This window comes from Nerophis ophidion, linkage group LG14 (genome assembly GCF_033978795.1).
Source record: "Nerophis ophidion isolate RoL-2023_Sa linkage group LG14, RoL_Noph_v1.0, whole genome shotgun sequence".
Classification (NCBI taxonomy): Eukaryota; Metazoa; Chordata; class Actinopteri; order Syngnathiformes; family Syngnathidae; genus Nerophis; species Nerophis ophidion.
Genome location: NC_084624.1, coordinates 31,060,624 through 31,186,799, shown reverse-complemented (window position 1 = coordinate 31,186,799; position 126,176 = coordinate 31,060,624). Strand labels below are relative to the sequence as shown.

Here is a 126,176-nt window from a genome sequence, read left to right as displayed (position 1 = left end):
AATGACACACCTTAAACACATTACCATGAATTGATTAACATGGACCCCGATTTAAACAAGTTAAAATACTTATTTGGGTATTGCCATTTAGTGGTCAACTGTACGGAATATGTACTGTACTGTGTAAACTGTACTGTTTCATATGATGTATTCTCTTTCTTTGCAATCTGCTAGTAAAAGTTTCAAATCGATCAATCAAACAACCTGCAAATCAGATGGAAAATTAGAGGGAAAATTGTTTCGGGGTATCCATAATACACTGATAGGGAGAACTTTTTATTTACATGATAAGTCGAATGTGTCTTTACCTCCGTGGCGGAGGCTCCGCCGAACCCCTGAGGCGGACTCACCGAACCCATAGGGTTCGATCGAACCCAGGTTAAGAACCACTGGTTTAAACCAAGTGGGTCAAGCTCATTTTCGATCGGGGGCCACATGGAGAAAAATGTAATCCCAAGTGGGCCAGACTGGTAAAGTCACGGCACGATAACTTCGAAATAAAGACAACTGCAGATTGTTTTCTTTGTTTAAATATAGAAGAAGACACTCTTAAAATGTGCAAATGATCATGTTGTGGTTGTTTTTTTACACTTACATGTTCCAGTTAATAGTATTCGTTCTTTATTTGTCGTTTTTTATACTTTCTAAATAAATTATGTGATAATGTTCATCATTGATGTTCATTTTCAATCTATCAGGATAAAACAATTGTGTCAAAATCAAATCAGAGGATTTTATTTATGTAGTTTGCTCATTTTCCTCGACTGGTGCACTAACATCCATCCATCCATTTTTCTACCGCTTATTCCCTTTCGGGGTCGCGGGGGGGCGCTGGCGCCTATCTCAGCTACAATCGGGCGGAAGGCAGGGTACACCCTGGACAAGTCGCCACCTCATCGCAGGGCCAACACAGATCGTGTGGTTTTTCTATTGTCCTTTTACAATTTGTAACATCTGTGGTAGTTGTCTAAGTGTACTGTCCCTTTAAGGGTTGGTGAATGCGAATGCCCGGGAAAGTGAGTGGGAAGCGAAAGTGTGTGAGCGTGAGTTGTGGCTAACAGCAGCTCGTGTATGTTTGTGCGATACTTTGGAACTACCAACAAGTTACCGCTTGTAATAAAGCGATTGAGCAGCGCATCCTCGTCTGTGTCACTCCTCCACTGCGGACAAAATGGAGGTAGCAAGCAGACTTGACACCTTTTTCACCAGCATAGCCACAACTCTCGTTAACAAGCTGTCCCATCACTCTGGCCGCTTTGGTGTAGAAAACATTAAAACCTTCTACAGAAAGCTAGGAGTAATGAACAATAATTTCAAATTAGAAATGGTCTCAGTTTACGAGGTGCTCATTAAATTGAGCGCGCTCCAAACAAACAAGACCACCGGCCTTGACAATATCCCCTCCAGATTCCTCATGTACTCTGCCACCACCATTGCCCCAATAATCACACATATAGTAAACCTCTCAATCAAACAAGGTCAAGTACCCAAGGTTTTCAAGATAGCAAGAGTAACCCCCCTTTATAAAAAAGGAAGCAAATTAGAACCTGGTAACTACCGACCTGTTTCTATTCTCAGTTCCATTTCAAAAGTATGAACAGCTGGATAGATACCTTGCTACTAATAAACTAATGTACAAATTCCAATCCGGCTTCAGAACTAACCACTCCACTGACCCTTCTCTATCTGACCGACCACATCAAACATGAGGTGGACGCGGGCAAATACTGCGGCTTGGTCATGCTGGACACTCAGAAGGCCTTTGACACCCTTAACCACGCTATACTGTTGGATAAGCTCAGAGCAATCGGATTCGATAAAACCTCATCGAGCTGGATGCAATCTTACTTGGAGGGGAGGAAACAGGTGGCAGAGATGAACGGCACCATGTCCCCCCTCTCAGTAAGCTGTGGAGTCCCCCAAGACAGTATACTAGGACCTTTACTGTTCCTAATATACGTAAATGACATGCATGCCACTGTGAATTGTTCCTGTTTGCGGATGACTCGGCCCTGCTGGTATCCGGCGAGGACAAGTCACAGGTGGAACAAATCCTCAGTGCTGAACTCCTTAATATTTGCACCTGGCTCGCTGACAACAAGCTTTCCATACACTTAGGTAAAACGGAATCCATCCTTAAAGTCAGTGACTTCACTATAAAAGTGGGTGACATTGTTATCACCAGGAAAGATGAGATCACCTACCTGGGTTCCATTCTAGAGGCTAATCTTTCCTGTGATAAAATGGCAACCAAGGTAATCAAAAAGTTCAACCAAAGAACGAGATTCAGAATCTCCTCTCTGGTCAACAAAAGCACCTTGACGATTCTAGCAGGAACTCTCATTCAACCCTTTTTCGATTACGCTTGCACCTCCTGGTACCCCAGCACCTCCAAAACCCTCAAATCTAGCCTCAAAACATCCCAGAATAAGCTAGTCCGGTTACTTTTAGACCTCCACGCCAGATCACACCTCACTCCAACCCACTTCTCCAAAGTGGGCTGGCTCCGGGTGGAGGACAGAGTCAAACAACTTGCACTGAGCCTAGTCTATAAGATCTGCTACACCTCCCTGATACCGAAGTACATGTCAAACTACTTCTTAAATGACTGCCATAACCACAACACCAGGGGGAGCTCCACAAACCACGTTAAACCCAGATTCCGATCTAACAAAGGTCTTAAATCATTCTCTTTCTATGCCACATCAATGTGGAATGCACTCCCAACAGGTGTAAAAGTAAGTGCATCTCTATCCTCCTTCAAAACTTCAACCCTTTACTAATACCCTCCTCCATTCACAGCCTATCTCCCCGGATTATAAATAACCTAATGAAAATAATCAAATGTACTTCTAATGTATTTACTTGCGCTTATGCTATCTGAACTCACTATGTTCTCTGCTGGCTGTACATATCCTACCAAGTAAGACCTACACAGTTTCAATGTCCATTTCTCTGTTGATGCAATTGTTGATGACTGAAGTACTGATATCAACCAAAGCTCCTCATCCCACCCCCGGATTGTAAATAATGTAAATAATTAAATGTATATTCTATGATGATTAACCTGTGTGATGACGCTGATATGTATATATTTAAACCATGAATTGATTAACGTGGACCCCGACTTAAACAAGTTGAAAAAGTTATCCGGGTGTTACCATTTAGTGGTCAATTATACAGAATATGTACTGAACTGTGCAATCTACTAATAAAAGTATCAATCAATCAATCAATCAAATTGCTCTATGTAGCATTGTCTACAACAGTGGTTCTCAACCTTTTTTCAGTGATGTACCCCCTGTGAACATTTTTTTAATTCTAGTACCCCCTAATCAGAGCAAAGCATTTTTGGTTGAAAAAAGAGATAAAGGAGTAAAATACAGCACTATGTCATCAGTTTCTGATTTATTAAGTTGTATAACAGTGCAAAATATTGCTCATTTGTAGTGGTCTTTCATGAACTATTTGGAAAAAAAGATTTAAAAATAACTAAAAACTTGTTGAAAAATAAACAAGTGATTCAATTATAAATAAAGATTTCTACACATGGAAGTAATCATCAACTTAAAGTGCCGTCTTTGGGGATTGTAATAGAGATCCATCTGGATTCATCAACTTAATTCTAAAGATATCTTCACAACAAAAAAAAAATCTTTAACTGAATATTGCATCGTTTTCTTTCTTTTTACAGTTTATGAACTTACATTCATATTTTGTTGAAGTATTTTTCAATAAATATATTTATAAAGGATTTTTGAATTGTTGCTAATTTTAGAATATTTTTTAAAAACATCACGTACCCCTTGGCATACCTTCAAGTACCCCCAGGGGTACACTTACCCCCATTTCAGAACCACTGGTCTACAAAGATGCAAATAATTGCTATTGTGACATCTAGTGGACACATTTAGAACAGCAGCCTCTTACATTCAAAAATATTGGCTAATTTTTATACTTCACAAACTCATCCCACAAGCCGGATCAAACCTGTTCGCGGGGCCTATTCTGCCCACGGGCCGTACGTTCCAATACCCTGGTTTAAAGTATGGGTGTCAAATGAATAATTTGTTCAATCAGATTAATCATATTTTGGAATTTGGATTAATCATATTGACTTACTGTAAGGCCGTTATTTTCGGCGGTAACTAGTAGTTTAACGCGTTATTTTTTATATGCAGTAACTCAGTTACCGTTACTACATGATGCGTTATTGCGTTATTTTATGTCATTTTTTAGATAGTATCAGCTAGAAACTTAGAAGATCTGAGTGTGTTTTATTGGAGACCTGCGGTGTCGTCTTTCTGATGTCTGTGTTTACTTACAAGACATCAATGCGGAGCCGAAGCCGAGTTTCTTAACATGGAGATATTTACACTACTTATATTTTAGTTAAATGTACATTGTGTCTTAGATCAAAGATCCTATGTACTACTCAAAACAATAATTCAAATCTGCTGAAACAGCTACAAAAGCAACATGCTTGGACAAAGCTAGTAAAGAGAGACACAGACTCCGATGCCACTTCACCTCCACCTAAGAATTTTAATGGACGTACTGCTAGCCAGGACAACATTGATAGAGCCATTGCAGTGTTTTTGCTAGAATACATGCAGGCTATTTCTACAGTGGGGTCACCTGCGTCAAACGGCAAATGGCACGAAAACATTTTCCAAGTTCCTGGACACAGTGGACAGTGAACATATAAAAATGGAAAGCAAGCTAAAGAAGACACTCCAAACTCATCGTTCAGCACTGAAGGTACACGCACTCTGTTAATTCTCTTATATACTGTTGCTCTTTCATCCTAGACTTGTAGAGTGTTTGATTATCACATCAATCTAAATGTATAGACTACAACATTTACAAACATAAAGAGGGATTGATTGATGGATTAAGACTTGTATTAGTAGATTGCACAGTACAGTACATATTCTTAAACACCCGAATAAGTTTTTCCAATTTTTTAAAGTCGGGGTTCACGTTAATCAATTCTTGGTCATCCTAGTGGGCCAGGCCAATCTTTCCTTTTCTCTAAACTAAAAGTGGGGAAATGCATAGAGTGTTCTGGGCTTCAGTACAGTGTTGATCTCATGAAGATATGATTTCATTTCACATTTCATTGAGGGAAAAAAAGGCGTGGTTAGGCGTGTGTATAGCAGTATGTGTGCTGTATATAGTGACATGGCATATAATCATGTCATGTGTGCCTTCCTTGGGTGAAGCCAGGTTTACAGCTATGTTGTGACAATTTGTTATTATGCGGTTAGTTACTTATGTATGTTATGTTGCAGCTATTTAAAATTGTTTTGTTGATTTTGAAAAGACCTCAATATTTGCATACAAATACAATTTTATTGTCAGTGTCACACCGGGACATGGATCATTTTTGCTTCTTCGATGCAAGGAGAATACGGGACGAGCCACACGGGACTGTGAGTACATGTTTATTTTGGAATACTAAATACAAAAATAAACAAACTAAGGGCGCTCACAAAGAGGTACAAAACTTGGCTACAAAAATACAAACAGGAAAACAAAACAACTGCTCAATGGCATGAAAGACAATGAACTAAACTTAAACTTGCACTGGGGCAGAACTATGAATAACTCACACAAAAACACTTACTGTGACCGGTACAAGGGGCATGGATAGCAAGGTAATCGAGGGTGCGTGAAGGCATGCAGGCATGAGGCAGAATGCAAAAATCCCAGACTGATGGACAGAAAGAAAATTACTTAAGTAGTGGCTATGATAATTAGGAACAGGTGCGGGACTGAGGGCAGGGGCGTGACTAGGAGGGCAAGGTGAAAATCAATGAGTTGTCATGGTAACAAAACAAACCAGGAAGTGAAAAAATGGAACAAGAGTCCAGAAAACAAAACAAAACATGATCAAACATAAAACCAGATTTACAGGCGTGACAGTCAGAATGTCACCCAGGAACGTTGTTAATGTTTTGCTTAAATACATGTCATTTATTTGCACAAAACTTGGTAAAAGTTTAATCTAATGTAGTTTCAGGTTGAATTTTGGAGTAAAATTGCCAGCGAGCACACCAGTCAGAATGCATCCATCCATCCATTTTCTACCACTTGTCCCTTTTTGGGGTTGCGGGGGGTGCTGGAGCCTATCTCTTTGCTCATTTTTTTACTGTTGCATGCATTGATCTGATCACTGACCAAATAGTGGTTAAGGTAAAATAGTTTGCAGGACCAAAGTAGATGGCATGATTATTCTAAGTGTGTTTATGATCAATGTAATACTTGTTTGTGATTATTCACGAATGAACTCATTATTTTGAATGAACCCTAATTCAAAGCTATTTTAATAGGGAATCTAGTTAGTCAGTTCAGACTCCAGGAAATATTTGTTTGTGTACTCTTTGAAATAAAAGTGGTGTTGCAAATAGGATTACTTTGATTACTAAGGTGATAATGAGCTGGTAGGTCCTGCAACTCAACTTGTACTCAACACATAACTCCTAGTATGTGGGTCAGCAACCCTTGGCCCCACCCTGGTGGCTCCCTGGACCTCTTTCAAAAATGTGGAAAAATTGAAAAAGTTGAAGATAAAAACAAGTTTTTGTTTTAATGTATTTTCTATAGGAGAACAAACATGACACAAACCATGGTAATTGTGAGAAATCCCACTGTTTATGTTACACATGCTTCACTGATGAGAGTATTTGGCAAGCACCGTTTTGTTCTTCTAACTTCAGCTATTCTTGAACTATTCGTAGTTTGTTTACATGTACTATTTCCTATAAAGCTGCCACAGAAAGAGGTGTTTTATGCCACTCCTTCTTTGTCTCATTTTGTCCACCAAACTTTTCATTCTGTGCGTGGATGCACAAAGGTGAGCTTTGTTGATTTTATTGATTTGCTAGAGTGCTTATCGGGCATATTTGGTCAATCCATGACTCGAAGCTAATCGATGCTAACATGCTATTTAGGCTAGCTGTATGTACATATTGCATCACTATCCCTCATTTGTAGGTATATTTGAGCTCAATTAATTTCGTTTCCTTATGTTCTTTGTGGGCTTCACGGTGGCAGAGGGGTTAGTGCGTCTGCCTCACAATACGAAGGTACTGCAGTCCTGGGTTCAAATCCAGGCTCGGGATCTTTCTGTGTGGAGTTTGCATGTTCTCCCCGTGAATGCGTGGGTTCCCTCCGGGTACTCCGGCTTCCTCCCACTTCCAAAGACATGCACCTGGGGATAGGTTGATTGGCAACACTAAATTGGCCCTAGTGTGTGAGTGTGAGTGTGAATGTTGTCTGTCTATATGTGTTGGCCCTGCGATGAGGTGGCGACTTGTCCAGGGTGTACCCCGCCTTCCGCCCGATTGTAGCTGAGATAGGCGCCAGTGCCCCCCGTGACCCCGAAAGGGAATAAGCGGTAGAAAATGGATGGATGGATGGATGGATGTTCTTTGTGTATTTTATTTATATTTGCATGTCTCATTATACATTTTCTGTAATATTGGCTGCATTTATCATAGCTGCTTGTGTGACATGTTGTTCCAGACCACAACAAACGTTACCCAGCTTGTAAAGATTGTAATAAATCCATCAGAAAAAGACAGCCCGCTGTTTCCTTAAACTTGGACACACACATCTATACCTTTGGCCATATTAAGCCAGTAATTTCCCGAAGTTATCTCATCCTGTGAGAAGCCTCCATTTTACTAATGATTTCCTGTGTTGCAAAAATATATGTAGAATAAAAATTTAAATACAACATTTCTGTCAACAACAGAACAAAGCAGCCATTTTGATAGTAGGCTAATATAGCTAATTTAGACACTTATATCATGTGTTGCCTTCATTATAACACTTAAATAAGCCTTTTACATTTTTACGGCTCCATAGAGATTTCTGTTTTGTATTTTTGGTCCAATATGGCTCTTTCAACACTTTGGGTTGCCGACCCCTGTCCTAGTAGCAAGAGAAGTACAATGTTTTGTTTCGCTTTGAAGTGGTGTTCAAACTGATTTTTTATATCTTTTTATTATCATGATGTGTGTAATTTGTTGCAATTTTACAAGTCACAACAACTAACATATCGCTCTTAAGGAGAAAAAAGATGTATATACATATATGTATGTACCGTATATGTGTGTGTTTAAGGACAGCAAGATAAAAGTACATTGGCATTTTTTATCGACACAATAAAAAGTCCATCCATCCATCCATCCATCTTCTTTCGCTTGTCCGAGGTCGGGTCGCGGGGGCAGCAGCCTAAGAAGGGAAGCCCAGACTTCCCTCTCCCCAGCCACTTTGTCCAGCTCTTCCCAGGGGATCCCGAGGCGTTCCCAGGCCAGCCGGGAGAGATAGTCTTCCCAACGTGTCCTAGGTCTTCCCGTTGGCCTCCTACCAGTCGGACGTGCCCGAAACACCTCCCGAGGCATTCGGGTGGCATCCTGACCAGATGCCCAAACCACCTCATCTGGCTCCTCTCGATGTGGAGGAGCAGTGGATTTTACGTTGAGTTCCTCCCGGATGGCAGAGCTTCTCACCCTATCTCTAAGGGAGAGCCCCGCCACCCGGCGGAGCAAACTCATTTCGGCCGCTTGTAGCCGTGATCTTGTCCTTTCGGTCATGACCCAAAGCTCATGACCATAGGTGAGGATGGGAACGTAGATCGACCGGTAAATTGAGAGCTCCTTCTTCACAGCGTCCACATTACTGAAGACGCCACACCGATCCGCCTGTCGATCTCACGATCCCTCACTCGTGAGGGAAGAGTGTTCAAGTCCTCCGAGGTACTTGAACTCCTCCACTTGGGGCAAGATCTCCTCGCCAACACGGAGATGGCACTCCACCCTTTTCCGGGCGAGAACCATGGATTCGGACTTGGAGGTGCTGATTTTCATCCCAGTCGCTTCTCACTCGGCTGTGAACCGATCCAGTGAGAGCTGAAGATCTTGGCCAGATGAAGCCATCAGGACCACATCAGCTGCAAATAGCAGAGACCTAATCCTTCAGCCACCAAACTGGAACCCTTCAACGCCCTGACTGCGCCTAGAAATTCTGTCCATAAAAGTTATGAACAGAATCGGTGACTAAGGGCACCTCACTAGAAACGGGTCCGACTTACTGCCGGCAATGGGGAACCAAGCTCTGACACTGATTATACATAGAGCGGACCGCCACAATAAGACAGTCCATTACCCCATACTCTCTGAGCACTCGGATGCCTTCTCCAAGTCCACAAAGCACATGTAGACTGGTTGTGCAAACTCCCATGAACCCTCAAGGATGCTGCCAAGAGTATAAAGCTGGTCCACAGTTCCACGACCAGGACGAAAACGACACTGTTCCTCCTGAATCCAAGGTTCGACTATCCGGCTTAGCCTCCTCTCCAGTACACCTGAATAGACCTTACCGGGAAGGCTGAGGAGTGTGATCCCACGATAGTTGGAACACACCCTCCGGTTCCCCTTCTTAAAAAGAGGAACCACAACCCCGGTCTGCCTATCCAGAGGTACTACCCCCGATGTCCACACGATGTTGCAGAGCCTTGTCAACCAAGACAGCCCCACAGCATCAAGAGCCTTAATGAACTCCGGGAGGATCTCATCCACCCTTAGGGCCTTGCCACCAAGGAGCTTTTTAACTACCTCGGCAACCTCAGCCCCAGAAATAAGAGAGTCACCACAGATTCCACAGGAACTGCTTCCTCATAGGAAGACGTGCTGGTAGGATCTAGGAGGTCTTCAAAGTGTTCCCTCCACCTATCCACAACATCCGCAGTCGAGGTCAGCAGAACACCATCCCCACCATACACGGTGTTGACACTGCACTGCTTCCCTTTCCTGAGGCGGCGTTCATTCATAGTTTTGATGCCTTCAGTGACAATCTACAATGTAAATAGTCATGAAAATAAAGAAAACGTATTGACTCAGATTGTAGCTGAGATAGGCGCCAGCGCCCCCCGCGACCCCAAAAGGGAATAAGCGGTAGACGGGGACGGCGTGGCGCAGTGGGAGAGTGGCCGTGTGCAACCCGAGGGTCACTGGTTAAAATCCCACCTAGAACCAACCTCGTCACGTCCGTTGTGTCCTGAGCAAGACACTTCACCCTTGCTCCTGATGGGTGCTGGTTAGCGCCTTGCATGGCAGCTCCCTCCATCAGTGTGTGAATGTGTGTGTGAATGGGTGAATGTGGAAGTAGTGTCAAAGCGCTTTGAGTACCTTGAAGGTAGAAAAGCGCTATACAAGTACAACCCATTTATCATTTAAACTAAATAGGTCCCAAATTAGAACAAAAAAACTATGAAAAATTCAACGGGACCAAATCCCCCAAAAATGGAACCTGAAAACAAAAACGTCCGACAACCTGAGCGTCTTCGATGACTTCCGTGTGCCCTGTCATGAAAAAGTGTACACATTTCTTTGTTTTTAAGTGTACTAAAGCCCTCAAAAGTGCTTCAGTTGACGGTATAATAGCAATATTAGTTAATACACGCTTACTTTGGAGCACAGTTAACATAAATACAAATAAAATCACTATTAAAATAATCATGAATGATTTTATTGCTTTGTTATTTATAACACACAGCTAAGATGTAGAAGTGTTTTTCAAATGTTAGCATATGTTCACCTACCGCATTTTTCCGAGTATAAGTCGCTCCGGAAGAAAAATCGCACCTGCCGAAAATGCATAATAAAGAAGGAAAAAAACATATAAGTCACACTGGAGTATAAGTCGCATTTTTGGGGGACATTTATTTGATAAAACCCAACACCAAGAATAGACATTTGAAAGGCAACTTAAAGTAAATAAAGAATAGTGAACAACAGGCTGAATATGTGTACGTTACATGATTCAAAAATAACTGAGAAGGTGCCTGGTATGTTAGCGTAACATATTATGGTAAGAGTCTTTCAAATAACTATAACATATAGAACATGCTATACGTTTACCAGACAATCTGTCACCCCTAATATCTAAATTTGATGAAATCTTATACGTCTAGTCTCTTACGTGAATGAGCTGAATAATATTATTTGATATTTTACGGTAATGTCTTAATAATTTCCCACATAAATCGCTCCTGAGTATAAGTCGCACCCACGGCCAAACTATGAAAAAAAACTGTGACTTAGAGTCCGAAAAATAAGGTACATGGTTTTGGTTTGAGTATTTTTCCATATACAAAATGTATAAAAGTGGCCCTTGCATCCTTCAATTTTTCTCTATGTGGCCCTCGCTGGAAAATGTTTGGACACCTCTGCATTAGATCATTATGATTAAAAAAAAGATAGGATAACCCTAATCCCAACGCTTTGTAAACGTTTAATCCTTTGAACATTTATCGAGAAAACTACACAATGACAGTTGCTTTTACATATTTTTGTGCCCTTTGAGTCCAACTTTTTTTCACAAAATTGTGGAAAACCAGTTGGTCTCTGCTTTAAACTAACACAATATATTTAATCAATTTCCATCCGGTTACTGTCAGTTGCCTTCCACAGACACTATTCTCAGGGTCTCCAATTACATGTTGATGGCCTCTGATGCTTGCACAATTCTGGTTCTGCTTGACACTGTTGATCACCAACTCCTTGTGAACCAGCTGAGGGGCTGGGTGGGCATTCAGGAACAACTTAAAATCACATTTGGCAGATCTTTCTCTATGACTGTTGGCCCTAATAAGTCAGAGCTCTCATAAGACATGACGCAGGGTTCAGTTTTGGGGCTTATCCTTTTCCCCCTATGCAGACTTCAATTCAAGGATGCAATTACACATTTTTTATACAGGAATCTCATTCCACATGTACACAAATGACATTTAGTTATATTTCTCGTTGACACCTGGTAGGACACAAGAAATGATTCCGCTAAATGACTGTCTGAGTAAAGGTCAAGACTATATGGTTAGTAATACTCTTCAGCTAAACACTGCCAACATTGAGGTGTTAATTATTGCCCGAGACTGCAACTTCAAAAGTAGCCAGTGTGCCTAGGTCACTTGTTACAAAAGTGCGCCCAAGTCTGAGAAATCTTGAAGTTACACCTAATCACTCCATGCGTTTTGATAACCTCCTGCTTTTTCCACCTCAGAAACATTTCCAAACTCAGATCAAAAGTATCTTAGTCTCAAATTGAAATGATCATTTCTTTTTTCCTAACGTTTTGGGTATTGTAATGCAAATTTCACGTCTCTTATCAAAACCTTAATAGATTGCTTGCTGTTAAACCACAATTCCTTCACTTTAAGCTTTAGTTAATCTCTCATAAATTCAGTGATATTACTCTCCTTTTAGCGTCCTTGCACTGGCTACCTGTTAAATTCAAGATACATTACACAATTCTATTAATTACTTACAAGGTCCTCAATGGCAAAGCGCCTCCATACTTGGTAGATCATTGTCTTGTTAGGTCGGGGGTCAGCAACCCATGACTCTTTGCCACCCTAGTGGCTCCCTGGAGCATTTTTTAAAAAGGATTGAAAATGGAAAATGATAGGGACATTTTTTGGGGTTTGTTTTAGTATGCATTTTGTTTGAGGACAAACATAACGCAAACTTTCCCAATTGATAGAAAGCCCACTGTTTAATATGTTTTTGTGTATGCTTGACTGATGAGAGTATTTGGTAAACATCGTTTTGTCTTACTAATTTCGGCGGTTTTTAAACTCACCATAGTGTGGATTGTGACGCCACAGTTTGTTTACATGTAAAATATTCCACTCCTTCTTTTTCTTATTTTGTCCACTAAAACTTTCATGCTGTGCGTGAACCGACAAAAGTGAACATTGTTGATGTTATTTACTTGTTGGAGTGCTAATCAAGCATATTTGGTCAGTACATGACTGCAAGCTAATCAATGCTATTTAGGCTAGCTGTATGTGCATATTGCATAATTATGCCTCGTTTAATGGTGTATTTGAGCCCATTTAATATCCTTTACTTTTATCCTCTTGTAGATAATTTAGTTTTGCATGTCTCATGACAAATTATCTGTATGTAATATTGGCTGCATTTCAGATCGTTGTTTGTGTGCCACGTTGTTCCAGACCACAGTAAACATTTTACCTGGCTTGCCAAAGATTGTAATAAATGTATTAAAAGAAGACAGCCTGCCATTTCCTTTAACTTGGACACACGTCTATACCTTTGGCCATTAAAAGCCAGTAATTTCCAGGAGTTATCTCACCTTCTGAGTAGCCTCTGATTTACAAATGGTTTATAATGTTGTAAAAATGTGTAGAATAATTATAAAATTTCAAAATTTCTGTCAACGAAGATTTGCCTCAGCCTGCGACACATAGTCCTTTTGATAGTAGGCTATTATAGCTAATATAGACACTTACGTCATGTGTTTCCTTCATTTTAAGACTTATATACAGATTTTCATTTTTTGCGGCTTCACACTGATGAGTTTTTTGGATTTTTGTTCCAACGTGGCTCTTTCAACGTTTTTGGTTACCGACCCCTGTATTAATTCAATGCCGGTAGCTGAGTGCCTTCTGCCTGTTGTACCTCGTCCAAGATTAAAAAGTAAAGGTGACCTTTGAGTGAATTGCTCCCAAATAGTGGAGTGCACTCCCATATGATCTGAGAGATGCCAGCAAGTGACGTAACAAAGTCGTTCGTGGCAGATTACGTCCTCTACAAAGTGAGGCTAAGATACACATACTTGTGGATCCGCAAGGTAGTAACGGACCCACGGCAATTATGCCGCAAATCCGTAGATTTTAGTATTGACCCGTGGTACGGGTGTCACGGGTCCGTTCCGCCTTTTGTCGTACATCCGCTTTGGTTCCAGAGTGCATGATTTTTCCTATAAAGTAGCATTCACTATATAGCAAAAAGTATTTGCCCGCCTGCATTGACTCACATATGAAATTAAAATGCCATACCATTCCTAACCCATAGGGTTTAATGTGATGTCGGTCCACATTTTGTAGCTATTACAGCTTTAACTCTTCTGGGAAGGCTGTCAAAATGGTTGCGGAGTGTGTTTATAAGAATTTTTGACCATTCTTCCATCCATTGGTGAGGTCACGCACCGATGTTGGTCGGGAAGACCTGGCTCTGAGTCTCCGTTCTAATTCATCCCAAAGGTGTTCTATCGGGTTCAGGTCAAGATTCTGTGCAGGCCAGTCAAGTTCATCGACACCAGACTGTGGCATCCACGTCGTTATGTACCTTGCTTTGTGCACTGGTGCACAGTCATGTCGGAAGACGAAGGGGCCCGCTCAAAACTGTTCCCACAAGGTTGGGAGCATGGAATTGTCCAAAATGTTTTCGTATCCTGGAGCATTCAAAATTCCTTTCACTGCAACTAAGGGGGCAAGCCCAACTCCTGAAAAACAACCCTACACCATAAATCCATCCATCCATCCATTTCCTACCGCTTGTCCCTCCTCCACCAAATTTCACAATCGGCACAATGCAGTCCGAAATGTAGCGTTCCCCTTGCAACCTCCAAACTTAGACTCGTCCATCAGATTGACAGATGGAAAAGTGTGATTCATCACTCCAGAGAAAGCATCTCCACTGCTCTAGATTGAAGTGGCGACGTGCTTTACACCACTCGATCCGACGCTTTGCATTGGACTTGGTGATGTATGGCTTAGACACAGCTGCCCGGCCATGGAAACCCATTCCATGAAGCTGTCTGCATACTGTACGTGGGCTAATTGGAAGATCACATGAAGTTTGGAACTCTGTAGCAACTGACTGTGCAGAAAGTATTTGCACTATGCGCTTCAGCATCCGCTAACCCCACTCTGTCAGTTTACATGGCCTACCACTTTGTGGCTGAGCTGCTGTTTTTCCCAAACTCATCCATTTTCTTATAATAAAGCCGACAGTTGACTTTGGAATATTTAGAAACAAGGAAATTTCACAACTGGTGGCATCCTATGACAGTTCCACGCTGGAAATCACTGAGCTCCTGAGAGCGGCCCATTCTTTCACAAATGTTTGTAGAAACAGTCTCCATGCCTAAGTGCTTGGTTTTATACACCTGTGGCCGGGCCAAGTGATCAGGACACCTGATCCTGATCATTTGGATGGGTGGCCCAATACTTTTGGCAATATAGTGTGGCGTGACTACTAGAGCTATTATGATACAGGATAAAAGTTAATAATTTATGAAGGTATGATAACTATTGGGTTTTATCGTTGAATTCAGCTCTGCCATGTTCTTAGGGTAGTGTACGATAGATCCAAGAACCCCTGTGAGAATAAAAAAAGAGATTATTCAAAAACACACACAAATCTTAACTGATGAATTGTTCTGCACAGAATACTGGTATTCTCTTACCCCCAGGGGGAGTCAGACCTAAAGAAGAATGTGAGAGATACAAAACACATGACCATGCTATACTCCTGACTATGTACACTCTTAAAGAAACCAAAGCAAGGACAATAAACAGTAAAACCAACAAAAAATGTAATTGACTCACCCTGTTTAGTGGCAAGGAGGAAGCTGATGCCAGCGAGCCCAGTGAAGGCCAGAAGTGCCAAGATTGAGATCAAAAACTGCGGGAAAGGAATCTCTGGCTCTAAGAAACATTCCAAGGTGTTACATTATGATATGACAGATGTTACGGTAGACCCTGATAACAGTTTGGTACACGCCTCTCTTTTAAGACCACGGTTCAATTTATTTTAAGTACAGTAAGGGAACAAAACACAAAACATAAAAATGGCTAGCGTTTGTGCAAACAGCTTTAATGCTTTAAAAAACAAAAAACATAATGAGGGTCTTATGGAATAAATGGTAATTCAACATTGTATTTGAAATCAAAATGTAAAAATGAATCAAGGGTGATAATGACATCTGAGGAATGGTATGATATATTGGAAACCCAGTTCACTTCCACTAGTTCAAAACAATTGATGGTGTTTAATTGGAAAATTAGTCTTTTTTCATTACACCCAAGTTTGTGGCTCCTTAAATTCACATCATACATACATTTTTTGAGGTTGTGCAAAAGTTAAATCATTTTGGGAATAAGTACACTCAGTCATGTCTGAAGTGCTGGAATATAAAATTCCAATGACATGCGTGACTATGTATATGGGACTTGCAGTGTCAGTTGTACGCACAGAGGATCATTATTTGCCTAAGGTGCTTTTTACAGCTTCTAGGAAAGGCATCACATTCCTACTCGGAACCTGTGGCTAGACATTATGAAGGAAATATGGACAATAGAGCAAATATACAAAATATCAACATTATTTTTAAAAAAAACTATGCTATTTGGTGTTGTCTGTTTATCTGTGTTCAGCTCTGCGATGAGGTGGCAACTTGTCAAGGGTGTACCCTACCTCCCTCCCCGCAACTGGGATAGGCTCCTGGCCCCCGCAATCCCGAGGGACAAGCAGTACAAAATGGATGGAATTATTATCTAAAAGTTGTGTTTTTTTCCAAAATGGTGATGTTTTCGGGAGAGACAAGCACCAATTAAAGAGTCCCTGTTATGCCAAACCAATTTGTCCTACCTATTGGTAACTGCTGTTGTGTATTTGGGATCTGTATAAGTCCCGAAAATGTTAAATCAAACAATAAAGGTATTGCAGAGATATCAATAAAACAATCTTGCCTCGCTTCAAACGTCCTGCAAACAAGTCGTTCGAAATTTACCAAACCTATGATGTTTTTAGCACCGATGACATCACCGGATGATCCATAAATGGTATTTATTTGCCCAAACTGCTTTGAGCGGGTCAACCACTGTGGTCCGACACTGTAGTCAATAAACATATTTTTCTCTATCCTCTCTTTGCAGGGCTGACTGGCTCGTATATGCACATCCATCCTCCGCAGACTCTGAAGGCTACAACGGTGACTCCCATTTGTCATATCTTCCAAACGTTTTTTTTTTATCATCTTTAAAATCCCCCCCCAAAAAAGACAAGTGTGTCTCTCATAATTATTGTGAATTATAGACAAAATTCCAAAAAAAGTGCAGTGCCTCTTTAAGTTCTGAACTAGTTCATCCAAGATATCTTTATCATAATGTATTTATTCATTATTTAACCATCCATCCATCCATTTCTACCGCTTGTTCCTTTTGGGGTTTATCATTTATCAAGTCTACGTATATTTAACACACACTGTTGGTATATTTATAAAAATTAAATAAAATAAAATGTAAAAAACTGCAAAAAGCAGGTTGTTCTCTTCATGTAGTCGAATGCTTCTCAAATATTTTCTGACACCTTGCGCTTCATTCAACCAAACTGTAGTAACAAGCCACCTCACATTCCCATGGCGTTGCAAAAATGGGAACAGTAAATAATTTGATAACTCGTTACTGAAAAAAATAATCCTGTTATACTCCAAGGCCGTTATTACCAACACTGCATGCCGAGGTGTTGTCTACCATGTGTGTTATTAACATATTTATTTTTAAACCACAGCCTTGTTTATAGAGTTTAGCTTTTTTTTTGTTCAACCAAGACCGCCGGCTTCACGTGATACTTGAAGATGCTGCATAATGAAAGCGAAACAATGCGGTGTCTGCATACAAACTTAACCAATGTGAACATGGAAGATGTAATTATAAAACGAAATAGAAAAACAACAAATATAGAAACACACTATTTTACAATGGAGTTCAGGGTGCACATTGTGCCTTCAACAAACTGCGAGCGCTGCATAAAAATCTAACTACAAAGATGATGGTCATGTAGCATTTTACAGTTTCGTTATTCTTAACTGTTGAGTGGATAATTTACAATAAATAAATGCTAACGTGCGTTGCTACAGCAGTAGTCTGTTGCCAGCAACAATCAACGCTGATTGGATTAGCGGCAGCCAATCCAGAGGGCGCTTAAAGTCAGGTGACATCTCCTATTTAAACAGTGTCAAGTGTGGGTTACACTTGAATTACTATTGTGACATCCAGTGGACACATTTAGAACAGCAGATTCTTTCATTAAAATATTCCAGCTCACGTTAAACTTAAACGTATTTTGCGGGCCATGGGCCGGATAAAACCTATTTGCGGACCTGATACGGCCCCTGGGCTGTACGTTTGACACTCCTGTCCGAGTTCGTAAGGTCAAATCAAAAAGTTTGCTGAAATATGAGGGGTGTACTCACACGAAATATGATAAAATACTGTATGTTTGTGATATAATAATGTATATACCTGTGCGCTCTTCAGAAAGCTTCAATTCGCTCATCAGAATCATGCATTCGTCCTCCATCGAGCGCCGCACCACTCGCTCCCACAACGCTTTGAGGGCCCCTGCTTGCAAAGTGTGAGCTGTCCAAGTGCCATTGTGGTTCAGAGACAGGTAGACCACACCGTCGTAGAAAAAACGATCCGTCCTCTGCAGCTCGGACCCCTCCAGTGTGCAGTCACGAGACCAAAGGTAGCTGTGGTTCCCTGGGGTGTGCAATATGAGACAGTAAGACATATATGGGGTTTTATTCATTGATAGTTCATTATTATCTTACTCAGCAATGCCGCCTGGTTGTCACTGAGGAGTCTAAGAGTGAGTAAATCAGCTGACATTCTTTGAAGAATGCTGCTGAGTTTCTGGTTGGTGGCAGGAATGGGGACTCCATTGAGAAGGACTCGGCCGGTGACGGGCCGATGACCCAAAACGACCGGCTGCTGGATCTGAACATTGATCCTATCTAAAAGAGATTGCAAGGTGAATATGCACGTCAAGGGTTTGCAAGTCACAGGAGAAAGAAAGCAGGTTAAAATGTAACACACTTTAGGTCTAAAGTGCAGACAACAAAGTGGAAGTATGCATTTATAATCCATCCATCCATCATCTTCCGCTTATCCGAGGTCGGGTCGCGGGGGCAACAGCCTAAGCAGGGAAACCCAGACTTCCCTCTCCCCAGCCACTTCGTCTAGCTCTTCCCGGGGGATCCCAGGCGTTCCCAGGCCAGCCGGGAGACATAGTCTTCCCAACGTGTCCTGGGTCTTCCCCGTGGCCTCCTACCGGTTGGACGTGCCCTAAACACCTCCCTAGGGAGGCGTTCGGGTGGCATCCTGACCAGATGCCCGAACCACCTCATCTGGCTCCTCTCGATGTGAAGGAGCAGCGGCTTTACTTTGAGTCCCTCCCGGATGGCAGAGCTTCTCACCCTATCTCTAAGGGAGAGCCCCGCCACACGGCGGAGGAAACTCATTTCGGCCGCTTGTACCCGTGATCTTATCCTTACGGTCATGACCCAAAGCTCATGACCATAGGTGAGGATGGGAACGTAGATCGACCGGTAAATTGAGAGCTTTGCCTTCCGGCTCAGCTCCTTCTTCACCACAACGGATCGGTACAACGTCCGCATTACTGAAGACGCCGCACCGATCCGCCTGTCGATCTCACGATCCACTCTTCCCTCACTCGTGAACAAGACTCCTAGGTACTTGAACTCCTCCACTTGGGGAGGGGTCTCCTCCCCAACCCGGAGATGGCACTCCACCCTTTTCCGGAAGAGAACCATGGACTCGGACTTGGAGGTGCTGATTCTCATTCCGGTCGCTTCACACTCGGCTGCGAACCGATCCAGCGAGAGCTGAAATCCCGGTCAGATGAAGCCATCAGGACCACATCATCTGCAAAAAGCAGAGACCTAATCCTGCGGTTACCAAACCGGAACCCCTCAACGCCTTGACTGCGCCTAGAAATTCTGTCCATAAAAGTTATGAACAGAATCGGTGACAAAGGACAGCCTTGGCGGAGTCCAACCCTCACTGGAAATGTGTTCGACTTACTGCCGGCAATGCGGACCAAGCTCTGGCACTGATCGTACAGGGAACGGACCGCCACAATAAGACAGTCCGATACCCCATACTCTCTGAGCACTCCCCACAGGACTTCCCGAGGGACACGATCGAATGCCTTTTCCAAGTCCACAAAGCACATGTAGACTGGTTGGGCAAACTCCCATGCACCCTCAAGAACCCTGCCGAGAGTATAGAGCTGGTCCACAGTTCCACGACCAGGACGAAAACCACACTGTTCCTCCTGAATCCGAGGTTCGACTATCCGACGTAGCCTCCTCTCCAGTACACCTGAATAAACCTTACCGGGAAGGCTGAGGAGTGTGATCCCACGATAGTTGGAACACACCCTCCGGTCCCCCTTCTTAAAGAGAGGAACCACCACCCCGGTCTGCCAATCCAGAGGTACCGCCCCCGATGTCCACGCGATGCTGCAAAGTCTTGTCAACCAAGACAGCCCCACAGCATCCAGAGCCTTAAGGAACTCCGGGCGGGTCTCGTCCACCCCTGGGGCCTTGCCACCGAGGAGCTTTTTAACTACCTCAGCGACCTCAGCCCCAGAAATAGGAGAGTCCACCACAGATTCCCCAGGCACTGCTTCCTCATAGGAAGACGTGTTGGTGGGATTGAGGAGGTCTTCGAAGTATTCCTTCCACCTATCCACAACATCCGCAGTTGAGGTCAGCAGAACACCATCCGCACCATACACGGTGTTGATAGTGCACTGCTTCCCCTTCCTGAGGCGGCGGACGGTGGTCCAGAATCGCTTTGAAGCCGTCCGGAAGTCGTTTTCCATGGCTTCCCCGAACTCCTCCCATGTCCGAGTTTTTGCCTCCGCGACCGCTGAAGCTGCACACCGCTTGGCCTGTCGGTACCTGTCCACTGCCTCCGGAGTCCTATGAGCCAAAAGGACCCGATAGGACTCCTTCTTCAGCTTGACGGCATCCCTCACCGCTGGTGTCCACCAAGGGGTTTTAGGATTTCCGCCCCGACAGGCACCAACTACCTTGCGGCCACAGCTCCGATCTGCCGCCTCGACAATAGAGGTGCGGAACATGGTCCACTCGGACTCAATGTCCAGCACCTCCCTCGTGACATGTTCAAAGTTCTTCCGGAGGTGGGAATTGACACTTTGTCTGACAGGAGACTCTGCCAGACGTTCCCAGCAGACCCTCACAATGCGTTTGGGCCTGCCAGGTCGGTCCGGCATCCTCCCCCACCATCGCAGCCAACTCACCACTAGGTGGTGATCGGTAGAAAGCTCCGCCCCTCTCTTCACCCGAGTGTCCAAAACATGAGGCCGCAAATCCGATGACACAACTACAAAGTCGATCATGGAACTGCGGCCTAGGGTGTCCTGGTGCCAAGTGCACATATGGACACCCTTATGTTTGAACATGGTGTTTGTTATGGACAAACTGTGACGAGCACAAAAGTCCAATAACAAAACACCACTCGGGTTCAGATCCGGGCGGCCATTCTTCCCAATCACGCCTCTCCAGGTTTCACTGTCGTTGCCAACGTGAGCGTTGAAGTCCCCCAGTAGGACAAGGGAATCACCCGGGGGAGCACTTTCCAGTACTCCCTCGAGTGTTCCCAAAAAGGGTGGGTACTCTGAACTGCTGTTTGGTGCATAAGCACAAACAACAGTCAGGACCCGTCCCCCCACCCGAAGGCGGAGGGAGGCTACCCTTTCGTCCACCGGGTTGAACTCCAACGTACAGGCTTTGAGCCGGGGGGAAACAAGAATTGCCACCCCAGCCCGTCGCCTCTCACTGCCGGCAACGCCAGAGTGGAAGAGGGTCCAATCCCTCTCGAGAGAAGTGGTTCCAGAGCCCTTGCTGTGCGTCGAAGTGAGTCCGACTATATCCAGCCGGAATTTCTCGACTTCGCGCACTAGCTCAGGCTCTTTCCCCCCCAGTGACGTGACGTTCCACGTCCCAAGAGTTAGCTTCTGTAGTCGAGGATCGGACCGCCAAGTGCCCTGCCTTCGGCTGTCGCCCAGCTCACAATGCACCAGACCTCTATGGCCCCTGCTATGGGTGGTGAGCCCATTGGAGGGGTGACCCACGTTGCCTCTTCGGGCTGTGCCCGGCCGGGCCCCATGGGAACAGGCCCGGCCACCAGGCGCTCGCCATTGTGCCCCACCTCCGGGCCTGGCTCCAGAGGGGGGCCCCGGTGACCCGCGTCCGGGCGAGGGAAATCTGGGTCCATGGTTTTTCTTCTTCATACAGGTCTTCGAGCTGCTCTTTGTCTGATCCCTCACCTAGAACCTGTTTGCCTTTATAATGAATAATGTTATTCCCTTCAATCAGAGGTGTCCAATGTTCACCTGGGGGTCATTTGAGGCCAGTGGATCAATAGTTATTGGCCCATGGCATGGTCTAAAACAGGGGTCTCAAACTCATTTTTAGTTCAGACGCCACATGGAGGAAAATCTGTGTACACGGCATTAAAACAAAAAACAAAATAAAAACAACTTCAGATGTTTTTTTTTTGTCGTACTTTGGCCAAAAATAGAACAAACACATTTTGAAAGTATTAAAATAAAAATATAGCAGAAAATACCGGCAGCAGTAAAATTTAGATCCATGAAGGAAGGAAGAAAGTGAATGAATATTTACAACTAAATAAATTGACATATGCATAAAGATGTGTTTTCTTTTGAATATATTTTTAAATGAATTAATTGACGTATATGACAACCTTTTTCCAAAACACAATATAGAATGTGAGATGTAACAGGATAATGCATACATTTATAATTTGTTTTTAAAATGGTTACGAAATTGGGATCCCAAAAATGTACTGTGGGACACCATTTTTATGACTTGATGGGGTCTCTTGGACCCCATCAAGTCATAAAAATGGGAGTATTGGTGTGTGCAAAACAGCAGCAGGCGGCTTTGGCCTGCGGGCAGGTTCTAATACTAATCAAATATCATCCTGGGGGCCATAGATAATTCATTCGCGGACAGGATTTGGCATGAAAAAGCGCAGATTCCAACCACTGAAATATGTGACTACGTGAGAAATACGTGAGTCATGTGACTCGAGGTGTGGTCTCGAGTCACATGACTTGGACTCCAGTCATGAATTTAATGACTTTCGACTTGACTTGACAAAATGTAAAGAAACTTGCAACTCGACTTGGACTTTAACATCAATGACTTGTGACTTCACTTGGACTTGAGCCTTTTGACTTGACAAGACTCGCTACTTTCCCCAAAACCTAAAGATTAAAACGCTCTTCAGGAGCGCTCCGTATCTTTCATTGTGTATGTGTGTGTCTGTCAGCGGTGACTGTCAGCGCAACATCCATTTAAATTAGATCCACGTTGTTTTCATCCCACGGCATTCATCCAATCACATTGCAGGACAACCAACAAAGAAGAGCTGTCAAACAACACGCTAGTGAGAAAAAATTATGCCAAGGATAGCTTCGTTCGGGTATTAAAACTACGAGTTGGTCAACAAAAAACGAATTGCAGTATGCAAAACATGCGGTTCGAAGATTACAGACGGAGATGCAACAACTTCCAACTTCGTTCGACATTTGAAGTTGCACAAAGAAGGGTAAGTTTTGAATGTAAGCTAACGTTCATTGGCTAAGTAACGTAACTTTTACTTGCTGTGTAGCTAAATCAGTGAGGCTGTAAACTCACTGCTAACGTTATAACCATAGACATCTTGTAAGTAGACGCAGGATCAACCACCACTGCCTACTGGCGCTGACAAGATGCGGGGCCGCCATCTTGGAGTGGTGATCCGCTCCACTCAGTGCAATTCATTTGGCAGGAGCAATGAACTGTCAGCGTATTTAATTAATCTTACCTCGCTGAATACCACTGATTTTCACGTGTTTTTTTGTCATACGTGTAGCTATGACAAAGGACACGTTTTGGCGTGTTTTGTTATTCACAGTTTGCTTAACAGTAATAGAATATTCTAATATGCTATAAGTGACCAGACGTCCGAGATCAAAACTGGGAATATAATCCCAGAGAAGGGAGAAAAAAACAGTCAGCTATTTTTAAGTTCAAGAAACAATATGAATAGGTTATATACTGTATACATGCGTATATCCTACATAAACAATTTATGAATACATTAGATATCTATATATCTTAGGGACCTATAGTCTGTATCTCTGTTGCTGCAGCAGCAGAAAGTTTATTCTGTCTTGACACTTTGTATTGATATTTTGTATTACATTCTTCCCTTAAATGATAATGTTTACAGTGATTGTTTAATATGTATTTTTTATGTATGTTGCTTTGGATAAAAGCGTCTGCCACATACTTAAACATAAACATATATAAACACCTGAAAGTCTTTATATCAGCTAAAACCACCAATCTATTTCGCTGGATTCAGAATAAAAACAAATTCTGTCTTACCCAACAATGTTAGTATTTAAATATTGTTACTTGAAGACGTATTCCTGGTTACAATTATACTGTTAAGAAAGTATTGTGTTATACTTTGGCTAAAATGAGAATGCATCATAATCAGTGGCGGCTGGTGAATTTTGCTTTCGGTGGGTCTGAAAGTTTGTAAACCAAACCCCTGTAAGGGGGTCATCCTCCCCCAGAAGATTTCTTTGTGATTTTCACATACAAATATTGAAGATATTTGCTCCTTCTCAATTCTGTGGTAATATTCATTTCACAAAACAAAACCAATAGTACGTTAATCTTAAATCTTACTTTTGAAAAGTAATCCTTCGATTCCTATTTTCAACAGTTCGCTCATTTGAGCAAGAAAACGCTGAACACCGCCCGGCATCTTTGTTTTCTACCTGTCAACGGTCAGTTTAGGCTGCTCGCCGGCTCCACATCACCACTTCAAAATTGCGGCCGAATTTCTCGCGTCACAGCAGCCAACTCTGCATCTACTTATAAGATGTCTATGGTTATAACGTCATTGCAAACACGGCAGTCTGTTGCGTCCACTGCAGTTCGCAATCTTATTCATACTTTTTGTCAAGTGATTCTTTTAAGCAGGGTTGCATGAGGTACCTATACATAATGGTACATTAGTCAATGTAAAACACACAGTAACGTAACGTTAGACGGCGGTCATTAGCACCGTGTATTTTAGCCACCTACAAAAAGAGAAATATAGTCAAATAAAGGTCAGTTAAAATGTATACTATATTAAATATATGTGTACATATTGCATAGGGCTTGACATCTAAAAAGTACAACTTTGTTCATTGTTATGTTCATGGATTTGTTATGTTTTTCATGTGTACGCACACATCAACACACATGCAGTATGAGATGAGATCAATAAGATAAGGTAAGAACAGAATAGATATTGCTGTGGAACTAGTTACAATGTAATATGCCATAGAAATACAATGTTAACACTTACGTGCAAATAAGTACAGTTGCACTTGTTTTTTCAAATGTGTTTATTCTGTAAAGGAATGAGTTTGTTACAGTGCGATCCGCTAAACGGATCGTTTGTTATTTTGCTTTTGTGTATGTTTTGATCATGTTTGAACTATGCCGATCCCATAGTTGGAACACTTCCTTGTTGGTTTCTATCACCATGGTTACTTAATTTGCTCCTCCTGCACGGGCTCCCTACGCACACCTGTTTGTAATTATGACTTTGTAATTAAGCCTGCCTGCTACCTTTGTTCTGCCTGGTCAGTTTGTTTGCACCTCGCAACAGTTACGTGAGTTTCTCTCTTTGTATGCAGCCTGCTAAGTTGTAGCTTAGCTTCCGCGCGCTCGGCTCGCGCTGATTTGGACTTTTGAACTCTTTCTTTGCTAACGATTAGCATTTCCCTGTCCGTGCAAAGGCACAGCTTTATTTTTTAATCCTTTGTCAAGTTTTCTTTTGTGATTTTTTAATGAAACCTGCTCCTTCCTTCATCCTGCTTGCTCTGGTTCCGTGCATCTCTGAGGTGATACTCCATGCGCATCCACGATGCGTCCCCATCGTAACAGAGTTAAATGTTTAAAATGACTGGTTAATAGTGCTGTTATGAAGTGCAATGTCAGCACAATTTTTATTCCTGCAATTTCAAATGCACTTGTTTTAATAAATGAATATAGCATTTTAAAAGCATACACAATATGTTTAAATATATTAGTCTGTGGTTGAAAGGACTTGAAAGGACTCAAAACTCAAAATGCAGGACTTGGGACTTGACTTTCCAATCTTGGCTTTGGACTTCACTCGGGACTTGAGGACAAAGACTTGAGACTTGCTTATGACTTGCAAAACAATGACTTGGTCCCACCTCTGCTTTGTATGGTTCAAGACTCCCAGTAATTTGAAAAAAGGTAAAATTGTTTTCCAGTTCTTCACTGCAAAGTGCATGAAAAACATATAGAATCGTATAATAATCAAATACATAGGCAATTGTATAAAATTATTGTGAGGTGAATCTATATACATCTATATTCATAAATTATTCACGGTTACAAGCAGCCCTTGGCACCCTTGGCATTAAACATAATTAGTATACAAGAGTTAAAGTTTTCCTTTTGTTTTTGATAGTGTTTCACCGGTTTAATTTCGATATGAATGCTGGTAAAATACCACAACGGAGACCCCGGACTGTTGAACAACTTAAGCTGTACATCTAGCAAGAATGGAAAAGAATTCCACCTGAAAAGCTTCAAAAATTGGTCTCCTTAGTTCCCAAACGTTTACTGAGTGTTGTTAAAAGGAAAGGCCATGTAACACAATGGTAAAAATGCCCCTATGCCAACTTTTTCTGCAATGTTATCTTTTTTTCCAAAGTTAATGATTATTTGCAAAATATATTGTTTCTCAGTTTGAACATTAAATATCTTGTCTTTGCAGTCTATTCAATTGAATATAAGTTGAAAAGGATTTGCAAATCCTTGTGTTCTGTTTTTATTTACGAATTACACAACGTGCCAACTTCACTGGTTTTGGGTTTTGTATATACATCTATTTTCATAAGTTATTCACGGTTACAAGCAGCCCTCTGAGTGTAGGCAACCTTAACTGCCATGGCATAAAACTTAATTAGTCATAATTGCCCTGGCATAAAACCTAATTAGTAAAAAAACTTCAAGTTTTCGTTTTCGTTTTGATACTGTAGTGTTTCATCGGTTTCGATATCAATATGCATGCTGGTGCATATACATGCAACAATCACGTTGCTGGAGGTGAAGCTCCCGAAAAAGGAAAACTAGACCAAATGGCTTATAAAGCTAACAATACTACAAACCTTTGTCTTTAAACCTGTACAGGATATTTACTTATTTTACGACCCCAAATCTTCCTGTGTCCATCACCATTTACGGAGTAAAAGTAGCATTTCTTCTTGACAAAAATGTTCAAGTCAAAGTAAAAAAATATGTTGCATTAAAACTATTCTGACGTATAATTTTCCAAAACGATACAATAGTAAATATAAAAAGTACAACAAATACAGTAGCCATATAGACAACAGTGTGCATTAACTTAAAAACAATTAAATACGTCATGCATTTATACATTTACAGTTTTTGCATACACAATTGTAATTATTTACGTGTTTCTTACCGACAGGAACCGGCCGAACCAGCAATGTTTGAGCCAACATGAGCAGAATAAGGCACTCAAAATACATGTCTGTTCAGGTTGAAGTCCTCAAACGTCTGCAAAATTAAAACTAATCACAACTAACAGACATTGACTGACCAGAATTTCGACGTGCGCTACAAAAGCTCCCCCGCCCACACGTGTCATCTTGATCGCTTGTGATTGGCTCTCACTTGTGGTCACGTGGGCTGTACCACCTTGTTTCCCCTAAAGGTCTCTTTAAAACGGCAATGCATGTGTGCCTCACAATACCAAGGTCCTGGGTTTGATCCTGCATGCGTTCAGCGTCTCTCTGTGTGGAGTTTGCATTTTCTCCCCGTGACTGCGTGGGTTCCACCTCCAAAGACATGCACCTGGGGATAGGTTGATTGTCAACACTAAATGGTCCCTACTAGTGTTGTAACGATACCAATATTTTGGTACCGGTACTAAAATTATTTTCGGTACTTTTCGATATAAAGGAGACTACAAAAAAAATTGCATTATTGGCTTTATTTTAACAAAACATCGTAGGGTACATTAGACATATATGTTTCTTATTGCAGTTAAGTCCTTAAATAAAATAGTGAACATACTAGACCAGGGGTCACCAACGCGGTGCCCGCGGGCACCAGGTATCCCGTAAGGACCAGATGAGTAGCCCGCTTTCCTGTTCTAAAAATAGCACAAATAGCAGCACTTACCAGTGAGCTGCCTCTATTGTTTGAATTTTATTTATTTACTAGCAAGCTGGTCTCGCTTAGCTCGACATTTTTAATTCTAAGACAGACAAAACTCAAATAGAATTTGAAAATCCAAGACAATATTTGAAAGACTTGGTCTTCACTTGTTTAAATAAATAACAATTTTTTTTTTTACATTGCTTCTTATAACGTTCAGAGAGACAATTTTAGAGGAAAAAAACAACCTTAAAAATGATTTTAGGATTTTTAAACACATACTTTTTTACCTTTTAAATTCCTTCCTCTTCTTTCCTGACAAATTAAATCAATGTTCAAGTAAATTTATTTTTTTTATTGTAAAGAATGATAAATACATTTTTATTTAATTCTTCGTTTTAGCTTATGTTTTTTCTACAAAGAATATTTGTGAAATATTTCTTCAAACTTATGATTAAAATAAAAAAAAAATATTCCGGCAAATCTAGAAAATCTGTAGAATCCAATTTAAATCTTATTTCAAAGTCTTTTGAATTTCTTTTATAAAAAAAATTCTGGAAAATCTAAAAGAAATAATGATTTGTCTTTGTTAGAAATATAGATTTGTCCAATTTGTTATATATCATAACAAAGTGCAGATTGGATTTTAACCTATTTAAAACATGTCATCAAAATTCTAAAATTATTCCTAATCAGGCAAAATTACTAACGATATTCTATAGATTATTTTTGTAATTTTTTCAAAAAGATTTGAATTAGCTACTATTTCTCTTCATTTTTTTCGGTTGAATTTCTAATTTTAAGTAGTTGAAATTGAAAATAAACTGTTTCAAAATTTAATTTTCATTTATTTCGTGTTTTCTCCTCTTTCAAACCGTTCAATTAAGTGTTTTTTTCATCATTTATCCTCTACAAAAAACTTTCCGTAAAAGGAAAAAAAATGTAAGACGGGATGACCGACAGAAATACCCATTTTTTTTAATATATATAGATTTATTTATTAAAGGTGATTTGAGCAAATTGGCTATTGCTGGCAATTTATTTAAGTGTGTATCAAACTGGTAGCCCTTCGCATTAATCAGTACCCAAGAAGTAGCTCTTGGTTTCAAAAAGGTTGGTGACCCCTGTACTAGACAAATTGTCTTATTAGTAAGTAAACAAACAAAGACTCCTAATTAATCTGATGACGTATGCAGTAACATATTGTCTCATTTATCATTCTATTATTTTATCAACATTACTGAGGACAAGTGGTAGAAACATAATTATTAATCTACTTGTTCATTTACTGTTAATAATATCTGCTTACTTTCCTTCTTCTCTTCTCGTCCAGCTTCTCCTGGGGGATTCCGAGGCGTTCCCAGGCCAGCCGGGAGACATAGTCTTCCCAACATATCCTGGGTCTTCCCCTTGGCCTCCGGGACAAAGTGGCTGGGGAGAGTCTGGGCTTCTCTGCTTAGGCTGCTGCCCCCACGACCCACCCTCGGATAAGCGGAAGAAAATGGACTGATGGATGCATCTCCTTACTTTCTCTTTTAACATGTTCTGTCTACACTTTTGTTTAAATGTAATAATCACTTATTCTTCTATTGTTTGATACTTTACATTAGTTTTGGATGATACCACACATTTAAGTATCAATCCAATACCAAGTAGTTACAGGATCATACATTGGTCATATTCAAAATCCTCATGTTAGCATCGATTAGATTGCAGTCATGCAGTGACCAAATATGCCTGATTAGCATTCCAACAAGTCAGTAACTTCAACAAAGCTCACCTTTGTGCATTCGCGCACTGTGCAAAACGTTTGGTGGACAAAATTAGACAAAGTAGTGGCATAAAACAGGCCTTTCTGTGGCAGCATCGGAGAATGTTTTACATGTAAACACTCTACGATGAGTTCAAAGATCACTGAAATTAGTATGACTAATCGGTGCTTGCCAAATACTTAAATCAGTGAAGCATGTTTAATATAAACAGTGGGATTTCTAACAAGTGTCCGGGATGGCGCCCCCCAGGCTGCCACGCACTCAGGACCGAGCCCCTGTCGCTCAAGCCCTGGAAGCCCCAAGCAGCTGGGTTGAATCAGGTCCAGGATTTTTGGGCTTCACTGTGGCAGAGGGGTTAGTGCGTCTGCCTCACAATACGAAGGTCCTGCAGTCCTGGGTTCATCCCCAGGCCCGGGATCTTTCTGTGTGGAGTTTGCATGTTCTCCCCATGACTGCGTGGGTTCCCTCCGGGTACTCCGGCTTCCTCCCACTTCCAAAGACATGCACCTGGGGATAGGTTGATTGGCAACACTAAATTGGCCCTAGGGTGTGAATGTGAGTGTGAATGTTGTCTGTCTATCTGTGTTGGCCCTGCGATGAGGTGGCGACTTGTCCAGGGTGTACACCGCCTTCCGTCCGGTTGTAGCTGAGATAGGCGCCAGCGCCCCCCGCGACCCCAAAAGGGAATAAGCGGTAAAAAATGGATGAATGGATGGATGGGATTTTTAACAAATAGGAAGGTTTGTGTCCTGTTTATTCTCCCGCACAAAATGTTCATCCATTTTCTACTGCTTGTCCCTTTTGGGGACGCGGGGGTCGCTGGAGCCTATCTCAGCTGCATTCGGGCGGAAGGCGGGGTACACCCTGGACAAGCCGCCACCTCATTGCAGTGCAGAAAATATATTAAAACAAAAAATATTTTTTTTCTTCATTTTTTTCCATTTTCACTCATCTCTGAAAGAGGTCCAGGGAGCCACTATTCGGCGCTAAATAGCCGCATGCGGCTCTGGAGCCGCGAGTTGCTGACCCCTGCCCTAAACTGATACCTTGGGCAAATGCTGGTACATAACGTGCTGCTCCAAAATACAATAAAATAAAATAAAATAGAGCTAAGGGCATAAATGGAGAAAGCTAAAATTGTATAAATAACCAATACCCCAAAACGTTATATTTGAATTCGTATTACCTGTTTTACTTAACACAGTCACACACTGCCAGTCTGTTTAGGTTTTGGCAAATATCACATACATTTTTACAAAAATTAGAGAAGATTTTAATCAATCATTTTTCCTTTTTCGTAGGTCCTACAAAAATACAATTTAATTTTAAACAAATGTTGATTTTAGTGCCATCTTGCGGTACACCCTTGTAGTGCTGCCTTCTGATTGGCTGAGCCGTTGCCAGGACTGTTTACAGGAAACATGGCTTCCCTATCTGTTGTAGAGCCTCAAGAAATGGAAGGTGAGTACATATGCAAAGATGCCTGTTCCCCATCAGTACTATTATCCGGGGTAAATGTCACTAGTGGTGAGGAGCGACTTTTCAGTTGTGTGAGTTTATCCAAACTGTCGTTCTGCTTGTGTCTAAACAGATGTACACACCACGTATGCTAGCTCGCAGGCTAACAACAAGGGTCGTTGGCTGACGTTGTTCGCTAAACGTCCAACATGAAGCCACATTATACCGACAATCGACTTCCGATCCCTGCGTGATAATCCGTAATATACGAGATAATGTTCTTAAAATGTATGGAAATGTGCCAACACTGGTGACAGCTTGAAAACAGGCTGTGAGCTTAATTGCTACAGGCATGGTGGTGGTAGCACACCCACAACAACGAGTCGGTTCCAAATGATGTCCATTTGAGTGTATTGTAAACAGTGTGACGTTCCCCAATAGCACATATAATTGTACTTTAAAGGTATTTACAAGGAAACTGTACGATTAACCCACAGGTTCTCAAGCTTTTGGACTTAAGGGCCCAACTTTTCCACTACATCAGGGGTCTCAGACACGCGTACCGCGGGCCACAATTATTTTGCGGCCCCCACCTGAATATGAACGTTTAATGTTAGTACGGCCCGTAGGTTTTATATGAATGTCGCTCGACAGCGTTGTGTTATTTGGGTCCAAAATGACTCTTTCAACGTTCTGGGTTGCCTTCCCCTGCGTTGGTGGGAAAGCGGCAAATGAGTGAAAGCGACAGAGACGTTGCCATGGAGGCGGGGGTTTTGTTATGTGCCTGGCTGCAGTCACACCGCGACACCTGTCCGTCAGTAATAACAGTTCCCCATAACCTGGACCAATTCAAACCGTTATTTGTTTTTTTTTTATTGTTTGATTTGCATTGCCTCACACGATGAACCCTACATACATTTCTATAGGACGCTGGAAAACACTCCGGGAGCCCTCACTTTTTTCAATCCAATCCACTTTATTTATATAGCACATTTAAACAACAAGAATGTTTCCAAAGTGCTGCACAGCCATGTTAAAAACAATATTATGATCCACCAATGACTGAATAAAAACAAAAAATAAATAAATTATAAAAACAATGTAAAAATAAATACGATTTAAAAACATTTTAAAGGGTAAAATCAATTATAACAGTAAAATAGAAATCAAAAAGTATAAAAACACAGAGGACAACAGAGGACAGAGGACCACACAACTCACGTAGTGTTAAAAGCCAATGAATAAAAGTGGTTCTTAAGACGAGACTTAAAACTCTCCACTGCGGAAGCAGTTTGAACATGGAGGGGCAGAGTGTTCAAGAGCTTAGGGCCGACCACAGAGAAGGCCCTGTCTCCCCTGGGTTTAAGTCTGGTCTTGGGCACCACGAGCTGGAGCTGGCTCTCGGACCTCAGAGCGCGCGCAGGAGTGTAAATTTGGATGAGGTCCGTGATATACTGAGGTGCCAGTCCATGTAAAGATTTAAACACAAACAGCAATGTTTTAAAATCAATTCTAAAATGAACAGGGAGCCAGTGCAAGCCCTGAAGAATTGGGGTTATATGCTGGCGTTTCCTGGCCCCTGTTAAAAGTCGTGCTGCCGCGTTCTGGACTAACTGCAACCGGGAGAGAGCTTTTTGGCTAATGCAAGTATAAAGTGCATTGCAGTAGTCCAGGCGACTTCAAATGAAAGCATGCACGACTTGTTCAAAAAGGTTAAAAGATAAAAACGGTTGAACCTTTACAAAAAGACGAAGGTGATAAAAACACAATTTTAAAACACCATTGACTTGTTTGTCAAGTTTAAAATCGCTGTCTCTAGTGACGCCAAGGCTGGTGACTTTGGGACGCACATCATTTTGCAATGGTCCCAAGTCAGTGAGGGCCGGACCAAAAACTGAAATTTCCGTTTTTCCCTCATTCATTATTAAAACATTCTGTGCTAACCAAGCCTTGACGTCGCATAGACAGTTGAGAAGGGGTTTCGGGGCCGTGGCCTTTTGAAATTGGCATTTAAATTTGGCAGTCATCTGCATAAAAGTGATTAAACACTCCATGTTTCTTAAAAATCTCTCCAAGAGGGAGATTTTTGCACTCGTTATCCCGGTACTATGATCTGCCGACCGTCGTGTTGCTGTAGGGAGGAAAAGCGGAACGACACACACATTGCGGAAATAACATTATTCTCAGTGCGTTGGCTAAATACAAATACTTTCCACAACCCCAAACATGTCATTTTCAAAGCCTGCAGTGAAGAGAAAGGTTTCTGATGACCTAAGACAATTCCAGGAAGAGTGGGAGATGCAATATTTCTTTGTTGTGCACAAGGGCACCCCGACATGTCTTATTTGCAAAGAGAAAGTTGCGGTGCACAAAGACGACAATTTGAAACATCATTATACAACTAGAGATGCTGAAGAGTATGCAACATTTTTTTTAAGAAATCTTTTCTTGCGGTCCATCCTCACCCAGACTGCGCATCCAGTGGCCCCCAGGTAAAGTGAGTTTGAGAACCCTGCACTACATAGAGTCCCACGCCCACTTAAATATTAACACTAAAATAGTAATCTTACTCTTGATTTTAATCATATTCAAAATTACATCTAACCTACTGACAGTTCAACATGCTAAGATAACCTAATTATAACTAAATTGACATTATATCATAATGTATAAGATTCTTGAATCAAATCAAATCAAATTTTATTTATAGAGTGCTTTTCCATACATAAAAGAAATGAAATGCAAAGTGCTTTAAAAAGTTAAAAACAATACCCCGGTGACCCATATCCCCCATTATCACATACATAAGCACGGACACAGATACCAAACACACACACACGCAACATACACACATTCTGAACTATTTGGACCAATGATTGCATGCCTGAGTACAGAGGACACATGTGAGTAAACACTATCACAAGAGCCAACTGCACCAGGAGGTCATCAGACCATGACCACCAAGAAGCTGACAATGGCGCCCCCACAAGCACGTCCGATAACACCTGAGGCAGATGGCTCATCTAAGGAACGTTGGAAAATAAAAATAATAAAACTTGTAAAATAGTAAGAGCTATGTGTAGTGATAAAGAATAAAATACAAGTAAGACATTAAGATTAATAGAAAAAATATATATATGTATACGGTAAATAAATACATATAACTAAACCAAATCTTGCATAATAAGGATACAAAGTAAAATACAAATTACTTCAACAAAATAATATCAGGTAAAAGCCAAATCTAAAAGGTGGGTCTTAAGCCTGCTCTTAAAAACATGAAATTTCTCCGAATAAACCGTCGATAAAATATAAGTGCAAATGAAAATACAGCGTCACCACTTAAGTCATATTTTTTGCCCTTCAGAAACTTCTCAATGACTTAGGCCCCAGACCTCTTCTGTTTGTCTGATATTGTCATTACAAGTGGTGGAAAATGTGATTGAAAACAGCTAAGAAACAGATATTTTTTCGCGGCCCAACAAGGGGCAAGGGCCCTATGGTTAAGAAACACTAAACTAAACCATCAACTTTGAATGCTGATTTGTAGTGGATCGAAAGGGAGAGTCTGAAGAGTCCGGTGATGATGAGACCAGGAGGAAGAGCATAAATGGCGACATGGATCCAAATCAGCCGGCTGCGTCAGGTAAGTCCTTCACCCATCCATTTCTATACGACGTGTACTCATTTGGGGATGAGTAAGCAGGGGCTTATCCCAGCGGACTTTTGGGGTTAGCGGTCTGCGACATACTGGACTGCCAGTCAATCATGGGGCTCACATTCACATCCACAGACAATTGAGAGTCTCCAGTTAACATGCATGTTTTTGGGAAGTAGAAGGAAGTCAAAATCCTACGAGAACCCATGCAAACGAGAGAATATTATAATAATAATTTTTCAAAACCTTACTAATGCACATAGTTTTGATGTAGCAGCATTTGTTTGTTTCCGATGCTATTAAGCAATAAATAATAAGTAATAAAAATCAATTTACAAACTTAATTAGTTCTTCAATATAGTTTGTAAATCGAAAAAATTGTATAGTTAAGCATGGTACCCATAACAAACAATGTAAGTATGAATAATAGGTTTCAGCTTCGACTAATTTTAGTTAAGGTTTGTACTCTCTGAAGACTATAAATTGCTATGCTATGATCGTGATCGATGATGGCTATTAATTTCAGTTCGATCACAGAAATCAGGTGATAGCATATATCCTCGATTAAACATGGCGGATATGTCTGCTAGAAGATACTGCAGTAGTAAAAAGTAGGGAAGGAATGGTGCTTGGTATAATCCTGCATGAAACAATCTGCCTTTATTGATCGTGATTGTGCATGTGTCTGTGTGTGTGTTTGTGTACATGTGCATGTCGTGTTTGTGTGCGTGCGCGACCGCCCCTGTCCATCGTCGCGAAAGTCATAACGTAATTAATATTCAATCAGCGTTGTGCCTTTTCCTCCTTAAACAACTGGAAGTGCAGCCCAGAAGAATAAAATAAGCAAATACTGACCGTTTGAGTTCACGTTGTGCTGCGAGTAATCCTGCCCTGAATGCAGTCTCGCAGGTAGGCACAGAATGTTGTTGTGATTAAAGTACTATATTGGTCCCGACTGGGAAAATAAATACACCTTCTTAAGCCATTTCCACACGAACACAGATACTTAATAAATGCATACTTATCTGCGTTTAGGCCTCTTGTCCACTTACAAATGTATACTTTTGTCCTTAAAAACGCAGACTTTTGCAAACGCTGGCCAAAGTGTAGAGTTCCAAAACTCTCCGCTTAGGGTATGCGTGTACACGGGACAAACAGACACCTGTGATGACATCACAGTTGTGCGCTGTCATTTTCAAAGCTCAAGACTGCCTTGCTGACTGTAAACCATGTACGAGGACTTACTGTATATTTCAAAGGAAACATGCTGCTATTTTCACTCAACATTAATAAAAAAAAGTAACATCAAAAGGGGCTTTGCGACACTGCCGACAGCGCTAATGACAGTCAGCTGTTTTGGAAAAGATCGCTGCCGGACCTCCACCTGATGGGCCAACTTTGACAAGCAAGTCATAAGAAAGGTGCAACATCATCTCATGTTTTTAATCCTTAATTAACGACAGATCATGAAGTTAACTTACGTGCATTGCTTCCATTTGTGTAGATGGAGCTGGGAGCGACCGTGCACGTGCGTAAAAAGCGACCGAGCAACTAAAAAAAAAAATAATGCAATATTCTCCTTGTAGTGTGTACTGATGTTAAAGACTCAATACACTTTATTGCACATGTAATATATCAGTATATCGATCATTAAATGCTTTATAAATTTCAGAAGAGTTTTGCAGCAGCACACGAACAAACATGCTAAAGGGTTTCCTTGGCTCGTTAGTGCGTGCAGATTTTAGAAATAATATATACTTCACTGCACACTGCTCATGTGATCTGCGATGAGGTGGCGACTTGTCCAGGGTGTACCCGCCTTCCGCCCGATTGTAGCTGAGATAGGCACCAGCGACCCCAAAGGGAATAAGCGGTAGAAAATGAATGAATGCTAATGTGATATATCACAATGTTGCTGATTAAAAACATTTTATAATTCTATGAGTGTTGTGTTTTAGCAGCACAGGTGTGCTTGTATGCTTTAAACACTAAAAACAAAGAGGCTTAGTTTTACCTGGGCTATGTGTAAGTGCAGGCTGGTTTAAAGATAATGTACTTGTCAAAATAAACATTGTAATAACAGAGGTGTAATGCCACCAAGTCCGCCGTTCCTGCTTTTTTCAGGCACCTGATTGGACAAAATGTGCATGACATCAAGTGTATGTGTTGGTGTGTAGACGGAGACAGTTTTGAAACTACATTTGTGTGGATGGAGATTGAAACACTGTGTTCTTGTGGACATGGCCAGATTTTTTCCTGAAGGAATCAATAAAGTACTATCTAGATTCAATCAGAAAAAAAATACTTTTTGTTCAAATAATTTTTGAGTGTGTGGATGAAAACAATTAGTTCCTGACATAATTTTAAACTTCTTTTATGTGTTCGTACACATTGTATTATAGTACCACAAATTCAAGCAGCACTTTAATGTACTTTCATAAAATATGAGATACAGATATTGAGATTTAAAAAAACAAACAAATCTGGGTCACCGTTTGCCAAACCAATGGTGAGAATGGAATAAAATAGAATAGAAAGTACTTTATTGATCCCTGGGGGAAATTCAACAGAAGCACTGATGTATACAACTAATCAAATAATACAAATAACAATTTACCAAATAAAAGTGTTCTATTCAGTGCACCACTGATACTTTGTTTACTGCAGAATGAAGTATGTGATGGCAAGTAAAATAACAAAAGAACTTTGAGAAGCTAAAAAAATATTTCTCTTTAAATGCCCCCCACCCCTTTACCCCCAATCCTGCACGGAAATTGTAATATTTATCGAGATTGAATGATATAAAATAAATCGTGATAATTTTTTGGGCCATATCGTCCAGCCCAATAACAAACAAACATAACGGCTGATGGATCAACTTTCTATCTAAAAACGAGGAGAACTGTGCTGTACCGTACTGTGCTCTGCCAACATGTGCACACACAAAGAAGCCACTACGGTGCCCTCCCAAATGATCAGAAATCCTTAGGTTTACCAACCAAATTGCTACAAAAATAAACATTTAAAAAAGGTAATATCCACTCACATTGACAAGGAGCTGAATAAATGGAGCAGACAGACATAGGGAGAGAGAAGGAATCCCCCCATAACCTCTTTCGTATGTGTGTGTGTGTGTGTGTTTGTTCTCTTGTGTTTAAGGAGCGATACCTGTTGTATCTTTTCCTCGCTGTGCAATAAGTCTGCTCTGACAAATTTTTACAGAAAATTAAATTAATAAAACATTGCTACACGGTCAGAAAACCTGCTTTGTCAATCTTCGTCAGTCCTACTTGCGAGCGCCTTTAAAGTACAGTACAGTAGTATAGTCTTTTTTTTTTTTTTTATCCACAAGGATTTCCTCCTTTTTTACACGCTGGTCTGTTGTTTTTTTGGGGCTCATTTTGAGTTAGCAAAATGGACATTACAAGTCAAAAGGGGATACAATCACAAAAGTGACACACACCGAAGCGCTGAGACGTGAGTGTGTCTCGTGCAGAAAGTGATTGGATGGCTCCGCCTCCGCTACAATGCGTTTCGGTCTGCTGGCGTAAAAATTAATGAATGAATAGCGTTCTTACACAGAGACATAGCGCGCACGGAGGCATACTTGTGCCAGTTCAAGAGTTTGTAAATCTAAATGTTCGCAAATAGAAAGGGTTTGTACACTGAGGTTCCACTTTAGTCTCTCCAAGATATTCCTGTTCTGTCTCAGCCGAGTCTTGTCCTATAAGAGCATAGCTTGTTTTATTTACAATGATGATTTATTTCTGTGCATCATTTTTCATAGATAAGGAAGAGTCTCCTGTCGACATGGACACCATCACTTTGGACCCGGAAGAGGAGGTAAGAGGAGACTGTTGCTGGAATTAATATGTTTGGAGAAAAAAAGTAAGAAACAAGCAACTGCTGGGTTGCATATGACATTGTGTCCATTTTTCTTGTTCGCTGCTAATTCACATGATGGTCAGCAAGCTTGACCGTAACATTGAAACAAGTATGAGTGAGTGTAGTATATCCTTTTCCTTATTAGCGTCACCATCACAGCAGCACGACACTCGTTATGTTACTCAAATACGTTATAAGTCCAAATTGTCTTTCATGGATTTATGCTTGATTTGTGGATCCCTTCAGATGCAAATACACATGTTAAAATAAAATAAACAAAAAAAAAAAAGCAAAGATTGAACATAGAGCAAAAAGGCATAATATAATGAGAAATTCTGAAATCTTGATACTAATTACAAATACAGCAATTTTCTTTTTTTATTAGCCTATTTCATTACAAATGACATGATGACGTCACGCTATCACCATATTGGAAGAATATTAAGGACAGTATTGCTGGGTTACATATGACTTCACGTCCGCTTTGCTTCGTTGCGGTGCAGTGGAAGACAAGATTGAGCCAGGCGAAAGTGCTGCTGCTAAGTGTTGTTCTAGGTGTTCAAATCCATAAATCGAAAATATAGACATATATATTTTTTAAAGAAAAAACTTTGAGGTTTTATTATTGTCTGATTTTAGTTTAGGTTTTTTTCTCATTGTGCTTCTTGCTGGTGTTTTTTTGTAATATACGTGTTGCCAATGACAAACGAGTCGTCAAACAAGGTACACCTGCTAGATGTGGAGGTTCTGGGCTGGATGTGGAGCATCTGGGCTGGTGTAGTTACATGTGGTCTGCAGTGGTGAGGCCGGTTGGATGGACTGCCAAATTCTCTAAAACGCCTGTCAAGACAGTTTATGGTAGAGAAATGAACATTAAATTCACTAGCAACTGTTCTGGTAGACATCCCTGCAGTTAGCATGTCAACAGCATGCTCCCCTTAAAACTTGCAACATCTGTGACATTGTGATGTGTGATAAAACTGCAAATTTCAGTCCTTTTATTGTGGGCAGCCTATGGTACACCTGTGCAATGATCACGCTGTTTAATCAGCATCTTGATATGCCACACCTGTGAGGTGGGATGGATTATCTTGGCAAAGATAATCCATCCCATAATTTTTATTTTTTTTTATTTTTTTATTGTATTATTTTTTTTTTTTCCAAGATGGCGCTGCTGTAGTGGCTGCTGTAGGCAGGAGCTCTGTGCTCTTGTATCATCCTTTTGTGTTTCCCTCTTGTTTTCATATGTTATTATATATTTTTTTTTTGCATTTTGGTCCGGGACCCTTTGGGACTGTGTGACAAGGGGTGGCACTTTCGTGACCTCTGTGGTGCTTTTTTTTTTGTGGACTTCTGGATCTGCCTCCCGGGAGCCTTTTGGCCATGGAGACCAGCTGCTGGGTGTCTGCTACACCAGAGTCTGTTTGGAGGGACTGGAGGAGATGCGGATGAGGGGACAGGTCTGCGGAGCTAGCACTGAGCGCTGGGACGGAGAGGCTTCGCGGTGTCTTGGCTGGGTGAGCAGGTGTCGGACACCTCAGTCACCTTGGACGTATCCTCGCTCATCCATGCGGACTGGACACTGGCCGAGAGTGGAGTCGGCTGTCTTGGTTGCTTTGTTGGATCTGCTTCTGTCTCTGGCCATGCTCCCTCCTCCCCAGCGGACGATGGCGTGGAACACCGCAGAGGCCACCACATTGGATATGTTTCTTTTACTTTTTATTCATAGCTGTATGTAGAAGTGTCTGATTGTATCTGCTGCTTTAATGTCCTTTGTGTTCTTTGATGTTTGATGTTTCCCTCTTACACACATGTAAGAGGGATGTGTACTATGGCTATGAGTTGTTCTTTTCCCTTGGCCTCAGTCTGCACCCCCACTCCAGGGCCTAGGCTAAGACCGATTTTTTATTTTTTTATCTTATTTTAATCTTCTATTTTTTTTCTCCCCCCACCCCCTTGTTTACCTGTATGTCATCTTTTTTGTAAGGGGCGCTGGAAGCCGCCAGACCCGTCAGCGATCCTGTTCTGTCTCCCTGTAATGTTTGTCTGATCTTTAATGGGATTGTGCTGAAAATTGTAATTTTCCTGAAGGAACTCTCCTGACGGAATAAATAAAGTACTATCTAATCTAATCTAATCTAAAGAGGAAGTGCTCACTAACAGATTTAGACAGATTTGTGAACAATATTTGAGAGGAATAGGTTTTTTTTCGGTATATAGTAAAAGTTTTAGATCTTTAAATTCATCTCATGAAAATTAGGAGCAAAAACTGTTGTGTTTATATTTTTGTTCATTATAAATTAACACAAAATTGCGGACTGTAATATTTGCCTTGCTAGCTTCCTGTTGCAATCGAGTGAGGATGACGTTGGACTCGGTAACAGACGGACAGGCGTCGGTCCTAAGGCGGCAGACTACTGAGATGTTAGTATAATTACTAACCCAATTACTAATGTCTTTTGTTTTTTAACAGGATGTTGATCTTGTTCATTGTCGTATTGGAAAAATTGAAGGACTGGAAGTACTACAGAAAGTTAAAGTAAGTCCTTGGTACACTAACATATGACTGCATGTAAATGTGAAGCTCCTTTGCTTAACATTGTTGAGAATTCCAGAAACTAATAAACACTGACTGAAAGGTATTTTTTTTAAAAAGAATCTATTTTTCAGATCGCGTTCTCTGATTGTGTCAATCTTTTCTTTGTCCACGCAGACTCTCTCCTTACGACAGAATCTTATTAAAAAGATAGAAAACCTCGACAGTTTGACCTCGCTGCGGGAGCTTGATTTGTACGACAATCAAATCCGCAAGTTGGAGAACATCAACAAGCTCACAGAGTTGGAGTAAGTCTTCAGAAATGACCCTTATAACTCTATTGAGGAACCTACAAAGTTGAGCACAATTCATCTCCTGATGCTGGAGCATGCAGAGCAATACTGTCACCTAGTAGCTTTTTGTAGATATTGCTGAGATTAGTAAAGCGTTGCGATATTTACTGTGTGTGCGTTTCTCCGAGGGCCTGGATTCTTTATGTTGCTGTGAGTTTCATATCTGGTTCGATGGTTATCATCACAAGTTTTCTTTTAGCTTTTACTGGTGCCCCTCTATTGTGGCATCTCCAAAAAAAAAAAAAACACGTTTGTGATTTTAAGTCCTATACTCGTTGAGTTTTGAAGATGTTGGTTAAACTTTTAAATGGTACAGCTTTTAGAGGTTCTCCTGCACTGTGTTAGTTTGTTCAGTTGTGTTTTATCATGATGCTGCTTAAATTTACTTTGTACAGTAAGTGGATTTTATTTGAATCCACTGCAGGCAGCTTGACCTGTCCTTCAACCTTTTACGGAAGATGGAAGGTTTGGATCAGCTGACTCAGCTTAAGAAACTTTTTTTGCTTCACAACAAAATCAACGGCATCGCCAATTTGGACCACTTCACATGTCTGGAAATGTTGGAGCTGGGCTCCAATCGTATTCGAGTATGTTCTGGTTACACGTACACACACACACCTGAGACATTATAATGACATATTTGTGTTGTTCAAAGGTCATAGAGAACCTGGACTCCCTCACATCTTTGCAAAGCTTATTTCTTGGTACCAATAAGATCAACAAGCTGCAGAACATGGACTGTTTACACAGCCTGACGGTGTTAAGCATTCAGGTACTTGCACAGTTCAACTAATTGCTCGTGAGACCTTGCTAACTTCTTTGCATCCTTTTTAAGAGTAATCGGATTACTAAAATGGAGGGGCTGCACAACCTCGTCAGTTTGCGAGAGCTCTACCTGAGCCACAATGGCATTGAGGTCATCGAGGGTTTGGAGAACAATGTAAGTTTAAAACATGCTGGAAATGTTCGATGTATTAAACGTCACACTCCCCCTCACCCTGTTTAGAAAAAGCTGACAACTCTGGACATAGCAGCCAACAGAGTGAAGAAGATTGAAAACATCAGTCATCTGACAGAGTTGCAGGAGTTCTGGGTATGGCCCTTTCATTGTGCATCATACTCCAATCTCATTCAATTCCTTAAGTGTCGCACAGTAGTCCCCCCTGAAAGTTGTTTAAAAAAAAAAAAAAAAAGACATGCCTTTATGCACAAATATGGCTCTTGAACCAAAGACATAAAGAAAAGAGGAAATTGACTATCTTTGTTTGAAGTACTCGACAAACAAAAGTTGAATAATATATAACTTTACTTTCACTGTTGCAGGATAGCAGGATCAGTTAAGCATATCCTAACAATTAGCAACATTATAACATTGTAAATAAAAAGTACAATACCAAAAAAAATACCCAAGTAATTGGGAACATATCCTTATATGCATATTTGTGTGTGCAGTGTGTTTTTGGAGAGGTAATCTTAAAGTACCACATGGGTGGGTGAGGTAAGGGATGGATTTCACAGCTTGGAGGTCAAAGATGTTTTTTGAGCCTGTTGTTTCAAAACCAGCGGTGTCGAAACTTTTTCCAGTAAGGGTTGCAAAGAGAAAAATATAAGCCACACACATTTTGTACATCCGAGATGCTAATATCAATACACCCATCAATCCATCCATTCATTTTCTACAGAGTGCAAAATGTAGATCCATATACAGTGGATCCGGAAAGTATTCACAGCGCTTCACGTTTTTCACATTTTGTTATGTTACATCCTTATACAAGAATTGAATACATTTATTTTTGTTCTCTACACACAATACTAAATTGGGATGTAAGGGCCTCAAATTTCACAGTACGATATTGTCACAATATTAAGGCCACAGTACAATAATATTGTAGTATAAATCCCCTACAAAAAACACCTTAAAAATGCCATTGTGCGTAAAATAATGTGGCCGGAATCTTAGGATGAAGTAAACACTCTTAATGTAATTGAACACAAACATAATGCTTAAATGTTTTATTCATATTTATTACAATAAACATGATTTTTTTTTAAAGTGCACAGAATTGTGCAGCGACATCCACTGTTTCTACCATCTATCCATCCATTTTCTACCGCTTGTCCCTTTCGGGGTCGCGGGGGGTGTTGGAGCCTATCGCCAACTGCATTCCGGCGGAAGGAGGGGTACACCCTGGATAAGTCGCCACCTCATCGCAGGCCCACCACAGATTAGACATATTAAAAAAATATTTAGTCGCGTGTCTTTAAAGTGACAGTGTAAAACCATAAGGTTCACTTTAGTGTCTTTCAACTTTTATTTTCTTAGAAGCTGAGTCTTCCTCAATGGACATGTTTATATCAATTTGGAATATGCTGTTTCTCAGGAAAGTTAACAGTCAATTTAACTTTAATTAATGTTAATACACTAACAATCTGATGTTTGGATTCCGCTGGCTTCAAATATCTTTTCTGGATGACAGTTCGGCGAATACAGCTGGACAGTATGTAGGTTAATTTTTGTCTTTTATTACGAAAGCTTTTTTGATTGGAATCAGACAGTAATGCTAAAAAGATCCGCATTTTGAAATGGAGGAGAAAAAAAGTCCTCCTTTCTGTCCAATATCACATGAAAAAGGTTGGTTTTTGGCATCTTATTTGTCCAGCTTCCATACTCCTTTTTATACACTTTATAAGAAATACATTTGCGGCAAACTCCGTAGCTTGCTAGCTTGTGCACGCCAGTTTTCTAAGACTCTTATTTTGTTAGCGCAGGCAGGATAAAGCAGCGCTTTTATTGTGAAGATAGGAACTCTGCAGTCGGTCTTTAGAATTTTGAAGGCAGGTATGGCACGAGAGTCTGTTGAAATAAAAAGTGTTTCTGGCCTTCCTGTCGGTTATTTTTTCCTAATAATCATCTCACAAGACTCTCGGGTGCTGTGAATTTCAGTCAAGTGACGAAAGTGACGTCTTGGTGAAGATAGATCATCGCTCATTTTTAGGTGTATATTTTTAATGCCTGACTGGCAATCGACTGACCCACCCTCCGCCATCGACTGGTAGCTCACGATCGACGTAATGGGCACCCCTGGCCTAAAAGCTGAAATATACTTGCGCATCAAGTGGCTTGTTTAAGCGACGCTGTCTTGCTCCTCCTCCTGCGTACCCTCCCGCTGAACCTGACGTGCACCTCCCAAAAATTCTGACTTCGCTTCAGCTGCGATGTGGGCCGCACAGCTGTGATTGGTCAGTTTTTGCCAAAGAGGATCCCTGAGCACAGGAAAGTAGAGGTGCTTGAAATGCACAAATTATTGTAGGAGATAAAGCAACAGTGATTGAACATTTGCATACAAACTGATACTGATGTTGTTTTTCAGCTATATTGTTGTTGCGTCCAGAAGAAGTCATACAAAGTACGACGCTCTTTTTAACTTTTATGCCAATCTTGTTCCAACAACAGGTTCAGTTCCGAAACATATTCTTTCCCATGTACACACTATTGTAGCCGTTTTTTCTCCCACACAAAACCCTTCTTCATTCTGAGTCACTCACCTTCCAAACACGGTATGTTCACGTCCATGGAAAGTCTGAACACCAATAACACATAAACTAAAATATTAACACCAGCAGTTTTGTTTTTAATTACAAAGCTCTCTCTTGTCCCATGTCCCGAAAAGCCAAATAGTGTTACAAATTTGCCCATCTTCCCGACTTGTTCAGAAGTTGCACAGTCGATCTTCACAAACATCTTTTCCTCCTGTTTATGAGTAAACTTTAAAAGTAAACCGATGTTTCTGAATGATTATCTCCAGTGCCAATAAAGATGCCGATGTTGTTGTCATTGCTCACTCTTCAAATATCTGGTTAATGACAGCTGCCATAGCTCCTTCAGGAGACACTGCTCTTCAGTGTTTTGGAAGAAAATTGTAAGTCAGGCGCCAGCCCTCACCGAAGAGGTATACACAAATCAAGATGCTGTCAGAGGGAACGTAAGCTACATGATGCAAGAGTATAATTCAGTCTTAAACCCTCACCAAAATGGCTGTCATCTTACAGAATTATGTGGTCTTTTATGGTTTTCACGTGTCCTGCCATAACAGTTTTCAAAAGCATATACATGCTTGCAAGATTTGTTAGTTTTCCAGTGTTGTAAAGCAATCAAAAAGGGGATTTATTTGCTGTAATAATTATAATAGTGGGGAAAAATAACAACAAGAAGCAATTTCCCTCCACATCCCATGCACCCTTGCATGTTGCCATATTTTTTGACACCGCTGTCTGAAAGAGTCTAGCACAAAGTCCAAATGTCCTGACTGAACTCTCACTCCCAGATGAATGACAACCAGATTGACAACTGGTCTGACCTGGACGAGCTGAAGAACGCCAAGTCTCTGGAGACGGTGTACCTGGAAAGAAACCCACTACAGAAGGACCCGCAGTACCGGCGAAAGATCATGCTTGCACTCCCCAGCGTCCGCCAAATTGACGCCACCTTTATCCGCTTTTGAAGTGCAGTATGTACAATCCACGTGACTTATTTACAGTGTTCACCCTCGAGTCACAAAAAAAAATTATCATTTTGTATGCATTGGCCTTGTTCCTTATACAAAAGATAAAGTCACACAGCTTACTCAATATACATGAATGCACTCATTCACGACATGAGCAATTGTGTGGAAGCTCATATATTTACAATGCTGGATATTAACTGTGAAAAATCACGAGAATCACATTTGTTTTCTGCACTTGTTGTACTCTTCATGAAAATCCCAAACGGCATATTTTAAGATGCACTGCAAGAAAGAGAAGACTTAACAGTTCCAAAGTCACGCCATCGGAATACTTAAAAACACTCCCGAACCAGGTATTAAAGACAAAAGATGCTACTTTTATTTTGCTTTTTTCCTGTTTTTGAAGATATTTACAACAAAACCTGATGAATGTCCAGCAGTGTAGTAGTCTATTCCTCCTCTTTCACAAGAGTGACCTCCCTGTAGTAAAATAAAGCTCTTGAGAATGTAACATCACTGTCTAATATAGTAATAATACTTTTTTGTAATACAGCACTGATCACTTATTTGGTTCCTTCTTATTTTCGCCTCATTGGACTTTGTTTAGAGTGAAACGAAGCTTTGTAAAGGCGAAACGCTTTTACTGATGCAGTTTTTACCTCAAGTTCTTGGACCAGACTTGTAAATGTATACATGCTGCAGTGACACATTCTGTATTATTTATTGATACCCTCATTAAAAGTGAGGATTACTTAGTTCCTTGTAAATAATGCAATTGATTTCATCACTATAAATTAAATGTAGGAGTTGGCGACTGGAAAAAACAAAAACATGAATATTTCAAATAACATACGTTGTTATGAATGTGATGGCATTCGGTTTCAACGAAAGTATGTCTACAACGGCAAGTGGGATTAAAATTGTCAATGTGTATTTGTAAGCCTTTAGTAATTTTTGACATTTCATCGCTTTTTTTTTGTATGGCAGGACAAGTTATATGACAGTGGTTCAGATATACTGCAGTACATAAATCACAGGGTTTTGGACTTTGTTTGAAATGGAATGTATTATGCAAACAACAATAAATGTACAGCATCAAGAAAGTTTTCCTTGTAATCTATAAGACATGAACTGGTTAAGTAACTACTAACGTTTTGAATTTAAATGACAACAGGAGCATGGCAAAGAAAAAAAGGAGTAGGAAGAAGCAGATTTTCGACAGGTCCCCCTTCTCCTCAGTGTCTAGTTTTTTAACTTTCTATATTTAATATGGTCATACATTGTAATAGTTGAAATCAATAAATAATGTTAAAGCTTACTCAGTAACACAAATGATAAATACAAAAATAAATAATTGACAGAAATATAATGCAATAAACTCAAAGCATTGCCCTGTCATTGTAAATGCTGAAAATAAATACTGAATATAATACTGTATGAAATATTGTAAATGATGAATGAGTTCAAGATCTATTGGATCAGACTTTCAGGTTTCCATTACATTATGACGTGTATCAATGTTCCATCCATCCATTAATCTTCCGCTTATCCGAGGTCGGGTCGCGGGGGCAGCAGCCTAAGCAGGTAAGCCCAGACTTCCCTCTCCCCAGCCACTTCGTCTAGCTCTTCCCGGAGGATCCCGAGGCGTTCCCAGGCCAGCCGGGAGACATAGTCTTCCCAACGTGTCCTGGGTCTTCCCCGTGGCCTCCTACATGTTGGATGTGCCCTAAACACCTCCCTAGGGAGGCGTTCGGGTGGAATCCTGACCAGATGCCCGAACCACCTCATCTGGCTCCTCTTGATGTGGAGGAGCAGTGGTTTTATTTTGAGTGGTTCAATGTTGAGATTGTTAAAATATGTTTAAAATTGTTGGTGTGATCTTAAAAATGTGCTTTCTTGATTGTTTTTTTTTTTAAACGACAGTGTGACAACTCTTTACGTGGACGTCGCTGAGACTGACTTAAGGAGCAAAAATAACTACAACGCCCATAATGCATCACAGGGGTAATGTGACGTAGACACTCGCGCCGCGCCAGGCGAGGGAAAAGGGCAACCCTGCGCATGCGCGACATTAATGTTGTTGTTTGTGGCGGTAAGATGGCGGCGCTCGGAGACACCTCAGCTCCGGGGGTGAACGGGTTAATACAACAATTCACTGCAATAACAGGTAAAATAACGGTTAATATTTACTCAAATTCCAACAATAACATCAGCTGAAGATGCTAGAAACAACCTATTTGTCGGACAAAGCGAGAAATCGCTGCGCAGTTGAGTAAACGGACGTTAAATATCGCTGGTGCCCCCTTCGCTGTCAGTGCTTTGCAGGGGAAAAACCACAACCTGTTTTAACGGCTTACTACAACTGAAAATATTCATACATTGACTAATATGAAACTTGACGCAACTTTGCTTTCATTTGACTTTGTGTGTATCACTACAAGTTCTTATTTATTGTAAGTAGAGTGCTGCTTTTTGCCACTTTGACAGCAGTCTGTTGTGTAGAAATGTGCAATGGAGGTTGGCTTGGCCAACATTTTCCTTCTTCCTCATCATGTTGCTCGCCTGTCATCGCCGGTTTGGCTCCGGGAGGTTCAAATTCAAGCGCCTTGATGTGTTTTATATCGCCGATTACACGGCCACACTGCCGTAGTTGTGTTTGCATATCTGTGCACGGTGGAAAAAACAAGTGTAAAGTTATTTCACGTACAGTCGAAAAAGACATTCTGGGATCCATTGCTCGACCCTGGAAGAGTCGAACGGACATGCGCAGTAAGAACGGAAGTAACCTTTCTGCGCTTAACACTTTTTAAAGACCATGCAACACACACATATACACACACATATATATATATATATGTGTGTGTATATATATATGTGTGTATATGTGTGTGTATATATATATATGTGTATATGTGTATGTATATATATATGTATATATATATATATATATATATGTGTGTATATATATATGTATATATATATATATATATGTGTATATATATATATGTGTATATATATATATGTATGTATGTGTGTGTGTATATATATATATATACACACACACACACACACACACACACACACACACACACAGCGGGGGAAACAAATATTTAGTTAGCCACCGATTGTGCAAGTTCTCCCACTTAAAATGATGACAGGGGTCTGTAATTTTCATCATAGGTACACTTGAACTGCGAGAGCCAGAATGTGGAAAAAAATCCAGGATTTCACATTGTAGGAATTTTAAAGAATGTATTTGTAAATTATGGTGGAAAATAAGTATTTGGTCAACCATTCAAAGTTCTCAATGATGGAAGGAGGTTTTGGCTCAAAATCTCACGATACATGGCCCCATTCATTCTTTCCTTAACACGGATCAATCGTCCTGTCTCCTTAGCAGAAAAACAGCCCCAAAGCATGATGTTTCCACCCCCATGCTTCACAGTAGGTGTGGTGTTCTTTAGGATCCAACTCAGTATTCTTCTACCTCCAATCACTTTAAATGTTTTTAACAGAGATACACTCTCTTGGGGATAGGTTGATTGGCAACACTTAATTGGCCCTAATGTGGGAATGTTGTCTGTCTATCTGTGTTGGCGCTGTGATGAGATGGCGGCTTCCGCCCGAATGCAGCTGAGATATGCCCCAGCGACCACGAATGGGACAAGCAGTAGAAAATGGATGGATGGACAAAAAAATAAAAGACAAAAAGGGCAACCTAAATCACATTAAATGTTTTTAACATAGATACATGCACCTGGGGATAGGTTGATTGGCAACACTAAATTGGCCCTAGTGTGTGAATGTTGTCCGTCTATCTGTGTTGGCGCTGTGATGAGCGGGCGATTTGTCCAGGGTGTACGCCGCCTTCCGCCCGAATGCAGCTTAGTTAGGCTCCAGCGACCCCGAATGAGACGAGCGGTAAAAAATGGATGGATGGATGGATGGACAAAAAAATAAAAGACTAAAGGGGCTACCTAAATCACTTTAAATGTTTTTAACAGAGATACATGCGCCTGGGGACAGGTTGATTGGCAACACTAAATTGGACCTAGTGTGTGAATGTTGTCTATCTGTGTTGGCGCTGTAATTTGATGGCGACTGGTCCAGGGTTTACGCCGCCTTCCGACCGAATGCAGCTGAGATAGGCTCCAGCGACCCCGAATGGGACGAGCGGTAGAAAGATGGATGGACAAAAAAATTAAAGACTAAAAGGGCTACTTAAATCACATTAAATGTTTTTAACAGAGCTACATACACCTGGGGATAATAATAATAATAATAATAATATTCACGGTGGCAGAGGGGTTAGTGCGTCTGCCTCACAATACAAAGTTCCTGCAGTCCTGGGTTCAAATCCAGGCTCGGGATCTTTCTGTGTGGAGTTTGCATGTTCTCCCCGTGAAAGCGTGGGTTCCCTCCGGGTACTCCGGCTTCCTCCCACTTCCAAAGACATGCACCTGGGGATAGGTTGATTGGCAACACTAAATTGGCCCTAGTGTTTGAATGTGAGTGTGAATGTTGTCTGTCTATCTGTGTTGGCCCTGCGATGAGGTGGCGACTTGTCCAGGGTGTACCCCGCCTTCCGCCCGATTGTAGCTGAGATAGGCGCCAGCGCCCTCCGCGACCCCGAAAGGGAAATAAGTGGTAGAAAATGGATGGATGGATGGATGGATTAGATTTATATTGCGCTTTTCTATTGTTAGATACTCAAAGCGCTCACAGAGAAGTGGGAACCCATGTTTCATTCACACGTGGTGGTAAGTTACATCTGTAGCCACAGCTGCCCTGGGGTAGACTGACGGAAGCGTGGCTGCCAGTTTGCGCCTACGGCCCCTCCGACCACCGCCAATCATTCATTCATCATTCATTCACCAGTGTGAGCGGCACCAGGGGCAAGGGTGAAATGTCCTGGCCAAGGACACAACGGCAGCGATTTGGATGTCAATAGGTGGGAAGCGAACCTGCAACCCACAGGTTTCTGGCACGGCCGCTCTACCCACTACGCCATGCCGCCCCCATAGGTTGATTGGCAACACTGAATTGGCCCTAGTGTGTGAATGTTGTCTGTCTATCTGTGTTGCATTGTGATGAGATGGCGACTTGTCCAGGGTGTACCCCGCCTTCCGTCCGAATGCAGCTGAGATAGGCTCCAGCACCCTCCGCGACACCCTTTAAGGACAAGTGGTAGAAAATGGATGGATGAATTTAAGGGCTTTTGTACTCTTAATCATCCTTCAAGATTTGATTGATAAAGTTAAAGTACCAATGATAACACACACTAAGTGTGGTGAAATTAATTTCTGCATTTGACCCATCCCCTTGTTCACCCTCTGGGAGGTGAGCAGTGGCCGCACCCGGGAATTATTTTGTTGATTTAAACCCCAATTCCAACCCCTGATGCTGAGTGCAGTGCCATGCAGGGAGGCAATGGGTCCCTTTTTTTTATTTTTTTTTATAGTCTTTGGTATGACTCGGCCAGGGTTGGAACTCACAACCTACCAATCTCAGGGCGGACACTCTAACCACAAGGTCATTGAGCAGATAATTGTAAACTATTAAGCCAATTAAGAAATGTAGGCCTTACATTCATAAATCAACATTGATGTAGAAAAAAACTTAGCCTGGAACATAACTATGATGACAAACATTTCTGTGTTACAGTCGTTTATAAAAATACCAAATTTGATCTCTTCTATAGTGACTGGGGACATCTCCACACCCTTGTCTCTCAGCCAATTTCTGATCTCCTCCCAAAACACATGTACACTCTCACATTCCACAAACAGGTAATTGACCTGCTCTACAGCTCCACATATAGAACAGCCATCAACCTCCATGGTAAATTTAAATTTATAAAAATCCTCTGAGGGGTTTAGTCCATTAATAATTGTAAATAGTATTTCTTTAATTTTGGGAAGAATTGGTTATATAATACACATCATGTCCTTATTTTCCTTAGCTCAACTTTTGTAAACTCCTTCAGGATAAATTGTCTATAAACTGTGCCCGGAAAATATTATTTCACTAAAACTGCCCTCATTTATTTGTTGGAACATTTTTCATCACAAAAATGAACATCTTTAATATTACGTTTTTTCACACAAGGGGTATTATTTGAATATAAAACATTGAGTCACCATAGAGACCATGCAACACATATCAAATCAATATGATAACACACCGGGAGCACTTTTGAGATTATTTTCTATTAAACTTTTCAAATGCCTGACAACTTAATACTCCTTTAGGGGCGACAGAGAGCGTTGGACAGCATATGTTAGAAGCATGCAACAACAACCTGGAGATGGCAGTGACCATGTTTTTGGATGGAGGAGTGGTGGCAGAGGAACCCAGCACCAGTTCTGGATCTGCAGCATCAAGCAGCAGAATCCCACCTTCAGAGTGAGTTCTCAGTGTCAAGCATCTTCAGAGTCTCACCTTACGACAGGGGTCGGCAACCCAATTCTAGGGATGATCTTTTTGCAGAACAGACTCTGATATTAACAAAAGAAACAATAATGTAATACAAAATTATGTCTGTCTATAAATAAAAATTAAAAAAAAGCAGTCCATTCGAAAAGTCAGACAGAGACCAGAGCGCACAAAGAACTAAACATCTTTTCCCCTTGAAAAATAATGCAAATCCAATAGCATGTAATAAAGATAATATAATATAGAGAACAATTATAATTGTATATGCAGTAAACAATGTAAATCACCTACAATACAAAATGAGGCATGAAATGGATAAATGATTATTTAACATTACTCTGAACATTATTGAAGACTTTTGCTGTGAAAATGATGAGCAGATATTGTACAGTAAGAGGCAGGGCCACCCCACCCTGAACCAGAACACACGCTGCACATAATTCCCCACGTTACATGAAAAAGCGCATGTAGAATGTCTTTTAACCAATGACAGGGCACTTCATGTGAAATTTTACCACAAATGCATTCCAAGCCGCCTCCTGTCTTGTCATTAATAATAATTTAATAGCAAGCTGCTCTGGTGGCGTAGAGCTTTAGTGATTGTTTTGTAGGACAGAAAGTGCAGGCTTCAAATTCAAGTCGAAGTCACAGTCGTTGGATTAATGCATTTATGTGTTTTAATGACGTAAAAATTATTATTTTGTAATAAAAAAGTAATTATTGTAAAATATATTTCCTATTAATGTGTTTTAGCACAAGCCATGCATCAAATTAAATTCAAGTTTGATTTGAAAAAAGGTATACAAATTGTTTTACATATGTAAAACAAGTGCGGAAAAAAATAGGTAAAAAATTCTGCTTAGGACCCCAATCCATCTAGGTCAGGGGTCAGCAACCCAAAATGTTGAAAGAGCCCTATTGGACCAAAAATGCAAAAAACAAATGTTTGGAGCCGCAAAAAATGAAAAGCTGTATATAAGTCCTTTAATGAATGCAACGCATGACGGGTCCTGACTGTTGTTTGTGCTTACGCACCAAACAGCATTTCAGAGTACCCACCCTTTTTGGATACACTCGAGGGAGTACCGGAAAGTGTTACACCTGGTGATTCCCTTGTCATACTGGAGCTGTGGCTGCAAGGTAGTTGGTGCCTGTCGTGGCGGTAATCCTAGAGCCCGTTGGTGGACACCAGCGGTGAGGGATGCCGTCAAGCTGAAGAAGGAGTCCTATCGGGTTCTTTTGGCTCATAGGGCTCCGGAGGCAGTGGACAGGTACCGAAAGGCCAAGCCGTTTGCAGCTTCAGCGGTCACAGAGGCAAAAACTCAGACATGGGAGGAGTTTGGGGAAGCCATGGAAAACGACTTCCGGACGGCTTCGAAGCGATTCTGGACCACCATCTGCCGCCACAGGAAGGGGAAGCAGTGCACTGTCAACACCGTGTATGGTGTGGATGGTGTCCTGCTGACCTCAACTGCGGATATTGAGGATAGGTGGAAGGAATACTTCGAAGACCTCCTCAATCTCACCAACACGTCTTCCTATGAGGAAGCAGTGCCTGGGGAATCTGTGGTGGGCTCTCCTATTTCTGGGGCTGAGGTTGCTGAGGTAGTTAAAAAGCTCCTCGGCGGCAAGGCCCCGGAGGTGGATGAGATCCGCCCAGAGTTCCTTAAGGCTCTGGATGCTGTGGGGCTGTTTTGTTTGACAAGACTCTGCAGCATCGCATGGACATCGGGGGCGGTACAGTACCTCTGGATTGGCAGATCGGGGTGGTGGTCCCTCTCTTTAAGAAGGGGGATCGGAGGGTGTGTTCCAACTATCGTGGGATCACACTCAGCCTTCCCGGTAAGGTTTATTCAGGTGTACTGGAGAGGAGGCTACGCCGCATAGTCGAACCTCGGATTCAGGAGGAACAATGTGGTTTTCGTCCTGGTCGTGGAACTGTGGACCAGCTCTATACTCTCGGCATGGTCGTTGAGGGTGCATGGGAGTTTGCCCAACCAGTCTACATGTGCTTTGTGGACTTGGAGAAGGCATTCGACCGTGTCCCTCAGGAAGTGCTGTGGGGAGTGCTCAGAGATTATAGGGTACCGGACTGTCTGATTGCGGCGGTCCGCTCCCCGTACGATCAGTGTCAGAGCTTGGTCCGCGTTGCCGGCAGTAAGTCGGACACGTTTCCAGTGAGGGTTGGACACCGCCAAGGCTGTCTTCTGTCACCGATTCTGTTCATAACTTTTATGGACAGAATTTCTAGGCGCAGTCAAGGCGTTGAGGGGTTCCAGTTTGGTGGCCGCGGGATTAGGTCTCTGCTTTTTGCAGATGATGTGGTCCTAATTGCTTCATTTGGCCGGGATCTTCAGCTCTCACTGGATCGGTTCGCAGCCGAGTGTGAAGCGACCGGAATGAGAATCAGCACCTCCAAGTCCGAGTCCATGGTTCTCGCCCGGAAAAGGGTGGAGTGCCATCTCCGTGTTGGCGAGGAGACCCTGCCCCAAGTGGAGGAGTTCAAGTACCTAGGAGTCTTGTTCACGAGTGAGGGAAAAGTGGATTGTGAGATCGACAGGCGGATCAGTGCTGCGTTTTCAGTAAAGCGGACGCTGTATCGATCTGTTGTGGTGAAGAAGGAGCTGAGCCGGAAGGCAAAGCTCTCAATTTACCGGTCGATCTACGTTCCCATCCTCACGTATGGTCATGACCGAAAGGACAAAATCACGGGTACAAGCGGCCGAAATGAGTTTCCTCCGCAGAGATAGGGTGAGAAGCTCCGCCATCCGGGAGGAGCTCAATGTAAAGCCGCTGCTCCTCCACATCGAGAGGAGCCAGGTGAGGTGGTTCGGGCATCTGGTCAGGATGCCACCCGAACGCTTCCCTAGGGAGGTGTTTAGGGCACGTCCAACCGGAAGGAGACCACAGGGAAGACCCAGGACACGTTGGGAAGACTATGTCTCTCGGCTGGCCTGGGAACGCCTCGGGATCCCCCGGGAAGAGCTGGACGAAGTGGCTGTGGAAAGGAAAGTCTAGGCTTTCCTGCTTAGGCTGCTGCCCCCGCGACCCGACCTCGGATAAGCGGAAGAGGGTGGATTGATGGATGGAACGCATGACGTAAATGTCTATATTAGCTATAATTGCCTACTATCAAAATGACTATGTGTCGCAGGCTGAAGCAAATTGTCGTTTAAAGAAATGTTGAAATTTAATATTTTTTCTACACATTTTTACAACCTTATAAACCACTAGTAAATCAAAGGCTACTCAAAAGGTGATATAATGCCTGAAAGTTATTAACTTTTAATGGCCAAAGGTGAATATGTGTGTGTCCAAGTTAAAAAAAACGTCAGGCTGTCTTCTTTTAATAGATTTATTACATTCTTTGGCAAGCCAGGTAATGTTTGCTGTGGTCTGGAACAACATGGCACACAAAGAACTACGTATCTGAAATGCAGCCAATATTACAAAGTGATAATGTGTCATGAAACATGCACAACTAAATTATATACAAAGAGGATACAAGTAAAGGATATTAAATGAGCTTAAATATACCTACAAATGAGGCATAATGATGCAATATGTACATACAGCTAGCCTAAATAGCATGTTAGCGTTGATTAGCTTGCAGTCATGCACTGACCAAATATGCCTGATTAACACTTCAACAAGTTAATAACATCAACAAACCACACCTTTGTGCGTTCACGCACAACATAACATTTTTGATGGACAAAATGAGACAAAGGAGTGGAACATTTTACATGTAAACAAAATGTTGCGTCACAGTCCACACTATGGTGAGTTTAAAAAACGCCAACATTGATATGGACAAAACGATGTTCACCAAATACTCCAGTCAGTGAAGCATACACAAACATATTAAACAGTGGGCTGTCTAACAATCCGGAAAGTTGTGTCAAGTTTATCCTCAAACAAAAAACATACAAAAAAAAAAATGTGTCCCCTATCTTTTTCCATTTTCAATCATTTTTTTTTTAATTCTCCAGGGAGCCATTGGGGCGGGACTAAAGAGCTGCGGGTTGCTGCCCCCCCCTTGGGAGATCCATGTGTGTGTCGCAAATAGGGATGTTAAAATATGAACCTTTCATACCACGGTTATCGTTTTTGCGGAATTGTTGACTGTGCTTAAAAAGTACTCTGAAATCTTTTGACCAAGTCATTTAAAAAATAGAAATAGACAACACTTTTAGAAAACCCAAAACTTTGCATGTTTTGTGGTTCTTATGCTTTTATTGTTTTAAATATTGGTATGTTCTGTAGCACTTTAAAGTTTATTTAAATAAAATGTGCGTAAGAATCAATATCTATCATTATTACTTATAGCGGATGTTGTGTCGTACGCTGAACAGTGGTAAAAACACCTCTGTCTCCTAATCCTCGATCACTCTGGTTGAGAGAACACAGCTTGTTGGTTCAATTTGCACAATTAAATAGCTTACTTGCTTAGACTTTCATGTGTTTACATAAGTTTCGATTTGGGTTATGTCGTTTTTTGATGAGGAAAGACATTATTGTCTTTTGTTTTGATGTTAACATTTAAGATAGCGATCTTGCTCTAGTCTGTCTGTCAGTTTATCAAAGTGCAGTTATCCATCTGTGTTATTCAATCATTTTAATTCAAAATGGTAGTACTAGACGCCAGGAGTTTTACCACAATTATTATTGTTTAATCCCTAGTTGTGAGCCAGTTCTGAAGTCTTTATCTACAGTATTTAAGTCTGTGATTAATATTGTCATTGTTGTGTGATTTCACAGCGAAGTACGAGCACCCATTCCCCAAAAGCAGGACATACTTGTGGAACCCGAGCCGCTCTTTGGAGGTATTGTATTTTTTTAGCACACCACATACACCACATACATGCAGTCCTATGGAAACATTGCCATGTTTGTTACACACAGTGCCAAAGCGAAGGAGACCGGCCCGCTCTATATTTGACGGCTTCAGAGACTTTCAAACAGAAACCAGTGAGTGTGTTTTCTATTGAGAAACGAGGCAGACATTACACTTATGTAGTAAAGAAATCCGCGTTCTGCTGGTTACGTATATTTCAACCCATTGTCGATGGGGTTTCCCCCTCTTGCTTTTCCCCTCTCCAGTCCGCCAGGAACAGGAGCTGCGTAACGGTGGAACAGTGGATAAGAAACTGAGCACCTTGGCAGACCTTTTTCGACCTCCCATTGAGCTGATGCACAAAGGCAGCTTTGAGACGGTGAGGAGATACCCACAAAACACACACGAAAAACAAGTTTTTATTATTTTTTTGAAGGTGCTGACATTTACTGAGAGGAAACCGAGTGTGCTTAAAACGGATAGAGTAAGCGTTTTAAATATTCTCAAATATGTAAATGTTGGCGTCTTAATGAATGACCTTTGCAGGGTTTCGCCGACAGTACCGGCCAACATTTTGAACACAACTTCTCCTGATTCAATGCGTTTTCTTTATTTTCATGACTATTTTCATTATAGATAGTCACTGAAGGCATCAAAACTATGATTAAACACATGTGTTGTTATGTATTTAACAAAAAAGGTGAAATAACTGAAAACATGTTTTATATTCTAGTTTCTTCAAAATAGCCACCTTTTGCTCTGATTACGGCTTTGCACATTCTTGGCATTCTCTCGATGAGCTTCAGGCACACTTGTGAAGTGTAAATCATTTCAGGTGACTACTTCTTGAAGGTCATTGAGAGAATGCCAAGAGTTTGGAAAGCAGTAATCTATTTTGAAGAAACTATAATATTAATCATGTTTTCAGTTATTCACCTTTTTTTTATTAAGTACATGTGTTCATTCATGGTTTTGATGCCTTCAGTGACAATCTTTGTTGTAAATAGTCATGAAAATAAAAAACACTCATTAAATGAATTGGTGTGTCCAAACTTTTGTCCTGTACTGTATGTTATATGTATACAGACAAGATTTGTCTAATATAGAGCCACCACAAATATTTCCACAAAAAACATTTCATAGAGAATAATTACAGTTTTACAAGCACAAAACAATGTTGAATTCAATAGTGCATCTCACCTTTTTGATCAAAGTGCTTGTAGTCACAATTTTCTTTCTATTATCTATTCATTTAACAGCAATGAGGAATAAAGAGACCACCCGCCTATACCCAGTTGCAGGGATTATATCTTTTTAAACACTCGTCTTTATTGGCGATGTACATCCATCTTCTTCCTGACCTTCTTCTTTATGCCCAACCATTTCTTCCCGCAGCAAACAGCAATTTCAAATTTCTGGTGGTCACTTGAAACACCAGAAAGAAGTACCTGCTACATGCAGTGCTTAAGCACATGGTTATTTTTTCTGGTTTGCATATTTATAAGGGGGCGTAACCTGGGCCTTGTCTCAGCCAATTCCGGAGATCAATTAAAATAGTTACATGAAGCCTCAGAGCGGTTGCCTACAGCCACAGCTGTTACCAATATTTCAGTAGGTTTTTAATAATTGTTATTTGTGCTACAAATGAGCTACAGTCGTCTAACCTGTCTTGCTGTTCTCCTGTCTTTAATAGGCAAAAGATTGTGGTCAACTGGAAAACAAGTGGCTGATGATCAACATTCAGAACGTACAAGACTTTGCTTGCCAGTGCCTAAACAGAGATGTTTGGAGCAACGATGCTGTAAAGAACATCATTAGAGATCACTTTATATTCTGGCAGGTAGGAACATAGTTAGTTTATTATAATTAGTTGGCTTAATTGTGTCAGCAGAGATGTGACCGTTAATAGTTATTTTCCAATGTTTGTTCCAGGTCTATCATGACAGTGAAGAGGGACAGCGATACATTCAGTTTTATAAACTCAACAAGTTTCCGTATATTTCCATCCTCGATCCACGCACAGGTGAGTGTAATTGTGAGCCACTTTGTTCGATGCACCAATTTCCCACAAGAGCTGTATGATTAATATTGGGTCATAAATGCTCAGCATTGATTGGCCGCCATGATGCAATGCTGTTTTGTCTGACCACTGCAGGTCAGAAAATGGTGGAGTGGAACCAGCTGGACGTGGCATCCTTCTTGGAGCAGGCCACTGGCTTCCTGGCAGAGCACGGGCAGCTCGATGGCCCATCCTGCCAGGCACCGCCCGCCAAACGGGCTCGCTCTGTGGGTCTCTCCACTAGTTTTGTGTATCAATACTTTCCAAGATAGATACTATCACAGATATATGTTTATTTCAGATACCTTTTTCATTTGTAAGACTGAATCTGTATTTAGTTTGGTTCATATCGCACAGTATTTGCTCTTTTTTAATTAGTTTTTAACATCTGCACTCTTGTTTACTGTTCTAGGAGAGCCTGATCGACGCCAGCGAAGACAGCCAGCTGGAGGCCGCCATCCGAGCCTCCCTACAGGAAACCCACTACGAGTCCTCACATGTTCCCGAGGTCCCTGATTCCCCTAGGTCGGATGAAGATTCGGACGCCGAACCCTTCTCTGACAGCGAGGGGCCTATTTCCGTCGACTGCTCGGACAGCGAAATGCCAGAACCGCAGAAAGAGAAAAGTTCCACCAGCAGACAGATGCCCTCTGCCCCTGCGGCTGCCCCGCTCCGTCTTCATCCCGATAGCACGTCTTCTTGCCACAGAAAGTCTCCGTTTAAAGAAAACAACCATAGTCACAAAAAAGAGGATAGCAAAAAGAACCATCTGGAGCCCTTGCTCGCTGGGTCTCGTCACCCCTACACTGATGCAGGTTCTGGGGGAAACTCATGTGCAGCCGATTCAGCGAAGACCTATGGCGCAGAATGTCCGGATGACAATGGTACGGGACTGTGAAATGTAATAGAAATGAATATGCGAAAGCATAATTGTAAAAAAAATGTCTACAACCATGTTTGTGTGTTGGTCAAACACAGGTCCAAAGGCCAGGTTGATGCTCCGATACCCAGATGGACAAAGAGAGCAAATAGCGTTGTCTTCTCAAGCAAAACTTATGGTAAGATCAACCATGTTCCTTGAATTCATAACTGATGGCAACCCTTCACATTTCAGCAACCATTTTAATTGCACCTTAGACAATACTACAAAAATAAAATTTCAACATCATCTACAGGGTTGTGAAATTTCTGCAAAAACGCAAAAATCTGCATTTTCAGAAACCTAAGTTTTGCACCAAAATATCTCTTTCACGTTTTTTTAATGAAATAGTAAGATTACAATCTAACCAAAATGTGTTTAACACTGGCTTAAACCGCGGGTACTCGCTGTTCCGCTTGCTCAAACGCTGCACTGAGTTAGTTGCAGGATGAGCAGACGATCAGGAGCACCAAAAAAAAACTTGCTAGTTAGCTAACCTTCAAGCTAACTTACTTGTTGTCGCCTACATTCACTCTTTGAGTCACGTTGACGGCTGTTTACTTTCCCACTAATCATAATTGGATGATTTCAATCCAAACACTGTTAGTTCCGAACCAGTTGTAGTTTTTAGAGTATTTATAAGAGCCAATTAGAAGGTATATTTTTGACATGACGGATAGTAAACTGAGGTCACAACACCAGAAGTATATTAGACGAGGAGCTTTGGCTACAGGCTCGAGTGGCCAAATGGGAAACAGGAGTTCTTTGATCGGCTGAAGAGCTGGTCAGCCCATTCAATCTTTACTGCAGCTGTATTTCAGTGTTTTCATGGCTAAAGATTGTACTTGAGTAAAAGATTCCCTCAAAATAGGACCATGCTCAAAATTAACATTTCCAGATACCCTAATGAATTCTCGGAGGATGTGTGCTATGTCTTGCCAGAACACCAGCTCAAATTTGAGCGCTAGCCTTGACGGGTGCGTGGTATACTCCCCATGCAAAGCTGCTTCAAAGACATCTCATCAATTTGGCGGAAAGGAATGGCTAAGTAATAAGCATGCTACACTCGAGGGCTGGACAATCATGGCAAAAATAATCATCACGATTATTCATGAATTTGAAAACGTGTATTTACTGCATTACCAAAACTTAACTTTGGATCAGGGGTGTCAAAGTCATTCTAGATCGGGGGCCCCACGGAGAAAAATCTACTCCCAAGTGGGCGTACTGGTAAAATCACGGCACGATAACTTTAAAATAAAGACAACTACAGATTGTTTTCTTTGTTTAAAAATACAACAAGCACATTCTGAAAATGCACAAATCATAATGTTGTTGTTGTTTTTTACACTTTCATGTTGCGGTTATTAGTATTCTACATTTATTTGTCGTTATTGATATTTTTTGAATAAATTATGTGATAATGTTCATCAGTCAACACATTGGTGTTCATTTTCAATCTATCAAGATAAAAAAAATGATATCAAAATCAAATTACAGTATGTTATTTATGTAGTTTGCTCATTTTCCTCGATTGGTGCACTAAATTCATGTGGTTTATTTTGTTTTACATATGTAGCATAATCTATAAAGATACAGGGAATTGCTTTTGCGACATCCAGTGGACACATTTAGAAAGGCAGTTTCTTTCTTTCAAAAATTTTGGCTCGTTTTTATACTTGGCAAACTCATCCCGCAGGCCGTACGTTTGACACCCCTGCTTTTAGATGTTTTTTTTTTTTGAACTGTATATAAATTGCTAATTAATAATAAACCACAACAAGTAAAATAATAATAGCAATAGCAATACATTTAAAAAACAATAGCAATATTAAAAAACATCAAATTCAGTTTTTCCGTTTTAATTGTTTTTAATAAAGTTTTTTTACCCTTTACACTTATTTTACCACCGTAGAATGTTTGCTTTTTATGTGAAATAAAATATAAAAAATGTTTGTTAATTAAATAAATAAAAAAATCACACTTATTGGTGCCATACCTCTTTGAACAAATGTTGACCAATATTTTAGGTCAAAGCATAATAATTGTGTAAATGTATCAATAACTGCTTTAAAGGGGAACTGCACTTTTATTCGGAATTTTGCCTACTGTTCACAATCATTATAAGGGACAAGAACACCCTTTTTTTTTGTGTGGAGGCGGGGTGTCTTAAAGTTGACAAAAAAACGCTTTGGAAGATTGGGCTAATGGGAGTCACCGTTGTAGCCTTCAAAGCCCACTAAAACAACTTCCAAACTCTTTTGTATACACAATGCAAGTGTATATATATAATGTAATAACAGACACGTTTATGACCATATGTAATATGTATATTATTTACCGTATTTTGTTTTTTTAATCTTTAATCAAATATTCTTTGGCGCATTTATTTCAATTGTGTGTCCTACTTCTGGATACAAAACGCTTGTGTGTGTTCTAATCATGGCAGACTTGGTAAAAAACAACACAGACAACTATTTTTGGAATAATGTGGATTCACAACCTTATCTTTTTAAATCTAAATACACGGAGGATGAACTATTGCTTCTAGAAGCAAACACGAAGGAAGAATGAGACATTGACTCAGACGGAAGCTGATAGAGTGTGGTGAAAGTGAATCGAAGCTGCAAAATGTGGAACTTGGAGACAAGCTATTTATATATAAATGGTGTGCTTGCCCATAGTTAACCGGAAAAAGCGTCCTTGGCCAGCTAGACCAAACAGACAATTGTCTATCGAGTGAGTCACTTATATCATAATATCTGTCATGTTACACGCATGACGTGCTGCATGTATCATGACAGACAGTATAGTATGTTTGTTGAGATAGTAGCAGTGTAACAACAAACCATGAAATGTTGGCTATTACTTGACAGATACTGTAATATGGCTGTTCATGATTTTTCAGTCACTACAGATTGTGTTGTGCATTACAAACTCAAACATGTTTTGTGCTGACGTAGAAGCTCGCTTATCTCTTGCCGTAGTTAGCTTTAACGGCTAATACGGTAGCATGCAGATGTGTTACTACGATAGAAAAATGGTTCCCCGGTGTTCGCTCTTACAATAACAATGTCACTGCAGTTTGTTTATTATACAGGTTACAAAACGCAAATGAAATATTGGTGACGGTTTTTGAATGCATTTTTAAAGTGAGTTAGAGGTAGAATTGATTTCTCCCATTTGCTGCATTGCTAGCCATGAAGAACGAGACAATTTTTAAAAAGCGGAAAAAACATCCTTTTGTATTCTTTTCTCTCATAATCATTGAAAACAATAGGCAACATTCCAAATAAAAGTGCAGTTCCCCTTGCAGTACATTATGCTTGTGGAAGGTACTCTTTTTTTAAATCTTTATTTTGGTAGCCCAGTCAGACTGAATGTGGCACAACGCGCTATTGTAGTGAAGGGGGGATTTGTGCTGTGCGGTTCTCAGTTTGACAAGTAAAGCGGCGACTCACTTGAGGCTGTTAAAATAAAGAGAGAAAGAGAGTGCCCCTTTTAAGTTGTGACCACTGTTTGTACATTGATGTTACATCGATGATGTCGTTCACAAAAACACAGGCAGATGACATGTGTTGTGGGTCCATTCAATGATTGATTGAGAAGTTTATTGACATCTTAAATAATTTAATCCTTGTAATGCTTTAAAAAGGAAAATCGATGGCACAAAAAGCCAAAAGGCTTGTTTCCATTGTGGTCCATTAAATGTTCTTGTTAGCTTTAGCTTCTCAGTTTAGTCGCTGTTTCAAGTGATTGTCTCGACATTGATTGTTTAGTTTAGGACAGGGCAGTTGAGTGTGTCGGGGATGAATGAGTGCTGCAAATATGTCTTCTCACAATGACATTTCACTTACACTTACAGTACAGGCCAAACGCTTGGACACACCTTCTCATTTCAATGCGTTTTCTTTATTTTCATGACTATTTACTTTGTAGATTGTCACTGAAGGCATCAAAACTATGACACCTGTGAAGTGAAAACCATTTCAGGTCACTACCTCTTGAAGCTTATCGAGAGAATGCCAGGAGTGTGCAAAGCAGTAATCAGAGCAAAGGGTGGCTATTTTGAAGAAACTAGAATTTATAACATGTTTTCAGTTATTTCACATTTTTTTGTACGTAAGTACATAACTCCACGTGATCATTCATAGTTTTGATGCCTTCAGTGACAATCTACAATGTAAATAGTCCTGAAAATAAAGAAAATGCATTGAATGAGAAAGTGTGTCCAAAGTTTTGGCCTGTACTGTGTGTCAATTTCCCTGCGTTTTATTGGCCAATTTTGTGACTCCGTCTGCGGTTATGTGAACGCAGAAATCATATGCTTTCCCATGGTGAGATCCCAAACTTCTCTTCCATGCACGTTGCGCAGCCCATAAATATATTTTATTTTTCAGATTATTATATTTTCATAATTGCGAGAAGCCATAATCGTAATTAAAATGACATTCATTGTCCATCTGTACTACACACACACCAAGCAGGACAAAACAAGAAGTTAACCGCTAAAGTTTCAATTTAAAGTAATGAGGATCGATCTAGGCGTCAATACTTCCAATGCCTGGTATACTATCAGTATAAGTGATTAGATCGATATATTTTTTTCTTGTTTCATGTCGAAATAATGTTGTATTTTTTTTTTTTTTTTGTTATTGTTTACAAACCCACAAACAAAGTCTCTAAATACAGAAAGGCTTTGAGGGTAAAACCCAAATTATTTAAATGGGTGCCAAAAGCTGTTTTTAGTTTCAGTAATTGTGCACTGGGCACTTTATTTTGTTTGAAAATTTGAATGCAGCATCAACACCACTCATTTGTTACATCATCTGATTTCCAACAATACTAGCAAATTCTAAATGTATTAATATACCATCTTTTCCGGACCGTAGGGCGCACCGGATTATAAAGTCACTGCTGATTAGCGGTTCTAGTCAGGTCTATTTTCATACTATAGGGGCACCGGATTATAAGGTGCATTAAAGGGGTCATAGTATTTTTTTTTCTAAATGTAAAACACTTCCTTGTGGTCTACAAAACACGTACCGTAATGGTGATTATTTGGTCAAAATGTTGCATGGATTATGTTTTACAGATCATCTTCAAGCCGTTTTCTGACAGTTGCTTCAGAATGCGCCGTTTTATGGGCTACCTTTTTTATGTCGCACACCGTCGGCCTTTCTCCGTCATCTTTGTTGTAGCGTGCAAGGTTGAGAGTGGAAGAAGTGTCAAAAGATGGAGCTAAGTATTTTAATGAAATTCAGACTTTACTTAAATCAATAACGGAGCAGCATCTTCTCATCCGTGGCTCACTAGTGCAACAATGCCGGAAACTTGTCCTGTGAAAAAAACGTCCGACCAGAAACCTCTAATAACTAGAGTTCATTGGGTGAATAATGTAAACTCACTACACCGGTATGTTTTAGCGCTTTCATGGCAAGTTTATATTAGAAATGGCAACAGCGGAAGATGATTGTCCCACAGCAAGAAGAAGTTTATCGACTACAGTGTCAGCTCCAACTACAAAGGCGAAATCGCGAAAATCTTCAGGACTTACGCAGATCCCAAATACAGATCAGCAGGTACCAGAAGGAAAGAAACGTTGCTTTTGCATAATTTTGCAAAACAAAATGCCAGATAATAGGTCTTACCTTATACACACAGCATAATAATACTTGTATAATAAAGCACAGTACAATCCATCAAGCGGTGCGGCTTTATAGCTTACCAAAGTCATACTAAAACTGTTTGATGGATTTTTGAGTGCCGTGTGTAATGTTGTATATTTTCAATGGAACATATAACATTTTGGTGTTGTTAACTTGAGTCATATTGCAGTCTACACGTATGTCTTATGTGTGACTGCCATCGACTGGTCACACTTATCATTTCACCATGTACCAAATAAAATAGCTTCGAGGCTGGTAAGCAAAAACCGAATTATTCTGTACATTAGGCGCGCAGGGTTATAACGCGCACTGTCGAGTTTTGAGAAAATGAAAGGATTTTAAGTGTGCCTTAGTCCGCACAATACGGTAAGGTTGATAAAAATTTGTCATTGTGACTTTAGTTACTTCTTATAAAACATGTATTTACTTCTAAAAGCTATTGTCAAAGTATTACATTGGGACTCGAATTCCAATCGGATCTGATGCCAAAAATCTGATTGGGATTGGAGGCACAAACGTTGATCGGGACATCCCTAGAAGATGTACTGGTAAAATATGTGAAATGTGTTGGGTGTGCTCCCTGTGAAATAAATGTATATTTGTATACCCAAGTCTTACATGTGGTACTCTGTCCTTTCAAGGCCCTGGTAAGACATGTCCAATCCAAGGGTTACCCGAACGAGCGCTTCGAACTTGTAACTAACTTCCCCAGGAGGAAACTCACCCACCTGGACTATGACATCACGCTGCAGGAGGCTGGGCTATGTCCACAGGAGACTGTATTTGTGCAGGAGAGGAACTAGCTCTGGTGGACACACTTTCTTTTACCAAGGATCCGGGGCGCATTTGGCTGACGTTAGGAGGGTTCGGGCCCTGGTTAGTGGAAGCCATGATCGGACTCCCGTTCCTTCATCACACAGCTCCTGAGTATTGGCATCTTTACTGACATCCCTTTTGGCCAGTATGCTCTTATGGATGCCATCAAATGTTAAATTTCATCATATGTCCTCTTCTGGATTTGAGGGCCACAGAATAGAATGACCATACTCTAGTGCTCTTTTTATTTCATTCATTTTGGATCCAAACTCTCTCTCTCCCGCTCACATTTGAACCATCTGGAACACAATAATTGTATGTGTCAGATACGTGGGACAATTCCAGGGAGTGTTTGCATCGATCACCTTTTTACTCGACTTTCTATTGGTCCATTACAAACTAATGGATTGTTTTTGGAAACCCTTTTGATACAGAAGGCTGGTGCATCACTTATCAGTTGGACCTTTGCTGTACAGAGATGGCTTTGAAAGACACTCATGTTAGGCATCGTTTGCTTTCTTTCATTTTTTTTTATATGCTGCCAAGAAAACGTGCCGATGATGAAATATAACCACAATGGGAGCGTCTGTTTGGTGTCTTGTTCTCTTAAGGGTTATAAAGATGCAACTGGCATCACAAAACAAGGTTTTTAGAAATAATATAATACAATGTAGCAAATAGCATAGATTAGAATCAAAGCAGGTCCAAACAAGTACATTAAGTTCAAAATCATTAATAACTTGGTCAGATTTTTCAATTAAAGTGCCTTTTTATTTGTTTTCGGTAGAATTTGCCTAGGGATTGAAACACTGTGGGGTGAATAAAGTCCAACCTATCCTATTTAAACTTTTAACTGTCACTTTTAAACAATTCTTCTCTTGGACACTAGAGGGAAGTAATGACTCCTAAAAGCATCAATAACTTTTTATGACATGTTTACAAAGGTGCACAATATTCTTTAATTCGTCTTTGGTTGGGCCAAACAATCAAAACTACACTTCTCATCGTGTATTTGTGCTAATAGTTTCTAATGATTTTGGTCGAAACGGGGTTATTGTCGATTCCTCACTACTAAAAAGCACTTTCAGCTGTACAAATATAGAGGGCTCACTGTTATACCTACTGTGCAGATATAACAGTTCATGCGGGTTGAGTGTTTGTAGTGGAACAAAAGGTCCTAGAGGCCAAATGTGCTAACAAAGAGACCACCAACCAGCGCCATTATGAAACGCACAAAACAAGGACATTCAACTAAATAGCTTTGGAGGCCACATTTCCAGAAAGCTAAACTATTAGTCTTATTTATTATATTCCTGAGAACCAGCATCCTCTACAGTTGACGTTTGACAATGCTCTATTTATTTTGTCAGAGTTAAAAGAGCAATCTGCTGTTTTTAGGGACTTTCTGCAAAAAAGCTAGTCAAAGATCATCTTTATGACAGCACTCTATTGTTTTTGAACTGAACTCACAAAGCTATCGGTTGTATTGCCAAAAAGATGAAAAAGAGAGGACCTAAAATGGAATCTTGAGGATCACTACTTGTATAACTGAAGAAGTTGAAGTAAATTGTTTTCATTATGACCCATTTTATGAATCTTGGGTTTTGAACAGGGCCACCGGTTGAACTGCCCAAAAGATGACAAACAGAGGACCTAAAATGGAATCTTGAGGATCACTACTAGTATAACTAAAAAAGTTGAAGTAAATCGTCTTCATTATGACCCATTTTATGATTTTAGGGTTTTGAACTGAACCCACAGAGTCACCGGTTGAATTGCCCAAAAGATGACCGATTTCATGATTCTAGGGTTTTGAACTGAACTCAGAGGGCCACTGGTTGAATTTCCCAAAATATGACAAAGAGAGGACCTAAAATGGAATCTTGAGGATCACTACTAGCATAACTAAAGAAGTTGAAGTAAATCGTCTTCATTATGACACATTTTATGATTCTAGGGTTTTGAACTGAACTCACAAGGCCACCAGTTGAATTGCCCAAAAGAGGACCCATTTTATAATTCTAGGGTTTTCAAATGAATTCACTGGTTGAATTGCCCAAAAGATGACAAAGAGAATACCTAAAATGGAATCTTGAGGATCACTTATACTATAACTAAAGAAGTTGAAGTAAATTGTCTTCATTATGACCCATTTTATGATTCTTGGGTTTTGAACTGAACCCACAGGGCCACTGGTTGAATTTCCCAAAAGATGACGAAGAGAGGACTTAAAATGGAATTCAGAGGATCAATACTAGTATAACTAAAGAAGTTGAAATAAGTCGCCTTCACTATGACCCATTTTATGATTCTAGGGTTTTGAACTGAATTCACAGGGCCACCAGTTGAATTGCCCAAAAGATGACAAAGAGAGGACCTAAAATAGAATCTTGAGGATCACTACTAGCATAACTAAAGACGTTGAAGTAAATCGTCTTCATTATGACACATTTTATGATTCTAGGGTTTTGAACTGAACTCACAGGCCCACCAGTTGAATTGCCCAAAAGAGGACCCATTTTATAATTCTAGGGTTTTCAAATGAATTCACTGGTTGAATTGCCCAAAAGATAACAAAGAGAGGACCTAAATTGGAATCTTGAGGATCACTTATACTATAACTAAAGAAGTTGAAGTAAATTGTGTTCATTATGACCCATTTTATGATTCTTGGGTTTTGAACTGAACCCACAGGGCCACTGGTTGAATTTCCCAAAATATGACAAAGAGAGGACTTAAAATGGAATCTAGAGGATCAGTACTAGTATAACTAAAGAAGTTGAAATAAGTCGCCTTCATTATGACCCATTTTATGATTCTAGGGTTTTGAACTCAACTCACAGGGCCACCGGTTGAATTGCCCAAAAGAGGACAAAGAGAGGACCTAAAATGGAATTTTGAGGATCACTACTAGCATAACTAAAGAAGATTAAGTAAATCGTCTTCATTATGACCCATTTTATGATTGTACGGTTTTGAACTGAACTCAGAGGGCCACCGGTTGAATTGCCCAGAAGATGACAAAGAGAGGACCTAAAATGGAATATTGAGGATCACTACTAGTATAACTAAAGAAGTTAAACAAATTAACAAATCAATATGACCCATTTTATGACTTTAGGGTTTTGAACTGAACTCAGAGGAACTGAACACTTTCCCAAAAGATGAAAAAGAGAGGACCTAAAATGGAACCTTAAGGATCATTACTCGTGCAGAAGTTGAACAAATGACTACTGAATGCATCTGAAGTAAACACCTTGGTCGCAGAAATCACATAAGGCAACAAAATGTGTTAATGCCAAAAAAGAGAGAACTTAAATTGGTGCCTTGAGGAACGCTTTCGTTGTGTAAATCACAAGTTTGGACCACCTTGCACAAGTTAGTGTGAGGATCTACCAGTGTGTTTACAGTGGTCCAAGTTCTATACAACAGGAACACTCCTGGTTTGAGGGATTTACTGCAAAAAAAATTTGTCCCCCAAGTTTTAACCTGAACTCAGGCCACCGGTTGATTAGCCTTGATCTGCACTGACCGCTAACATACAAATAATGGACAACTTCTGATTTGCAAATCCTTTTCAACCTATATATAATTGAATAGACTGCAAAGAAAATATACTTAACATTCGAACTGGAAAACTTTGTAAATTTTTTGCAAATATTAGCTCATTTGGAATTTGATGCCTGCAGCATGTTTCAAAAAAGCTGGCATAAGTGGCAAAAAAGACAGAGAAAGTTGAGGAATACTTATCAAACACTTATATGGAACATCCCACAGGTGAACAGACTAATTGGAAACAGGTGGGTGCCATGACTGGGTATAAAAGCAGCTTCCATGAAATGCTCAGTCATTCACAAACAAGGATGGGGTGAGTGTCACCACTTTGTGAACAAATGTGTGACTAAATTGTTGAACAGTTTAAGAACAACATTTCCCAACAAGCTATTGCAAGGAATTTAGGGATTTCACCATCTACGGTCCGTAATATCTTCAAAATGTTCAGAGAATCCGGAGATATCACTGCATGTAAGCGATGATATTACGAACCTTCAATCTCTCAGGCGGTACTGCATAAAATAGCAACATCAGTGTGTAAGGGATATCACCACATGGGCTCAGGAACACTTCAGAAAAGCACCCTAGGTAACCACAGTTCGTCGCTACATCTGTAAGCGCAAGTTAAAACTCTACTATGCAAAGTGGAAGTCGTTTATAAACAACACCCAGAAACACCGCCCACTTCACTGAGCCCGAGCTCATCTAAGATGGACTGATGCAAAGTGGAAAAGTCTTCTGTGGTCTGACAAGTCCACAGTTCAACTAGTTTTTTGAAACTGTGGACGTTGTGTCCTCTGGACCATAGAGGGATAGAACCATCCGGATTGATATAGGTGCAAAGTTCAAAAGCCAGCATCTGTGATGGTATGGGGGTGTATTAGTGCCCAAAGCATGGGTACCTTACACATCTGCGAAGGCACCATTAATGCTGAAAGCATTGGAGCAACGCTATCATGGACGCCCCTGCTTATTTCAGCTAGACAACACCAAGCCACTTGTTACAACAGCATTGCTTCATAGTAAAAGAGTGCGGGTCCTATACTGGCCTGCCTGTAGTCCAGACCTGTCTCCGATTGAAAATGTGTGGCACATTATGAAGCCTAAAATACGATAACGGAGATTCCGGTCTGTTGAACAACTTAAGCTGTACATCAAGCAAAAATGGGAAAAAATTCCACCTGAAAAGCTTCAAAAAATGGTCTCCTCAGTTCCTAAACGATTACTGAGTGTTGTTAAAAGGAAAGGCCATGTAACACAGTGGTAAAAATTCCCCTGTGCCAACTTGTTTGCAATTTGTTGCTGCCATTAAATTGTAAGTTAATGATAAAAAAAAAATTTAGTTTCTTAGTTCCAACATTGAATATCTTGTCTTTGGAGTCTATTCAATTGAATATAAGTTTAAAAGGATTTGCAAATCATTGTATTCTGTTTTTGTTTACAATTTACACAAAGTGCCAACTTCACTGGTTTTGGGTTTTGTAGGTAGTCAGTGGTTTTCCTGAATGGTATTTCTTTATCTAAATAAATTACTATTTCCAACAATTCAATATAAGTACCACAATAGTGTATTGAAAGTGCGTTATGATTCAAAAGCTAACCTTGGTACAGGAAATTAGCTCAATAGGAACAGGCCATTTTGTGTCTGTAGCTTTGATGCTAATAAGCGCTGTGTGTAGCCCCAAGAAGCGCTATTGTACACTTCATCCAGTTTTTACGAATACTTTTCCAAATATCAGATAAAGCCACATAACATTACAAAGGCAAACACAGACATTATAGCAACACTATCATGTGAGCTGTCAAGCTAACAATGCAATCAAATGTTTACCATCAACATCATGCTCGTTTAGCTTGAATCCTGAAGAAAAACAAAAAAAACAAACAAAGTACATTTCGCCACTGCTGTTGAAACGACAAGAATCAAATAATAAAAAAAAACGCGGTAAGTAATCACGCCGTGCCAAATAATCTCCGGGGGGTAATGAACCTTCCAGACCCTGTCCACGGGTTGTCTGTTGCACAAGCCGAGTGTTGACCCCCATCTTGTCTTTTGACCTTTTCTCTGAATGGTGTCAATGGAAGTTAATGTTTAGTCCAGCACGCCAACGCTTTCTCGCGCACGGCTCATGTTTGCGCAACGTGTGGAACGCCGCTGTTATCAGTAAGTGCAGACCCTCTGTGTCTGCTTTCTTCATCTCTTCAGTATCTATTCTGGGGTGGGATGAAAGATCTCCAAAGTGCAGGCCAGGCTTAAATAAATAACTATTTAAGGGTAATAAATGTCTTTTATGGGTTGTGTCAAAACTTAGCATACATATAAGACAGATATACTTAAAGTGACTAATTATGGACCATTGATTTCTGAGCTAAAAGGCGTTTTTTTTTTTTTATTTGCGGCCATGTTTTTTTTTTAACCAATTCTGCTCAATTTTCAAAGTCAGTTCCACAAAGAACTGTGCCAAATTACGTTTTGATTTGAGTAACCCCCTTAAAGGCCTACTGAAACCCACTACTACCCACCACGCAGTCTGATAGTTTATATATCAATGATGAAATGTTAACCTTTTAGTTTTTTAGTTTACTAAATAGCAATTTTAAATTTCCCGGGAGTTTTTTCTCGAAAACGTCGCGTAATGATGACGTGTACGCTTGACGTCACTGGCTGTTATGAATATGAGCGCTGCGCACACACACAGCTAAAAGTCATCTGCTTTAACGGCATAATTACACAGTATTTTGGAGATCTGTGTTGCTGAATCTTTTGCAATTTGTTCAATTAATGTTGGAGAAGTCAAAGTAGAAAGATGAAGTTGGGAAGCTTTAGGCTTTAGCCACACAAACACACAGTGATTCCTTGATTAAAATTCACGGAGGTGAAAATTTACTATGGATCACAGCGGACATGGATCCCGACCGAATGTCAACCAGCAGGTTTCGGTAAGAAAATTGTGGTAAAAAGTTGCTTCTTACCGGATATCACCTGAGCTTGTGCCGTCCATAAAGCTGCCGTCGACTTCCCTGAGACACTGGCGTCAACACACCCGTGGACACACACCTCCAACTATCAGGTACTGTTAAACTCACTAAAACACTAGCAACACAATAGAAATATAAGAAATTTCCCAGAATTATCCTAGTAAATGTGTCTAAAAACATCTGAATCCGTCCCAATGCATTCACCTTTTTTTTTGTTTTTCTAGTCCGTCGCTATCAATATCCTCAAACACGAATCTTTCATCCTCGCTCAAATTAATGGGGAAATTGTCGTTTTCTCGGTCCGAATAGCTCTTTTTGTTGGAGGCTCCCGTTAAAAACAATATAAATATGTGAGGAGCCATCAACATGTGACGTCATCGTCTGCGACTTCCGGTAGAGGCAGGGCTTTTCTGTTAGCGAACAAAAATTGCAAACTTTATTGTGGATGTTCTTTACTAAATCTTTGCAGCAAAAATATGGCAATATCACGAAATGATCAAGTATGACACATAAAATGGACCTGCTATCCCCGTTGAAATAAGAAAATCTCATTTCAGTAGGCCTTTAAAGTCACAGTGAGTGTTTTGGTGACCTCTGTGAAAAATTTCAAGTCAAAATACAGCCGTTAAGAACATTAATGTGTTCGTCGGGTGGAAGAAAAAAAAAACTCATGAAGGGATTATATAGAATCATGTTGTTGACTTTTTATTATCGTCTAAGAATATTTTTAGGGTGATTGCAAACAACCAAATTTGGCGACACATTTGAACAATGCAAAAGTCGAAATGAAATTTTCTCAAAAAGAACTTGTGTGTTTCGCTTTTTGTAGCACTATTGCAGGTCAAACTGCCCACATAAAAAGCATATTAACTGTTAACATTGAACCGACAAAATTTCTATGCTTTTTAGCGGGATTTTGCTCAAAGCTAAGCATATTGTCTTTGTAAAAGCTCAACATTGTAGCATATAAACGGTTAACATGTTAAAATTTCACCCCACGTTATTAGACTATAGTAGTATAAAAGTAATGTTCTTTTTTTCCTGGCGTTTTTTTTGCTCAAAACTAAGTAAATCGTCTCTATTATGACCCATTTTATGATTCTTCTGGAACATGCAAAATGTTAGCTTACCAAGTCTTAGCATACCAAATTTGAGTATATTCACATTTTAGCCTGCATCACATTAAAATTTGGTCAAAAGGTAAACGGTGGTCGCATTTTTCTCAGCTTCCTTCTTCCCTGCTTGCTCTCTGTGTCCTGTCTTTGTCTGAACTTTTCTGAAGCCTCTTTCTTTGCGCTGTCCTCTAATCTAAACATCAAATATGAATATGATCAGCTGGACTCTCGACACAATTGACACAGTCTTTTCGACAAGGAAAAGAGGTTCGGGGGAGCCTGGCTGCCCTGATGGAACAATTACTGCGGGGTACGTGAGGAAATCCTGGGATAAATGGAGAATCATGTGCCTCTTAGACCTTTCCAACCAGGATGTGGAAGACATCTACCTATTTGGAACTGTGATCGCGGGGCACCTGCTGATTGGGCTGGATGGACATTGCTCTGGTGTATCGTCAAATTCGGAACACGATGGCAGCCACTCAAGGGGCCCAACGGCTGTTCAACGCAATGGAAGGATTGGGTCGGGCTGTGGGAACACAGACTGGAGCGATTCCTGATTTAAATCGCAAAATGGATGTCATCTTGGAAAAGCTTGCTGAGAAGGAATAATTACATTGGAATTGGAGAATCCAGCATGGACACAGAGAAGGCAAGTAAGTGTTTAGTCTTCCCGAAGAAAAAACACTTCTTAATCTACGATTTGACTCCCTCGTATGGCTTTGATGCAATTAGGAACAGGATGTTCTGAAGAAACTCCCACGAGGACTCCGCAAAGATGGATGCTTTTCACCTTCCTTTTTTTTCAACAACACCTGGTGTCGAAGTTTGAGCTCGGCCCCGGTCCACAAAAACATTTCAACATCTCTCCCAAGTTAATTGGGCATACATGCACGCACATGCCACCCCCCAAATCAACGCCTTCACCACCGCTTAATTCCTCTGGGGTTGTGGATGGCTGAGTAGCGCTCTATAGCCGCAGCCGGCCTCCAGGGCCTCAACTCATCCCCCCCCTGTTGCAAGTTGGTGTGATTATTATATACCATGTTTAATGTGTGCTATGTTATGTGGGTTTTTCTCCTTGGACTCAGTCTGGACCCCTCCTGAGGGTCTAGCCTTAGACTGATATTTTTTTTTACTCTTCCCCCTCTCGCAATGTCACCCTTTTCTCATCTTTTTAAGGTGTCCCTCCTGTAACGTATGTCTGCTCTTGGCGGGACTGTGCCGATAATGTAATTTCAGTTCTTATGTGTCTTGTACATGTTAAGAATGGACAAAATAAAGCTTGTCTTGTTGTCAATGTCAAAAACAAAAATGGTGTTTGTTGCTTTTAGTAGCTCTACTTGGCTTAAAACTAAGCATATTGTCTTAGTAAAAGCTCAACATTTTTTTTAGATGAACTCGCTACATGCTAGCGTATAAACTGTTAGCATGTTAACATTTCACCCCATGTTATTAGACTTTTGTTATATTAAGGGTCTCTTCTATTACTGGCATTAGTTTGCTCAAAATTAAGTTAATCTTCTTTCATTTTGACCCATTTTATGATTCTTCTGGAACCTGCTAAATGTTAGCATACCAAATTTTAGCATATTCAAAATGTAGCCTTCATTATATTAACATGTTTTCAGAAGGTACACAAAACTTGTTTGTTGCTTTTAGTAGCTCTACTTGGCTTCAATCTAAGCATATTGTCTTAGTCCAAGCAAAATTTTTAAAATGTGAACATTTTCCCCCACATGATTAGACTTTTGTCAAAGGTTATACCGTACTACTTCAACCGTCAGCAAGAAGGCCAGGCACTCAAGTTATATTCACAACACAAAGCTGAGGGACTTGAAACAGCTTGTATCCCAAAAAAACTCAGCAGATATTATGCTATATTTAGTTTTTTCTCGTGCAGTTCGGGGCTTCACGGTGGAAGAGAGGTTAGTGCGTCTGCCTCACAATACGAAAGTCCAGTTTGGAGTTTGCATGTTCTCCCCGTGACTGCGTGGGTTCCCTCCGGGTACTCCGGCTTCCTCCCACTTCCAAAGACATGCACCTGGGGATAGGTTGATTGGCCCTAGTGTGTGAATGTTGTCTGTCTATCCGTGTTGACCCTGTGATGAGGTGGCGACTTGTCCAGGGTGTACACCGCCTTCCGCCCGATTGTAGCTGAAATAGGCACCAGCGCCCCTCCGCCACCCCAAAAGGAATAAGCGGTAGAAAATGGATGGATGGATAGTGCAGTTTGGCTCAAAACTAAGCACATTGTCTTGGTAAAGGCCCAATTTCTAATTGAGCCCTAACTGTTCGTGCTACATGCCTTTAAAAAGCTCAAAAACTGTTTGTATGTGAATGATTTTCGTCAAAAGTTGTTTGTTTTGCTTTTTATGGTGCTAGTTGGCTAAACATTCCACTTATTGTCTTAGTAAAATCCCATTTTCTTTATTCAGCTCAAACAATATGCCAGCACGCCAAATGTTAGCATTTTATCCCATCTTAAGATAAATCACTACCTGAGGTAATATACATTCTGTAAGGGTTTAGAAGCATTTAAGTCCCATTTTAAAACTCATTTGTATATTCCAGCCTTTAAATAGATCCCATTTTTAGTCCAGTTGATCTGCCGTTTCTTTTCTTTTCTCCTCTGCCCCCTCTCCCTCGTGGGGGTGCGGGGGGGCACAGGTCCGGTGGCCATGGATATGGATGAAGTACTCGCTGTCCAGAGTCGGGCCCCGGGGCTGGACCGCTCGCCTGTGCATCGGTTGGGGACATCTCTGCGCTGCTCCACTCAGGATGGTCTCCTGCTGGTGCCACCATGGACTGGACTGTCACTCTTATGTTAGATCAACTATGGACTGGACTTTCACAATATTATGTTAGACCCACAGTTCATTGCATCCGGTCTCCCCTAGAGGGGTGGGGGGGTCACCCACATCTACGGTCCTCTCCAATGTTTCTCATAATCATTCACAATGACATCCCACTGGATATATATATATATATATATTTTTATATATATATATATATATATATATATATACTGTATGTATGTATACGGCGGAAGGCAGGGGGACACCCTGGACAAGTCGTGACCTCATCGCAGGGCCAACACGGACAGATGACATTCACACACTAGGCCAATTTAGTTTTTTTAATCAACCTATCCCCAGGTACGTAGGATAAGCGGTAGAAAATACATGGATATATATATATATATATATATATATATATATATATATATATATATATCTATATATATATATATATATATATATGTAAATGTATATATATATGTATGTATGTAAATGTGTATAAGTATACTGTATATACATATACAATGTCCATGTATATATGTGTATATATACATATTATATATATGTATGTATTTAAATGTATATATCTATATATGTGTATATGTGTGCATATATGTGTATATGTATAATATATACGTATACAAATAAATCAATGTGTCTCTATACATGTACAGTATTTACAAACCCTGTTTCCATATGAGTTAGGAAATTGTGTTAAATGTAAATATAAACGGAATACAATGATTTGCAAATCATTTTCAACCCATATTCAGTTGAATATGCTACAAAGACAACATATTTGATGTTCAAACTGATAGACTTTTTTTTTGTGCAAATAATCATTAACTTTAGAATTTGATGCCAGCAACACGTGACAAAGAAGTTGGAAAAGGTGGCAATAAATACTTATAAAGTTGAGGAATGTTCATCAAACACTTATATGGAACATCCCACAGGTGTGCAGGCTAATTGGGAACAGTTGGTTGCCATGATTGGGTATAAAACCAGCTTCCATAAATTGCTAAGTAATTCACAAACAAGGATGGAGCGAGGGTCACCACTTTGTAAGCAAATTGTCGAACAGTTTTAGAACAACATTTCCCAACTAGCTATTGCAAGGAATTTAGGGATTTTACCATCTACGGTCCGTAAAATCATCAAAAATGTCAGAGAATCTGGAGAAATCACTGCACATAAGCGATGATATTACGGACCTTTGATCCCTCAGGCGGTATTGCATCAAAAACCGACATCAGTGTGTAAAGGATATAACCACATGGGCTCAGGAACACTTCATAAAACCACTGACAGTAACTACAGTTGGTCGCTACATCTGTAAGTACAAGTTGAAACTGTACTATGCAAAGCAAAACCCACCCTGAAACGCCGCCGCCTTCTGATGCAAAGTGAAAAGGTGTTCTGTGGTCTGACAAGTCCACATTTCAAATTATATTTGGAAACAGAGGACGTGGTGTACTCCAGAACAAAGAGGAAAATAACCATTCGGATTGTTATAGGTGCAAAGTTCAAAAGCCAGCATCTGTGATGGTATGGGGGTGTATTAGTGCCCAAGGCATGGGTGACTTACACATCTGTGAAGGCACCATTAATGCTGAAAGGTCCATACAGGTTTTGGAGCAACATATGTTGTCATCCAAGCAACTTTATCATGGACGCCCCTGCTTATTTCAGCAAGACAGTGCCAAGCCACGTGTTACAACAGCGTGGTTTCGTAGTAAAAGAGTGCAAGTACTTTCCTGGCCTGCCTGCAGTTCAGACATGTCTCCCATCGAAAATGTGTGGCACATTATGAAGCGTAAAATACGACAGCGGAGACCCCAGACTGTTGAACGACTGAAGCTCTACATAAAACAAGAATGGGAAAGAATTCCACTTTCAAAGCTTCAACAATTAGTTTCCTCAGTTCCCAAACGTTTGAGTGTTGTTAAAAGAAAAGGTGGTGTAACACAGTGGTGAACATGCCCTTTCCCAATTACTTTGGCAGGTGTTGCAGCCATGAAATTCTAAGTTAATTATTATTTACAAAAAAAAATAAAGTTTAAGAGTTTGAACCTCAAATATCTTGTCTTTGCAGTCTATTCAATTGAATATGGGTTGAAAAGGATTTACAAATCATTTTATTCCGTTTATATTTACATCTAACACAATTTCCCAACTCATATGGAAATGGGGTTTTTATGTATGTATATTTGTGTATATAATGTGTATATATGTGTGTGTGTCTGTATATGTATATATATATATATATATATATATATGTGTGTGTGTGTGTGTGTATATGCATGTATATATGTTTATATGTGTATATATATACATGTGTATATATGTATAATATATGTTTGTATGCACATATATACATATAAATGTATGTGTCTGTATATATGTATATATAAGTATATATACTCAAATATATATAGATATAAATGTATGTCTGCATATATATGTATATGTATGTATACATTCATATATATGCACATATATATGTGTATGTATGTGTGTGTATGTATACATATACATGGATGTGTCTCTATATATGTATGTACATACATATTTGTATTTATGTGTATATAATGTATACATACACACACACATATATATATATATATATATATATATATATATATATATATATATATATATAAATATATATATATATATATATATATGTAATACTGTGTATCACAAAAAAATAATTGAATCCGGTATTTTATATATATATATATATATATACATATATATATACACATATATATATATATATATATATATATATATATATAAATATATAAATATATATATATATATGTGTATATATATATATATCAAGTGATGAATGAATATAACAAATAAATTAAAACAGTGTCATTTTAAGGAGGAATTATATATATTTTATGATGATTAGGCTATCAAAATATTTCTCGTGATCCATAAAAAACACGCCTGAAATAGCACCTCAACCCTCAATAAGGAAGTCATTGAGATAAATTTCGTCCTTGTTTGAAGTGCACTTTATCGGGATTACGGCTCAAAATATTCCAGAGTTGCAACACAAGGAAAAGGAGGTCACAAAGCACCATTGTGAACTGTCATGCTGGTGATATTCTAGTGTTTGTCCATTGAAAACAAAGAGGGAATTGTAATTGGTTCAATTTACAAAGTGCAGTCAACCTTTTGGTCTTTTCTTGGGTAATATTGACTCAGTAAACAAGCTGATACGGAACACAGTCAGTGAGTATAAATCATTTTGTAACAGCCCGACAGCACTTGACAAACTACTTTTTTGGTTTTTTTTACAATCAAACACTCCATGTTTTTATAAAAATAAATTTGGGACTTATTTAAGACAGACTAAATAATAACTTGGTCAATAAAACATTTATTTTGACATATTGCATCGGTTTCTGAAAAAAAAAAAAAGATTAAAGTCTCTAATCAATGAAGTTTAAACATGGTGTTTTTTATAAAAAGGGACATGATCAAGCATTCTGTACTCAATTAAAAAAAACTAAACCGTAATTAAATCAGCTGATTTAAGGAACAAGTATTGGATTCATTTACAACAGTTTCAATATTGAATTAGTTGTAGAAAGAGGACATGGTGATGCATCTAATCAATTAAAATAAATCAATGTAATTGATTTTATTTATTATCTATATTGGTTTAATATAGGATATAAATACATTTTTTATATGTGACTGCTGGTTTTACTTTGAAATAATGGTGTTTAGGACAAATATCCATTGATCATGCCATCAATGAATTAATGAATGGCCCAAAATCAATCAATAAATGTACATTTCACTATCTAGATTAGTGGTTCGCAAACATTTTTCACCAACTGAGAAAACATTTGGCTCTCCAAGTACCACCATAATGACCAACATTAAAATAAAGTAGCATAGAAGGCCTATGTATTCATTAAAAACAAGGTAGAGGTTTTGTTTAACAATTGTATTTAGTATTTTATATACACACAGTGTTTGATTATCTGAAAATAAAACGCTGTACTTTAATCAAGTGATTCTTTGGTGTACCACGAGATGGAGCCTGCGTACAACGAGTGGTACATGTACCACAGTTTGAAAATCACAGATTTATTGAACCTTTATTTAAATGGTTAAGTATCTATTGAGATCAAGATCTCTTTCACAAGGGTAACCTCGCCAAGAAGTTTCAGAAAAGTAATACGTTAAGACATACATTTAAAAATGCATAAAAGACAACGGCAAAACAATCAAACAATTAACATTTACACCTATTAAAAACACCTTTTAAAACTCTGCAAACGTCTCATGCTGTCTGTGCCTCAGGCTAGAATGTGAGTTGCCAAATGGAAGAACATTAAAGAGTTTCAGTTTTGTTTGCATTATGTTCCATGCCAGAGGGGCTGCAATGTTAAAATCTCTTTTGCCAAATTCAGTCTAGTCTAGTCAGTTTATTTATTTATTTAACCCATAGGTAACCGTTGTCAAAATACATAAGACTTCTAGCCACAGGCTAATTTGCAACCCTCGTCCTCGGTTAGGCTTTTAGAGAAAAGTTGAGAAAAGTAAAAAAACACATACAAAAGGATTAAGACAAACACAAAATAAAAATACATAATCTGTTCCATTTGTCCATACTACACCCAGTTCTGGTGCTCACATTTCTGATTTTCCCTAAGCCCCTTTTTCAGTTTTGTTGAGAAAAGTTTCATATCCGACTGTGACTTCAACTCCAGTGGCAAAGACTTCCACAAGTGTGAGGCCTTCACTGAGAACGCGGACTGACCAAGTGTGGTCCGGCACCTTGAAGGTTTCCTGTGGCAATCAGAAATATCGAATACCGTATTTCCTTGAATTGCCGCCGGGGCGCTAATTAATTTAAAACCTCTTCTCACTCCTGCGCTTACCAAAGGCATGCGGTAAAAGTAAGCATGCGCTAATTATTTTAAAACATCTCACTCCGGCACTTACCAAAGGTATGCAGTAACAATTTGAGTATGATGTAAGCTTGGACCTTAAATCTTACTGAATGGCTCTTAATCTTCTTTACTTTATGCGATTTCAAACTACCGGTATTGAAATCAGCCTCCTTCATTTTGAAAATGATGACAGGGGAAGTGTCACTCGTGAGGTCACGAGTTTGACTAGGCGGTAATACTAAGCATGCGCTAATTATTTTGGGAAGCGAGTTTGACCCAGCAGTAATTCAAGTCCTATATACCCTGCAGCAATTCACGGAAATACGGTATATCAGTGTTCCCCAACCTTTTTGTATCCGCGGACCGGTCAACGCTTAATAATTTGTCCCGCGGCCCGGGGGGGGGGTCCTTTTTTTTTTTTCTTCTTTCTTCTTTGTCATGAAAAAGGGACATTTTTGTCATGAAAAAGGGAGGTTTTTGTGGTTGGTGCACTAATATTGTTTTTTTTATGTTGATTTAATTAAAAAAAAAAATATATATATATATATTTTTTTTTAATAAAAATTCTTCTGCGGCCCGGTACCAATGGTGGTTGGGGACCACTGCGGTATATGATACAGTATTTAGGACTGTTGATATATTCTGATTAAGGGCTAATTTTAAGGACAAACAAAAACTTAAATCAAAAAGGTCTCTGGTTTATTGTCACTAGGGAATAAAACATATTACCATAAAAAGTATTTATCAAGATCAAAAAGAATTTCAGGCCCAACTTTATGTACAATTTAATATGAAAACACAAATAATGGAGGAAAGATTGTGAATTTCCATCATGAGGACATGTGTGTACTTAGCACACAAAGACACACACCCAATTGGGAAATTTGAGCCAGCTGTGTCTTTCACCTTTTTTTTTAAAGTCCACAGCTTTCCTATAAATGGCCACACTGCCCACAGCTCAGCCTGCTGACCTACAGACCTTCCACCATGAAGCACCTCCTCATCCTCCACCTCCTCCTTGCCTCCCTAGGTAAGAACTATTTGTTTGCAAACACACTTTGTTGTGCATACTTGATGGTTTTCTCTTCTTCCTGTGTCCACGTGGGCAGCCGCTGTCTTGTCGGCCCCTGCTGACACGGGCAAGGTGAAGTGGTGCGTCAAGTCGGACAAAGAGTACAAGAAATGTACGGACCTGGCAGCCAAAGCGCCTGTGTTCACCTGTGTGAGGAGACTCAACTCCATTGAATGTATCATTGCCATTCATGTGAGTTGGTGACTTTGTGTTCCATTCAAACATTACTACACGCTGACTTTTTTACTTATTTTACATAAACTAACAAACAGTCATAACTAGACCGAAAAATAGACAACTTGACTGTCACACAATCCCCACACATCAGTAAAAGATGATCTTATGCTAACACTCTGTTTTTAGAAAATCTGCTGCATAGTGTTTTACTGAAGATGAATTGGTTGAGCAAATCTTTTAAAACTTGTAGATCATTCTCCTTATATTTAGGGTCAACAATCTAAGGCTCTGGAGGATTTTTAATTGACTCTCCAAGTCTGCATGATTGGTGATGTCAGTGATGTTAGCTCATTGTCTCTCAAATTCAGAAAAAAAAATGTCTGGGGGCCGGTCTATGAAAATATGCTGTACAGTGTGTGCTTGGGTACTATTTTAAGTAACACTAATGATTAATAAAAAATAAAAAAAAACTCACAAAACCTAATGCAAAAAAGGAATGGATTTTTTTTTTTACATTTATAATAACCATGAACGAAAAAACACTGAATATTGACAACAGTCATGAACGTCACACAACCTCTCGATCGACATTTTACAATCAAGCAAAATACAACAAACACAGCGAAATATGACCAATTACCATAGTAACTAGTATATCATGCAAAAGTGCCGGTTCCAACCATTGAAATACTTTATAGTTCAAGACTTGCGGTCATTTGAAAACATCACTGCACATCATGGCAGCTACAGTTTTGAGCTTAAAGATCTAAAAAAAAAATGTGAATGTCTGGTCCAGATTGAAAAGCTTAATTTGCTCAGGTCTGGTCTACACTTCTTTTGTGTGGCAGTTTTTTTTTTTCACCACTGGGTGTACTGGGGCAGAAGATTAACCGGTGCTCAATGGGCATACTTGCCAACCTTGAGACCTCCGATTTCGGGAGGTTGGGGGCGTGGTTAAGAGGGGAGTAGTATATTTACAGCTGTTGTGTGTGCAGTTGTGCACTGCACTTTCTAAAGTAGATGTTGTTGTCACAAATGCATGATTGACTGAAACTTTTATTAGTAGATTGTACAGATTCCGTCCAATTGACCACTAAATGGTAACACCGCAATACGTTTTTCAACTTTCTTAAGTCGGGGTCCACGTTAATCAATTCATGATACAAATATATACAATCATCACACAAGTTAATCATTATAGTATATACATTGAATTATTTACAATCCGGGGGGTGGGATGAGGAGCTTTGGTTGATATCAGTACTTCAGTCATCAACAATTGTATCAACTGAGAAATGGACATTGAAACAGTGTAGGTGTGACTTAGTAAGATAATTACAGCCAGCAGAGAACATAGAGTTCACATAGCATAACAAGTATATACATTAGGTTATTTACAATCCGGGGAGATGGGATGTGAATGGAGGAGGATTAAAGGGTTGAAGTTGCCTGCAGGTGTTGTGGTGCATGTACAGTATTGTCATGTTTAAGAGTGTCACATGCTGGTTACGTCAGACGAACTGCCTTACGGTAGACCGTTAGACGTGACTGTTGTTGTTGTGTGTTACTGCGCTGGGAGGACGTTAATGAAACTGCCCAACAATAAACCCACATAAGAAACCAAGAACTCTCCCTCTATCATTCTACAGTTATAACGTCATTGGGCAGACACGTCACTCAGGTCCTCATGGAGCTAGGAGGGCGTGGCCTCCAGCTCTGCCTGAATTTTGGGAGAAAATTTGTCCCGGGAGGTTTTCGGGAGAGGCGCTGAATTTTGTGAGTCTCCCGAAAAATCCGTGATGGTTGGCAAGTATGTCAATGGGTATGCTTTACATTTGCATACAGCAAATACACATTTTTTTTCTTGTGTGGCACTTCACAAAATGAGTGAAGGTCTAAATGGATTGATTAAAGTCACCAGAGGTAACAAGGGCTTGTGGGTGCTTTGTCTGCAGCTGTGACACTGCAACTGTAATGTATGAAACTGAGGGAGGCATGTAAAGTTTTCACAACTGCATGTGAAAACCCCCTGGGGATGACTTCCAGTAGCTCAATGTCTGCGCTACATGTTTAACAGTGATGTGATTAGGACTACACAATTTGTGGCTGCTCTCGGCAAACATTCGGTCCGTGTGGATGATTGAGAATCCGTCAAGGCTGATTGTAGTGGCCGTTTTTTTTTTTAATATTCCTTCAGCCCGAACCGTGAAACCCAATATGATGCTCTTTATATTCTCGCCGTCTCCTTGTTGGAGAAAGCAAACCTTCTCCATTGCAATGATTGTAAACGCAGTTTAAACTTCTGCTTTCTCCCTTGATGCTTATTGCCAGCTCTGCAGCCTTTCTTTTTCTCCAGTTCTCCATGTGGGACAGGGATGGCAACTAGTTTATGGTGTAAACAACTGAGCTGAAAAGTTTAAGGAAGATTCTTAGTCCACCAAAAATAACAAGAACTCTTAGTTGTGCAATCCGGAAGGGGTTTTTACCCATGGGTAGAAAAAAGAAAAACACATGAAAAACAAGATGGTCTGCTGCCACTTCAGTAGCACCATCTTAAGCTATATATCGTCCGACTGGGTGGTCTGGCAGATGTAATCAGTTTGCCATTCATAGTGTCTCTAAATGACATCACCAAGAGGCAGAATGTAAAGATGAAAAGTAGGACCTATCCCAATGATGCTGCAAACCTTTCTTGATCTGCAACATCATAGAGTAAAAATGCATTTCAATATAGTTAAAGTACCAAGAATTGTCACCCACACTAGGTGAGGTGAAATTTGTCCTCTGCGTTTGACCCATCCCTTTTGATTACCCCCTGTGAGGGGAGCACCAGGGTTGCTGTGCCCGGGAATCATTTTGGTGATTTAACCCCCAATTCCAACCCTTGATGCCAAGTGGCAAGCAGGGCGGTAATGGGTCCCATTTTTATAGTCTTTGGTAGGACTTGGCCGGGGTTTGAGCTCACAACCTACTGATATCAGGGCGTAAACCCTAACCACAAGGCCACTGAGTAGGTATGCATAACAAAAACTATTTAAAAAAAAAAAAAAATGGCTAGATGTTGGTAGTCCAACTCATACTGACTATACAGAAGCTATGGAGATCGGTAGAAAAAAACTGCATCCAGTTTAAATGAGTCATATGTTTGAATATGGCTAAATTATTTATTTTGTTTTAACTAAATGAACCTTAAGTAGGACTTCTATCTTCGTGGAAAATATTCGACAGTGTGTTAAGCTTAAGATGTGCAAGCCACTGACACTTTTTAAAAAATGTTTTGATTTGCTTTTTTTTTACAAATTGTGCTGTAAATAAGAATTTTTAATCGCTATGTTGGAATTCATAATTTATTTTTTGGATTGTTTTTGTCTTAATTGCTCTGATTGCTATTCTAAATGTTGCTGGGCTGGATTTGGTTTTAGAATTGTATTGTGCATTATGATGGACTGGTTTAAAAAAAAAAAAAAAAAAAATAGGATTTAAGATTGAGCCCTGTGAAACCCCATGCCTAATTGTCGTCTTGTGTAATCTGATGCCGAAATTGTTAGACGTTCATCTAAATGTCAATTGTCTGACAGGGTGGTTTGGCAGATGCAATCACTTTGGATGGAGGTGACATTTACATCGCTGGACTGAATAACTACAAACTGCATCCCATAATTGCTGAGAACTATGGCTCCTGTAAGATGATTCTTGTATTTGTTAACCCCCTTAGACTATCAACATTTTTAAATGCTTAACTTTTCCACTATGTTTAGCGTCTGAGAGCTGTTACTACGCTGTGGCCGTGGCTAAAAAGGGCACCGGCTTTGGCATCCGAGATCTGGAGGGGAAGAAGTCCTGCCACACCGGTTTGGGAAAATCTGCTGGCTGGAACATTCCCATTGGAACTCTGGTGTCAATGGATATACTGAAGTGGAAAAGCATTGAGGATAAACCAATCGAGGAGGGTGAGTGACCGCTTTTAAACCATCTCACATGTTAGACCAGGGGTAGGGAACCTATGGCTCTAGAGCCAGATGTGGCTCTTTTGATGACTGCATCTGGCTCTCAGATAAATCTTCGCTGACATTGCTTAACATGATAAATAATGAATAATTCCACTGGTATTCAGTGTCAAAAATAACGTTCAAAATATAAATAATTCTCATGCATTTTAATCCATCCATCTGGTTTCTACAGCACCTGTTCAAGAAGTTGGATTAATGATAAGAAGTATTTTATGTATTGTTGGTTAGCTTCAGAATAACAATGTTGTTAAAAATAATAAGACTAATTATACTCTAAAAATGTTGGCCTTACTTAAAAATGCACGCATTTAGTTGTATTCAGTCTTAAAAAAAAAAAAAAAATATGGCTCTAACGGAAATACTTTTTAAATTATTTGGCTTTTATGGCTCTCTCAGCCAAAAAGGTTCCCAACCCCTGTGTTAGACAAACTCATGTGACCACGTCTCTCTGGTTGAAGCCATGTTTGGACAAGTTAAAAATGGCTAGTACGGTGTACAGGCGGACGGGGCGCTTAACCCTGAATGACGAACTGTCTCCACAGTGGACTCATTTTATAGTCCGTCAGTTTCCATCCCTGCTCTGAATATACGCAGAGCTTGTATATTTGCCGGTTGCCGCAACTTGGCTAAAATCTAATTGTGCATGACTTCCTGTCTAGCAAACGCCTAATTAACTATCCAGTTTACTTTCAAAATTAAAGACTCAGTTTTCAAGGCGGCCCGTATTTTACACTTTGAAATCTCTTAATGGGCAGGAACATACATGAATAAACTTGTCAAAGATTTTCAGATGTACTTTGACCTTGACGCAAATGTGGATTCAGGAGGTCCAAAAGTAAAGAATCATTACAGGCAAATCTCGGGCAGTTGTAACTGATTGCTTGCTACTGGGGTTATACCGGTACCAAAGTGTTTTTCGATACTTTTCTAAATAAGGGGGACCCCAAAATATGGCCTTATTGGCTTTATTTTAACAAAAGTTACGATACATTGAGAATTTTCTTTTTTTTTTCTTTTCTAGTAACTTACTAGACAACTAACAAGCAAAGGCCCCTAATTCATCTGATGTACGTGGTCACATATATTGTCAAAATGATGAGGGACAAGCTGTAAATTGATTAACCCACTTCATTTACTATTTTCTTTTCTGTTTCAACATGTTCTATCTACACTGATGTTTGAAATGTAATCACTTATTCTTCTGTTTGAATACTTTACATTAGTTTTGGATAATGCCACAAATTTAGGTATCGATCGGATACAAAGTCTTTGCAGGATCATACATTGTTCCAGGGACTTATTTCCTGTGTTGTCAAAAATGTGTGACAATAAGATATCGAGGTAATCATAGTATTGACTAAAAAAGGCTCTTGTACTTTGTATAATTACAGTGGGAGCAAGGTGTAGATCCACCCATGGCATTTGTTTACATTATGGCTGCAATGTGTAGTGAAGCATGTTTAGCTATTCCTCATCCTGTAGGATGACACTTGTAAGAAACTTACTTTCTTACAAGTCTGTTCCTCTCGGGGGTGCTGGAGCCTATCCCAGCTGCATTTAGAAAGACCTAAAACAATGTTTACTGTGGATGGGCGTTTGCTGCTAGCCATGTCTTAAAGCACCTCTTCCGGAGGGCATTTCGGTGTTATAACTTCACCATTATCGTTAGTTTTTAGGCCAAAATGCATCCTTTCTCCCTTTTCTGTCTACACACTGTCTGCTTGTAAGTACTCCGTGATTGTGCGCTGCCGAACATGCTCCACTGCTCATAAGACGAGCAATGACAAGACACGCAGTCATGCCCAAAAACCGGCACTTTTCAGAGTATAGTACGGTCTTCGATTCATTAGTACCATGTTATACCAGTATACATACCGTACAACTTTACTTGCTACAAAAAAGTTGTCTTTCCGCAAGGCAAAACTGACTTGACTCGTGGAAAAGACAGATGCCTACCTGTGTATTGACCGACAACAAACCTCGAGATTCCACGATGTTGCCATTGCATATCTCACATGACCGGACCAAGTTTATTTGCTTCTGCGACTCTGGAAGGACAAAATAAACGGTCACGTGATTGTGTGGATTTGCAAGATCTAGAAAGTCTGCGCTATTTTTACCCATTCAGTGAAAATCGCTGTTAAGAGCTCAGTCCACCTATGGACTCTGAGGCAGTGATCTCAAACTGTAAAATGTATACAGATGTGACAAGAAGTTCTTTTTTTGCAGCGGTGGCTAGCTTCTTCTCGAAAAGCTGTGTCCCCGGAGCAGCAAGGGAGACCAAACTGTGTGATGGCTGCAAGGGAGACTGTTCGCGGTCCCACAATGAGCCCTACTACGACTACAGCGGTGCTTTCCAGTCAGTTTGCATCCGTCTTTTCCAAGCATATCTGGATATACTGTGTGGTAATCGACAACTGTTACTATAGATGCCTGGTGGAAGGGGGAGACGTGGCCTTTGTGAAACATCTGACTGTGCCTGGTAAGTTCTGAAGAGTGGTGCTCCGCCTTGTATTCATTACATTATGTACAACATGTCACATTGTGAAGTCCAGCTGGTCGCCATTTGGCATTTTTGCTTTTCCTCTTAACTTTTTATGGTAAATTAAAAGTTAAGTGCTGTCAGCAAAACTGAGCATTGCAGGGAAATACTGAATTTTGTAAAGGTGCCGTGTATCACTTGCAGATAGCGAAAAGGCCAACTACGAGCTGCTGTGCCCCGACAACACCAGGGCACCCGTTGAAGAGTACAAAAAATGCCACCTGGCAAGAGTACCAGCTCACGCCGTTGTCAGCCGCAAGGACCCGCAGCTGGCAGAATTGATCTGGAAGAGCCTCACCACAGTGCAGGTAAGATGGTTAACACTGATTCTCAAACTCCTAAAGACAGAGGTACAAAGTTGTAATATACTGTTCCACCACCTGTGGCAATAATCGAACAATTCCGCAGCTAAAGTCATTGAAGTTTCCATTCATTTTCTACTGTCTGTTCCTCTCGGGGGTGCTGGAGCCTATCCCAGCTGCATTTGGGCAGAAGGCATTTACACTCTGGACAAGTTGTCAAAACAGACAACATTCACACACTAGGGCCAATTTAATGCCAGTCAACCTATCCCCAGGTGCATGGGAGGAAGCTTAAGTGCAAAAATTATGACTTCAGGGATGATTTTGTATTTTCGTTTGCACTTGAACATTTTATTTTATTTTTTAGATAAATCAATTTTCGTGAATACAATTTTTTTATATAGTGCTTTACATAGTGAAACCCATTATCTACATTTAAACCAGTGTGGGTGACACTAGGAGCAGGTGGGTAAAGTCTCTTGTTCAGACACACCACACCAGCAATGACTAGGATGGCAGAAGCAGGAATCAAACCTGGAACTCAAGTTACTGGCACAGCCGTTTTACCAACAGAGCTACATATATGTGCCGTATATTTGTTTTGTAAGGGGCCTGACCTAAGCCTTTTATCTTAGATTAACAATTTCATATAATTTGACAAAGTTTATCCTAAAACTAGATTTAATATCACTTAAAAGCAAGAGAAGACTTATTTCATAGTGTGAAAAATGGCCACCAAGGTCAAAGATTAAGAACCCCTGTTATATGCTACGCACGCCCACATTAGTTTGTTTTTTTTCCGGCATTTTGATATTGTATGAATTGACCAAATGTTCAAGAACTAAGATTATGCATAATTGAAGCAATAATCATTTGAGGATGATTCTTATTTAAAATGCAGCTAAAAGACAAAACTATAGATAAAATGGAGAAAATAAAACGCTTAATTAGTGAACTTGACTAATGCTTCTGTTGCCACTTTAATAGGCTGTCTGGTGTGAACTTTACTATTTTTTTGATCAGCAATCTTATTTTATTTTTTTAAACTAGGGCTTCAACCTGTTCTCCTCTGAGGCATACGCTCCTGCCAAGAACCTGATGTTCAAAGATTCCGCTGTGTCATTAACCGAGCTGCCTGCCAACACAAACTCCTTCATGTATTTGGGTTCCACTTACACTGGCATTGTGCGCTCCCTGACAAAAGGTAGTGACGAACTAAACACCAACTTATAAGGTGAGCGCGATTTTAATTTCAATGCTTGACTTTTCAGAGGTCACTACAACTAATGAAGGCGGCGCCATCACATGGTGTGCTGTGGGTGCTGCTGAGACCAAACAGTGTGACAAATGGAGCTTTAACCCTCTGGTGGGTGAGGACCGCAACATTATTTGCCAGGAAGCCGCAACAGTTGAAGCCTGCTTGGAAATGATCATGGTAGTGTTGCTTAATTTTATTTTTTATTTTATTATTTTTTTAAATCTGATAAGTAATTATTTTCCTCTAGCTCAAAAAAGCTGATGCGATGGCGGTGGATGGAGGAGAGGTGTTCGCAGCTGGGAAGTGTGGTCTGGTTCCAGCCATGGTGGAGCAGTACGACGAAGGTATTAATGAGGTTGTGTGCCACATGCTTGTCAAGTGTTTCCCGCAGGACTAAAATAGTTGGTCTCAATCAGGGATGTCAAACATGCGGGCCAGATCAGGTTCAATCCGGCCCACCAGATGAGATTGCTAAATGTACATTTGAGCTGCATTCTTAAAAGAGACATTGCTGTTCTAAATATGTCCACTGGATGTTGCAATAGTAATTCTGTTAGGCGAGCAAAAGGTCGTATTTTTATTTTATTTATTTTTTTAACCTGGGTGCAAAAGTATACCAAGCAAGAGGAACACTGTAAAGCGGGGCTGCGACTCCTTCTCGACCCACGTTAAAATAATTGGTAACCCCACTTAAAATGCTACATGAGACACTACACACTGATAGTTCTATGTAAAGAAAGTAAACAGTTCAGTTTATTTCGAACATGCATGATTAAATGCAATGCATCACATATTTTCAGTACAGCACGTTTTTATAAAGCATTTTATCCCATTTCATTTTTCCTCTAACAGAATAGTGAATAAATATACTAAACACAATCTATCTCACGGTTCAAAATGTTCATAATTACTGTTCTGTTGATTTTGGACAATTTCTGAAACTGAATCATAATGGTGCTTTGTTGGATTTCTTTGCTTAATCCATTCCATAACTTAATTCCACATACGGATTTGCTAAAAGTAAAAAGTGTTTTACAAGCATACAAATGTTTTAAATTATATTTTCTTCTAAGGTTGTTTCTCTTTTGAGAATTGTTGTACATTATTGGGTAGCGAGTTACAGTTTGCTTTGTACATAACTTCAACTGTTTGCAAATGCACCAAATCGTTGAATTTCAAAAAAGGGTTTATGTTCTCCATATCCAACATATATTCTAATTGATATTTTTTTGTAACAGTTACTGAATGATGCACACATGTAGTTTCCCCGTATTTCTGAACGATAACTCCGATATGGTAACATTAGCGAGCAGTAAAGAATATGAAGTGGTTTTGCTTTATTCTGACTTGTTTCTTGGCACTTTAATTTTACATGGGATTTCCAGTTAATTTTATCTATCATACCCAAAAATTGGTGTCAATGGTAATGACAAATGAGGTAGACGATACATATAATTTCTATTTAGTTTTTGTTCCATCCTAGATGGGCTCTGACTTAAAGTTAAATTGCCTTGTAGATACACTGAGATTAGGTAAAAATTCATGGTGTTTTTTTTTTTCCTCAGAATTTAATTACTTTGAAGTGTTTTGTCAAGAGGATTATTTCATATGTTCTTGTTCTATTTAGGGTCGAAGTGAAACAACCATCTGAAGTTTTTTATTTATTTTTTTTAAGTTATTATGCCATGATTTTATCTGTTTGGCCCAGATGGGAATAGATTTTTTTCCTGAGTTAAAATGAGTTTGACACCCCTGGTCTAGAAAAATGTATTTGGCTTAGTTAGTCTTGAGAAATGTAGTGTCTTGAACATTGGCCATAGCTCAGGAGATGCATGTGTTGAATTATCACCTTTTAGTGATTCATGAGTAAAATAGTTGTCATGCAAATAGATTGCAACTGCATTCAAAGTGACTTTGCTTTCCTTCCACAGACTTGTGCACTGTATCTGGGGGTGAGTCATCTTTTTTCTGCTCTTGGCTTCATCACAGCTAGTTCATAAGGCTGAAACATTGACTGCTGGACTAGATTGCTCTCAAATGGATCACCCTCATACTGTAGATGACCTCTTGTGCATGAATTGTATTTTCACTAACAATTTCCTTTTTTATTTTCATGTAGCCTCTGCCTCCTCCTACTTTGCCGTTGCCGTGGTCAAGAAGGGCTCCGGGGTGACCTGGGACAACCTGAGGGGGAAGAGGTCCTGCCACACGGGCGTTGGCAGGACAGCTGGTTGGAACATTCCAATGGGGGAAATCCACAAACAAACTAATGACTGTGATTTCAGTGAGTAATTTTTCCTTTTTGGGGAAAATCTTTTTTAAGTTTATATTCTGCCAAGTAGGTTCTCAAAGACTCCAGCTTTTACTTTGAAGCACTGTAAAACTCAACATGTTTAAATAGTGTCTTATCATTCAAAATTACAAATCTCATATGCTAGTGATTGGCATTAGCCCTTTTCACATGGATATTTCAAACTCCTTCAAATATACAAAGATCTACGTTCTACATACACAGCTGATTTATAAAATGCTTTCTAGGCTCAAGAGACAGGACTGTCTCAACATCATAATGGCAGACTGAAACTTTGGTATTCTGACAGGCTTTTTTTTTTTTCTGAGTTTTAATGGACACTCTGCTGCATACAGTATCCTTTCAGAAGAAAAGTGCCAGATTAGAATTTAACTCCCAAGAAAAGATCACAGATTTGTCAAATTGGGGTAAAATTACCACAAGTGGGCCAGTGTCCCTCTAGTGGTATTTATTACAAAATCTAAATGGAGTTTTTAAAAACATATTTGTAAAATGTTTACTTTTTACATGTTTAAGTAGTCTCCAAAATGTTGATTAAATCTATGGTTTTATAAAATGCTCTAGTGTATCAAATGGGGATCTGTTTTTAGATGGCATGAAGACAGTCTCGCCTCAGCAAGCCTGTTTTTGCCCCAGAAAAAGAGCCAATTCAACTGCCAACCAAGTAGCATACTAGGAAAATTACTCAACGTTGTCACATTGAAATGACCTCTATATTGCATATACAACAGAAGGGGCAGTGCTCCATTATGTTAAATTCTACCAGTGCTTAACCTGATTTCAGTTTATTGAAGCTGTATTCTTTATAAAATGTGTTAGAACATGACTTGAAGTTTTTTTTGTTTGTTTTTTTCTCTTCTCTCCCCTCAGCAAAGTTCTTCAGCAGTGGTTGTGCCCCCGGATCGCCGGCTGACTCCCCATTCTGTTCTCAGTGCGCAGGCAGCGGCAAAAAGGTGAATGATGAGTTCAAGTGCAAAGCCAGTGCTGCGGAGAAATACTACGGCTACGCTGGCGCCTTTAGGTAAGATGTTAGTAATACCAAGTGCTTGTGGAAAAAAACGCTAATTGTAGTTTTATTATAGCAGGGGTGTCTAAAGTGCTGTATGGTAGCCTTATTTATTGGCTTGCTGCATTGTGTAATGTTGATGTATTTGAGTGTTCAGTTATATTAACATGCAGTATATACCTAACTCTTCACTTTCTCACTTCATGTTACAGCCTTATTTCAAAATTCTGCACACAATACCCCTTGACAATGTTTTTTGTTTTAAACTGCAAAACATCACATGTACATAAGTAATCCCAGCTAAAAAATATGATCGTGTGCAACCCGTTTAAACTGATCATCCTTGATGTTCCTATGGCTTAATTGGAGTCCACCTGTGGTAATTTCAGTTGATTGGACAGGATTTTAAAAGGGCACATGCCTGCCTACACAAGGCCCCACACTTGATAGTACAAAGACTGAAGCTAAAGGAATTGTCTATCCCCAAGACAAGTGTTTCTCGAGGCACAAATCTGGGCAGGGGTACAGAAATTCTGCCACCAGGACCTGTAAATGGCAGAAGGGCCCTCGTCAGGGAGATGACCAACAACCCGATTGTCTCTCTGTCACAGCTAAGCATTCCATTGTGGAAAGAGGGGAACCTTCCAGAATGACAAACATCTCTGCAATTAGGTCTGAGTGGTGAAGTGGCAAGACCATGGCCATTAATTACTAAGTTTGCTGAAATGCACCTGAGACTCTCAGACCATGACAAACCATTCTCTGGTCAGATGAGCCAAAGATTGAACTCTTGGCATTAATGCCAATACCATCTCTCCATTGAACCATGGTGGTGGCAGCATCATGATATGGGGTTGTTTTTCAGGAACTGGAAGACTAGTCAGGAAAGCAAAAGATGAATGCAGCAATGTACAGAGACATTCTGGACTAAAACCTGCTCTTGAACGCAGACTAGGGTGACTGGTCATTTTTCAACAGGACAGGGCCCTGAGCATACAGCCAAGATTTAAATGAATGGCCCAGATTTTAATCGGCTTGAACATTTTATTTTTATTTATTTTTTTAAGTCTTGTAGCATCCTATTTAAAAAAAAAATAAATAAATAAAAAAAAAACTTGGCTAAAATTGCCCCCAAATGGGCATCAAAGTATTGAGCAAAAGCTGTGAATGCTTAATGCTGTGATTTCTCTTATTTGCTTAACTCCAAAACACAACTTTCACATGTATGTAGCATGTTGGGGACAAAATGAATTTATTCCATATTTGAATAAGGGGTAACATAAAAAGTGAAGTGCTGTAAATTGTCTAGCATCTTTAATGCACAATTGATCAAAATGGTTGCTCCTGCATGACAAGATCTGCACTTTTATACTTCATGAAATATATTATGCTTTTTATTTTTAGATGTCTTGTTGAAGGTGCTGGGGACGTCGCCTTCATTAAACACACTATTGTACAAGAAAACAGCGACGGTAAAACTGGTCTCATCTTCTTCAGTCATCTTTGTAACTTTTTTTTTTTTTTCTTTTTTTTTTTTAACACTGCCTTTTCCGTTTTTGCAGGAAATGGTCCTGAATGGGCTCGCAATCTCTCCAGCAGCGACTATGAGCTAATCTGCCCTGGGAAGCCTGCGGTTCCAGTCACCCAGTTTAAAGATTGCAACCTGGCAAGCACCCCAGCACACGCTGTGGTGACCCGGCCCGAAACCCGCAATGACGTCGTCCGCGTTCTCCAGGAAGAGCAGGTCAGAATACAGAAATTGGAATTTTGTTCACTTTTTGTTTTAGTCCAGTTTGTTTTAATTTTTTGTATTTTTTTAGGCCAAGTTTGGTAGGGGCACTGCTGCCAGTTTCAAAATGTTTGAGTCAGAGTTTGGAAAGAATCTGCTCTTCAAGGACTCCACCAAGTGTCTCCAAGAAGTCCCTCCTGGGTCCAGTTATGAGAAGTTCTTAGGAACTGGGTACATGAACGCCATGACCTCACTGAGGCAGTGCAGTGACACGGCTTCAGGTTTGTACTGTTCCTCACAATTGAGAATTATCCCATGATTTTTTTTTTTACTTATTCAAATGATTTTGTTTCACCTGTTTTACAGATCTGGAGAAACTGTGCACTTCCCATAGCTGCCAGGCAACAAACTAGATGGTTCTTCAGTTGTCCCTCACTGACCCAAACAATTAATCTTGTTTTCAACATGCAAATCAACAATCATGTCCACTAACTATTTTTCTGATTGTGGATCATTCATTTTCCTAACATGTTTGTATTTTTCAAATAAAGCCTTTGAATAACTTTTGGAGGGTTTTTGACTCTTTACTAAAAGTTCAAATATTGAATAAGAGATTTAATACAAAATGAAATGGGTGTTGAAATATTATCCTAAACATATTTGCTGAACTGGCCAGGCAGTATTGAAAAGAGGAATACTGCAAATGTATTTTTAGTGACTATTATAAGAGCTGGAGCAACTCTGAGGATCAGAGGAATAATGTTCCAGAGTTTGTCTACTACTAAACAATGTACTTTGTAAAATAGTGTAAGGATAATAAGACTGGAGGGGAAAAACTTATTTCTAAATTATGGAGGATTCCCTAAAATTGTCGAAACTGGACAAGTTCATAGAAAAACATCCACAGAGGACCAAAGTGAATACAGAGCTAATATCAATAGCAAATTGTGCAGCTGTAGTAGTTATGATCAAACAAAAGCATTTGACAATCTTAAATTTAGAATGACAGAGGGCTGGTCTCAAACTGAATAAGAAGCTGACAAAAAGAAAGCAAATGATTGGCGAAAATGTCAACAGCACTAGATGCCTTAAGGCGTATTACAAGGCTTTATACTGGGACCAAAATTGTTCAATCTTTATACAAATGAAATTTGTAGAGTTGCAAAGGACTTCAAGTTAGTAATATTTGCAGACCACAGAACTGCGTTTTGCTCCAGAGAGAACACAGAAGGTAATGTCAATAGAAGAAATGAACAAATAAGCAAAATGTTTTACATCAAAAACCCTTACATATTAACTGCTTGCTATTTGAGAATGTCATAATACATAGTGTAGGAGGAAGACCTGTGAAGTAAGACTCATTGATGTGGGTCACCGAAGCTTCAAGAGGTAGTCACCTGAAATGGTTTTCAATTCACAGGTGTGCTTGAAGCTCATTGAGAGCATGCAAAGGGTGGCTATTTTGACTAAACTAGAATATAAAACAGGTTTTAAGCTATTTCACCTTTTTTTGTGAAGTACATAACTCCACATGTGTTCATAATTTTGATGCCTTCAGTGACAATGTAAATAGTCATGAAATTAAAGAAAACCCATTGAATGAGTAGGTGCCCAAACTTTTGGCCTGTATGTATGTATGTTGGGAAATTGTGTTAGATGTAAATATAAACGGAATAGAATGATTTGCTAATCCGTTTCAGCCCATATTCAATTGAATGCACTACAAAGATAAGATATTTGATGTTCAAACTCATAGACTTTCTTTTTTTTTTTTCAAATAATTAACTTAGAATTTCATGGCTGCAACATGTGCCAAAGTAGTTGGAAAAGGGCATGTTCACCACTGTGTTACATCACCTTTTCTTTTAACAACACTCAAATGTTTGGGAACTGAGGAAACTAATTGTTGAAGCTTTGAAAGTGGAATTCTTTCCCATTCTTGTTTTATGTAGAGCTTTAGTCCGGGGTCTCCGCTGTCGTATTTTATGCTTTCATAATGTGCCACAAATATTCGATGGGAGACATGTCTGGGCTGCAGGCAGGTCAGAAAAGTACCCGCACTCTTTTACTGCGAAGCCACGCTGTTGTAACACGTGCTTGGCATCGTTTTGCTGAAATAAGCAGGGACGTCCATGATAACGTTGCTTGGATGACAACATATGTTGCTCCAAAACCTGTATGTACCTTTCAGCATTAATGGTGCCTTCACAGATGTGTAAGTTACCCATTCCATGGGCACTAATACACCCCCATACCATCACAGATGCTGGCTTTTGAACTTTGCGTCTATAATAATCCGGATGGTTCTTTTTCTCTTTGTTTCGGAGGACACCACGTCCACAGTTTCCAAATATAATTTGAAATGTGGACTCGTCAGACCACAGAACATTTTACCACTTTGCATCAGTCCATTTAGATGAGCTCGGGCCCAGTGAAGCTGGCGGCGTTTCAGGGTGTTGTTGATAAATGGCTTTCACTTTGCATAGTATAGTTTGAACTTGCACTTACAGATGTAACGACCAACTGTAGTTACTGACAGTGGTTTCATGAAGTGTTCCTGAGCCCATGTGGTGATATCTTTTACACACTGTCGGGTTTTTGATGCAGTACCGCCTGAGGGATCAAAGGTCCGTAATAACATCGCTTACGTGCAGTGATTTCTCTAGATTCTCTAAACCTTTTGATGATTTTACGGGCCGTAGATAGTCAAATCCCTAAATTCCTTGCAATAGCTCGTTGAGAAATGCAGTTCTAAACTGCATTTCTAAAATTCTAAAATTCCTCAACTTTATCAGTATTTATTGCCACCTTTCCCAACTTCTTTGTCACGTGTTGTTGGCATCAAATTCTGAAGTTGATAATTATTTGCAACAAAAAAAAAGGTTTATCAGTTTTAACTTCAAACATGTTGTCTTTGTAGCATATTCAATTGAATATGGGTTGAAAATGATTTGCAAATCATTGTATTCCGTTTATATTTACATCTAACACAATTTCCCAACTCATATGGAAACGGGGTTTGTATATATATAATAGGGTGGTACAATATACCTGTACTAATAAAATACTGCTGTAATAATGAATCCAAAACGGTACAATACTGCCTTTAAGAAATACCGGTACTGTTTTTCATCCACATGCCACCATAATTCTACAGATAAAAAGGCAAAAATAATATTTGAAAATCAAATACAATCATACTTAATTAAAATCAGAATAAAAAGAGTGTGATAAAATACTTTCAGTTGCCATATGCACAATTAAATTAAAGGGCTTGGATTTTAACATTGCTAACGTTGAGGCCCGTCTCACATCTTCAGAAAGGGTATTCCAGATTTTAGGAGCATAAAACTGAAACACAGTTTAACCATTCTTGGTGAAAGTGATTCCTGATTCTGGGCAACAGCAGGAAACCACACCCTGAGGTTCTCAGAGCTGGAGATGGTTCATACGGCTCTGACATGTCAGATGTACTTTGACACAAGACCATGAAAATACTTGGACACAGGGAGAGCTGTTTAAAGTCTATTGCCAGTGCAGTGACCTAAGCACTGGACTAATATAGTTGTTGTTCCTTGTTCTAGTTAGGACTTGAGCAGCAGTATTTTGGATGTACTGCAGCTGCTTTACAGCTCGTACAGAGAGTCCAGTGAGAAGGCCATTACAATAGTCTAACCTGCTGGAGACAAAGGCTTGGATTAGTTTCTCTAAGTCTGATTTAGTATTTATTGCTTAGATTTTGGCAATGTTTTTTCAACCTAATGTTACTGTCAATGTTCAATTCTGAGTCCATGATTACCCCTAGATTTCTAACCATGATATTTAGGGTTAGCAACTGTGGTTATTTAGGCTAGCTGTATGTACATATTGCATCATTATGCCTCATTTGTAGGTATATTTAAGATCATTTAATTTCCTTTACTTATGTTTTCTGTGTATTTAATTTACATTCGCATGTCTCATGACACATTATCTTTATGTAATATTGGCTGCATTTCTCATAGATGTTTGTGTGACATGTTGTTCCAGACCACAGCAATCGTTAACCAGCTTGCAAAGATTGTAATAAATCCACTAGAAGAAGACATTTCCTTAAACTTGGAGACAAACATCAATACTTTTGGCCATTCTGAGCCAGTCATTTCCAGAAGTTATCTCATCCTGTGAGTAGCCTCCATTTTACTAATGTTTTCCAATGTTGCAAAAATGTGTCGAATAAAAATTAAAATACAACATTTCTGTCAACGAAGATTTACTTCTAGCCTTTGACAGTAGGCTAATATAGCTAATATAGACACTTACATCATTTGTTGCCTTCATAACACTTATATAAGACTTTTGAAGTCATTTTGACAGTAGTCCAATATAGCTAATATAGACACTTACATCATATGTTGCCTTCATTATAATACTAATATAAGACAAAGGTCCTGTGTTCAATCCCGGGCTCGGGCTCTTTCTGTGTGGAGTTTGCATGTCCTCCTCCTTGACTGCGTGGGTTCCTTCCGGGTACTCCGGCTTCCTCCCACCTCCAAAAACATGCAACATTCGCTCCACTAAATTGGCCCTAGTTTGTGAATGTGGGTGTGAATGTTGTCTGTCTATCTGTTTTGGCCCTGTGATGAGAAGGCAACTTGTCCGGGATGTACGCCGCCTTCCAACCGAATGCAGCTGAGATTGGCTCCAGCACCCCCACGACCCCAAAACGGACAAGCGGTAGAAAATGGATGGATGGATGGATGGACTTTTAAAGTAATTTTGACAGTAGGCTAATACAGCTAATATAGACACTTACATAATGTGTTGCCTTCATTATAATACTATGGGGCGGAATAGCCCGGTTGGTAGAGTGGCAGCAACTTGAGGGTTCTCGGTTCGATCCCCGCTTCCGCCATCCTAGTCAATGCCGTTGTGTCCTTGGGCAAGACACTTTACCCACCTGCTCCCAGTGCCACCCACATTGGTTTAGAAATGTAACTTAGATATTGGGGTTTCACTATGTAAAGCGCTTTGAGTCACTAAAGAAAAGCGCTATATAAATATAATTCACTTCAATTCGATTCACTACTAATATAAGACTTTTAAGGTAATTTTGGTAGTAGGCTAATATAGCTAATATAGACACTTACATCATGTGTTGCCTTCATTATAATACTTATATAAGACTTTTAAAGTAATTTTGATCATAGTTTATAAAAGCTAATATAGACACATCATGTGTTGGCGTCATTATAACATTTATATAAGACTTAAAGTAATTTTGATAGTAGTCTATTATCGCTAATATAGACACTTACATCATGTGTTGCCTTCATTATAATACCAATACAACTCTTAAAGTACTTTTGATAGTAGGCTAATATAGAGACTTACATCAAGTGTTGTCTTCATTATAACACTTATATAAGACTTTTAAAGTCATTTTGACAGAAGTGTATTATTGCTAATATTTCGTAAGGGACAAGCGGTAGGAAATGGATGGATGGATTTCATTCATTTTTTTTCTTTTATTTATTTATTTATTTCAGGCAATGACATTAAAAAAGTACAACTTTCACAACACATAATAATATAAATTAATATAGTGCAAAAGGTAATGTACAGTATGTAATGCATGATTGTCCAGTTTTGCCTGAAAGGGAGTGGGAAGAAGATAATTTATTTAGTTCTCCATTCAGTGATTATTTCATTGAGATTTACCGTTACTTTGTTTAAGGATTATACCAATGTTGTATAACAGTGGCATTGCCACAGGTAGCAATAATTATCACACTGTAACAATAATTTGTATCAACATTGTAGGAAGAATGATTGTATAATAACAATGATAATAGATATCATAGCAATAATGGTAAGTTAATGCTATGTTGGTAAGGAAACATTGAGCACATGTTAACACTTTGAAACAGAGTACAACAGCAGGTCAAATTAAAGACCCTCATCTCTATATTTTAACCAGACCCAATGTTTAAATAACAGTTTAAATCAATTAATAGTTTGGCATTGCTTGTGTTGTAAATCCAGTTTGTTACAGAGTTTTACTCCGCATACAGACACACAAAAACGTTTACGCGTGGTTTGAGCTCTCGGCAATAAGAAATATCCAAAGCCTCTCAAATTATGAGCCTGCACTCGTTTTATAAAAAATGTTGTAGATTAGGCGGCAATAAGATTTATTTAAGATTATTAATGTATTATATTCAACAAGGTCATCAAATTTGAGCAACTTTTTAATTGCATGAACAGATTATGAGTATGTTCTAAAACAGTGGTTCTCAACCTTTTTTCAGTGATGTACCCCCTGTGAATTTTTTTTTAATTTAAGTACCCCCTAATCAGAGCAAAGCATTTTTGGTTGAAAATAAAGATATAAAGAAGTAAAATACAACACTATGTCATCAGTTTCTGATTTATTAAATTGTATAACAGTGCAAAATATTGCTCATTTGTAGTGGTCTTTCTTGAACTACGTATTTGGAAAAAAAGATATAAGAATAACTAAATACTTATTGAAAAATAAACAAGTGATTCAATTATAAATAAAGATTTCTACACATAGAAGTAATCATCATCTTAAAGTGCCCTCTTTGGGGATTGTAATAGAGATCCATCTGGATTCATTAACTGAATTCTAAACATTTTTTCACCAAAAAAAGAAATCTTTAACATAAATATTGTATAGTGGAACATGTCCACAGAAAATCTAGCTGTCAACACTGAATATTGCATTATTGCATTTCTTTTCGCAGTTTATGAACTTACATTCATATTTTATTGAAGTATTATTAAATGAATATATTTATAAAGGATTTTTGAATTGTTGCTATTTTTAGAATATTCTAAAAAAAAATCTCATGTACCCATTGGCATACCTTCAAGTACCCCCAGGGGTACGAGTACCCCCATTTAAGAAACACTGTTCTAAATAACCAACATTGTGAATGATCCGCACTGCTTTTTTCTGTAATATGATCAGAGGATGAATTGTGTTGTGCTAAGTATTCGCCCATACTTCAAAACAGTGTGTAAGGTAAGGCAGTACAGAGGTGCAGTACAGAGTGCGGAGTGCATTTTCATTGAGGTATAGTTTTGCTTTGTTTATAATTGAGAGGCTTTTGGAGATTTTTGTTTGAATGTGTCTGACATGGGGTTTCCATAACAGTTTACTATCAATTATTACTCCCAAAAATGTATTCTCATTTACAAATTTGAATTGGGTGCCATCAATACTCATTTTCTGTTCAGATGTTATGTTGCAATTTCCAAACATCACTATCTTAGTTTATTATCTTCAAGGATAATTTATTTGTGTCCATCCATTTTTTTTACTGTGTTTAGTTCTGTGTTTGCTGTATTTATGAGCACATAATAGTCATCACTACTGTAGAATAAATTTGTTTTGTCTGCAAATAGTATGAATGTCAGTATTTTTGATGTATTAAACATATAATTAATATCCACTTTAAAAAGTTTTGGCCCCAACACAGACCCTTGGGGGACACCACAAGCAATGCCAAGAGTATCAGATAAATATTGACCCATTTTTACAAACTTGATTTTAAAATTATTTTCAATTTATATTCAAATTAATAGACTGCAAAGACAAGATACTTAACGGTCGAACTGGAAAACTTTGTTATTTCTTGCAAATATTACATAATTTCGAATTTGATGCCTGCAACATGTTTCAAAAAAAGCTGGCACAAGTGGCAAAAAAACTGAGAAATTAAGGAATGCTCATCAAACACTTATTTGGAACATCCCACAAGTGAACAGGCTTATTGGGAACAAGTGGGTGCCATGATTGGGTATAAAAGCAGCTTCCATGAAATGCTCAGTCACGGATGGAGCGAGGGTCACCACTTTGTGAACAAATGCGTGAGCAAACAGTTTAAGAACAACATTTCTCAAACGCAGCGATTGCAAGGAATTTAGGAATTTCACCATCTACAGTCCGTATTATCATCAAAAGGTTCAGAGAATCTGGAGAAATCACTGCACGTAAGTAGCAAGTCTGAAAACCAACATTGAATGCCCGTGACCTCTGAACTCTCAGGCAGAACTACATCAAAAAGCGGCATCATTGTGTAAAGGATATCACCACATCTCGCCAGAAAGATGTCCAGGCATCGAGTAATTGTCTCTGGCCCCCTGCCTGGGAGAGGCAATGATGAGAGATATAGCAGATTAGTCTCTCTTAACAGGTGGCTGGATAGCTTCTGCAGACAACAGGGATTTACGTTTATTGATAATTGGCCCTCTTTCTGGGGAAAACCTGGCTTGCTGAGGAGAGACGGCCTTCACCCTAACCAGGAAGGCGCTATCCTCTTGTCTCGGAACATAGACTTCGCATTGAGCCACATTTGACTAACTGCACTAGAGCAAGCCCGGTCACAGGCAATTACAGAGCCTGCTAGCCTGGGTATGGAGTCAGTTAAGTTAGAACTAGCCAGCGCCAGGCTGGATGATCCCTGTACACATAGCAATTTTCGTAGAATAATACACAACTCACAAAATGTTTTTTCTACTGTGTCTATGACTACGTCAGAGTTAGACATGCGTTCTACTGAGGTGGCAAATTATGATGCGTTCAGTTTATCGCAGCGCCAAGTAGACAATCTGAAAATTCCCGTCATATCAATTCCTAGATATGGTCGTAATTATTTTAAGTACACTGCGCATAATAAACGCAACATTATTAATATTGCTACGACGGATAATTTCATCAACAACTCCTTAAAACAGCCCACTACCTATAATATGGGCTTTCTAAACATCAGATCTTTGTCTCCCAAAACGTTATTAGTCAATGAGGTCATTAGAGACAACAACCTTAACGTCATCGGTCTTAGCGAAACCTGGCTTAAACCAGACGACTTTTTTGCGATAAATGAGGCATCCCCTCCTAACTATACGAATGCGCATATTGCCCGTCACCTCAAAAGGGGAGGGGGTGTCGCACTAATATACAACGAAAACTTTAACTTTAGTCCTAACTTAAATAATAAATATAAATCGTTTGAGGTGCTTTCTATGAAGTCTGCCACACCTCTGCCTCTGTGCCTGGCCGTTATCTACCGCCCCCCAGGGCCCTATTCGGACTTTATTAGTGAATTCTCAGAGTTTGTTGCTGATCTAGTGACGCACGCCGATAATATAATTATAATGGGGGACTTTAATATCCATATGAATACCCCATTGGACCCACCGTGCGTGGCGCTCCAGACTATAATTGATAGCTGTGGTCTTACACAAATAATAAATGAACTGACGCATCGCAGCGGCAATACGATAGACTTAGTGCTTGTCAGAGGTATCACCGTCTCCAAAGTTATGATACTCCCGTATACTAAAGTAATGTCCGATCATTACCTTATAAAATTCGAAGTTCAGACTCATGTTCGGCAAGCTAATAAGAATAATAACTGCTATAGCAGCCGCAACATTAATGCTGCCACAACGACGACTCTTGCGGACCTACTGCCCTCGGTAATGGCACCGTTCCCAAAGTATGTGGGCTCTATTGATAACCTCACTAACAACTTTAACAACGCCCTGCGCGAAACCATTGATAGTATAGCACCGCTGAAGTTAAAAAAGGCTCCAAAAAGGCGTACGCCATGGTTTACTGAAGAAACTAGAGCTCAGAAATTATTATGTAGAAAGCTGGAACGCAAATGGCGCACGACTAAACTTGAGGTGCACCATCAAGCATGGAGTGATAGTTTAATAACTTATAAACGCATGCTTACCTTAGCTAAAACTAATTATTACTCAAATCTCATCCGCATTAATAAAAACGATCCAAAATTTTTGTTTAGTACAGTAGCATCGCTAACCCAACAAGGGACTCCTTCCAGTAGCTCCACCCATTCGGCAGATGACTTTATGAAGTTCTTTAATAAGAAAATTGAACTTATTAGAAAGGAGATTAAAGACAATGCGTCCCAGCTACAACGGGGTTATAGTAACACAGATACGATTGTATATACGGCGGATACTGCAAATATCCAAAATAGTTTCTCTCGTTTTGATGAAATAACATTAGAAGGATTGTTACAACGTGTAAATGGAATAAAACAAACAACATGTTTACTTGACCCACTTCCTGGGAAACTTATCAAGGAGCTTTTTGTATTATTAGGTCCATCAGTGCTAAATATTATAAACTTATCACTTTCCTCGGGCACTGTTCCCGTTGCATTCAAAAAAGCGGTTATTCATCCTCTCCTTAAAAGACCTAACCTCGATCCTGACCTCATGGTAAACTACCGACCGGTGTCTCACCTTCCCTTTATTTCGAAAATCCTCGAAAAAATTGTTGCAGAGCAGCTAAATGAGCACTTAGCGTTTAACAATCTATGTGAAACCTTTCAATCCGGTTTCAGGGCAAATCACTCGACTGAGACAGCCCTCGCAAAATTGACTAATGATCTATTGCTAACGATGGACTCTGATGCGTCATCTATGTTGCTGCTCCTCGATCTTAGCGCTGCTTTCGATACCGTCGATCATAATATTTTATTAGAGCGTATCAAAATACGAATTGGTATGTCAGACTCAGCCCTGTCATGGTTTAACTTTTATCTTACTGATAGGATGCAGTGCGTCTCCTATAACAGTGTGACCTCGGACTATGTTAAGGTAACGTGTGGAGTTCCCCAGGGTTCGGTCCTTGGCCCTGTACTCTTCAGCATCTACATGCTGCCGCTAGGTGACGTCATACGCAAATACGGTATTAGCTTTCACTGTTATGCTGATGACACCCAACTTTACATGCCCCTAAAGCTGACCAACATGCCGGACTGTAGTCACTTGGAAGCGTGTCTTAATGAAATTAAACAATGGATGTCCGCTAACTTTTTGCAACTTAATGCCAAAAAAACGGAAATGCTGATTATCGGTCCTGCTAGACACCGACCTCTATTTAATAATACAACTTTAACATTTGACAACCAAATCATAAAACAAGGTGACTCTGTAAAAAATCTGGGTATTATCTTCGACCCAACTCTCTCCTTTGAGTCACACATTAAAAGCGTTACTAAAACGGCCTTCTTTCATCTCCGTAATATCGCTAAAATTCGCTCCATTTTGTCCACTAAAGACGCCGAGATCATTATCCATGCGTTTGTTACGTCTCGTCTCGATTACTGTAACGTATTATTTTCGGGTCTCCCCATGTCTAGCATTAAAAGATTACAGTTGGTACAAAATGCGGCTGCTAGACTTTTGACAAGAACAAGAACGTTTGATCATATTACGCCTGTACTGGCTCACCTGCACTGGCTTCCTGTGCACTTAAGATGTGACTTTAAGGTTTTACTACTTACGTATAAAATACTACACGGTCTAGCTCCAGCCTATCTTGCCGATTGTATTGTACCGTATGTCCCGGCAAGAAATCTGCGTTCAAAAGACTCCGGCTTATTAGTGATTCCTAGAGCTCAAAAAAAGTCTGCGGGCTATAGAGCGTTTTCCGTTCGGGCTCCAGTACTCTGGAATGCCCTCCCGGTAACAGTTCGAGATGCTACCTCAGTAGAAGCATTTAAGTCTCATCTTAAAACTCATTTGTATACTCTAGCCTTTAAATAGACCTCCTTTTTAGACCAGTTGATCTGCCGCTTCTTTTCTTTCTCCTATGTCCCCCCCTCCCTTGTGGAGGGGGTCCGGTCCGATGACCATGGATGAAGTACTGACTGTCCAGAGTCGAGACCCAGGATGGACCGCTCGTCGGGACCCAGGATGGACCGCTCGCCTGTATCGGTTGGGGACATCTCTACGCTGCTGATCCGCTTCAGATGGTTTCCTGTGGACGGGACTCTCGCTGCTGTCTTGGAGCCACTATGGATTGAACTTTCACAGTATCATGTTGGACCCGCTCGACATCCATTGCTTTCGGTCCCCTAGAGGGGGGGGGTTGCCCACATCTGAGGTCCTCTCCAAGGTTTCTCATAGTCAGCATTGTCGCTGGCGTCCCACTGAATGTGAATTCTCCCTGCCCACTGGGTGTGAGTTTTCCTTGCCCTTTTGTGGGTTCTTCCGAGGATGTTGTAGTCGTAATGATTTGTGCAGTCCTTTGAGACATTTGTGATTTGGGGCTATATAAATAAACATTGATTGATTGATTGACATGGGCTCAGGAACACTTCAGAAAACCATTGTCAGTAACTACAGTTGGCCGGTACATCTGTAAGTGCAAGTTAAAAGTCTACTATGCAAAGCAAAAGCCATTTATCAACAACACCCAGAAACACTGCCGGCTTTGCTGGGCCCGAGCTCATCTAAGATGGACTGATGCATGGTGGAAAAGTGTTCTGTGGTCTGACGAGTCCACAGTTTAAATTGTTTTTGGAAACTGTGGACGTTGTGTCCTCTGGACCAAATAGAAAAAGAACCATCCAGATTGTTGTAGGCGCAAAGTTCAAAAGCCAGCATCTGTGATTGTATGGTGATGTATTAGTTCCCGAGGCATGGGTAACTTGCACATCTGTGAAGGCACCATTAATGCTGAAAGGTACATACAGGTTTTGGAGCAACATATGTTGTCATCCAAGCAGCGTTATCATGGACGCCCCTGCTTATTTCAGTAAGAAAATGCCAAGCCACGTGTTAGAACAGCGTGGCTTCGTAGTAAAAGAGTGCGGGTACAAGACTGGCCTGCTTGTAGTCTAGACATGTCTCCCATTAAAAATGTGTAGTGAATTATGAAACGTAAAATACCACAACGAAGACCCCAGACTGTTGAACAACTTAAGCTGTACATCAAGCAAGAATAGGAAAGAATTCCATCTGAAAAGCTTCAAAAATTGGTTCCATCCATCCATCCATCATCCTCCGCTTATCCGAGGTCGGGTCGCGGGGGCAGCAGCCTAAGCAGGGAAACCCAGACTTCCCTCTCCCCAGCCACTTCGTCTAGCTCTTCCCGGGGGATCCCGAGGCGTTCCCAGGCCAGCCGGGAGACATAGTCTTCCCAACGTGTCCTGGGTCTTCCCTGTGGCCTCCTACCGGTTGGACGTGCCCTAAACACCTCCCTAGGGAGGCGTTCGGGTGGCATCCTGACCAGATGCCCGAGCCACCTCATCTGGCCCCTCTCGTTGTGGAAGAGCAGCGGCTTTACTTTGAGTTCCTCCCGGATGGCAGAGCTTCTCACCCTATCTCTAAGGGAGAGCCCCGCCACACGGCAGAGGAAACTCATTTCGGCCACTTGTACCCGTGATCTTATCCTTTCGGCCATGACCCAAAGCTCATGACCATAGGTGAGGATGGGAACGTAGCTCGACCGGTAAATTGAGAGCTTTACCTTCTGGCTCAGCTCCTTCTTCACGCCAACGGATCGGTACGACGTCCGCATTACTGAAGATGCCACACCGATCCGCCTGTCGATCTCACGATCCACTCTTCCCCCACTCGTGAACAACACTCCTAGATACTTGAACTCCACCACTTGGGGCAGGGTCTCCTCCCCAACCCAGAGATGGCACTCCACCCTTTTCCGGGCGAGAACCATGGACTCGGACTTTGAGGTGCTGATTCTCATTCCGGTCCCTTCACACTTGGCTGCGAACCGATCCAGTGAGAGCTGAAGATCCCGGCCAGATGAAGCCATCAGGACAACATCATCTGCAAAAAGCAGAGACCTAATCCCGCGGCCACCAAACCGGAACCCCTCAACACCTTTACTGCGCCTAGAAATTCTGTCCATAAAAGTTATGAACAGAATCGGTGACAAAGAACAGCCTTGGCGGAGTCCAACCCTCACTGGAAATGTGTCCGACTTACTGCCGGCAATGCGGACCAAGCTCTGACACTGATCGTACAGGGATCGGACTGCCACAATAAGACAGTCCGATACCCCATACTCTCTGAGCACTCCACACAGGACTTCCCGAGGGACACGGTCGAATGCCTTCTCCAAGTCCACAAAGCACATGTAGATATGTAGATTGGTTTCCGCAGTTTCCAAAAGTTTATTGAGTGTTGTTAAAAGGAAAGTCCATGTAACAAAGTGGTAAAAATGCCCCTGTGCCAACTTTTTTGCAATGTGTTGCTGCCATTAAATTCTAAGATAATGATTATTTATTTAAAAAAAAAAAAGTTATGTTTTTCAGTTCGAACGTGTGTCTTCGCAGTCTATTCAATTGAGTATAAGTTGAAAAGGATTTGCAAATCATTGTATTCGATTTTCATTTATGAATTAAACAATGTGCCAACTTCACTGGTTTTGGGTTTTGTATATACACTGACTATTTATCTGGCAAGCACTTTTCTGATATTTTCATGTAGCCTCGGCCTCTTACTTTGCCGTTGCCATGGTCAAGAAGGGCCCAGGGGGGACCTGGGACAACCTGAGGAAGGACAGCTTGTCCCACGCTTTGGCAGAACAGCTGGTTGGAATATTCCAATGTGGGAAATCCACAAACTAATGACTGTGACTTCAGTAAGTGATTTTTTTTCTTTTGGGGTAGATACTCAAATGATTTTAAGCATTTAAAAATAAAATACTTTCTGGTACATTTTAATGGCAGTAGACTGAAACTTTGGTCTATTGAGAGCAGGCTTCCAAAAACATTGCAGAGCGTTGTCACCACCTTCAGGAGTTTTAACAGATGACACCCTGCTGCATACAATAGAATCCCCTTCAGAATAAAAGTGCCAGATTACAATTGAACTCTTCCGGAAAAGATAATGGATATTCAAAATGTGCTAGGTTGCCATCGGTGGTTCACAGGCTCCATCCAGAGCAGGGGTGTCAAACTCGTTTTCATTGAGGGCCAAGTCGCAGTTATGGCTGCCCTCACATTGGGCCGGCCGCTTGTAACATTAATAAAGGAAACATACATGTATAAGGATTAGCCACATGATATTGTCACATGATTACCAATGCATTTGATTAGTAAATGTACATCTTACCTACACTGTAAGACAAAAAATATGTGGATTTTGCGGTCAAAAAATTGGCAGAATTTTCCCATAAAATTTACAGTAAAATGGTCACACTCTAGTTTACTGTAAAATCCTGGTGATTCAGCTGCAACTTTTTTTTTGTTTTGTTTTTTCAGAAAAAAGTGTGGTTGCTGTTTTCACAGTGTATTACTGTAAATGTAAAAATGGTACCACAGTTTTTTTCTTACAGAAGGGTTCTGAAGATCGAGCTGTTTTCAAAAAAAATATATGTTGTCATGTTTACTTCACATCTAGAGGAGCCAGATGAGGTGGTTCGGGCATCTGGTCAGGTTCCCACCCGAACACCTCCCTAGGGAGGTGTTTAGGGCACGTCCAACCGGTAGGAGGCCACGGGGAAGACCCAGGACACGTTGGGAAGACTATGTCTCCCGGCTGGCCTGGGAACGCCTCGGGATCCCCCGGGAAGAGCTAGACAAAGTGGCTGGGGAGAGGGAAGCCTGGGATTCCCTGCTTAGGCTGTTGCCCCCGCGACCCGACCTCGGATAAGCGGAAGATGATGGATGGATGTTTACAGTGTACAATTTGATGGATAACTTGCTTTAAAATCATAAGGATCAGTAGATATTTATGTATGTTTTTGCCCCCCAAAATTTTTTAATGTATGATAATATATTTGCAGTTGCATTATTAGATAAAGTTTAAAATATATATAACTGCATTCAGTACATGTCTTTTTTTTCTATCAAAATAAAAAATTTAAGAAAGATAAATCACTTCATTGATGCATATTATTACCAAGCTTTTACGGACCATTCAAAATGATGTGGCGGGCCTTGAGTTTAAAGTTTGATCTAGAGGTACTCTGGATCAGTAATTTTTACAAAACTTAATATTATATTGGATTTTTTTAAAACAAATGCTAACCATTTGAAAAGACTGTTACTTTTATTCATTTTAATAAGCCAACAAAACGGCGAGTCAATGTTCTCAAAATTGTTTCTATAGTTGGTGTCGCAGATGACAGAGTTATTATAGAACGGTGAACCCTGTTGCATACTCGGACATTTACTACAAATTCTTTCAACACATTCGAATTGCTCGGTATTGCATATAAAACCCATAGGAGCGCCACTGCCCCATTAAGAGTCCCCAGCGCTTAACCTTATTTTATTTTGCTAAAAAAAAATGTATTCCTTATACACACACACACACATATATATATACATGCAAATATTATATATCCAAATATATATATATATATATATATATATATATATATATATATATATATATATATATATATATATATATATATATATATATTTGAAAATGCTTTCCCCCTCAGCAAAACTTTGCTGAGGGGCAAAGGAAAAAATTATCATACCAAAGACTATAAAAAAATGGGACCCATTGCCTCCCTGCTTGACACTCAGCATCAAGGGTTGGAATTGGGGGTTAAATCACCACAAATTATTCCCGTGCGCGGCACCGCTGCTGCCCACTGCTCCCCTCACCTGCCAAGGGGTGATCAAGGGGATGGGTCAAATGCAGAGGACAAATTTCACCACACCTAGTGTATGTGTGACAATCATTATTACTTTAACTTAACTTTAACTTATTGTCTTACTGTACTTTGTTTTAGCATCCATAATGCATAATTGATCAAAGTGGTCTCTTGTAGCAAATTGTCCTCTTCAGTCATCTTTGTAATGTTTTTAAATCTGCCTTTTCTGGTTTTGCAGGAAATGGTCCTGCGTGGTAGTGACTATGCGCTGTGGTGACCCGGTCAAAGACCCGCAATGACATTCTTCGCGTTCTCCAGGACAAGCAGGTCAGAATACAGAAACAAATTTGAACTTGCTCACTTTGTTTGCACCATTGTATTACTTTTGTTATTGTCCAGTTAAATAATTTAGATTTTTTTTTTGTTAAGCCAAGTTTGGTAGGGCCAGCGCTGCCAATTTCCAAATGTTTGGGAAAGAATCTTCTCTTGAAGGACTCCACAAAGTGTCTCCAAGACGTTTCTGCTGGGTCCAATTATGAGAAGTTCTTAGGAACAGGGTACATGAACGCCATGACCTCACTGAGGTTTGTACCATTCCTCACGATATGGGATTGTGGTACAATCTTATGGTAGATAACAATATTTGACTTTGACTTTTCAAATGATTTGTTTACCTGTGCACTTCCCACAGCTGCTAGTCAACAAACTAGATGGTTCTTCAGTTGTCCCTCACTGACGCAAACTCTGAATCTTCTCCCATGTTCTCCACATGCAAATCAACAATACCTTTTTGTTTTTGCCCTGTTTGTGTGCCCCTGTGTGCATTATCCTTTCCATCCTTTGTAAATGAGCTACTGTGTTGAACAATTTCCCCTGTGGGTCATTAAAGTTTGTCTAAGTCTTAATGTCAACAAACAAATAAATAAATGTTACTGGATTGTTTTCTCAACCTGTATTTTGTATATATCAAATGAAGCATTTCAATGACTCATGAGCCCTGTTTTGACGCAAACTAAAGGTCAAATATGGAATGCATTTTCCATTATTATTTTTTTTTCCCTCACAATCCGAATTGAGTATAATGTATTTGGGTTAAACTTCAACCTTAAATTAGAGTCCTTAATCTCGCTATATGCAAATATAATTACAAAGTCCCCATTAAAACAGCTGACTTGACTCTACTTTACTTTGTCCTGGAATATATGAATTGACCTATCAGATGACAAAAGAAATGGCCATCAATCTCTATCAAGTTTTATTCGTATAGCCCTTTATTACAGACGCCTCAAAGGGATTCACAAACTCACGACATCTGCTGATCTAAACCCACATCCAGGCAAAGAAAAACTGAAAAAAAAAACTCCAGATAGTAAAAAGAAACCTTGAGAAGGGATCGCACATGTAGCAATCCTCCTTCCAGGAAGACCGGCTGCAATGGATGTCAAGTGGGTACAGTTATTGAATTGGTAAGTTAATTTGTTAAATGTATTGTTACATAGATGAAGTGGGAGTCCAGTCCATAGGGAAACCAACAGATAGTCATGGAGGTAAGGTATCTTCTTCCAGGCTCATCCAGTCAGTGATCCATCTCGGGTTACAATTTTGGTCAGTTAACATCTCCTTCAAACTACTCCTTCCCCTGAAATGAACCAAGGCCATGTTATCCTCTCTCCAGACAGGAAAGAGCCGAGAAGTGTCAGATCACATGGTCCACAAAGGGGTCTACCTGAAGGACATGTCTATAAATGTTTTAAGGTAGGATGTGAATGCTTCAACAAAGGTAGCATCTCTAACTGTTGCTGGTAGAATATGCCAAGATACTGCAGCAGTGGTTCTCAAACTTTTTTCACCAAGTACCACCTCATAAAACACTTGGCTTTACAAGTATCACTAAAATGTTCAACTTTAACTGGTTTATGATCTAGAACATGGGTGTCAAACTCAATTTTAGATCGGGGGCCACATGGAGAAATATCTACTCCCAAGTGTGCCGGACTAGTAAAATCACGGCTCGATAATTTAAGGACAACTTCAGATTGTTTACTTTGTTTAAAAATAGAACAAACATTCTGAAAATGTACATGTTGGGTTTTTAACACTTACATGTTGCGGTTGATTTATTTCCATCCATTTTTTACAACTTGTCCCGTTAGGGGTCGTGGGGAGTGCTGGAGCCTATCTCAGCTGCATTTAGGCAGAAGATGGTGTACACCCTGGACAAGTCGCCACCTCATCGCAGTGATATATTATTTGTCGTTATTTATATTTAAATATACCAGGAAACGTTGGGAAGACTATGTCTCCCGGCTGGCCTGGGAACGCCTCGGGATCCCCCGGGAAGAGCTAGACGAAGTGGCTGGGGAGAGGGAAGTCTGGGTTTCCCTGCTTAGGCGGTTGCCCCCGCGACCCGACCTCGGATAAGCGGAAGATGATGGATGGATGGATGGATTTATATTTATTGAATAAATTATGTGATGTTCATCAGTCAACTCATTGCTGTTAATTTTCAATCTATTAAAATAAAAATGTTTTTATCGAAATCAAATTACAGGATGTTATTTATGTAGTTTGATGATTTTCCTCGACTGATGTACTTTATTGATCCCCCAGGGATCAATAAAGTACTTTCTATTCTATTCTTCTATTATATTACATCATGTGGTTTATTTTGTACATATGTAGCATCATCTACAAAGATACAAAGAATCGCTATTGTGACATCGAGTGGACACATTTAGAACAGCAGTTTCTTTCATTCAAAGATTTCAGGTTAATTTTATACTTAACAAATTTATCCCGGTGGCCGGATTAAACCTGTTCACAGGCCTGATCCAGCCCTCGGGCCGTACGTTTGACACCCCTGATCCAGAACAAAGTTTGACGAGGAAGCAACATTGGTGCGCAAGCTCGCGATCACGGCGCCGCTATAAGTATTTAATCTGCGTTAGCGCTTATAACAACCACATCATTAACACTTGGTTAATATTCCAGTCACGAAATGTAAATGGAGTATTGTTGGCGTTTTTTTAATTTTTTTGTTGGGTTCTACGGACCGAATAGATGACATCCAAGTTTCACTGCTGTAAGCATACTTTTATTTACGTTTATTTACCAGTTAGAAAGCTTCCTTTTTTTTTTTTTTTAAATCCATCTGTCGACAGGTCTTTCATAATGATTGTGAACGATAAGAAAAAAATCCCCCAAAAAGTACAGGTGGGGTCTTATGACTTAGACTTCCTTTTATTGTCATTAAAATTTGAACTTTGCAGTACAGATAACAAACTTTTGTTGCATTAGCTCATTGTAGTGCAGAATAAAAGGTACAGAAATAATTTACTGTACAGATAAATATCTTGCACTTATTGCATATGAATCCACATTTCTGGATGTATGTTATATTGTCTTTATATTCCAATGAGTTAATCTGTTTTTCGGGGGAATTGAGTGGATTATTATGATGTGTTCAAGAGTGGCTCGGCTTCCTAAAAAGTATAATAGACCGATACATGAGTAACGAATGAGCATCGCTTACTCTCAGAAAGTATTTGTATACCAATCAATAAATAAATAAAAAGTGCACGTGACACTTCCACCACTTTTTGGGGTGTTTTAGTTACTTTAAATACAGTTTTGTGTGCTGCAACACCCACGGGTAGTGTAAAGTTGAACTGATACATTCATGTCAAGTGTTATGTAATGTCATGTAATCATTTTGTAAAAAATGAAGTTCTGTAATGAAATTCTGTATTTACTAATTGTGTGAATGCTCCAAAGCATTCACACATATGGTTTTTAAACTTCTTCTTCTACAGATTTTGGTGCACTTTACCTTCCTCATTTTTCATCTGATTCAAACCGTTCCAACTTCAAACTGCTCAGCCTATTTGGGAGTCCCGGGCTTTCCTTTGACAAATTCCAACAATTGCCAGAATTCCAGGTTTTCCGAGAATTTTTTCCCATTCAAAATTAATTGGCCATTTTTCAAGCTTCCACCATTTTCACACTTTTTAACCAATTCAAACCATTCCACCTTCAACACATTCCACCATCCTGGAAATTCAAACTACCCTTTTCCAAGTTCTAAAAAAATCCAGTATTTTCCAGAATTCCTGGTTTTCCAAAGCCCTATCTTCACCCTTTTTTCTAGCGACTACTCCTTCCACATTTTTCAACCCACTTCAACAGTTCCACCGTCAAAACATTCCTCTTAATTAATAAATAAATGGGTTGTACTTGTATAGCGCTTTTTCTACCTTCAAGGTACTCAAAGCGCTTTGACACTACTTCCACATTTACCCATTCACACACACATTCACACACTGATGGAGGGAGCTGCCATGCAAGGCGCCAACCAGCACCCATCAGGAGCAAGGGTGAAGTGTCTTGCTCAGGACACAACGGACGTGACGAGGTTGGTACTAGGTGGGATTTTGAACCAGGGACCCTCGGGTTGCGCACGGCCACTCTCCCACTGCGCCACGCCGTTAGGACAAAAAAACGAAGTTGCTTTTTGAACTGGAAATTCCAGGAATTCCATAATACTATTACTCAATTTAACATGGTATGACTACATTTCTCGACCGATATGAACCATTCCAACAGCAAATATTTCAACTAATTCTGACCATTCAAGTTTTTTTTTTTACCATTTTCAAAAAAAATCGGCTTTTCCCAAAAGTCACAATTTTGGGGGGAAATTCACATTGACATCAATGAGACATTCTTTAAAATTCCACAACTTCCACACTTTTCATCTGATTCAAACCGCTTCAACATCAAAATATTCAGCCTGGTTAGGAATGGTGTGCTCTCCTACAACAAATTATCATTTTGAAGTTAGACTTCAGCATTGGAGCGTTCACGGGCAATTCCCAAATAGTTACACGTTAAAATTGTTAAATGACCAGTATTTGTTGTTTTATTTGGGCAGAAAATAATGCAATAATGCATTTAATCGGTATTGAGTGAATTATTAATGGTCTCACTGTAAAGCACGTTGGGTATTTGAAACATGAAAAAGCTTGGAAATTAAGTCCCTTCTTATTATAATGAACTACCATGAATTGATTTACGTGGACCCCGACTTAAACACACACGGAGAACACCAGAATCAAATTTGCCGATGACACAACGGTGGTGGGTATACCATATCAGGTGGTATGAGTCTGCATACAAAGATGAGGTTCTGAAAATTTTATCAGCGTGGTGTTCAGTGAATAATCTGACACTAAGCACCACAAAAAACAAGAAAGTCATCTTTGACTTCAGGAAAAACACTGCAGACTCTCCCCCCTCTACATCAACTGCGAGGAGGTGGAGAGAGTCAGCTCCTTCAAGTTCCTCAGCACCCTCAATTCTGCTGACCTCTCCTGGACCCAAAATACAACTGCGGTCATCCAGAAGGCCCAGTGGAGACTCCACTTCCTGAGGGTGCTGAGGAAGAAAAGACTTGAGAGACAATTGATGGTGACCTTCTACCGCTCGGCTGTCGAGAACCTGCTGACGTACTGCATAACAGTGTGGTACGCCAGATTCAGAGGCTCATAAAGTCTGCACAAAAAACCATCGGCTGCCCTAGCTGAGGGATAACAGTAACTCCTGTTGCCTCAACAAAGTAAAAAGCATCACCAAAGACAGCACAAACCCTGGCTTCCACCTGTTCGACCTGCTACCATCGGGCAGGCGCTACAGGTGCATCAGAGCCAGAACACAGGCTGAGAGACAGCTTCTTTCCCAGAGCTGTCTCCATGTTGAACTCTAACCTTTAATAATAATAATAATTCACCCCTATACAATATCCTACCCTAATACCCTACTGTGCAATACTACCCTTCGAGTGCAATATGCCGGACACTGATTCTTATGTACTACTTTGGTACTCTAGTCTTGTTCTGTATATTGTACAGTATTTTGTAAGGGTGTGGGGAAAAATAGATTCGAATACAAATCCAATCGAATACGTTGTGCGATTCAGAATCGATTCTCTTTTTTTTTTTTTAAATCAATTTTTTTTTTTTTAATCAATCCAACAAATCACTACACAGCAATACCATAACAATGCAATCCAATTCCAAAACCATACCTGACCCAGCAACACTCAGAACTGCAATAAACAGAGCAACTGAAAGGAGACACAAACACGACACAGAACCAAAAGTAGTGAAACAAAAATTAATATTATCAACAACAGTATCAATATTAGTTATAATTTCAGCATAGCAGTGATTAAAAATCCCTCATTGACATTATCATTAGACATTTATAAAAAATTAAAAAAAAGAACAATAGTGTTACAGTGGCTTACACTTGCATTGCATCTCATAAGCTTGACAACACACTGTGTCCAATGTTTTCACAAAGAAAAAAAGAGTCATATATTTGGTTTGTTTAATAGTTAAAACAAATTTACATTATTGCAATCAGTTGATAAAACATTGTCCTTTACAATTATAAAAGCTTAAAAAAAAATCTACTACTCTGCTAGCATGTCAGCAGACTGGGGTAGATCCTGCTGAAATCCTATGTATTGAATGAATACAGAATCGTTTTGAATTGGAAAAATATCGATTTTGAATCGAGAATCGCGTTGAATCAAAAGAATCGATATATTATCGAATCATGACTCCAAGAATCAATATTGAATCAAATTGTGGGACACCCAAAGATTCGCAGCCCTAGTATTGTATTTCTACAGTGTTTTCTATATTGTACAGGAGTGCTTATTATTGTTATTGGATAGCAGTCTGTTTATTTCAATTGTTAGTTTTTCCTTTATTACCTCTTGTGTTATTTATTTTTACCCCATATTTGTTCCCACTACCGCACTTTAAGTTGGAGTCCTTAATCTCGTTATATGCTAATATAATGACAATAAAGTCCATTCTATTCAATTCTATTCTCCATCCATACATCCATTTTCTACCTCTTATTCCCTTTTGGGGTTGCGGGGGGCGCTGGCGCCTATCTCAGCAACAATCTGGCGGAAGGCGGCGTACACCCTGGACAAGTCGCCACCTCATCGCAGGGCCAACACAGATAGACAGACAACATTCACACTCACACACTAGGGCCAATTGAGTGTTGCCAATCAACCTATCCCCAGGTGCATGTCTTTGGAAGTGGGAGGAAGCCGGAGTACCCGGAGGGAACCCACGCAGTCATGGGGAGAACATGCAAACCCCACACAGAAAGATCCCGAGCCTGGGATTGACCCAAGACTGCAGGACCTACGTATTGTGAGGCAGACGCACTAACCCCTCTTCCACCGTGAAGCCCAATTCTATTCTATTCTAAAAACTTATTCGGGTGTTACCATTTAGTGGTCAATTGTACGGAATATGTACTGTACTATGCAATCTACTAATAATAGTTTAAATCAATCAATCAACCATTACTATTTAGAGCTATTCCGTAACAAACAGATGAGAAAACAACGTCTCGTTTACTTAAAAGAGCCGATTCTAAACGCCGGATCCTTCGCGAACGACCCATTACTAGCTAGGAGGCGCACCGGCTCCCCAGCTCGAAACATCGCGCTACAATGGCGTCTCTCTGAGTCCTCTCACACGGTTGTTGTGTACATACCTAACCGGGAATCCGTCACCATCTACGCCCTGATAATGGACCTCCGGTCCAGAGGCTTTTTTCGGGGCCATCGGAACGACCAATAGTACTCGGAAAGTACGAAATTAATTGATATGAGTCCTGTCGGGGATTTAATCCAGTGACAGGAGTAGCACCCACCGCATCTGCCGGTTAGCTAACCAGCTAGCTCAGTAGCCAAGAAGGGCATCTGTTTTCTCTCGGGGGTAAAAGGGCAGAGGAGCGACAATACTATCTCTAAAAAGGACCGGTGAGGAGTGGAATCCCAGAGTTAGCGTCCAGCAGCATCGTCACGTTGTATCCTGGTAAGAAAAGAAGGGAAATGAAGATCCGAATGCGAGCCGGGCTTCATTTTGTCTTCGGTACATGCTAGCTGCTGTTAGCCTACTTTGAGCAGGCCATGCCGGCTTGCCCGCTTTGCATCGCCACTAGTCAGCAAATGTTTATTATGACCATTCTGAAAACCCGAAACTTAATATGTTCCACTTCATGCTATACACTTTCTTAATGTGTGCTTGGGAATTTATCAGCGAATCGTTAAAGCCTTCGTGCTAATCTTCGGCTGGTTTCCACCCATTTAGGCTCCACATTAGCCACTCTTGGTGGAGTTTCTGCGGCAATGTTTATTACTTAATTGGCAGCCGACTGACTTTTTGTGGTACAATATTAATAAACACTTTATATATTCCAGTAATTGACGTCTAAATTATTATTCGGTTCAAGGTGGACCTGATTCCTGGCCTGGGTGGCCTGTGGAACTGGCCGGGCCTGTAATTAAACACATCTCAGAGTTGGGCTAAGGTTGACCCCCAATAGTTTCACTTCAGTCGAACGGAATGTCTTAAACCTGCCCTTGAAATTGTTTAGAAATAAAAAGGTCAACATTAGCTCCTTATTAAACAGTTGCCGGCTATATTAAATTGGGCCATTTCGACTGGCCACGTAGCTTACCTAAGCAAAATGTCTCTTGACGGTGGGACACGTATCATTACCCGGCTGTTCATTTCCCCTATTGTTTCCCCAGAGATTGTCGACTTTTTGTGGATGACTATTCGCATTTTGCCCGCCACTTGTCCATGGCTATTGTGCCAGCTCATGAGTCTGTACAACTTTGGAATATCAAACCGCGAACAGTAGTTTCCTGTTAAAAAAAAAAAAAAAGCATGGCGTTAGCTAACTCGCTAGTTAGCGTGACTGCAGGTGGTTGATGAGCGTATTCGTTTAGCAACTCTTTTAGACAATATGGCTTTTTTGGTTGTTTTTCCAGCAAGTGCACACTGAAGTGGTGGGTGATGTGGAGCATGACGCACAGCACAGGCAGTGTCACTGACGCTGAGTGAACTTTGACCTCAAGTATCCATTTTCTCAAATTCTCCGCCAGACCGCATTGGTGACAAACTACACACACTTTTAATATTGTATTTGTTTTATTTTTTATTGCAGCACAGTGGAACGGGGATTAGTGCATGTGGCTCGGGATCTTTCTGTGTGGAGTTTGCATGTTCTCCCTGTGACTGTGTGGATTCCTTTTGGGTACTCCAGCTTCCTCCCACCTCTAAAAACATGCATGATAAGTTTATTGGCAACACTAAATTGGCCTTAGTGTGTGAATGTGAGTATGAATGTTGTCTGTCTATCTGCGTTGGCCCTGCGATGAGGTGGCGACTTGTCCAGGATGTACCACGCCTTCCGCCCGAGTGCAGCTGAAATAGGCTCCAGCACCCTCCGCGACCCTGAAAGGACAACTCGTAAAAATTGCTTGCTTGTCTTTGCAAGTGCCGTCTTGTTACACTGCCTACCTGAGCACTTGATGAGTTGGGGGCCACAACTAATGCAATACTTTATACTGGATGGGGGTAAAAAGTAATTTTGGTTATGACTTGCAAAGTGTATTCTTGAAAGCCATGCACTCATCATATGGCACACTAACTAAGCACATTTTATTTATAAAGCGCTTTTCACAGATAAAATCACAAAGCACAGTACAAAACATAGGTGAAGTTAGGGCTGGGCGATATTTGCTTTTATTAATGTCGCAATATTTTTATGTCATAATGCGATATACGATATATATTACGATATTTTGCCTTGGCCTGGAATGAACACTTGATGCATATAATTACAGCAGTATGATGATTCTATGTGTTTACATTAAAACATTCTTCTTCATACTGCATTCATATATGCTACTTTTAAACTTTCATGCAGAGAGGGAAATCACAACTAAGTCAATTGACCAAAACTGTATTTATTCAATGCTTTTCATTCTCTCACAGGTGACTTTTTAAATGAAAGAACAAATTAATAGTGCTGCTACCTTTTTGTAGTAACACTTCTGCTGCATACTTTGCATATTGCTGTTGTCTGCTGAATATCTTCCCACTTGAAGCCAAACCACCGCCAGATGATTTTGGGCATTTATTGGTCTTCCTCCATTTGTGATAAGTTTCGCACCATCTTTCTCTTGTATTGTCTCAAGCTCCGCTCAGTCGACCTGCCTCAGCTAACGTTAGCCATGCTGCTACCTCTCTAGTCGGCGAGAGCTATGACGCTAGACGCGCAAGAGTATGTGACGTATGTAAGAAGGCGGGCTTGTTTTCTGTATCTGTCAGAATGAGAGACGAGAAGGAGTGAGAAACGCCTGTTGTGTAATGCCCGTAGCTAAAAGCAACTCGACCTGCCTCAGCTAACGTTAGCTCTCGGCAAGAGCACATGACGCTAGACGCGCAAGAATATGTGACGTATGTAAGAAGGCGGGCTTGTTTTACGTCTGTGTGAGAAGGAGTGAGAAACGCCAGTAATGTAATGCACGCAGCTAAAAGCAACGGTGTGAGAACATATAATCGAATATTACGGTATAGTCATTTTCTATATCGCCCAGCCCTAGGTGAAGTTAAACAACAATTCAATTAAAACAGGGGCAACATTATAAAAAGGATACAAAGTAGATTAAAAATGATAGATAAAAGGTGCATTAATTAAAAGCTTTAATAAAAAGAGAAGTTTTCAAATGTTTCTTAAAAGTGTCGACACTCAAGATCACTGAGGGACTGGTGAAAATTGTTCCAGAGTCTGGGAGCTATAGCCTGGAATTTTAAACTCAATGTTGAATTTAACTGGAAGCCAATGAAGATTGGATAAAATGGGGGTGATATGGGCTGTTCTGGGTGCACCAGTCCAAAGTCTGGCAGCTGCATTTTGTACTGTCTGAAGTCTCTTAAGCGTTGACTTCTTGAAGAGAGCGAAAGGAGAATTGAAGAAATGAACGCATGAATGATAATTTCGAGATCCAATTTTGACAGCAAATTTCTCACTTAAGAAATATTTATGAGATGATAAAAACAGTTTTTGGTCAGTTGACGACAGTGACCTTCCAAAGACATTGATTGATCAAACACAATCCCAAGGCTTCTGAGGCTGCTTTTAACAGATGTACCAAGGGAGTTCTTGATCAGGGGGACCTTTTTACCGGGAGCAATTATCAGAGTTTCCGTTTTGTTTGAATTTATCTGGAGGAAATTTGAAGACAACCAGTTTTTATTACAGGGTACACACTCCAAGAACTCAGATAAAAAGTGAAACTCTAAAGTGAGCATAGGAGGAGGTGTTATCATATGCGAAACTGCAGACCACACCCTTACTTACTGTCAGACAAGATTGTGTGCGACTTTTCATTCAAAAGTGGGTTTGACAACATTAACATTTGCTCGTCACTGATTGGACCTTTTTTTTTTTCTATTGTCTCTTTTCAAGTAAAGGCTGGCACCACTTCGCCACCCTAATGCAGAACCACAAAACAACGTGAAATGAATAAACCACCGCAGCCTATAACGGGATCCACCTCTGTCCCAAACCCTTCCCCCTCCCCTGGACTAACACAGGTAAGAGACACTGTGCCATTGTGAAAGGAGTGATTTTTAAGTAGACTAAGACGGGGAAGAAATTTCAACACTTTATTCCCGTTTTTAGGCGTCCTACGCACCTGGACAGCCTCAATCACTTGTTTTTGCCACACAGCCACCCCCACAAATGACCTCTGCACCGCAGCCAAGACAGGTAGAGTTCGTCACATGCTTCCATAAAGTCTCGCTGTTTCACACTCGGTTTCAGCCTTGGGTGTTCAAGCTCAATGTGTCTGAATGTCGTTGCCTTGTCTCCCCGTCCCCCCCAATCTTGACTGCCTTCCTCTGTTTTGCTGTTCTCCCAGTTTGCAGCAGGGCCCCGTACGTTACACCAACAGGTACTAACACTACCCCGCAGTTACATTCTCCGTCCAGTGTCTCCTTTAGCACATTGCATGTTGTAGCTGAAAATGCTATAGTGGGAATATTAGACTCATGTCTGCTTTCTCACCAATTGGCTGGACATGTTCATTTATTGGTATAACCTGTTCAGATCCTGCCGACAAAATTTGTTCTTAAGCAGCACTAACGTTGGATCTTGTAATTTATTTTGTTGCGTTATCACACGTATCTGAGCCTCATTACATCATGTTTGTTACTCTAAGTAATGTTGCATTTTCCCTCCAAAAGTTATCATTCAGAAAATCCAAGGGGGCCAAATTTCCAACCTCAAATAATTAAATCGTATCAGATTTACATCAGTGTGCGGTTACAGAAAGTGTGGTTAAATTCATCGCTGAAGACAAGCTTCTATTTAATACTGTTATAGAATAAGCATTTCTAAAAGTGCTGTTATGTTGTCATGTCTGTGTTCCTCACTCGGAATCTGCCGGACTTAATTTTGTTTTGCATATGACCTGTTAATACATCTGCTTATGCTGTGGTGTTAATTTTGTTATTTTGCACTTTTGTTTAAAAAGGTCCAAACTTGATTGTAAGTTAACTCTGCTTATATGTTCCAAATTGAAATGCAATTTTGTTTTTTCGGGACTTTAATTAGCCATTTTATTTGTTTTGGTTGTCTGTATATTAGGGCCACCTAGCCCCTCCTTAGCATATTTTATTGCTTTTGGTTGTGATTTGTATTCAACCGCAAAATTTTGCTAACAGACAAAAGTATATTTATTTGTTTTTATTTAACTTGGAGAACATGCACACTCCACACAGATACAGCTGTGATCAAAATTTTTCAACCCCCACACAATTTTGGTGTTTTAGCAAGTAGGACATTTATTCCGTATTTTGTTTATAGTCATATCAAATAAAGATTTATTAAATAGACGAATGCAACTTGAATTACAACATTATATTTTGTAACATACCAAACAGTGTCATTTCTCTAAATATCTCATTGACAAAATGATTCGACCCCTTGAAGATCATAACTCTTAAGAACAGAATTTGAATAAGATCTTTTCAGTCAGGTGTTGAAAACACCTGTCGATGTGATTAGAACCATAACGAGCAACAATTAAACTGATTGAAAAAGATTGCGACGCTCAGCTTCTTGTAGATGGTCAATGGTGTATTTGCAACATGGTGAAGTCCAGGGAGTGGTCAAAGAAGTCAAGAGAGGAGGTAATTTCTCTTCATAAGAAAGGATATGGATGTAAGAAAATAGCA

The 126,176-nt window shown here is 40.1% G+C and overlaps 5 protein-coding genes and 1 long non-coding RNA gene across 10 annotated transcripts in view; 4 read left to right on the top strand and 2 right to left on the bottom strand.

Annotated features, from left to right (window-relative positions):
* Nucleotides 1-10,713: 10,713 nt before the first annotated feature.
* Nucleotides 10,714-27,422, bottom strand: LOC133568455 (uncharacterized). Its single transcript, XM_061920387.1, has 6 exons — nucleotides 27,257-27,422; nucleotides 18,436-18,618; nucleotides 18,125-18,364; nucleotides 15,428-15,526; nucleotides 15,286-15,303; nucleotides 10,714-15,197 (listed from the first exon to the last, which is right to left on the bottom strand). Exons 1-6 carry the CDS (start codon nucleotides 27,321-27,323, stop codon nucleotides 15,103-15,105), a joined length of 702 nt encoding a protein of 233 aa, XP_061776371.1. The 5' UTR covers nucleotides 27,324-27,422; the 3' UTR covers nucleotides 10,714-15,102.
* Nucleotides 27,423-31,033: 3,611 nt separating this feature from the next.
* Nucleotides 31,034-46,687, top strand: ppp1r7 (protein phosphatase 1, regulatory (inhibitor) subunit 7). The gene is made up of 10 exons (XM_061920386.1): nucleotides 31,034-31,187; nucleotides 34,735-34,830; nucleotides 38,630-38,685; nucleotides 41,201-41,266; nucleotides 41,441-41,571; nucleotides 42,041-42,203; nucleotides 42,272-42,388; nucleotides 42,452-42,556; nucleotides 42,623-42,709; nucleotides 45,942-46,687. The coding sequence occupies exons 1-10, from the start codon at nucleotides 31,148-31,150 to the stop codon at nucleotides 46,116-46,118; spliced, it is 1,038 nt and encodes a 345-aa protein (XP_061776370.1). The 5' UTR covers nucleotides 31,034-31,147; the 3' UTR covers nucleotides 46,119-46,687.
* A 1,480-nt stretch (nucleotides 46,688-48,167) lies between these two features.
* Nucleotides 48,168-67,443, top strand: ubxn7 (UBX domain protein 7). Its single transcript, XM_061920385.1, has 11 exons — nucleotides 48,168-48,288; nucleotides 52,373-52,526; nucleotides 57,318-57,382; nucleotides 57,462-57,527; nucleotides 57,660-57,772; nucleotides 59,087-59,233; nucleotides 59,326-59,416; nucleotides 59,549-59,679; nucleotides 59,865-60,336; nucleotides 60,431-60,510; nucleotides 66,682-67,443. Exons 1-11 carry the CDS (start codon nucleotides 48,183-48,185, stop codon nucleotides 66,841-66,843), a joined length of 1,587 nt encoding a protein of 528 aa, XP_061776369.1. The 5' UTR covers nucleotides 48,168-48,182; the 3' UTR covers nucleotides 66,844-67,443.
* A 15,660-nt stretch (nucleotides 67,444-83,103) lies between these two features.
* On the top strand, nucleotides 83,104-97,204 carry tfa (transferrin-a). The gene is made up of 17 exons (XM_061920384.1): nucleotides 83,104-83,261; nucleotides 83,341-83,495; nucleotides 87,059-87,161; nucleotides 87,239-87,430; nucleotides 89,720-89,849; nucleotides 89,920-89,972; nucleotides 90,177-90,340; nucleotides 91,385-91,538; nucleotides 91,606-91,769; nucleotides 91,840-91,936; nucleotides 93,524-93,544; nucleotides 93,712-93,876; nucleotides 94,774-94,924; nucleotides 96,314-96,381; nucleotides 96,472-96,653; nucleotides 96,730-96,919; nucleotides 97,005-97,204. The coding sequence occupies exons 1-17, from the start codon at nucleotides 83,219-83,221 to the stop codon at nucleotides 97,049-97,051; spliced, it is 2,079 nt and encodes a 692-aa protein (XP_061776368.1). The 5' UTR covers nucleotides 83,104-83,218; the 3' UTR covers nucleotides 97,052-97,204.
* Nucleotides 97,205-114,290: 17,086 nt separating this feature from the next.
* LOC133568451 (uncharacterized) lies at nucleotides 114,291-121,836 on the bottom strand. The gene is made up of 2 exons (XR_009809608.1): nucleotides 121,603-121,836; nucleotides 114,291-114,688 (listed from the first exon to the last, which is right to left on the bottom strand). It is a non-coding gene; the product is annotated as an uncharacterized LOC133568451 (long non-coding RNA).
* The window catches only part of eif4g1a (eukaryotic translation initiation factor 4 gamma, 1a), a 74,044-nt gene continuing 68,400 nt past the window's right edge, over nucleotides 120,533-126,176 (top strand). For 3 of the 5 annotated variants that reach the window (XM_061920379.1, XM_061920381.1, XM_061920377.1), the window contains exons 1-4: nucleotides 120,533-120,956; nucleotides 124,405-124,532; nucleotides 124,621-124,707; nucleotides 124,859-124,891. In XM_061920379.1, the coding sequence (XP_061776363.1) occupies nucleotides 124,458-124,532; nucleotides 124,621-124,707; nucleotides 124,859-124,891 (195 nt within the window). In that variant the 5' untranslated portion in view covers nucleotides 120,533-120,956; nucleotides 124,405-124,457. The remainder of the gene's footprint in view (nucleotides 120,957-124,404; nucleotides 124,533-124,620; nucleotides 124,708-124,858; nucleotides 124,892-126,176) is intronic. The other 2 variants (XM_061920378.1, XM_061920380.1) reach the window with 2 other exon arrangements.

Coding starts and splice junctions, on each gene's coding strand:
- LOC133568455 (XM_061920387.1), bottom strand. CDS start 27,323: ATGTATTTTGAGTGCCTTATTCTGCTCATGTTGGCTCAAACATTGCTG. Junction 18,365..18,435: donor CAACCAGGCGGCATTGCTGA/GTAAGATAATAA, acceptor TGCACACCCCAG/GGAACCACAGCTACCTTTGG. Junction 15,527..18,124: donor GCTTTCTGAAGAGCGCACAG/GTATATACATTA, acceptor AATGTTTCTTAG/AGCCAGAGATTCCTTTCCCG.
- ubxn7 (XM_061920385.1), top strand. CDS start 48,183: ATGCGCGACATTAATGTTGTTGTTTGTGGCGGTAAGATGGCGGCGCTC. Junction 52,527..57,317: donor AGCAGAATCCCACCTTCAGA/GTGAGTTCTCAG, acceptor GTGATTTCACAG/CGAAGTACGAGCACCCATTC. Junction 59,680..59,864: donor CCGCCAAACGGGCTCGCTCT/GTGGGTCTCTCC, acceptor TTACTGTTCTAG/GAGAGCCTGATCGACGCCAG.
- ppp1r7 (XM_061920386.1), top strand. CDS start 31,148: ATGGCTTCCCTATCTGTTGTAGAGCCTCAAGAAATGGAAG. Junction 41,267..41,440: donor AAGTACTACAGAAAGTTAAA/GTAAGTCCTTGG, acceptor TTGTCCACGCAG/ACTCTCTCCTTACGACAGAA. Junction 42,710..45,941: donor CAGAGTTGCAGGAGTTCTGG/GTATGGCCCTTT, acceptor TCTCACTCCCAG/ATGAATGACAACCAGATTGA.
- tfa (XM_061920384.1), top strand. CDS start 83,219: ATGAAGCACCTCCTCATCCTCCACCTCCTCCTTGCCTCCCTAG. Junction 83,496..87,058: donor AATGTATCATTGCCATTCAT/GTGAGTTGGTGA, acceptor ATTGTCTGACAG/GGTGGTTTGGCAGATGCAAT. Junction 93,877..94,773: donor AACTAATGACTGTGATTTCA/GTGAGTAATTTT, acceptor CTCTCCCCTCAG/CAAAGTTCTTCAGCAGTGGT.